The following is a 127,836-nucleotide window of genomic DNA, read 5'->3' as shown; positions in this document are numbered from 1 at the left end:
AATACTGTAAAAAATAAACAATTGTAGATATTATAATCATACAAGGGGTTAAAATTTAATCAGTTTGTTTGATCACTATTAATTTGAAATATATATAAAAAAAACACTTTTACAATTAAATAACCTCGGAATCTCTCGTCGTTCCCTGAATTACTATTAATATAAATTATTTCGGAGAACTTACATTAAATCGCACACTATTCCAAAATTATTCAATAATCTAAGGAATGTAAAAACGAAAAACATAAAGTTCTATAAACGACCCTAATAAGAATTGTTTGGTTTTTCGTATACGTAAAGTAATCATTTTGACATTTAGTATAAAAATTTCATAAAACTTTTACCTTCAAGATTTTTTAGGTAAAGAATAAACGTATTAACATCTTCAAAATGGTTACGGGTTGACTTTTATTTTTCATAAGTAACGGGTATTCATTTTAGCGTAGTCCTTGACATTTCAAAACGACCAACTTCCCGATATTTCTATTTTATCTTGAATATTTACTTCTGTGATATATCCTGATAAAACATTTTGTTTAGTCGAATTTGGAAAATAATAATTTGCCTCTAAAATCTAACTTAGGAAAAGTATTATGTAATTCTTTTATCATTAACACTTTTTCTTATAACGCATCATTAATAATTTTAAATAATTAATTATTTTTTCGAATCAAAAATAAAACTTAAACGTAAGTGATGTTGAAACTGTACAAGTACACATTTATATAAAAACTCCTCCTCTACTTCAACTTCTTATCCTCAACCTCGGCACAGAACTTACATTATTTATTTTTTACTTATCTTGGATCGCCTGTTTTTCTCCTTTAACTAAGTAACATGTTTTACTTTTGGATGCATTTATACTTATAAAAAACCGTAACTAGAAATTTCAATTTTATATTTTACATTCTGATTTGAAGTTTGGGAGGGAACGTAATACGAAACTTTCAAAATAATGCATTGAAATTTTACCTGTAAAATTGGGTAATTGAAATAATGTTCCTTGGATGATATATTACAATTAGCAATTTCATCACTAAATTTTATAAAGTGTGAATAAAATTTATATTCGTTTCTCAAAGTTTATCCCCAGAAAGTTATAGCACATCTAATAATTTATTCTAAAACAGATTATTATTACTGGCAAGCAACAGTCGGCTTTCGCTGACTGTTACGTGCTAAGATATTTGGTCTTTCAGTGCTCGCTTTGTCGGCCTTGCGGGCCTAAACTGATCGGCCCTTTGGGCTTTAGTTATTAATTAATAATTAGTATCTCGGACACTGAAATTTCACCAATTGGGGAAATTAAATTAGCAGACGAACAAAAAGGTTATGCTGCATCTGATGGTTTGTATCTCCACCGGATAAAGGAAAAGCAAGACTTAACGCTCTATCACAACTTTGTTCCCATTTTCTAATAGTGAGTTATTTATGGCCCCCAAAATTGAAATATTTACGTAAATTATAAGAACACAAAATTTTCTTTTTAAAAAAAATATCAAAAAGAATAACCAGTCACTCAGAATAATGTTAACAAAACCACATAAAATTTACAGATATAATATATTCAATATCTCGGCGGCCTCTGTGGTGTAGTGGTTAAGACGCATGACTCTCGCACGGTAGGTTCCGAGTTCAATTACCGGTGAGAACACAAAAATTAAATTTAATTTTTCTCAAACTAAAACAAAAAAGTAAATCGAAGTGCAAAAAAAATGTATCGATCTATTGAATTTCATCAAAGTTCATTAAACATTCCATTTTTCTAATATATATTTTTTTTACTATTCATTCGTCCCCAAAATAGACAATCCACTTATAAATAAATAAACCAAATACTCACTTTTTTTGTTTGCTTAGAAAGCTATTTTTTCTGCCATCTGCTTATTTTTAATATTATAATTTATTTATTTTTTAAAATTTTACACCACAACAGGTCAGGAGGCCGAATTGCAATGGTAAATTACAGCACAAAATACCCAGGCTTGAGAAAAATCACATTTTTAATTTTTGTGTTCTATTATATTTTAATCATACCCGGAACCTTCCGTGCGTGCGTTAAGCGTCTTAACCACTACACTATGGAGACCCCCGTTTATATTATTTTTATTATGCGAAAAAGAGAGATAGCGCTATGCAAAACAATTAAGGACGCATTTGTATTATATTTCCAAACGACGTACCAGGACATTAGTGACTCATTTCACATGAAAATAAGTACATATAGAACGGCTCTTGCTCTTCTTCTTTATTTCATTAGTAATAGTTCTAGGTATCTATTTGTTACTATTGTTAAAAAAATGTTTTGAACTTCTTTATTAGTGTTTTTTTTCTTTTTTGTTTCTTTTCTTGAATTAATTTATAAGTAAAAAATATTTCTCTTTATCATTTTTTTACATCATTATATATTTTTATACATAAACATATACTATTTACCTAAATATTAGTTTTCAATAATCATACATATATTTTTTTTTTTTAATGTTAATTAAAATTGTTTTCTTAGTTTTTTTTTAACTGGTTCAAAATATTTCTAATACCAAATTATCTTTTTTTATCGATAATTCTATAACTGGTAATATTTTATTCTTTTATATAGTTTATATTTCTTAGACTTTCTTAATTAATAATATTGTTTTAGATGCTGTGTATTACTTATGCTTACATGAATGTATATTTAGTTGTATTTGTAACTAATATGTAAAAGACAATAAGTACCGTTTATTTCAATAAAATAAAAAAGTCTGGAAGACACTGAACAAATATTGCTTAGCTATAACTATATACAAAATATTCAAATTTATCAAATAATAGATACGAGTATCTTAATATTCCGGGAATCCTAATAATTTTTCCACGTTCTTAACATAAAACGAATCGTACATCTTTCGTAAATAAATGTTTTGATAATATGATCAAATTTCGTGGAAAAAAGAAGGCTTATACGAAAATGTCAAGAAGAAATGAATGTATTTATATTAATAATGTGATATTTATCAGTGTTGGACACTTTTCAAGGAAAATCTACGCAGTTTCTGGCTTTCTCCTAATAATTCTTAGTACCGAAATATATTTCCTATTTATATGGGAAAATAATATCGTAGGCTTTTAATTACTGTTCCATAATTTCACCAAATATTACAAAACAAAGCTGTGTACAGTAACTTAATCTTCTTAGAAGATTATCCAATGAAATTACGTATTGTTTTTCGTTCACGTAAAGTTTTTCGGGAACGCTGTAACAAAATTAGATCTTGAATCGCAATTTTAATTTATACAAATTAAAATATTTTTAATTATCACAGTATAATATTTCACTTTCGCCAAAAATACTTACGTTCATATTTGTTAAAAATTTCAGGAAACATTTGCGTTCTAATGATCAACGTTTTAAGAGTTAATTATTACTTGTTCCGTATCCACACGGTAGAATGACAGTTCTGTGCTTGAAATAGAGCAGGGACCCTGGACGATTGTTTTCGGCTCCCAAAAAAGGAAATTAAGTGGTGATCCGCCTCGTAGTTTAGCGGTTGGTGCATTCGCTTTTCATCCTTAAGGTCCTGGGTTAGATTTTCTAGCAGTGTAGATGTAAAATATTGGTATTAAAAGTGATTCTACACAGCAAATTTGAAATGTTCCTAAAGCGTTATCGCGTTAAGCGGCATCTGAAGCGGTATTAAAATCGCAGTTTATAAAATTAAAATCAAAATTTCCGAAAGATACTTGTTAACTGACAAAAATATACAAAAGTATATCTAAGTATATTACTTGTTAATATATCAATAGATGTATAAAAAGAATTATAATTTGAACGAGATTGAAAGAGGAAAGAGTGTTGTGCATAGTTAGTGGTACAGACTGGCCACCACTATTCCCTTCCACACCTAATGGTGCATAGGGCGCTGTATTGGTTCACCAATCGCAACGTATCTTGATCATTTTTGTTACATGAAGGTAAAATGAGCAGTCTTACGCTTCAGGTGCCAGTCCAGGGAATTTTTAAGTATATTAGTATAAAAACACTTTTTTTCAAATAAATATTTCACGTCAACCATGTCGGGAATTGAACCCTTTTGCGTGGTAGGCAAACGTGCTGACTACTACACCACGAGACCGGCAGACTGGCAGATGGAATAAATATTTATTTCGTGTCACGCGAAAGGGGACATTAAAATTTATTCTGGAGAGTAGGTTAAAAGTGTAAACTTTATTATTTGATCGTCATTCAGATATAAGGCATGGCGTCTATTTTCAAGGGTAAAAAATCCATTTTGTTTAGTAGATTAGCTGTCGGCGCCTTTAAACTTTTTATTGTTTTTATAATCTAGGTATTAAAAAAAAATCTGTTCATCATTTTCGATTCTTTCTATGTATGTTATGTATTGTGGGGTCCACACAACTGATGCGAATAATAATACTCGTTGAATTTCACATATGTTTAATGGATCTTTTTACAAAAGAGTTTTCACAACGCTATTTTTGTGATTTAAAAAAAATATTTATAAATTTCATAAAAAGTACATGTTTTTGTAAAATTCTAAACATATCTACTTTAACATATCTAGTAAATGTTATCACTGTAACTAAAAAAAAAAGAGACTAACTCTTGTGCTTGGAGAGTGACTTACACTGTTTTAGTTGTTTATTTATAAGAGTTCATATAATTTTAAATACGAGTACATAAAAAGAAAAATAAAAACATAGGATTTATAAAGAAAAGACAAAGAACAATAATTCATTCATATTAATAAAAATTTCATGTTTTCAGAAAATTTTTTTTAGATCAACTTAAAATTTATTTATTTATGTATCATTTTTAATATTTTTTAGTTCATTAGGAAGATTATTATAATTTTTCACACCTTTGAAGACAAAGCTATTTTGACCATGACTTGTATGGAATTTAGGAATTTTAATATTATGTTGGTATCTGAGTGACTTCAAGTTCTTTCATTTTTTCTTTTTTATATATTTGTATAATATAATTTATTTTATAAAGATTGTCTACTGTATAAACCTTAAATATTTTATATGGACTTTCCGTATTGAATGTTGAGGGTTTTTTTTTAAATAAATTTAAATACATCATATAAGTTTAGTATTGTTGTGGGCTCTTCTTTTATCAAGTTGTCAGTTAAGGTAAGATTACACTGTTTTCGAGTGTTGTGTTGAGGTCTGGTCTGTCATGATGGCGAGTCAAGGTAAGGTTACAATGTTTTCGTGTGTTGCGTTGAGATCTGGTCTGTCGTGGTAGCGAGTTAAGGTAGGATTACATTCATGTGTCGTGTTGCGAAGTGGTAAGTTTTGTTGAGGGCCCTTCTGCCGTTTTATTGATCATTTACCCTGGTTGCTAGCTTGCTCAACGTGCTTGCGTAGCTGTGAACAGCGAACAATGCGTTAAGGAGACGTTCCTTGAAACACATTGTTGTGGTGGGTTGTGACGCTTCATAATCATCCTCCATTACTCTGGCACATACTAAAATCATTAAATCGGAACTTAATACACCAACAAGCTACAAAATGTGGCTTGGTGGGATTTTAGTTTTAGTAAAAATATAACAAGTGAATTTTTTTTTTAAATTGTAAAAATGTATAATTATGCTATTAAATAAAAAATAAAAAAATAAAATCATAATATAATTAATGTAAATAAATAAATAAATACATATTTTTTAATATTTTTATCTACAAAAAATTCACGTATCTATTTTAATTTTTTTAATTTATTTTTACTGCTTTCAATGCCTTTATTGCCGCCAGAGCAACCTAAGTATACACAGTCATTTTTTCTGTCACCTTCAATCAAATTTTCCTGATTCTGACGGCGATAGGGTATTTTAGTTCAATAGTTTGTTAGTAAACCGAAAAAGCAAATCTGATCAGGAAAACCAGAACCGTTATCACCCCTCCACCGGCCAAATAATTCAAACCTACTAAGCCAAAAAAAAGACAATCATTATAAATAAATTCGCTCTATTTCTAGCACCCTATTCAAGACGAAAACCTAGCATGATTGTCAGTTAGGTTATCTTTTTTTACGAATTTTGATTTACGCAAATATTTAATTTTGAGGGACATTTTCAACGAGTTGTAAATAACTCACTATTAGAAAATGGGAATCAAGTTGTGGTAGAGTGAGATTTGAACAATGGACCTTTGAGCCGTGAGTTCAAGGCACTAGCCATGGAACCACAGCCCGATTCCGAATCTGAAAGAAACTTTCATTTTGGTAGTAGATATTTTTTCATCTGAAATGTCATAAATTGTCAAAATGTAACAACGAAAATATCGTAATTTATTATTTCAATAATCATGTATTATAATTTTATTTATTTATTTATTTGACACTTTATATACATATACAATATATATACATATAAGGGCGGGCATATTGCCTTAAGGCAATTTCTTCCTACCTACCCAAACCGTTCAGTTTGAGAAAATTATAAATACATGGTCATATTGAATCTTACAATTTTATACAAAAATTAAAAGCAAAGATTAACAAAAATAAATATATCTAAAAAAAAAATTGACGATGATAATTAAAATGATGTTGCGGGGTTGAATTTTGATAATATATTCGACGTCATAGTACAATAACCTGTCGTACATAGTTTTTTTTCCCTCTTTGCTGTCACTTTATTATGATCTGGGCATATTTTATGAACTTATATCTAGTCATATTAAATAAAGGTCGTCTTCTTAAAGCCTCTGTCCTTGAACTGATACAAAAGGGAAATTCTTTCAATACTCTCGGGATTTTAAATTAAATTTCCCGAACCAACGTAAGCGCTTTTAATACATATTTGGCCTTTAGAAAATATCCATCTTACAAGGCTATTTCCAGGGACAGCGGATACGTCAGAATAATTAGAGGGTTGAAATGATTTATGGAAATTTCCCGAAATAATTTTATTTAATTAGTATATATTTCCAAAGGTTGGTCACCTTTATACATTTTTTTACTACACAAAACATCAGTTTCGTTCACCGCCAGGATATCTCTGGAAAAATAATTAGGAAAAATAGCCACTTAATTAGAATTAACTGTAAGTTACTGTGGGTAATTTACGGATCAAGGATGGAGAGTACTGATGATAATTTACAAGGTAATTCTTGCATTTTTTTTGCTTCCATTACTTTGTTCATAATTTATATCATAATAATTATAATATCGGCCATTGAACTTAACTGGTAATCTTACTAAGTTTATTGAGTATGTATGACGTCTTCGCTGAGAATTTCTGTTATTAGTGTGTTATTAGTTTAGTTAGCTAAACAACAAGGTTGATCAATTATCAAATGTTTGATTTCTAAATACGTCATGAGACTATTCCTATTTCGGGCCTTGCTTATTGAAAACAACTCTTAAATATAAATATCTTCCAAGAATGCTTAAATAAAAAAATAATTAAACCAATTTGCGAGTCATTACTGCTAACATATAATATTATTGTTTGTAGGTTTTTTATAAAAAACTCGCTTTAAAAAAATAGCTTCGACGTTATTTATTCTATTATACTATTTTATTATAATTAATAAGGAGTAATATGAAAAACGGGCTCATAAAAAGGAAAAATAGAGCAGTTAAGTTAGAAGTTTCATGGAAAATAATTCACATTATTAATTTTATTGGCAATTAATATTGTGGAATATCGTGATATAATTTGCTTAGTAAAATACTACGTTGAGACCACACACGTTTATTTAGGACCGCAACTTTGTATATTGTACATGATGCACCGACCTTTATTTCTTCAGTTAATTCCATCACTACCCTCAAAGTGCTATTTACTGCCTTGGTTAGAAGTAATTTAGAATTCAATTCAACAATTTGGTCACCTTATTACAATGTTCATATTTAAAAGTTAGAAAGAGTACAACGTAAATTCCTTAGATTCATCAATTACAAACTTAATATATCCACTGAAAATATTGATTACGATAATTTATTATGTACATTAAATATGTCAAATCTTTGTAAAAGAAGAATTATAAATGATTTATTAAATTTATATAAAATAGCAAATGGCGTATTGGACGTCCCGGAATTAACTAGTGTTATCAGCTTAAAAGTACCAGTTCGAAATACTCGGCAGCTAACTTTATTTTTATAATCTCCTGGCAGTCACAATTATTATTACAATTCACCAATACATAGGACTACACCGGCTAGGTAACGAGTATGGTGAAGTTGATATATTTCGTCTGTCTTTATATAAATAAAGGTTAAGTATTCAAAAAGTTATAAATTAATTTGTATTAAATTTCTTAATATTGTTCTTTATTTAATATTTGTTTTTCTCATGTATCTCTATAATAATGTATAAACTTATATGTATGTGTGTATGTTTTCATATATAAATGTATTAAATATTTTTCTATGTACCCTATACCTATGTTGGTACATTTCCTGATTTTTACTTATTATTGTATCTTTTAGCTTTTCTTATGTTATCTTTAATTTTAACTAAATTTACATACTTATGTTTCACTGCTGCACTTTAATGTAATTTCTAATAGATGTAATAGCCCGTAGGGCGTGTAAATTAATAAATAAATACACCTTTGTTATGAACTGTATTAAGTATAAATTGTGCGTTTAGCTTAAAATTCAGAAAATAATAACTAATTGTGGTTTTGGGAGCAGAAGATATTGAAACTGAAAATCCTGATATTAGTTTGGGGAGGAAACAGGGCCAGAGAAAATAAAGTTACCATCATTATTTTTTAAATATATATTTTTTAAATATATCAAAACAAATATCATAAAGTATATACGTATAAATTTGATTTACTAAAAGGAGGATAAGGATCCTAACTTAATTAATTTGTTCACGTCATTTCATCAATGTAATCTCATTTTTCAGAAATAAATAGCTGTCCATGATGAGACATCGTAAGATGTCCCTGAATTGTTGATACATTATTCCTTTTGTAACTAAAAGTGAACGCAACTAGAGGCACGATGTAGAAGTCCGGATAAGAACGTAGAAAATATTTTAACATTAATAATTTATAAGTACCTATCGCGTGAGGTAATTTCATACATGGTAAAAATAGTAAAGGTGATTGTTGAAATTAATAAAAATAGAACACAAAATACCAAACACTGTCAAAGTGTAACGGAAAGTCTGTTGATGTTTGCCAATAGTCCAGTTTTCTTTAATGAGTTTTTAAAGCAAGTGCGAAGCAGTTCCTTGACACGGCCATAGCCGATTATCCCACCAGATCCTCCTGAGAATAATTAGAAAGAACATTCGTTTTGCATTAAATTTAAGTCTTTTAGATAATAAGTTAAGCAAAAAACAAATAATTCTTATTTAAAAACAAATAAAAAAACTTTTAATATTATTGTGAAAAGTACTCTCCACGTACCCGAAAATCGTTTTAAAGACCATGGGTCTTCCGATCGATTTCTCTTCAAAAAGTTACTCTTTAAATAGTTCAATTGAATTGAATTTTAAATTATGACTTGTTACTGTTTATTTTGAAATTATTAAGACTAAGTGACAGGAGAGTTATAACTGATTTATTAAATTTATATAAAATAATCCATTCCATGTTTGACACCCCTGCACTTTTATCACTAATTAGTTTTAATGTACCGAAAAGAACAACTCGGCAAACCTACCAATACTGTGGCAACAATACTTCGAAATTTATTTCATTCTATGTACCACCTAGATTAAGCAGAACATCTACAATATTTTATTGTCAAAATTCTCGAACGGTAGCTCAATATAACTCACCTATTGTTAGATTACAGAATACCGGGAATGAATATACATTACATTTTGATATATTTAATTTATCTCTGCCTAACTTAAAAAATAAAGTGACCCACATATTTTTATCAAAAAGAGCAAATCATCTTCAGAAGATTGGGTTGGAATAGTTATAATTTGATTAATTAATGTATTTTGTTATTTAATAATTTCTTTAAAATATGCATGTATTTCAAGTAATTAATAATGTGTACAGTACGAGTATATTAATATTTCACACTCGATTTATTTTTTTATTTTTTTTTCTAAACACTCTTTATACCACATATATGTAAATGGCAGAAATGCCGTATATAAATAAATAAATCATATGGTACAAATGCAGTCATCCATAGACTTCACTCTCTAGGCAATAAGTACCAGGACATTAGTGACTCATTTCACATGAAATTTATTACATATAGAACGGCTCTTTTTCTTTATTTTATTGGTAATAGTTCTAGGTAACTATTTGTTACTTTTGTTAAAAAATTGTTTTAAACTTCTTTATTAGTGTTTTTTTTCTTCTTTTTTCGTTTCTTTTCTTGAATTAATTTATAAGTAAAAAATATTTCTCTTTATCATTTTTTTTACATCATTATATATTTTTATACATAAACATATACTATTTACCTAAATATTAGTTTTCAATAATAATAATTTTATTTTATTTTTTTAATGTTATTCAAAATTGTGTTCTTAGTTTTTTTTTTAACTGGTTCAAAGTATTTCTAATACCAAATTATCTTTTTTTATCGATAATTCCATAACTGGTAATTTTTTATTATTTTATATAGTTTATATTTCTTAGACTTTCTAAATTAATAATATTGTTTTTAATGCTCTGTATTACTTATAATTATGCTTACATGTATGTATATTTAATTGTATTTGTAACTAATATGTAAAAGGCACTAAGTGCCGTTTATTTTAATAAAATAAAATAAAATTTCATAAAACACGATTTTAATTTAAGATAACAATACTGTTTTCAATTGCCGCTTTTACCGTGAATTTGGAAAATTACGTAGAAAGGTTATGTTGAATATTTCCATTCTTTTTTATGACCATATTACAATTTTTTACATTTACATTTTTTTTTTTTTTTACATTTTTTTTTTGCACCACAACAGGCCAGGAGGCCTAATTACAGTTGTGAATTACATCACAGAGCACCCAGGCTTGAGAAAAATCACATTTTAATTTTTGTGTTCTCACCGGGAATCGAACCCGGAACCTTCCGTGCGTGAGTCAAGCGCCTAGACCACTACACCACGGAGGCCGCCAAATTGCACGAATGGTAGCGAAAACTATATTTGTTTGTAGTAAATTCAGTTACAAAAATCTATTTTCGCATTTTGATACATTAAATAACATAAATTTAAATAAATTTTATAATAATTTTGATAAATTACTTAACTCCGATGCCATTCACAAGATGAACTTTCCATGCAATTAACATCGCTTATTGTAACAACTTCAATTTTACCTCATACTATTTGTACATATAAATTTGAATGAATTTTCAAAACTCTCAAGGAAAAACACTACGAGTATTCGAACAAATATATTTCGGTGGATTTTACTCAACTTTCAAGGAAAAAAGTACTACGTTGAAGAAATTTAAAGAATTACTCGCTTACGTCGGGCAGGAATTTTCTAATTGAAATTCCTTTATATATTATTAGTAGATAAATTGAACCCTGAAAATGAACTCGAGTTAGAATCGCTAAACTTTTGAAGTATCAAGGAAAAACCCCGGCTACGGTTATGGGGTCAAGGCTAGATGTAATAAAGAAAAGTTATCATAGTCGCAAGAACTTTCAGTTTCTCATTTTTTTACCCTTCACCCCTAATTTAAATATAGCCCAAAAGCTTTTAAATACAAAACTCAATTATGTATCCACTAATAGATACTTATAGATAAATTGATTTTCATTTACAAAATAAAAACAAATCGATTTTAATCAAAATTAATCAATTTGCAAAAATTGTGCCATTATATTTTGATCAAAAGACTTTTTGTTTCAATTAAAAATAAAAGACAACTTTTTTGTCTTTTTTTAGTAACTGTGGAATTTCTGTAAAATATATACATAATTTTTTCAATCTATCGGAGTCATTTTTTCATCAAAATTTTGTACCTGATTTTTTAAGGCTAATATTTTTCATAAATTCCAAGATTAAAAACTCAATTGCTTATATAAACATAAAATTTATTATTTTTACATGAAAATATTTTAACAATTAAGATAATAATTAATAATACTATGTACAAATTCATCTAATTTGTTCGTTTACTTAATGAGAAGGGGGGCAGTTGGAGCAGCGAGGGGAGCAGCAATCGGTGCGCCAAGAGGTGCAGCAAGAGGGGCGCCAAGGGGAACAGCAAGAGAAGTGCCAAGGGGAGCGGCAAAAGGAGAAGCAAGTGGGGCGCCCAGGGGAGCAGCAAGAGGAGCAGAAAGAGGAGAAGCAAATGGAGCAGCAAACCTGGCGGCAAAAGGAGCTGGGAGAGCAGCGTACGGAGAGGCAAATGGAGCGGCAAGAGGAGCAGCAAGAGGAGCAGCAAGAGGAGCAGTGGAATAGGCTAACGGGGATCCTAGGTAAGGAGAAGCCACATAGGGAGCAACAAACGGAGAAGCTAATCCAGCTAAAGCTCTGTTAACAATGTTGATCTGGCTAGCGTAAGGAAGGACGTTCTGGGGTACAGCGCTAGCATAAGACACAGCAGCAAGCGGAGCGGCGAACGGGGCAGCTAGTGGAGCGGCGAGTGGAGCAGCTAGTGGGGCGGCAAACGGAGCGGCTAGTGGGGCGGCAAATGGAGCAGCCACAACTGGGGCTTCAGCCACTGCGTGAATAGAACGCGCTGGTGCTGATGCCAGGATTGGAGCAGCTGAGAAAACTCCAGCATTTGCTACAGCAATAGAGACTGCGAAGAAAGCAAGGATCTGAAAAAATAATAAAAGAAAATACGTTATTTTACAAAATTTTGGAAAATATGTAAAAATTTGATTCATTTATAACAGTCTCAAAACGTTATCAATTGGCTTATACTTCGAACAATACTATTCATTATATAAGACTGTTTTGGCAAAGATTGCCTTTTTATTTAATTTAGTCAATTAGGTACCTAACGTAAAGCACCGCATATCACATCAATTTTATAGTATACGGCAATACTATTATTATAATATTACTAGATTTGAGTACATACGTATACTTTATTATTTTTGTGTTTCGGCTTTCATAATTTATGAAGACAGAGAATTTTGATAAATAGGTATTTGAACATTGTTTTCTTGTCACTATCTTGCATATGCCTCCCCGATAATGTGCTTAAAAGACAACTCTATGTCAGACCTTTTGTTAGAACAGAAATCATCGACGTATCGTTTTCCTGTTTTCATAATAAATGTGCAAAAATTATAAGGAATTTATGGAAACAATCTGATTGGGATCCATTAGAAACTAAGGTAGTTTGTAAAAATTCAAAAACGTATTTTTTTATGCACAAAAAATAACATCTTTCTAATTTTTTTGTATTAACGTTCTCGGGGAATGCAGCCCTGGTACGATGAAAAAAACATTTACGCTTCTAACGTTTTTCTACTTTATACAAAGATTTTAAGACCTATAAATATGCTCATGGCAAATATCTACATTTTGCAAAAAACAACACGGAAATCAGCCCAGTTGTCTATCGAGGACACACATACAAACATTGCCTTTTATGTGTATAGATAGATTGATCGCAAGTTACACGAAAGAACGATGATCACTTTAAGCTTTTTGTACGTATCAAAAAACCACAATATATCTTGGTGAAAAATGGCATTTTCAATCATTTTTTTACGTCGACAATGTTTGAAAATTGACAGATGTGGAAAATTCTCGTAGGTATTATTCATTAATAATGTTTACGTTCGTAATTTTAATATTTGTTTAGAAAATTACCATCTGGGTGGCTGCCATTTTTGCTGGTTTGATGTTTGATGCTTGTTCGATTGACGAATTGAAAATATAATTCTCCATTTGAACGACCTTCCGTTTTTATACTATCCAGCTATTGTAATGGTTGTTAACCAACTTCATTTACAAAACTCACCAGAATATACGGGCGGGGTAGTGTTGAAACACTGTTAATGCGTCAGGAATCGATTGCAGTAGCAATTCAAGAAGTGGCAATAATGAACATCTTTGCATACAAATAAAAGCGAGTGATTGACGCAAGGAGTTACTAGGTGATTGCTTTATTATGCAATAATGCATAAAAAATACGACAGAAATCGTATCCATAAATACTTCTAGTAATTATTTTTTGAAAATAACAAATAACATCAATAATTCAACCAACAATATTTCTTCGGCATTTAGGTAATGTCACTAAAATTAAGAAAATGAGAATTAAGTATGCAGTTCCACTCAAAAAGTCTACGGAAGGTTGGATGAGGAGATAATAATTAGGAAAAAAAATATTCATTTCAATATTTTAATAATATCGTGTAATTTGAAGAAACTCTTACGTAAATAAATACATTTTACCTGCATTATATATGGTTTTAACATTATATAAAAACCAAATTTGAGAAGAAACACGATATGATTTATACCGATTCTTTTATTTCATCCTTAAATTTACGCATTTGATAATGTTTATTTTGAGGTAGCACCAAAAATTGTATGTTAAATAAATAAACCAGAAATAATAAATTTTAAATAGTTCCTCAGAACAATTAGTGACATTTACCTACCTAAATAACACAGAATTTTAGATTAGGCATCTAAATTTGTTGCATCAAAGAGGGAAAACATTTTAAATAAGAAAATGTGGAAGTTTATGCATTTTCAATTATTCAAAAAAAATATATAAAATGTCGTTTTTGCAAAAATTCCCTCAAGGGCGCGGTACAATAAATCGTCGAGTTTGTCGAGTTTACACAAGTCGGTAACTTCCTTTTACTAGTTGTGAGATATTGCACTTTGAGAGTTAAATGCTTATCCTTCAATACCGCTGTAAATGTATTTTTTTTGCATTTGTAAAATACGGAATATTTTTTTTCAGTTTTTAAATAAAGACTATTTAATCCCATTTATAAAGATATCCCATTTTTCGAAAATTTGTAGTTGCCAACTTGTGTCAGAAACCTGACGAAATATTCCAACATGTATTGTGGCTACAGAGCACATGTCCGCTTACAATTTTAGTTCCTTGTTTCCTTATATGATAAGTTTTTTCAATAAGAGATAGAATCTAGATTACAACACATCTTATAGTTAAATAGCACATGGACGTGGACGGTCAGAAATCATCTAGCCCCCATTAACTATTTTTCAAATTAACTAGCAAGTGCTTTTTTAATACAAAATAACATTTGTATATAATGTGAATGTTCCATATTTCATTATCCTTTCCCAGCTTTTGCGAATAATATTTAGGAATAAATTTTAATAAATAATATATTTTAAGTACAAGTGTACAACTTATTTTCCTCCCAGGAATCAGAATAAGACCCTCTCGGGAGTTGAACCCGGGACCTCAAGCACGATAGGTATACGCGCCAACCACTGCACTACGAGACAGACTTTTCTTCACTAGGTAACCTGTTTTAGAATTGTAACCTGAGGCTAGCCAGCTAGTCAAAAATACCCGTCTAGGATTCCCCTTCTACTTCAGACAGATTAATCGCAGAATATCGAAAAAATACGTCTATAACGCAATTAATATAAATTCTTAGACACATTTTTTTTTAAATCTGTGATTTTTTAAATGAGAATAGTTTTTTTAGCTAAATTACTTTTATATAAATAAATCAAATAAAAAATTGGTTTAAAAAACGTATATTTCCATACTTAAAAATAATACGTCAAAATATTTTTATAATTGTTCAAGATCATGCAACTTTAATTAAATCCTACATAAAGTACTCATATTTACTTGTGATCGCACATCCAATAAAATAGAGCCTTAACTAAAAAAATCAGAATTCTCAGAGGAGCCTTAAAATTTAAATAACATGTTTTCATAAAACCATGTCTTTTTCATTCTTCTTCTTCTTGTAGATCTGACAATCTGTTCTACTTAGACTACTCAGTCTCCCGTGGTGCCTAACCATCCTTCCATCGTTTAGGGGGTATTCCAGGTGGGCGCCGTCTGGAAGGCAATACTTTGGCTGCTATGGATACCATTCTATCGCTGCTCATTCTATTCATGTGGTCTCTCCAGAATCTTCTACAGGATCTGCTCTACACAATACAGTTGTATCAATACAGTTGCTCTACACAAGACAAGATGTTTTCATTGCGTTTTTTATTTTTTATTTCACCCCTTTGATCAAACGACGCTTTTACCTTTTTTTTTAAAAATAGATTTATGGACAGAATCTGTTTTTAACATGTGTTTTAAATGAAAAAATATAAGGAAAAAAATACAAATTAATTTTTATGGACAAACATTATGGTATCTAGGGTGATAATAGGTATAAGGATTTTGTTGAATATTAAATATAACTTTTTAAATTTATGTTTTAATTATTGAATTTACAACCAAAATAAAATTCAGATATCGATTTTTGTTAGCATGTCTGATAATCCAGGGTGGAACTGCCTAAAAACCATTATGAAGAATATGGTTCTACGGGAAATTGGATACAATAAAAATTTTAGAATTAAATTTTAAAATTAAAGCAAAGTTTCCTGAAAATGTACGAAAAATATAATAAAAAACATTTTGATAAAAACGAACTACTTTAAACGATGTCACTGGTTCATATGAATCAACCGATAATGAGAGAGTCATGGAAAATTTCCGGTTTGATTGCCATGAATGGACCAATAGGCAGAACTGATCGAGAATAAGCGGAAGAAAACCTCTGACGTCACACGCGGAGTTATTTTAGAAATACAAAACTTTAAAAAATCGTAGCGCTGATAAAACGACATATAAAAATAGAAAAAAAATGTTTGTCCTATTTTAACATTAAATTGAACTTTTATTATAAACTAGTTCATTAGTTTTATGACGATCGAGGAACAGAAATTTTTATTATTGCTACGTTTTCGTGTAGGACTTTAAAAGCGTTTGTTGGAGAATAGTCGGGACATCAAATAAACAATTAAGTAGTTTAATAAACAGATAAAATCGAAACAAAATGGCTTAGTATCGATGAAATCTCAATTGCCAGGAGGCATTTGACACTATTTTAGAAGGGCCGCATTCAAATAAGTGAAAGTGTGTTAATAAATAAATACATTTTCAAAGTACTTAACGCTATTAGTGATGTTCCATCTCTGTTCCGAACCATGTCACCAGAAGTCAAAAGCTGCTATTTATTGAATCTTCCTTTTATTTTATTTTATTTATTTTTTAGCATATGAGATATTTATTATAATGGATTTTACAAACAATATTTTTTTGGGTAATGACTTCATTTTAATGACGTTATTTGAATACGAAAATATTGAAAATTTTACGCTGTAAATCTACTTAGCATAAATATCTCGTCAATATGTTTATTAAGTTTTCTTACTTACAGTGCTCAAAAAGAAAAATAAAAAGTATATCAAAACTAAGTGTTCTGTTTAAACTCGTACTGGGTATTTTTGATTCGGGACATTTCGTTATACAAAAGGACTTAGGAAAATCCCTTTATGATAGGAGTGATTTTCCTTGGGAAAACCGATATTCTTTTGTTAAACGTTATGTTGCGTCTCTTAAATAGATTAGCCGTAGTATGACGCACTTTTTTTGAAAATACACTTCGTCGCACAGTATTTCATCGAAAATTTTTATGATACATTTTAAAATAAATCTTTTTGAAACGTAAAAAAAAACAGTATTTTATAATACATGCTGTAAGCATAAAATAAAGCTAAGTGCAGGCAACTACCCCAAAAGAATACGAATTCGTTTTAGTACGATTCCAAAAAATCAGCAAATTACCACCATTTTTTATATTTAACTTGGATGAAATGGCACTATTATAGTGTTTTTTTATACAATTACACGTTTTGTAAAATTAATTATGTAATAAATTAACCTTATTTTTATGGAAACGTAAAGTGCGTTTTAATTCTAAATTTGTTTGTCTAAACAGAGTGGGCAAAATTTTTTGAGAAGGGAATATGGAAGTATAAGCATTAACAAGACTATATACCTGTTATTGGCTGGTTTCAGTGGCCATTTTACACAATGTGTAACATTCACCATTCTGTCTATGTCTTAACATCCACATTTCCTCAACTCTTTCATCTGTTAACTTTTGTGAAGTTAAAAAGCAGAAACCTTTATAGTGTGCGTGAGATTTATTTGGCTGAACCAATTCACCTACCTGGCGACACATGAAAACAGTTTTCTATTTTTTTTATACTTCTTCTCGTACCAGTTAGTTTAATCAACAATGTTTTGGGTATGTCTAAATGTTTGTTGACATGCTGGGTTTCCTCCTTAGGGAGTTATTTATATCTAAATTTGCTGCAACTCCCTAGGAATGAAATCAGTCTGTTTTAAAGCATTTGGGCGTAATCAAAACATGGTTTTGTTTTATTTTTCAAAATGTTTTTCGTTCGCACATGGATGACCCCCCTTGAGTTCGAAATTCGTTGAGTACGATTTAGCTAGAAACGTATCCCTCGTACTAAATGGGAAGTAACCTTTATTTTTGATCAACTTCGCATACGTTTTTCTCACGTAGCTGACATTTATTTATTTATTTTATGGGATGCATACATTGAACAATAACTAATTACACATATTATGGCAGTAACGCACGGATTTAAGGCTACTTCAACTCGATTTCCATTTTTTACAAATTTAAAAAAATAGTTCATAGGCATTCGCAAATTGTTTTTATGACCAGATTATGAATGTTTCACAGTGTGTAAAGCAATAACTTAAACCAGCCAATGATAGTTCATAAACACTTTAAATGCCGTGACTTCTATATTCCTTCTCAAAAATGTTATTCATATTTTTTGCGATATCTCTCATTCCAAACATCGCCATTGGGGTAATTATATTTTTATTTCTTTATTTTTTATGTAAATATTTTTTAACGAGTGAGCGTTTTGCTTCATTCCTATCGGCTGCGAATCAAATTGGCGAATAAAGTATTCTCTGAATGTTTTATATAGAAATGTTACAACTTGCTTAACATTTGCACGTGATTGAATTTTATTACGTGGAGTTTAACTTGGGACTAAATGTTACCATCCCACCACTCGAAATGTTCAACTTCATTCGAGGACCATATAAAATCAATCACTTCGATTGGAGAGCTACCAATCTTCCTAGGCTTCTTTACTCACCAAGTAAAAACAACCAAATATTCAAAATGATGACCAAGTGTGTGGTAAGCCAATAATTAATTTATTTTTCTCCGTCTTGCTCAATGATGTGGTTTGCAGGGATATCAGGCATTAAATGCGTATCTATTTCTCCTTGTCCTAGGCCAAGTTGAGGACACCGTTTAATAAGGACCCTGTTACTTTTTTTAAATACATATAAAGCAGCCAGTTCACAATTTTTAATAAAAGAAATATTGATATTATCGGGTGCAGTAAGGTCAATTCTATGTTTTGTTTAAAACAGCCAGGCCGCTTTCATACAAAATAATCTAATAATCACCTTCTGATGTTGTTCACAAAAACGGCATTTCTCAATTTCCATAAAACACCCACAGCACTAAAAAAAATCTAACGGTACTTTAAAAATCATTCAAAAATCATTAAACCATTCAAATGCATAATTAGATTCTTGTTTTTGATATTTAAAAAAAAGTATGCATTCATTGTTTATCATTTCATGTCAAAAATATTTCAACTGTTGTGTAGATTAATTTATTCACTCTATTCACATAGGTGATATTATCTCATTTTCACTTTTTTACGGATGGATGTTTTTTGCATAACTGCGTTCAATTGAAGATCAAAGATGAGGTTTTGTGATATCACAGCATGTTAGCAAAATAATAATTTTGGAACATTTACGCAATTCAAACGTATAAAAAAATTACCTATAAATAAGTTATAATTATACAGCGAATACCGTCATCAGTCTTAATTAGTTCGCCAATCATAAATGCCCGTTAGAAATATATCCACAGATTTCGTAGAAATACTATATTGTGAGGGTGACGCACGGTGATCGATGATTACATGAAAGTTGATTTAAAAAAAATATTAAAAAAACATGAAAAGTCAGAGCGGCTTTAAAACAAAGCGAAAATAAAAATAAAATGTCAAATCGTAAAGTCAAAGATTTTCGGCTTCGTGTATCGGTCAGCGCGTTTGCTCTCCATGTGAGAGGTATGATTGATTTTCGAGGTGGTTGAAATTATTTTTTTTTAATTTAAAAAAAGTTACTAGAATGCTTCGTAGTCCCTGAATTGGCATGAAGCGTTAGACTGATAATCTTATCTTCATATTAAATAAAAAAAGACGATCAAGATACGTTGTGATTTACATACTAATGAAGTGTCCTAAGCAAGGAATGGGAAAGATGATTGCTAGTTTTGACGACGCACGGATCAGAAGTCCGAGTTTCGAACCCTTTTGAACTCCAACTTGATTCCCATTTTCTAATACTGAGTTTTCTACAAGTCTTCGAAAATGGCACGCAAAAAAAAATATTTTGGTAAATCACTAGAGCGGAAATATTACTTTTTACTTACGTATTAAAAATATTAAGTATGTTTAAATTCGATATAATATTATCCATGGTATCTATTGTAAATAATTCCATTAATCTATAATTTTATTGAGAACGCTGCGTTTAAAAGATCAATGATCCCCGTATTAAATATCGTGGTACGGTAGATACATAAAAAATAAAATATTTAATTTAGCAGTAGCACACCTTTTATACGCCACGAATTAAAAAAAAAACAATTAAACGATTATGTATTTAAAAAAAGGTTTTGTTTTTACCCGTTCGTTATATCGACTTTTCGCAAAAATTATCAGTATTAAGTGATCAATTACGTTGATACCGTTCAAATTGCAGTATCACAAACAATATTTTGAAAGAGAAATCAAAATCTGGCCGAAGAAAATTACGATAGAAGAAATAAAAAAAATATTTGAATGACATGTAAAATATATTTAAAAAATAATTGAACGCTACACTTGCAGTCCTCTCCAGTACAGGTTTTTCTGGTGAGAAGGACTCTTATATTACTTTTGGATATAAAATATTATATATGGTAATTAAAAAAATGAAAAAAATAATAATTAAAAAACAGTGTTTTATACAAGCAAATTGTTTTATTACAGTTCATGATCGTCGCCGCCTTCCTGGTATCTTCAGCGTCAGCCGGGGTTCTTCCATTGGCCGCTTCCATCGCTGTCGCTCCCGTCGCATCTTCCTACTCCGCACACACGGTGAACCATGCGGTGGCCACTCCGTTCGTCGCCCCCGCTCCCCTAGTGGCCGCCCCCGCCCCTCTAGTGGCGGCCCCTGCTCCACTAGCCTACTCAGCCTATCCGTACTCAGCCTATCCGTACTCTGCCTACCCGTACTCCGCCCTTCCCTACTCGGCCGCTTACCTCGGTTAATTATAAAATTATAAAACGAAAACTGAACAATATACGGGTGATTTCGTCATAATGATCTTTCTTTACATTGAATCATATTTTTAATGTATTATAAGCAAACCATTTTATCGTTTTTATTTTTTCAAACAAATATAAAAAATACTTAAACAAATCTTCAAAATATTATTATTTATTATAATTACAATACGCATTAAAGAAAAATATTTTTGGATTCTTCACTACAATTAGCTGAAAAGGTCTCTTTTGCATTCCTTTATTTTTAATTTTATTATTTATATTTTTTAATATTTGCTATCTCCACTCTTCACAATACTGTTATTTATAATAATCATGCTTTTGTTTTTTAATTATAATTGTGTTTTGTTTTATCTTAATAAAAATGAATGTTTAATGAATGCTTCATTGTTTGATTACTCAATCTAATAAATTTGTAGTTTAACGAATAACAAAGTGAATTTTAGATGTGGTCAATGATAAAAATGCTTTCTTTCTTTTGCAAAGCAGTTAAGGGTACACAAATTTAACAATTGTTTTGAATTAACAAAAAATATTAACTGAATAGAATAAGTAGAATAGAAATAGAGTAGAATAAATCCCATAAATTGAAGAACTCAATTTTTGACATTTAGAAGAAAAAAAAACTTTAAAGAAGAACTCAATACCAGCCAGAATAAATTCTATAAATAGAAAAATTATATTATTGATATTCAAAGGATAAACAAAAAACAACTAAATAACGACCAGAATACTTCCTATATAGAAAATTCAGCGATTTTTAATGGCTTTGTTGTTTCACGGAGAGTTTTTGGGGGTAAACTTCCAATTTTCAGCTAATTTTAGTTTTATTTTTGCCAAACTAATAAATTCCATCGTAGAAAGTCGTCAAAGACGATCTTTTGGCGAATTCAAGGACTTAGGATTGACTCGGGTGGAAGCAAGAGCGTTATTAACTAACGATAAATTCCTCTGGATGCGTCATTTTGAGTGACAATTAGTAGTAGTTCTTAGTAGGTACTACAAAAAATATATTTTTAGGCCCCTTTGAACACCTATAATTTACTCTCAAAGGAGAGTTTACTTGTAAACCTAACCAACTAAACCCGAAGGGCCGATCAACTGAAACAAGACCCGGAGGGCGATTTTATAAGGGCCGAAGCATCGGCGACCGCCAATTGTTTTCTGCTAGTACGTATATAAAACGCTTTTTTAAAATATAAATACGTACACGCTTGATCAAATAGTCTCTCTTTAATATTGTATTTGCCTCTCTTAGTAATGCTATTCTAAGACAGATTGGCAACAAATCGAACATAATTTAATGAAACCACATATTTTAATGTTCTTTCCATATTTGTTTCTTTTTGTGTGAATCGCGTTTAAATTCATTGTTTTCTCATTGTCTTAAAGTGACAACTGTACTTTGTTGAACCACGCAACAATTGAAAGAGTTGATTTTATTAGGGATCTTGGCGTAATTTTTGATGATAAACTTACATTTATCAAACATATTGACAAGATTTTAAATGAGGCGCTAAGTATGTTGGGATTTATTTGTAGGGTTACTAATAAATTTGAAAGTATCGCACCAATCAAGTCACTTTATTGCTCCCTGGTAAGAAGTCGTTTAGAATATATTTCTCCAGTTTGGTCGCTCCATTATCGTGTACATTCTGATTCACTCGAGCGCGTCAAGAAGAAATTTCTAAAATATATTAATTTTAAACTTCATATTCCAGCTGCTTTATTTAATTATAATCAATTGTTGTCTTCAGCAAATCTTTTAAGACTTTCTGATATTACTTTTTAAGGTGATCAATTCATTAATTGACTGTCCAGATTTGCTGGAGTTGGTGTGTTTCCGTGTACCTGGTCGACATACCCGCCACAGATGTCCTTTTTGTTCTGCAAGTTCTAGAACCAACTATCACATGCACTCGCCTATCCCTAGGCTCCATAGATATAGCAATCAGTATGAGGACGAGGCTGATATATTTGGTTCTGGACTTGATAGTTATAAAACGAGTCTGATTTCTTTTTTTCTCCCGCAATATTATTCTTAAACTTTTCTTTATATTTAAAAATGTTTTTCCCTTTTTTGTTTTTTCATATTTATGTATTTATTTCGTTAATATTTTTGGTTGCTTATATGTATTTACCTGCTTGTTTCTATTTTTATAGTTATGCAATTTTATAATTTTTTGTTATGTTTTTATGTGTATTTTTAATTTTTTTTTCATATTTATGTTCAATATATGTTAAAGGCAATTTATGCCGTTTATGTAAAATAAATAAAAAAATAAAAATTCAAAATGAAGTACTGTCAATAAATAAAATACAGACCGACAGAATTCTTTAATTCAACATAAAGTTTTTATTGTATTCAAAACGTATTTAAATTATGTTCATAATAAATAAATGACGTTAGTCATTTTAAACGAAGGCAAGTAGTATATATATTATCTAGTTAACTTGGAATGACCTTTTATTTGCATTATAAAAAGTTGAAAAGTGTAAACTTATGCAATGCATAATGATGTTAGCGTTGCTTTTTTTTCATTATATTTGCGGCCACCGCGAGATAGAACAACGCCTACTTCACCACAATTTAAAATAAACAACAATACTTTAAGTTCAATAATATCACTACGTATTTTTTAAATAAATATTTGCGTCATATGTTATCCAGATACTTACTTTAATATTTATAACCAGCACCAAGCACTAAAGTTTTATTATTTTTTTATGTGGTATTTGTTTCGTTTTTATTCATATACAATATAAACTTTCGCTTTATCGTATATATTTTTTGGAAAATGTTGTTACTTATAATTGGAAAAACGTTTTTTTAAAGTTGTAGATAAAAAAGCAAAAAATAAGAATTGTACTGTGGTAGATCTGGGTTTGAATATTTGTGCTTTGGTATCAACCCAATTCACTGTTTGACTTTTTAAAATTAATAATTCATATTTTAACCGAAACATGAATCTTTTTTGCGAAGGAATATGGATGTCAAAGCTTTTACAAGGCTTACGACTTATCATTAGCAAATTTGATTGTCATACTTTATTTTATTTTATTGTTAGAATTATTTTCTATGATGGAATTATTTTGAACTACCTACGAGTCGGAGAAATAGTTTACATAATTGAAATATTTGTGAAAATTATATGAACGCTAATATTTTTATTATTTAAATGATTTTACTATGTTTTTGTAAAAGTCTTGTGTTTCTGAACAACATAAAACATACCCAGGAGCTCAATCACAATGGCCGCATTTGTCGGCAATTACCAACGCGATAAAAAATTCTTATGGATAAGTGTTGGTTAGGATTTTAAATCGGCGTGATAAATATCCAGTTATGTGTTTAGAATATTTCTTATTTTTGTACCACTACATTTGTACATTTTCACAAAAATTGCACATCGTTTACTATCAATAGAAAATTTACTAAATAAAAAACAGTTTTATATATTTTAATCTTTATTATTTACAAAAGTGCAGTCATAGGTACATATTTAACAAAAAAACATAACAAGTTTGTATAAAAGTAAAACTTAACATTTACATAATTAAGTACATAACATGAAATACAAATTTCCTGTAATAAAGATTTGATTATCTTAAGAAGGGGTAGGAATAAGGAGAAGGGGCAAGAAGTGGTGCAGGTCCACTAACCAGGGGAGAGTTTCCTATAAATGGAGTAGGCGCCCCAATTAAAGGAGCTGGGCCACCAATGTAAGGGGCTGGTCCAGCAATGTATGGAGATGGGCCGGCAACGTACGGAGCTGGGCCGCCAAAGTAAGGAACAGGGCCGGCTACGTAAGGAGCAGGGCCGGCAACGTAAGGAGCAGGACCGGCAATGTAAGGAGCCGGGCCGGCCAAAACAGGAGATCTTGCCAACAATGGGGCAGGCGCTGGCAGGAATGGGGCAGGCGCAACGATTGGAGCCCTAGCAAGCAGAGGGGCAGGAGCCGCTAGCAAAGGGGCTCTAGCCAAAAGGGGGGCGGGAGCGAGGAGAGGCGCCCTGGCGATCACTGGAGCAGGAGCGATGAAAGGAGTGGCCAAAGCGTGATGTACAGTGTGCGCATTGAAGGAGCTTGCTACTGGAGCAATTGCGTAAGGTGCGGCAAATGGAAGAACACCCGATGCTGATGCTAAAGACGCCACTGACGCCACAAGGCAGAATACCTAAAAAAAATTTTTTAAAAAATAATTTAAAAAGATTTATAGTAAAATGATAAAAACAATTTTTTTTAAACAATTTTATGTCAATATCGTAAACAATATTGGTTAGGGAGGGACAATTACTGTGGATGATTGAAATATATGGGGACAGTGACCTCCGTAACAATCCATGAATATGAACTTGCTGCGATTCCCTAGATAATTTGCGTTGAAATTATCTATGTATGTGCACAAGTTATAACTTTAAACCACGAGAATTTTTTTACAGATTAATTTTGACAAATTGAAAAAAACGAACAACGTTAAACCGAGGAAAAAAAAATATGACGTAGACAAGATTATTCCGAATTATTTGGCAAACTAGGAAATGCTTTGAGAGTGAAGTCACGAGCTCATTGATAGATTTGAAATTATTTAAAATACTGTTGATTAAAAAAGAAATATCTAAAAAAAGTATAACAATTAACATCATAGTGTATTTATATCCTAATCATTATTTTAACTCGTAGATATTTTTGATTTTTATTAATTATTGTATTAATGATACCGACCACAATTGACATCATTGTTGATATTTGTTTTTGAACTGTTGCTATTCTGAAGGATGGATTGAAGCTGATGATACCGACTTGCAGTTCTAACTTTTTATACCAAGTATTTAGTAACACCGTACACCAAAGAAAGTGAGGCATGTCGTCATTGAATTTAGTGAATCGATGATATTTTGGTGACGGCAGAACTACATTACAAACACATGAACAGAATTTTAATCAATCTAACCATGAAATTAAGTACTGTTATTTGTGAAAAAATGTTTATTTAAACGATGAAAATTATTCAATCGTTGCATTGTTCCTGGAAAAATCAGATATACGAGTATAATTACAATTTGTTTTTTTAAAACTTGTGTTTCATAAGTATGTACATTTGGAGGGTTCGTAGAGTTCTTTTTTTCGTTTTTTTTTTTTAAATATATTTTTTTTGTTTTTCTTAAAAAAATATATTTGCGTTCTTATGATTTACCCAAATATTTAATTTTTAGGGCCATTTTCAACGAGTTGTAAATAACTTACTATTAGAAAATAGAAATAAAGTTGGAGTAGAGTGGGATTCGAACCACGGACCATTGGTCCGTGAGTCCGAGACACTAGCCACAGGACCACAACCCGATTTTCAATTATTAAGACATTTTCGGACCTTGTCGAAAAAATTTTAGCACACTTCTTGATAAGATACTCAAATAAAAAAAAACTGGTTATTCGGTTTTTTTATTATTCACATGAATTTATGATATATTATTAGATCATTTTATTCATTTCTCTTTCCGCATCTAATGTGCATAGGGCACTGCATTGGGACACCAATCTCAGTGTATCTTGATCATTTTTGTTACATGAAGGTAAGATGCTCAGTCCAGGGACTATGATTTATTTTTGTGGCTATTTAAAATCAATATTTTATGTCAACCATATCGAGAATCGAACCGACAACCTCTTGTATGGTAGGCAAACGCTTATTTATTCATATACATTTATAGAATAGGCTTTTTTGTTTAAAAAGGTTTTCCAAAATTTATTTATTTATTTACTCATATAATTGCTTTTTACAATTACTTACAAATTAATACAAATGACAATATCATAAAAACAAACTAAAAACTCAGGAAGGCATGACCTGTGAGTGAGTATATGTACATAAGAAAAATAAGTAAAGGCTACTGGAAGATTACAATATATTTCAACAATTTTAAATAGTGCTATACATAAATATTAGGATAATAAAATAAAAATAAAAATATATGAATATACGAGGTGCTACCCAAATTGTAATTAAAATAAAAATAAGGCGATTTTGTTTTAAACCATTTAATTTTTCAATATATTTTTAAAAAAAGACACAGGATTAAAAGTTCTACGAATTGAAATTAAAATATTAGTAGACAATTTAAATATCTTAGAAACAATAATACGGGCCCGATTACAATCAAAAGATACGGAAGCCATACATTCTCTTAAACGGTAATGCTGAAAATAAATTCTCTCGAGCGATTACGAAGATACACCATCGACCCTGTATCTTCGAGTTTCGAAATAAGTATCGGATAGGTATCAAGGGCTCCTGTACCCTAAGGTACACATATATATGCACTGGAAGTCATGAAAATCAGCGATAAATGATAAAATAATAAAAACAAAAAAGTGAAAATTTATTTTCACTCATGTCTAATTTAAGTAATAAAGATCGTACCCCTCTCATTCTACACCTCTTATCTTTACAACAACGACATGACAAAAATACTTGACTTATTGGCTTACTGTGTTACTGTATGCAAAATAAAATAGGATAAGATTCAAAGAAGCTTATGTAGCTTCAAAACCGGTCGGTAAATTTAAAAAAAATACTAAGTGGTTAAAAACAAAGTTGTTTTATTAAAATTTTTAACATGTACTTTTTTTTAATGTATAAAAATGCACATACACGTATAATAATATTTCCAATGAGTTTTTATAAAAAAACTCATTTTGGGATATCATAATTTCAGAACTATGTAAACATAAAACAATGAAAAATGCAAAATTTAAATACTGCTCGCAGTAAAAATTTATACATTGAATAGCTGAAAGAGAAAACATACATACTACGCCCTCATATACACATAGGGCACTGTATTAGTAAACAAAATGCGGTTTAGTTCAAACAACTTTTGCATGAAGGTAAGGTGATCAGTCTTACGCTTTAGGTGCCAGTTCAGAAGCAGTAAAATATTGCAGTTGAAAAAACTTATAAAATTAATATTTCACGTACATCCTCCAGGAATTCAACCCTGGACCTTAATAAAAGGTGAGTTACATAAGCTACCCCATCGCTTCTTCTCGTAGTGACTCCTGAACACCTAAACCTTTTATTCTGAATCCAAGTAGTCTTACATGCACACAAATACGCATAAGCTTAACCCCTAATAGTATATAATGTTTATTACAACATATATGAAGAACATTATACATTTAATATATATAAAACTCCAAAAGTGGTTTAGAATCCAGTTGAAATCTTAAAAAATTTGGACAAACTCAAAATATTGCAGAAAATGCAATATGTCCATAACGACACACACGCATAACACATGTATCCACATAATCATACCTTTATTGAATTAATTAAGTGAAATGATTACTTATTTTAAATAAAAATAAATATAAGCGTTCTTATAATTTATTTTTGTTTTATTGATATTGATATAATTACGTAAAAGAAAACCTGTTTTTCGTGTATTTTTAAACAATCTTCTTTTATATATTTAGCTAATGGTATGGCTGTAACTTTTCAGAAAAGAGACTAGGTCTTGTGCTTGGAGAGTTATATTTCAATTTTGGTGACCATTTTCAACAAATTATTAGAAAATGCAAATCAGATTAGGGCAGAGTGAGGTTCGGAACCTCGGACCTCTGATCCATGAATTCGCAACACTAACCACGGGATCACAACTCGTTTACCCATTATATACCCTTACTAGCGGACCCCACAGACGTTGTCCTGCCCAAATGTTGGCTTGCCTGCTATTAGCTTGGAAAAAGACTCTTCATTGATAAGTAGGTACCTAGGTACTTGTTTATGATTGAATTCCAAAACCAAAAATCAAATATAGATTTTTTTGCAAATGTCAAACTCGGCTCTTCACACCAACAAGGTGCACTTTTTTTATGAATGCGATTTTCGAAAATGTATTGAATGTTAGTTAATATTATTTAAGTATTACCAAATATCCAGTAAAAATAAATAAATTGAAATAAATTAAAAGGAATAAATCTGATTGGGATCCATCTAAAAAGCGAATATTGTTTGTTAACATTCAAAACATTTTTTTTTAAATACAAAAAAACAACATCCTTCCATTTTTTTTGTAGACGCATTCTCGTCAAATGCAATTCTAGTAGGTCGATGAAAAAAAAAATACGCTTCTAACTTTTTTTTTACAAATTCGATTGAAAATTTTAATATCTACAAACACGCGCAGTGCAAATATCTACATTTCGCAGAAAACTGCAAGTAAATCGGTTAAGCCGTTTACAAGGAGTTTAGTGACATCACACGTACAGAAGAATTATACCTATAAAGATAGGTAGAATATGATTTACACCTATTTACATCGTAAAATAGTTCTTAAATAATTATCTTAAAATTCACTTACGATGTTTTATTTCAAAAATAATTGATGACGAGAATACATTATCGATTTGACTTTTTATTATTATTATGCAATCAAAATAAGCTTCGTATGCTAACAAGTCAACCTAATGATTGTCTGAGTTATAGATTACTGGTTAATTTAAGCTTGGGCTTCATCCGGAAATCTGTATGTTATGAGAAAATAATGAGCTTCAATCAATTACAGAATAATGTTATCTGAGTAATTCCTAATATATTTTCATGTAATATCTGTGTATTATTACAATACTCAATATATTATTATGTACTTAAGGTATTCGTAACCCGGTGATTGTACTAATATACAGTGTGCGGTGTGGGAAGTGGTCAAGTGGGTTTTGGAAAATAAAAAGTATTAACATATTACAACAGAGATGAAGAACATTTCAGAAAAGGTAATATAGAAGTCTAGGCATCTACAGGGCTTATGACCTGTCATTGGCTGGTTTAAGTGGCCACTTTACACACTGTGTAACATTGACCATTCTGCACATATTTGAACATCAAACGCTGCGATTGTTTTTTTTTAATTTTTATTTTCTTTTATTTAGGAAACATATTGTACAATTACATAGTTTTATATTTTACACAGTAAGACTAAACTCTAATGGACCAGTAAAGTTTCCATTTTATAAAGTAATTATATGTAAGGTAATTAATTAAAGTACAAAAAAGAGAAGGGAAAAAAACATAAATAGAAGTTGTTTAAAAATAAAAATTAAAGTTTGAAAAAGTAATTAAAAGTCAAGAATTAAAATCAAGAATAAAAAACATGCTCAGATGTAAAAATAAAATAAAATTATACTAACATTTTTTTTAAAAGAAAAAACTCATACTTATTTTAAGGGATTCAAAGAAACGAGGAGACGAATTTTTAAAGAATCTTTAAATAAGAAAATAAATTTAAGTCAATTTAAAAACATCTTCAAAATTAATGACACATAGTTTTTGCAGAACTATATTGATTTAATATACATATACAGTATAAGTACTTGAAAGTAGTTCAAAGGTATAAAAACATGTCAATGCAGCAGAGAAAAAAGAAAGAATAACAGGTAGAGCAAGTAATATTTAAAATTTGAAAAAGCAATTTGGTGTACCAATGCAGTGCCCTATGCACCATTTGGTGCGGAAACGGAATGATGATGTTCTAATTTGATTTACTTTTCTATGTTTACCGATTTCGAGACGTACCCGCTACTTCGTCAGAAAAATAATTCCAATAACACGCAAATCCCACCATACTCTACTATGGTGATGGTGTAAAAAGAAATTGACATATTAGTGTCCTGACGAAGAGACCGGTACGTGTTGAAACCGGAAGACACAGAAAAGTCGGTAAGTGATTACAAACAAATATTTGTTGAATATCACTCACTCACATCATTTGTTAAGTGCATCTCTTTGTAATCGCAGTGTCACGTATAAATAATTATGTGATTCATTTTTGGGTCAAAGTGATGATAGGAATATTAATGAATGTTAATAATCGGTGTGTAAGAGTGATCTACATACAGAAATTCAGTGCAAGGATATTGTCAACGGATTGGATAACATAACTTTTGCCAGGTGGCAAGTAACGATATGTGGCACATACATATATGGCAATGCGTAGTAATCGTCATGTAATTGATTTACTTTTTTTTTGTTTATTATTTATTTATTTATTTATATACGGCATTTCTGCCATTTACATATATGTGGTATAAAGAGTGCTTAAAAATAAAAAAATAAAAAAATCGTGTATGATATATTTATATACTCGTACTGTACCTACACATTAGAAATTACTTGAAATACATATATATTTTAAAGAAATTATACAATAACAAAATACATAAATCAATCAAATTATAACTATTACAACCCAATCTCCTGAAGATGATTTGCTCTTTTTGATAAAAATATGTTGGTCACTTTATTTTTTAGGTTAGGCAGAGATAAACTAAAGATATCAAAATATGATGCATATTCATTCCCGGTATTCTGTAATCTAACAATAGGTGAGTTATATTGAGCTACCGTTCAAGAATTTTGACAATAAAATATTGTAGATGTTCTGCTTAACCTAGGTGGTACATAGAATGAAATCAATTTCAGTAGATCAGGGGTATCAAACATTGGTTTTATTATTTTATATAAAGTCGTAAGATCGGTCGATGTTCTTCGTTCTTGCAATTCAGTTAATTTAAGAGAGTCTAAAATTTCGTTATAATTTAATTAATTAGAAGGAAAACCCATCTTAAAATTAATACATCTAAGAAACTTATTCTGAATTAGTGATCAATAGAATCTGAGAAAGTGATTTTATAAGGTGACCATATTTATTTATTTATTTATTTGATACTTTATATACATATACAATAAATATACATATAGGGGCGGGCATATTGCCTTAAGGCAATTTCTTCCTACCTACCCAAACCGTTCAGTTTGAGAAAATTATAAATACATGGACATATTGAATCTTACAATTTTATACAAAAATTCAAAGTAAAGATTAACAAAAATAAATATATAAATATATATAAAAAAATAACACTATACTATGAAGAGAGGAGAGGGGATGGAAAGGAAAGAAGAAGGATAAAGGAACAATTTAAATATTTAGATAGTGACATTTCAATCTTGACTTAAATGTAAATAATAAAGGGGCATTAGTGGGTAGATTATTCCACAATCGAGCGGCTACTACTGTGAAAGAGGAGGCAAAAAAATTAGAGCGATGACAGGGTATTAAAAGGGTTCTCTCGTTACTAGAACGAAGAGATAGTCCGTGTTGTGAAAGAGGTTGGATGATCTCTCTCAGATAAACAGGCGAAGTGGGATTATTTAAAATATTGTGAAGAAGTGATAGAATGTGAATGTTTCTTCTATGCCTGATACTGAGCCAGTGTAGTTGCGTGCGATACTCGGTTATGTGGTCACATTTGCGAAGATTAAAGATATAACGAATACAAATATTACATATTGGATCTGTCTAATTTTTCGAAGACAAAATACTTAATTTAACTCTGTAGGGAGTTATTGGGTATTATTTATTTTTAGTCGGCCTCGTGGTGTGATGGTCAGCGCGTTTGCTTACCATGCAAGAAGTCTCGGGTTCGATTCCCGACAAGGTTGATATAGAATGATGAGAGTAGTTTTGAGAAAGAATAGATACACTAGGTCATCCTAGTGTATCTATTCTTTCTCAAAACTTCATAGTTGATGCTGAACCAAACAAAAATTATGACAACACGTCAACTGATATATTTTAATGTTTGTTTTTCGTTCACAAAATGATTAATGGTTATTCCTCAAAAGAGTTGCCTAAAAAGGTTTTTTCTAATCAATGTGAACACGAATATGAAACTAGAAATAAAAATGAAGTAAGACTGATCATCTAACCTTCATGTAACAATTTGTTTTATCAAGAAACGCTGCAATCGGTGTACCAAAGCAGTTCCCTATGCACCATTAGGGGTAGAAAGGGAAAGATGAGACGATGATTAATTTTTTCGCTTCTTTCCTATAAATGTTCCAAATATACTATTACAACATAAAAACAAAAAAAAATTACCTGAGTATGGGTTTTTAAAAAAAAAATATTGGAAGAACACTTAAGATATAATTTTGAAAAATAAAATTAAACAGTGGTTATTTTAAAGTATTTTTTTATTATATTTATAATTCGAATTAATTATTCTAATTTTAATTTTTTTTCACTCGGGATAAAAATAAAGAGAAGCAACCGTACCTATTGTTTTTAATTAAAATCAAAAACAAAAATAATCGCATCTACATATTATGTTAAAATATAATAAAAATAAACAGAAAAATAGATCGCACGACTAAAGTAAAATGTTTATGGCGATTTTTCTGATATTAATATTATATTAATTTTATTATAATCGCAAATATTTTGTATTATGGACATTATTACTTGGATAAATCAAGAAAAAGACGTAAATTAACAGTATATATAATGTGCATATGTTATATAATGTTTTTATAAAACCTTTATTTAACAACAAAACATACTTAAAGGAAAGAATAAAAACAACTTAGGTTGAGCTTGCCAAAAAAGAGTCAATTGTTTGGCAAGTGTACAAAATGGAATAAAATGATTTCACCCTTTTTTTCCCTTTTTGTTTCTTTTGAGAGTAAATCAATTAAAATATAAAATTTAAAAAAATTAAAAACGTTTTCTCAAAAAAAAATAAACCAAATTAATTGACATACACAGGCATTCATATACCTACTTATACAATACATACATTACATATATTCATAAATTTCATAATATAATTTATTTTTATAAATAAAATCATTCACTTTCTCATTATATCTACAACGTGTACACTTATAAGTATTTATCAAGACTTTATGTTAAATTCAGCAATAAAACAATAAGCAGAGGTGCGAGGCTGTGAAAGTGAAGTGATGTTTCGGAAAAAAACTTAAAACCCACTTGTTCTCTAAATCATTTGAATAAATCCGTAGCATATGACAACAAAATAAATTATTTTAATTAAATTACAAATTTAAAAGAATCACTATGTAAAGCGCCCTTGAGGTATTTTGTTACGAAAATGGTGCTATATAAGTTATCTATAATAATAATAATACTGGGCTTATAATAACTAAAACACTATGTAAATAGTTTTTATTGAAATCTCTCTAAATATGAAAAAAATATGTTTAAATCATTGTAGTTTCAAATTTCGATTATTCGAAAGATTTAAGTGGCTTGGTGGAATTTTTATATTTACTTGTTTTTATTTATCACTATCTTTTATCATTTGTACTCGTATACGAGGCATATCCAGAAAGTAAGTGTACTAAATTTTTGTGTTTAAAAAAATATGTTTTTAAAAAGATTACAGTACATTGTTTGTATATATATTACTTATTTTTTCACGTAGTCGCCTTCTCGATCTATGCAAGTTCTCGCTCTTCAAAACTTGTATTTAAATGTTTTTAATTTTCAAATATCAAAATTGAAAGTGTCCTTACTTTATAGTTATAAACATTAGTACTAAATCTCTCTTTAATAATAATTTTAGTATTCAATTAGTAAGTTACAGAACTAAGATAGGTTACGGCTAACTTTTACCGAGAAACAAAGTTGAAAAAAAATTTTAATGTATCTGTGGTTTGAATTTATAAGGGCCAATGTTGCAAATCGCAATGTTACAGTAGTCATTATTTAGCCATTTTGTAATGTTATTATGAATAAGTTTTTTAGGTCTTTTATTACAAATATTTTTAAAATGTACAAGTTTTTTAATTGACACTGACCCAAACAAAATGGCGGCTAAAAAAAAATTTAATCTGACATTTGCCCTTCTTGATCCAAGCCACTGGAACAGACATAACATACCAACCATAACAACAGGAACAAAAAACGAGAATATTATAAAGGTAATATGTAGAGAATTTACAGGACTTAATATTATGCTCCTTTGTTGTAAAACATACGTAAATCTTAACAACTCCCAAGGGGGAAAAATCCACACCTTGTTCGCAAACATTTGGATAAACTTTAAATATTGTTTGAAAAATATACACAAATTTTATAACTTTTTATGCTGATGACAAATACTTAATAATTACTCTTTATTTTATATTCAAAATTATCCCTCTTTCAGCCACCAGGTAACGCCACGCGAGTATAAAATTAAAGGGTAACCGTGGTACATTCCGAGCGTTGGCTGCGGACGGCACAGAGCTCTCACGATAAGAATGAATCGGGTTGTGGTTCCGTGGCTAGTGTCTTGGACTCACGGCTCAAAGGTCCGTGGGTCAAATCCCACTCTACCTCAACTTGATTCACATTTTCTAATAATTAGTTATTTACAACTCGTTGGAAATGGCCCTCAAAATGTAATATTTAGGTCAATCATTAGAACGCAAATACTTCTTTTGAAAAAAACGAAAAAAAGTGTTATAAGCAGTGAACTATGAACTACCTCAAAGCATTTACTATCATAGTAAAAGCGTGTACGCTCTTAACATTTTTTTTTACGCTTTCTTCGGCTGTTTATGTTCGGCTTCTCCTAGTTAAGCCCAATACGCTCATTTATTGATAAGCGATAATTTTTTTACTTTTAATAATATATGTAAGCGGTAAGAGTTTATTCCTTTTCCGCATCTTATGGTGCATAGGGCACTGCATTGGTTCACCAATCACAGCGTATCTTGATCATTTTGTGTTTCATGAAGGTAAGATGATCAGTCTTACGCTTTAGGTACCAATCCAGGGACCATGTTGTATTCTAGTGTGAAAACACCTTTCAAAGAAATATTTCATATCAACAATGTTGGGAATCGAACCTAAAACCTCTCGCGTGGTAGGTAAACGCGCCGACCATTACATTATGAGGACGACAAGCGGTATGAGTTACCATTTCAAAATAAAGGGTGCCTGAAATGCTCGATTTTTCATAAAAATGCCTGTCTTAGGTAAAAAAAAACGGTAGATTCATTATCTTCCACATAAATACTGTCAACGGGAGGGAGGAGGTAGCTGCTATAGTGTCAAAAAATTTACCGATAAGCTTGGATGACCGTAACGCGCAGGGCGCAAATATTCATACGCTAACGAAATTTTAAAATGCGAGTCTCGGAGCAATGCCGGCCGCACGCCTGTCTAGACATTTAAATGCCTGTTAAATGCGGCAAACGCCTTTAATACGGTAACCCTATACGCAATGCGGCTAAAAAAAAATGACTTCAAAATTACGGCGCCACGGAATCTTCCATCGCATCCATTTAAACTATCTGTCTCAACGTCGCGTCTGCGGCAGCGTCCACGTCGCACGATGGCGTCGTGACAAGTTTCCTAAGATCTTTTTAACTTGTTAATCTTCATATAAATATAATTTAGCCTATTTTCTTGCCAGTTTTTCTTGCAAAAATCTAATACGCTTTATGTTCGATCTGTAACGTAAAAGTTCTGTAGTTATCCGGCCTTGAATCACCTTGGCTACAATATCTTATTAAGATTTATGAACTGCATCGTATCTAGGGCTTTATATATAAAAAGCGCCTTGTGTCTGACAGTCATGGGAAACTGCCTTTCCATTTGCTATAAAAAATACAACATGCCATAAATTGCATTGACAATGAATTGGGTTCGTCTTAATCTGTGCAGACGAGTACTGGATTTAAATCCCTAGGGACTTTATCAAGATTGACAGATATATCAACAAGACTATTATTATACTACAACAAAGCATTTTTCCCGCATCCGAGTGTATGGAAAATGCAGTTCTGTGTATAAGATAAAAGCATAACGTTAGAGGAGTGTTACTTTTAGTGGATGACCTATCAAAAAATATCCTGAAAAAACTTGCCTAGTAGAGTACACGTCGACAAGAAATATTGGTTAAAAAGTAGGTTTTACCGTGCAAAATATTTCACTGGCAGACCATCTGCAGCGTAAGACTGATCATCGTACCTTTTTGTAACAAGATTGAAATACGCTGCATTTGCTCTCACATTGAAGTGCCCTATGCACCATCATGGCAGTATCATCATTTAAAAGTAGATTAAATAAAAACCAACAAACGTAATTCCATCTATTTCAAATAATTTGATAGTTCAACAATGTTTGAGTATGTCCAAATGCTTGCAGACTGGCTGAATTTCCTCCCTAGGGAGTTATTCATATTTAAAAAGTCAACAGATGGAAGAGTTAAGGAAATGTGGATGTTCAAACATGAGCAGAATGGTGAATGTTACACAGTGTGTAAAGTGGCCACTTAAACCAGCCAATAAGTCATCAGTCCTGTAAATGCTTAGACTTCCATATTCCCATCTTAAAAATGTTTTCCCTCTTTGTTGAAATCAATTTTAATTTTAATTTGATAGTTATTATATGCATATGAAATTGTATCCACTAATATCTACATTTTTTTTTTATTATCTAGTATGAGTATGTATCTTTATTGAATTACCTTACAAAACAAGATTTAAATTTTATTTTAAAAAATACATTTATTGTAATGTTAAAAAGACTTTTTAATTTTTTGTTTCAGGACTTCCCAGTGAGAAAAACCTTATAAAGAAATTATGTGCATTTATGTATCTACGATATAATTCATAAATAAAATAATAAAAATGTATAATTGTGACTAACGACAAGTTGGCTAACCAATTTAACTTTACTTAACTTTTAACCTTACCTTTTTGTATGCATCTGGCCCGCTTTTTGAGTAGCGACTATCATCTTGTTAACCTTAATTATAAGTTAAGGAATGCTATCTTTGTTTAATTTTTTATCGTTTACTTTTTGTGCTGTTACATATACACTCAATTGCCATACTTACTAGTTCTTTGCTCGATGTATTATTGTTGTGTTTTTTTTAAATATCTTTATTGTTAACATTTTTTTAAATCATTCTTATGATGTTAAAATTTCACTTGTCAATGCGTTTTGAAGCTACAAGATTTTTTGTGATCTTAGCTATCATATTGTATTTATCATATTTTGTAAATGTTATTAACTATCAAATATCTAAATTTAGTAAATGGGGTCTAGAATTTCAACCGCGCTCAGTAGCTGCAAGATTTGTTGTTATCTTACTTCTATTATTATAAATTTGCTTTTTATTTCGTTTTTAAAATATCACTTAAACTTTAAACTTAACTGTTAAATAAAAAAAATAATTTAAAAATGTAAATAGGGGCTAGATTTCTTACTGTCCATGCGGTCTGTAGCTGCAAGACGTGCTTTTATCTAGCTCTAATATATCATAATTGTTATATATCATAATTGCAGACGAGGAACTAGAATCCCAACCGTCCATGCGCTATGTAGCTGCAAGACGTGCTGGGATATTTATTTATTGTACATCAACCTTGAGGTGACTTTCACAAAAATGGCGCTATATAGATTATCCAAACATATACATATTTAGTTCAACCTTTACACAATTAAAACATGCTTCTAACTTAACTACTAGGACTTAGTAAACTAATCTGAATTTTGAAGAAAATAAATATAAAAGAAGAAGCAAAAATAAAAATCGCATTCAAAGAATATCTCCATAAAATTTCATCAATAATAATCAACGGATGTCGCCTATAAGGGGGGTTTACACCTGGACAATACAATATATATGTGAGGGAATAAGAAGCAAACTTATACCCGTATGCAGAGACGAAACTTAAGGTGAGGAAAGTACATTCTAATTTCAAATGCAGAGAATAACCCGAAGGTGAAGACAATAAAATGTACTTTCCTCACCTTAAGGTTTGTCTCTGCATACGGGTATAAGAAATCCCTATTGAAGGAGTTAATAAAATATTTTCAAAAACCTTAATGAAAAAATAATCATGAGATTTCTAATTATGGTTCACTCACTCAATAGGGAATGCTTAGATTGCGGTGGTAAGTTGTATAATTAAAATCTGATTTTACAAGATTTCGATACTGTTTTGAATTACGCTATTATTTAGGTTGGTAGGTTTTTATGTATGGTTTATTTTGGCATCTATAACTAATTTTGCATTTTTGCTTGAGATTACTAAGTTTGCTTCTAAGACCCGCATTGTCTTGTCCCAGCTCCGTGAACAGCCTCGACAGCGCGGGACAGAACGCTGGGACAATACGAAAATCGGCCGCAGTGCACACGTGAGCGCTGCGAAAATGAATGCGCGACGGCGTTTATTACGAAGGAGTTGACGAAAAATATTATTTATTTTATACGGAGATGTATTGGAATTTTCAACAATTCTTTAAAAAACCAACTAAATAATAAAAATGATTTTTTTCTGACAGCATTGCCAACTCTACCGATTTTGGGAGCAATCTACGGAATCCGATGGTAATTCTACCGATTTTTAAACATTTTGCGGTAAAACCGTGGCTACCCCCCTACTCTCATACAAATACACACAAACTATCCCTTTTACACATATATATTTTTATATTTATACGGCCTCGTGGTGTAATAGTCAGCGCTTTTGCCTACCATGCGGGAGGTCCCGGGTCCCGGGTCCCGATTCCCGAGATGGTTGATTTGAAATATTCATTTAAAAGGGTTTTCACACCAGAATATTTAATAGTTCCTTGGCTGGTACCTGAGGCGTAAGACTGATCATCTGATCTTCATGTTACAAAAAAAAAATCTAAATACGCTGCGATTTGTGTACCAATGTATTGCCCTATGCACCATTAGGTGCGGAAAGGGAATGATTATGATGATAAATATATTCGTACGCACACATTAAAAAAAGTACCATAATTTGATATGTATGATTTTTATTTAGAGACTTCGCTGGTCTGTCTTAAAACCTTATCTATATTATATAATTTCATAATTGTTTGCTGTATGTTTCTGTAAAATAAATAAATACCTAATATGTTTATAGCAAATACTGTGACTTCTTTGTTTTTAAGAACGTATAATTTCAAAGAATGAAAAGTTATATCATTATATCATCATATCTTTATTTTGTTCCTTTATTTTATTTCTTTTTATTGTGTTTTTTTTTTAAATCTATGTTGTTTATATACTCATCTTCTTTTTTTATACCAACTTTACTTCTTAACACTGTTCTATCTTTTGTTGCTTTATATTGTATTTTTTAAATTTAATGTTGTTTATATACTTATATTTTGTAAAACTTTCATGTATGTAAAAGCCTTATGGGTGTGAAAAAATAATAAAAATAATAAAAATAAAATAAAAATAAATTACTTCCAAACGAGAAATCTCCAATATCCAAATATCGCATAAATTTAATTAAAAGTCGAATATAATATGCCCACTTGATTTCAATTAGGTACTAAAGACCAAAGATATTAAACTGAGAAAACAATATACAGCGTGCCCACAACATACCGCGAACCAGCTGAGCGCTTAAACCTCCTTGGCGGTACCCACACACAATGAAATTGCTCGTCGCCTAACCAGTAAAGCTGCCCGAAGAAGCTTTCTTTAATCTAGTAGTCTTGGCATTTTTGCGCCGAAAGTTGGTAATCCAAATGTAGCGAGAAAAATAAGAAGAACCCTTGACGGGTGTTTATGACTTGGCTGTTCTAGAGTAAAAGTCCTCAATAAAGAAAATCGATCGGAGATATCCACCGTGTTAGGTAAAGGTTGGCCCATTCGACTACCATTCTAGAGGTCCAGGATTTGATTCTTTTAATTTGGCAAGGTGAAGATGAAATATTGATTTAAAAGTATGTTTTAAGTGTAATATTTCATTTTTCTGAGACTAGCAGCTGAAGCGTAGGACTAATTACCTTACCTTTATGTAACAGATAATCAAAATACGCTGAATTTGTGCCCCATGCACTACTGGGTGCTGAAAAGGGAATAATAATTATGAATATTTCAAATTATTAATATTCAAAGCGTTAACTTTGCTGTCAAATATTTGACTAAATGTTATTAAATGTTTGCATATAACCACTTACCGACTTTTATAAGTCTACCGGTTTCGAGACGTACCTGTCTCTTTGTCAGGGCATCAATTTAACCAACAAACAACAACAAACATTTCATGGTCATTACATGACCATTGTCACCCTAAACCTATTTGACTCCAGCTCCTCCTTCCATCCCATCTCTTTTTTTTAAAATTATTTCTCAAACAACATAAAATATTTTCAGAATCAACATGTTTGTCCTTATCAGTGCATATGCTTATTAAAATGCATGTCGTGTTGGTTTATTATTTTTGTTCAACAAATATGGTGAAGGTGTGTAGTGGGATTTGCATGTTGGTTTAATCGGTGTCCTGACGAATAGACGGATACGTCTCGAAACCGATAGACATAGAAAAATCGGTAAGTGGTTAGATACAAAAATGTAATAAATATTCCGGTTTCAGTGCTGCAGAATAGCGTTAAATCGGTATAATTGGTAACAATAACAATTAATTACCGACTAATACTCGTATTCAGAGACAATACTTAAGGTGAGTAAAGTAAATTCTTTTGTCTCTACCTTTGAGTTATTCTCTGCATGTGAGATTAGAATGTACATTCCTCACCTTAAGTATTGTCTCTGAATACGGGTATAAGTGTAGAAGCTTTTCGGTGTGACACATTTGTTAAGATAGGTTTAGTTTGCAAACATGCACATATCCATGCACATATAATAAGCATTTTTAATGACCTTTTAACAGTTACTATAAAGCGTGAAGGAAGTATTTTTTCATTCAAAGATCTTCCATATAATCAATAGTTTTCTGGAGATTAATAAATAAACTTGGAATAATGCCATTTAATGTTCGTTCTCCGAGGTAATTTTTAATTTGGGGAACGATACATAACATTTATGTATACCTAGTTTGATTTTTTTGTCGATACTTAGTGCTTTATTAACATGTCTCCGTTGGCAGTCCTGGCTTCACCTACATACAGTTCACCTACGATAAATGCAAATAATTTTCCTTGTTACTAAGCGCAAAATGCGTTCAAACTTTATTGTTTCTGGTTGAGCACGACCGAGGGTGATACCTACATAGTACATACATAATGTATGCCGTTCAGTATTTTTATACCCACTTCCATATTTTACTGGGTGAACGCACCGTGGAAAGTAGACCAACAATCTGCTCAAAGAAGAATTATATAATAAATACAAGAAACCCAGCAGAATGATTTATTCATTTTATTCAGTTTTATACGAGTGGAAGCAATACACTTATTCATTTTGTCTACTTTACGTCAATACGTACTGTTAACAGTTTAAAAAATCATTTATTTATGCAATATATTTTTTCAAATATGCTTCTCGTAAGGACATGGATTTTTTAATTGTCTTTTTGTATGATCTAAACGGACTTTTATTAAATAAATAGACATACTATCATCTCACTAGTTGCATTTTATATTTAGCGAATATAATGTTGTGAGAATAAATTAGTTCAATCCGTTTTTTGTCCTAAAAAATGCATTTATTTCAAAACAAAATTGATGAAAAGTTTAATCAAAGTATTGACCATCACCGGATTTTTTTTTCTTGCAAGCAGTTTTCAAATTCAATAACGAAAAAACGTCTCGTCTTTTGAGGCGATCCAAGTTAGAAGCTAATTTTCGATTTCTGCGAAATCATAATCAGAAGGAGCAATGTCCGGCAAATATGGCGGGTGCGGTAAAGTATCTCACTTGAGCATTTCCGAATATTTTTTTGATGTCGAGCGTCATCATCCAAAAAAATTACTTTGTCATGTCTTCGCTCGTTTTCCGCTCGTTTTTCTGTTAATGCACAGCTCAAAAGAATCAATTGTAGCCTATGCCCGTAATGGAATCGCCAGGTGGTAGCTGCTCATAGTATACAACACTCTTTTGGTTCTACCAGATACACAGCATGACCTTTGAATCATAAATATTCGGCTTTGGTGTTGACGTTGAAATCGATAGCAACGATTGACCGAGCTAGCGTATTATTTTTTCTTCTAGGGGTTGTCGTACAATATCAACTTCTTATCTACAGTCACAATCCGATGCAAAAAACCCATCCTTTGTTGCCTTTGAATCAGCTGCTCGCAAGTGAAACGTGCCTTTTAACGTCTCTCGGTCTCAGTTCATACGACAACCAATTGCCTTAATTGTGAATCACTCCCATGGATATCAATCGTACGGGAACCGCTTGTTGCGTAACTCCCAATGATTTTGCTGGCTCCTATTGCGTTTGACTTGGATCTTCATCGACTAATACCTCCAATTCTTGTCTTGTCATAATGTGTGTTTTCTAAGTTCATATTTTTGCGTAACTCTGCTATCACTGGCATCACTGTCATTGAGGAGGACAGTATTTAAATTAGGTACCTACCATGCGCGATATATCCATAGATTGGATGGAACCAATGATTCCCTAATAATTTGACTTCTAAACCATCAGTGCCTTCGTTTTTTTTATGTAATAAAATCCGTTATGAGTTAAATAATCGTTTTAGTAACTACATCATGTATTTTTTGATTGGTTAGTTGTTAATTGTATCGATCCTAGCTGGGTTCAATGTTCTTTCATTAATAACTTCTAAAAAATTGCGACAAACCCATACACACTCATTCGTCTCCATTACGCTCCATCTAATTATGGAATAAGGAACTTAGTAAGTTTGATCGTTCAGTACTGAATTTACAAGTCCGCGCATACGCAAATTGAGATCTTATAAGCTCTGTGGAAGCGATTCTAACGAACCTATTCTTGGTTATTTATTTGTTTTTTTTATGTTTTTCATATATTGTGACTGTTCAATAACAAATTCAACACTTAAATCAGTTGACACGATGGTATTTTAATATTAAATAATGAAATATAACTCTTTTATGCTGAAATTAAAGCATAAAATTGCTTTTAAGATAATTTTAAAGCAATTAATTTGAATTACTGTGTTGATAGTAAATACATATTTTTATATGTACCTTACTAGGTACTTGGTACTACCAAGGGACTACTTTCCTAATCGAAAAATTCACCGCACGCCCACGCCTGGCACCTACCTAAAAATAACTACCTACTTATTTACCAAAGTGGATTTAGTATTTAAGAATGAAACGATATACTGGTATTATTATTATTTATTTGCACGACGCGCGACGATAGGCCAAGAGGCCCAATATCAGTGGCGAATTACAGGACACAGCCTTTCGAAAACCATATTTCATTTTTGTGTTCTCACTGGAAATCAAACCCGGACATGAAATGTTAGCTTGTAAGCATGCACGTTGGAATAATTTTAATCGACGCTGGAAGAGAAAAAGTTTCCAAGTGACATGTAGCAACTTTACAGGAGAGGAAAAAAGTTCAACAAATTAAAGTTTTTTTTTCATTAGTAAAAAAATTACATTCAAACTTATTATTTTGGCCTGATTCCTACATAATTTAAACATAAATTGAAAATACGGGATTCTTCATTTATTAAAAAAAACTTGAATTTACTGGTCAGTCTTAAAGTCTTCAGTTCAGTCTTAAAGTCTTCAGTTCAGTCTTAAAGTCTTCAGTCTTCAGGCTCAAAGCGTCTTAAAGATTTGAATGAACTTAAAATATAGATTATGATTTACTTGTGCCCTGATTAACAAAATAACCAGTTTTTGAAACCCGGAAGTATAATATTTTAGTACGAGTATTGTAATGATTTTATCTACACGCCTACATTAAACTGGTGCCTTAATATATTTAGTCGAATTATATTGTAAACGAATCGGTATTATGAAATAATTTTAAGATGGATGTACCAAAATTTAAAAATAAATTTGGACAACGCACGTTGGATTATATTGTTCCAAAAATATTTAATATGTTGCCACTTGACATGAAAACATGTCATAGTAAAAATAAAATTATTTTTACTATTGGTTTAATTGGTGTCCTGGCGAAAAAACGGGTGCATTTCAAAACCGGTAGAAAAAGAAAAGTCGGTAAGTGGTCATAAACAAATATTTAATAACATTTAGTTATAATTATTTATTCATAACCATAATGTTAATTTTTGTATCGATTAATCAATTAATTAATATATCGATAGTTAATTCATTATGGCAAAACAATGTTTGTAGGTACTAATAAAAATAGTTAAAAAGACATTTAAAATACAAAGAATGATCTAGATACGTTAGAATTGGAAAACTAATGCAGTTTCCTATGCACCACTGGGTGCAAATAGGGAAGTTAGGGAAATAATGGTATTAAAGAAAAACTGTAAATATTTTAAAGGTCTAATAAAAATTTATAACCGAACATTATGTATTATGAGCTTGCAACAAAGTATTTGTTATAAGTAAAAGGAATTAAATAAACAAAAATGCACTAAGGATTTCAAAGCATTTTAACGTAAAGTAAAAAATATGCGGCCAATTTTTTAATGTTTATTTTTTATGATTTTTAGTACATTTAATACTTTATAATTTTTGCTCGGTAGCTCCTTTCTAGTTGTGTATAGTTGAAGAAATCGGAGATATGCTTTGATGCGTGTTAATTACTTGTCGTATAAACAGAGTAACGGAAAGAGTCTCTACGTAAACGTTTTACTTTAGTTAGTAACTGTGTATCTATGTAAGTATTGAACTATCTGACTACATGATGAAACTAACCACTTGAATTGACTTGACTAAAGATGCTACCACTTATATAAAGTTATTGTCTAGTTTTTATTTGACTTCCTAGTGGGGTCTTGAGGTAGTGTACTAATTCCGTGTTTTTCAGTGATTTTATGTCCGTTCGTGTTTTTTACCAGTTCGTTATTAGTTATTTAAATGTTTTGACGGGCTTTTGTTCGCATACTGGAAATGCATGATTTATCTTGAAGTTACACACATTATATGAAATAAAAGATTGAAATGTTTATTGTTTTAAATACTACGAAGATTGTTTGGCGGAAAGCTGGCCTAAGCAAGAAAACGCACGAGTTTGGTAGTTATTAATTATTTGTTTTTCAACATGGGCGTCTTTTAGGGCAATACGCTTTTCAAAACGACTTTCCAACTTTTTCATCCTTGAGCCCTTCAAAATAGTCGTCAATTCATCATTTGTTGCCCTGGGTGGTCATCATCAAAAACACTCGTACCACCACGAATAAATTCAACTTTCCAAAATTCTACTGTTGGCGACGGGACGGTGCAAACTCGCCATAAACAGCATGAAGTTTGACTTTAATTTGTGCATTGTTTTTTTTCTTGTAAAAAAATATAATCACTGAATGATATTTGACTTTTTTATTTTTCACCAAACATTCAAGTTCTTCGCTTGCGATGCCGTTGGCCGTAAAAATAAAACGTCATGTGCCTGATGGCAGATGTCAAAACCAATACATTGTTCGTTGTCGCGTTACGCCATCTATCGGAGGCTAGCTTTCCGTCAAACGACCCTCGTGTGAATAATAGAATACTTATTTTCAATTTTATTTTATTGTATAGATAGAAGGGAAATTTTATTTATTAATGCAAACACTGATTTGAAAAACTGTTTTTTTGTATATCGGACAATCGTTTGACATTATCAAACGAATAAAAAAAATGTAGACTCAAATCAGTGTTTGGTTTAAATATTATGATTATATTTGAATTCCTGGACTGACACCTGAAGCGTTAAGCTGATCACCTTATCTTTATGTAAAAGAAGATTACTGTATGCTAAAATAAGTGAGCCAATAAAAACAATTAATTTTCAGATATAATTAACAGCCGGAAAGATCCGTTACATAGATACAAATGAACTATTTTTTTTCATATATACAAGAAAGAAAATATATTTTTTTAAAAACTAAAAATATTTACACATAAGCTAGTTTTATGAGTATTTGTGTATAAACTTTTGATCAAATAGCCACTCTCTTATTTTGATGTTGTTACATTGTGTGTTAAATTTAAGTTTTTTTGGCAATAAATTAAAAATTCTAGGTAGTGAATAATTAAGAGTTTACATACTTATTACATATTTTTGGTACTACTAAACCACCATTGTACGTGAAACGTGTATTATGGTTATGTTTGAGAGGAATTTTGTAATTATTATTAATGAATTGTTCTAAAATGATGCTAAGCCACCGTAATCCTCGAACTGGCAGAGTTTTAAGTGTTTGGTACAGAAGAGCATTGTCATCTCTTTGTCTGTAAATCTCCGCTGGTACAATTCTCTTAACTATAGAGTACTTTAGACCCTGGTTTATTTTAGAATTTGTTTTGGTCTAATGTCCTCACGACAAGTAAATCATTTTTACGGTACTTTTAGACAAAATAAAAAAAATAACTTATAGAAAATACTCACAAGAGTCCGCAATTGATCGGTTTAAATATTTGACAATCCCATTTAAAATTATGATCAAAAATACGCAAATACTGTTCTACAAAGGCTACAAGTTCGCAATTACACGGGTTAGTGGTGACGCGAGAGAGAGGCGCAAAAGTTATTCCTCGACAGCTAAAGAACGCACGAACTAATTCAAGAAGGTCCAAAAAGGTCAGCTAACACACACGTTACTAAGAACGTTTACTGCCACTTAATATACAATGGAAGTTGACTCACCTGTTTGAAGTGTTCCCCCTCGCTCCACCAGATATTATATGCGGGAATGATGAGGATGTTTAGTTCTTTCTCAATTCGGTTTTGTGTATCAGGACTGTCGGATATTGGATGCGGTTAAGATAATATTTCTTTTGACACTAGAGCAATAACTACATATTTATAGATAGCGGTAGAAATATTATTTTGCTTTTAGTTCATCATGCGAATCACAGAAGAGAATCCGTTGGTTTTTTCAGTAAAAATACAGCTGTCAATTTAATTTTTGAATGTGGAATTTTTTAAATTGTTGAAATGCGGTAGGTACTACCAAGTTGCTCAGGTTCCTACTTCGCAAAGTAAGCCGACAACCAAAATATATAAATGGCAGTAAACATTTACGCGTAACCAGGTAAGAGATACCGCCATGTAAGCAATTCGTGCAACGAGTAATAATGTAAGGCAAAACTTATTTTTTTGGATGTGGAGATTTAAAGTACAAGCATTTAGTTGGAGTATTGATTGGAGCATCTGCCGACCATGCTCGAGGTACCGGATTCGGTTCCTTTGGAAGGTCGATATTGAATATTTGTTTGTAAAATTGTTTTACTCCGCAATATTTCTCTACCCTTGGATCGGAATCTGAGGCGTAAGACTAATCACCTTTCCTCCTGTAACAAATGACCGAGATAAACCACATACACATTTATAATTCAGTGCCCTGTACACCATCAGGCGCGGATTAGGATTTCATATATTGCACTTCCCACATTACCAAGCTGGAATTAAAAAAGTGTAGTTTATTCTACAAACTTCGAATTAATATTAATTTAATTATGATGTTAAACGTGATTTGAAAATTTCATAACATAATATTCTGTAGCAAAACGTTTTACTTAAATAAGTCGATACTAGACGAGTTAAATTACTTTCTTAGACACGTTTAAATAAAACGTGTTTGATAATAAATTGAAACTTCCCCTACAACAACACCGTATATCAGCTTTTTCAGATCTTAGTTATTTGTTTATATAAATGATTCTTTATTTATTTTCCTTTTTTATATGATATAAACAATATCAACATACAATGGTATTCAACAATGTTTGAGTATGTCCAAATGCTTGCAGACTGGCTGGATTTCCTCCCTAGGGAATTATTCATTTTCAAATTTATTGCAACAGAGAGGGAAAATATTACTGTCACAAAAGTCAACAGATGGAAGAGTTGAGGAAATATGGAAGTTTAAACATAGGCAGAATAGTGAATGTTACATAGTGTGTAAAGTGGCCACTTAAACCAGCCAATGATAGGTCATGCGCCCTGTAAATGCCTAGCCTTCCATATTCCCGTCTCATTAATGTTTTCCCTCTCTGTTGCAATAAATTTAAATACAATGGTATGTTTATATACATCCAATAATATGTTTAAATACATTTAAAAGCAAATTTAGTTGCTTAAGGTTATTTCTTACTAAATATCTACCAAAAGGCTTATCTCACACCACGATAAAAATTCACACGGCACGATAAAAAAACATTGGGTGGATTGATAAAAATTATATTATTTATTTAATGGCAGGTAAGCGCACTTACACCACGTGGCCGACTAATTTTTACTCGATTTCTTTTTGCTTATTTTTTCTTGCCAGCAGAAACATAATAAATAAAATGTTTTTTTTTCTATTGATCAGTATATTTTTCATAAACGGTACACGTTTTTTTATTTTAATATAAATCTACTTTTATACATCTAGTAAATGTTATAACTGTAACTCTCAAAAAAAAGACTAGCTCTTGTGCTTGGAGAGTAACTTACGCTCTAAAAGTTATTTATTTATTAGAATTGATATAATTTTGAATATAAGAGTACAAGAAAAAAAAAACTCGTAGGATGTAAAAAACAAAACAGAAAACAATAGTACAATAATACTAACTAAAAAAATACAGTTTTTACACGGGTTCAAAAAAATTCTTTAAATTTACTTTGAATTTATTTATTGATTTATTAGTTTTAATAGTTTTTAGTTCATTGGGAAGATTATTGTAGAAGGTAAACATGAAGAGAAAATATAAAAGGAAAAATAATGAAACCCACTAAACCGTGAAACCGAAATTCGTGTTACCTTTGAAAACAAAGCTTTGAAATTTTGACCATGACTTGTGTGGATTTTAGGAACTTTAATATTATTTTGGTATCTGAGTGACTTATTTATTTTATTTTTTCTACAATATAAATTTGCATAATGCAATTGATTTTATTAACAGTGTCTACTGTATAAATACATGTATATATTTTTTAAGGAATAACCCGCTAAGCCTCTATTTTGAGGCTTGTCACTAGGAGGGATAGAGGGGATATGGAAGGAGGTAACGAAAAATTCACTACAAAACCCAGACCAATTGAGAAAAAAATCTTTCTTGGATTTTTTTCTTGCAACTGGCGGGAATCGAACCCGCGACGCCGTATTGAATGTTAAGGGGAAATAATTATGATAAATTAACAAAAACCAAAGATACAATTATATTCAACTTTCTTCTATTTTACACAGTTTGTACCTTGTCTTTCATAGCATTTCAAATTTTCGGTGACGCGACGCAATTTTATATTATATTGAAAATATTTTTCTTTAAATCAAATTCGTTAGATCATTTTTTTAAAACTATCTAAAGTTATTTATTTTTTAGCAAACAGTAGAACGAATTCCTTTTTATATTTTTCCAACATTTGTACAATGTACATAGAATGTGGTTGCAGAGAAGGTATTTACTTACAAACGCAATATAGATATTATAAATAGCGTTTATTTTGCAGAACTTCATGTAAGAACCTTTTAGTTTAATCAAGCACTGATTTAAGTGTAGTATTTTTTTTTAATCGATCATTTGTCTTAATACATAAGGTAATTTTTAAACGAATATGATGAATAAGAACACTGCAGGTCCTTATAAACAGTTATACAAGTCTGAGAAAATAATTTAACGCATCATGCTTGGCGTGTACATATATTATTATTACTATGGGAAAAACCAATAGTTAAATGTTAAAGCATTGTGGCTACTTAATGTTAGAAAATTTTATTTACATTCGTGTTTTGAAATTATACAATTTGTTAAGGGTTTAAGGCACAAATTGCGGAAATATTATTAGTGAATTAACTAAAACGTGCATGTAGATAATAATTAATATAGTAATTCTATCAGTGCTTTGATAATGTATATTTTTTTTAAAATTGTTATATGTTTTCCGTACCATATCAACAAAATATAAAGAACTTGTACAAACATAAATACATTATTTTGAAATGACTTCGTAAAAAAATATATATTACTATCAATGCACATTGGTGTAAGCTTCTCATAGCATGTGTCGTATCACCACGTAGGTTATATGTGCTTGTGTAACTACTATTTTAGGATATAATTGGTAGTGTAATAAGTATCCTGACGAAGTGACGGGAATGTCCTGAAACCGAGAGACATTTAAAAGTTGGTAAATGGTTATATTTAAATATTTATGAATACTTATTAAAATGTTTAACATCAACAATAATGCTTTCAATATTTATTTTCTTTGTTTGTTCCTTAAAATCCTTTGACTTTCACACAAAAAATAATATAATTGACACCTCAAAACCAATTTTTTTTTTTAAAGTGTCAGTTTTGCTGAGGCGTTGTTGTCTATAATATGATTTTCATCTGAATTACGCCATCAGTTTTCTTTTGCATATATGTATGTACAAGTATGTTTAATATTTTATTTACGCAGTTTACAATAACCCGTGAGTTTTATGTTTTACTATTAGATTACGTGGGCGTGAAATCAATACGACCTTATACCATAAATATTAACTCTAGGTTATGGATAAAGCTTAATATTACAAACTCAATGCAAAGATCATTCCAATGATTCTCAATACAAAAACTTTAGCCTAACTTATATAAACTCGATGTTAATATTTAAAATCAGGCAGATATTACATACGTTTAATAAAACAATAAATAAGTATATCAAATGAAGATCTATCATAGTACAAACAAAAAGAAACTGACTATTATCTTTTTCATGAAAAAAACTACATCAATCTACACACATAATACAGTTTATTTAAAATACTTATCGAAGAAATATTTTCTTATTTCATTGACCCTTTTTTGGACTCTTATTTTCTTTCTTTATATTTGGCAGCTGATTAATTTGCGTAAATGCAATGCGTTGCAGGTATTTAGTAATAAGCATCGTTGACTTCACAGATTCTAGGATATATCCAGATTACAGAGAGTTTCTTCGGGCTTTTCTCGTTTGAGAAGGAGTAATTGAAGGACTTTTTAATAGAATTCCATTTGTCAAATTTAGTGATTTTTTAGGAGAGACATAAAAAACTTTCAGAAAGTTTTTTATGTCTCCTGAAAAATTCTATCAAAAAGCCCTTAATTTTTTCCTGTATATGGGCATCGCTCAAATACAGTGAGTGGTGAGTAAGCTGTTTGTCTTTGGTAAACTATATGAGTATAATTATATGAATCTAGTTAGCTAATTGGATTTGTACTGATGAATGTCTATGGAAGACTCGTTATTGGATTATAAAAACATGTTTTTGGTTTTTTGCTACGTTCTAAAAGAGCAAGATTCTTGTATTTAGTGGGTGAGTTTGCTTTCAAATTTTTACTACAGTACTTTTAAAAGAAAATTGAATACAAAAATTACTAAACGCAGTAAATAAGTAAAAATGTTAATTTATTTATTATTGTTTAAACACCCTCATAGGGCTTTTACATGCCTAATTATTATTACAAAAAAAAAAAAAAACATGCCTTTATAGACAGTATAAATACTTTTCAATATTAATGTCTTATAGACGAGTTGATGTAATAAACAAAGAATTTAGTATGTACTTATGCTTGTACTCTGTGGATTTTCATCATCATCCTTCCCTTTCGGCACCTAATGGTGCATAGGGCACTGCACTGGTGCATCAATCGCAGCTCGTTTTTGTTACATGAAAGTAAGATGATAATTATTACGCTTCAGATGCCAGTCCAGGGACTATGAAATACTCTAATGTAAAAACACTTAAATTAAAAAATATTTCGTGTCAACCGTGTTGGGAATCGAACCCGAGACCTCATGCATGGTAGACAAACGCGCTGACCACTACACGACGAGGCCGATAGTGAATTTTACCCGTTTTTATATTTATATATATAAATAAAGACAGTGAAAAGGCTAAATGACTGATACGCCCATCTTTAATAAGTTAATTTTGCAAGAGCGTCAATAAAAGCTTTTTTTATTGATAAATGAGCACAACGTTTTTCGTTATTTATCAATTTCTAAACAATGTAGTTAAGATGGATATAAAGGCAGGATCATATTGTTCTCGCGTGTTGTGTATTGATGTTATTCTACCTTTATGTAGAACGGTTAGGGCTTTGTAAAAAACAATATATAAATGTAAATCGAAACGATCCGACAGTTCGTTGCGTCAATTTTTTTGTAAAATAAATAGGTTGATTTTGTGAACTTTGTACAACAGGGCTTATTATGTAAATGATAACATTTACGTCAGTAATTACCCACGGGTGTAATTTTTTTAAGAACGTGATACATATGTTCATACGTATAACTTAATTTTGGCGCATCAGTCACTAAGCTTTTAAGCTTTTTTACCGTCAATATTATCTAAATATAATATATACAGTTGATAATATCAATAATAATACTATAGATATTATCGATTGTGGAAAGGCAAAAGTTCCCCAGCAACATGTAGCAGCTTAACAGAAAAACTCATTAAAGTTTTTTTTAATAAAAAAATAAAGTATTATTTCGGCGTGATTTTACAACATTTAAATAAACATTTAGTACAAGATTAACAAATTACAACAGGGATGGGGAGTACCTTAAATAAGGAAATATGGAAGTCAAGGCATTTACACGGCTTATGACCTGTCTTTGGCTGGTTTAAGTGGCTACTTTATACACTGTGTAACATTCACCATTTTGCCTATGTTTGAACATCCATATTTCTTCAATTCTTCCATTTGTTGATTTTAGTTAAGTTGAAGAGCTGAAACCCTTATTGTTGTGAAGAGATTCATCTGACTGAATTATTTTTAGAACATTTCGACAAACTCGAATATTGTAACGAAACCAACTGGTCCAAGAAGAAGTTTAAAAATTGAAAATTTGTTTTCAGGAGTTGCCTGGTATGTGAAATAATTCAGTCAAATAAATTTCTCCACTAAAATAAAGGTTTCAGTTCTTTAACTTCACTAGAATCAACAAATGGAAGAATTAAAGAAATATGGATGTTCAAACATAGGCAAAATGGTGAATGTTACACAGTGTGTAAAGTGGCCACTTAAACCAGCCAGAGACAGGTCATAAGCCCTGTAAATGCCTTGACTTCCATATTCTCTTATTCAAGGTATTCTCCATCCCTGTTGTAATTTGTTAATCTTACTTTATTACTTTCTTACTTTCATATTTTATTTACATTTTTTAGATCTTAATTTTAATATGTACTTTTAATTTTCTTACTAATTTTTTTTTTCTGTAGATATGAATTGAAATTCTCGATTTACTTTACTTTGTTTAATTTATTTTTTTATCTTGTTTTGATTACATTTATGAGCACACACTATTTATATATGTGTCTATTTTTTTTTTCTTATATTTAAAATATATTTAAGTAAATTACTATTCTTTAATTTTAATTGTATTATTTTACTCTATTTTTTTACTTTAAAAAAAATAAAAAAAAATCTTTAAACTATTTTTATGTTTATTATTTTATACGTATACAGTATTATGTCTGTACTCTTCTTATTTGATTATTAATTAAAACTAATGTCTGAGCACCCGATGACAAACTATTATTGAATAGTTTATCGGGACAAAATATATCTTAATACTTTGTTTTCTTTATATTTTCTGTATATTTTATTGAATAAAGACTCTATAAAAAATAAATATAAAAAAAATGAAACCCGAGGGGGTGAAATCCAGTCTTTTGTCTACGAACATTTGAACGAACTCAAATATTGTAATTTAAATAAACATTTAGTACAAGGCATATTGTTTTCTTATTTACAAAAAAAATAAAATAATTCACTCTTCTGTTCAGTTGGCTACATGTCGATTAGGAACTTTTGCCTTTCCACCGTCAATATACATATTTTATATTCTAATACTTCCTACGTATGGTTTGGTTTTGCACGTGTTCAGACTCAAGTTTGCCTACGATGCGAAATGTCATAATAATTTATTGTTACGTCACCAGAATTTTCTGTCAATACTCGGAAATTTTTCAATGATTCAGGGCACATTTAAGGGTTAAAACATTATGTAATTTACTAACATAACTAACATAACATATTACAACAGAGAAGAAGAACATTTTAAAGAAGGTAATATTAAAGTCAAGGCATCTACAGGGCTTATGACCTGTCAATGACTGGTTTAAGTGGCCACTTTATACACTGTGTAACATTCACCATTCTGCCCATATTTACGCAAATATTTAATTTTGAGGGCCATTTTCAACGAGTTGTAAATAACTCACTATTAGAAAATGGAAATCAAGTTGGGGTAGAGTGGGATTCGAACCACGGACCTTTGATCCGTGAGTCCGAGACACTAGCCACGGGACCACAACCCGATTCAACATCTATATTCCTTCAATTCTTTCATCTGTTGATGTTTGTGAAGTTAAAGAGCTGAGACCTTTATTTACACGGGTGAGATTCATCTAATTGAATTATTTCACTGACATACTAGGCAAAGCCTGAAAATGTTATTTTTTTAAATTTCTATACTTCCTCATGGACCAGGTGGATTTATCAACAATCTTTTGAGTTTTTACAAATTTTTATAGACAAGGACTGGATTCAACTTCCTGGGGAGCTGTTTATACTAACATATTACAACAGAGATGAAGACCATTTTAAAGAAGGCAATATAGATGTCTAGGCATCTACATCTACATCTACATCTGCCTAGTATGTAGGTGAAATAATTCAATTAGATAAATCTCACCCGTGTAAATAAAGGTTTCAGCTCTTTAACTTCACAAACATCAACAGATGAAAGAATCGAAGGAATATAGATGATTGAATATGGGCAGAATGGTGAATGTTACACAGTGTGTAAAGTGGCCACTTAAACCAGCCATTGACTGGTCATAAGCCCTGTAGATGCCTCGACTTCTATATTACCTTCTCTTAAATGTTCTTCATCTCTGTTGTAATATGTGAATATAAACAGCTCCTTGGGGAGTTGAATCCAGTCCTTGTCTCTAAAAAGTTGGACAAAACTCAAAATATTGTTGATAAATCCACCTGGTTCATGAAGAAGTATAGAAATTGAACAAATAACATTTTCAGGCGTTGTCTAGTATGTAGGTGAAATAATTCAATAAGATGAATCTCACCCGCGTAAATAAAGGTTTCAGCTCTTTAACTTCACAAACATCAACAGATGAAAGAATTGAAGGAATATAGATGTTCAAATATGGTCAGAATGGTGAATGTTACACAGTTTAGTGAAAACTCACTTTCTTATGAGTTTTAAAAAATATTTTCTACACCACCGTTTAGATTGGACTTTTAATTAATAAAATTATAATTACATGTCTACTTTGTTTCTATCAAGAACGCCTTAAAGACAGACAGGTTAATAACATTAAACTGGCTTTCAATATTATGTACTTGCGTACATAGTATGTGGTCAAATGAATTAATATTTTTGATTAGTAATCTTGTTTGATATAGGGAATTCAATCTTAATATTGACATATTTAGTTTATTAAACACCCGTTTTGCAGTATTATGAAATACACTTATTATTGAGATGCACTTATTATAGCGGACTCCATTTTAGAAGGTTTGAGGTTCAAACCCCGCTATACTACAAATTACTTCCATTTTCTAAAGTAATTATTTACAACTACAAGAAAATTGTTCACGGATTGATTTTTTTGGTTGTATTTAGTCTTAACTTCATTCTATTGTACGTTTAAATATAATATGAGATTAAAGATTTATTTACTCACTTACCTGCCAAAATTAAAAAGTGACCAGTTTGTTATTTAATTACAGGTATACCTAGGTACGTCTCAATTTTTATTTGCTTATATTATATAGGGTGTGGACAGAGAATGACGATAATGATCGGAGTAATTTAATTAATTATTTTTTGCTAATTTATTTGATTTTTTTAAAAATGTTTATTTTAAAGAGAAAAATAAAAATATATATAACAAATTAAGGAAATGAGAAAATATTTTAATTGGATGGAAATAAAAAAAAAAGTTTTATATTGTGTTTATATTTTTATTTATATTTTATTTTTATTTTTATTTTGCACCACAACAGGCCAGGAGGCCCAATTGTAGTGGTGAATTACATCACAGATGTATATGTCTATATATATGTATATATCATGTGAAGGGTTCAATAATGCAATGCCGAAATAATTACGAAGCAATTGTATTAAATATAAATGCACATAACTTTTGAACTAAGGAAGAAATAGGATAAGGCTACCATTTTAGAAAAAAACAAAATCACAAAATGGCTTAATGTATGATATAAAGGGTAGAAATTGTATGATGATATGCCTGAAAGTATGAGAAATGATAGAAAACTTGTTGAGTTCATTATAAATAATGTAGACCATAAATTATTTTTGAATAGATATATAAATATATTTATATGTATATAAATATAAAGCACTTTAAAAAATCGGAAATGTTAGTTCATATAAAAAAGTTCTATCAACCAACCAAATAAAGTTAATTATAAGAAAAATATTAAGTTTATGATTCATAGTCAGGTTCTAGGATTACAAGAGTTTTACTTTAATCCTTTAGGATTTAATAAGTTCCTATTTCGGATATATTCAAAACGTGTATAAAACGTGTCTTGTTACGATTTTGTCAAATGTGACGCACGTCTACTTGTATCAAAATAATTTTCAGTGCATAATATTGACATAATATTGACATTACACAATTCACCGTCATAAATTTAAACTAGTGAAATTATTCGCACAAGACGTCTTAAAGAATTGACTTTTATAACTATTTTCATACAAGTAATCAATTAAAGCACTTTTCTTACTAGGTACACTGATAAAAAAAACTACAGAAAAGAAGATCTACCTTATTTATTATAGTTTTTCAATAAATAACATTATTTTTTAACACTCTTATTTTCTTCGTTTTGTTAAACCTACTTTAAAGCGTATGTCGATGCAAAAATTTATTTATGTATCTTTTTTTAAACCAGTATCTGGGCGCCATTTTTTATCAATGGGAAATAAGCAGAGTAATCTTTAATTGCAAATAAAGTAAAAAATAATTGTATTTATTAAAAGTTTAAGACTGGAATTTTTTTTTTTCAAAAATCAAATTACGATTAAGTTACATAAAATTTTATACAATTGCAGAAAATTTTAGTTTATTCTAATGACAAACATAACTTTTTTTGTAATTGCGGCCCAGTCTGTATCCGGAAGGATAATGAACCGTGTTGTAGTCCCGTGGCAGAATTGTAGACTGACGGGCCAAAGGTCCGAGTTTAGAATCCCACTCTACCACATTGAATTTCAATTTTCTTGCACAAGTTATTTACGACTTTTAGAAAGTGGTTTGAAAATTGAAATATTTGAGTAAATAATAAGAACGTTTTTTTAAAATTAATACAGTTTTGTATGTGAAACGGAACCAGAATTAATGGAATCTGTCGTGATCATTCGAGACACTTCGCACAAAAATGCCATCATGTGTGATAAAATAATGCAAATAATTACCTGCACCTGTGATAAACAAAATAAATCGACGTTTAGAATTATCATTCGCAAATGCAATCCAATTTATTAAGCTTTTTCACAATTTAAAAACAAGTAAATCCAAAAACGTTGAATCAAAAAATGTTGATCCGAAATGAGGAATTTCAGCAAAATGGAGTATTGGATTTAAAAATATTTTCTTACACGCGGTAAAAATTAGAGCATTTAATTGTACGCGAAGTATCTCGAAAATGTATAAAAAAATTATAAAAATGAACTACTTCGAATTGCGTCTGAAGTTCTTACGAATCACCAATGATAGTGTTTTGATAGATTTCCGATTTCCGGGAAGCCAGTTTACCAATCAGCTGAACTCAAAGACTAGACTTGTGACGTCACTGGCGAAGAATTTACAAAACATTTAAATGTTAGCGCTGATAATACGATACTTAAAAACATTTTTTTAATGTTTGGCTTAGTTTGATAGACTAATAAGAAATTAAAAAAAAATAAAAACACTGAGCTTCCTTTCTACGCAAGGTCCTTGTCCAGGCCTATATAGGAGTAGCGTAGAGCTGCAAAAGAGACAAGAGGCTTTATTTTTTCGGGAATTTCGGGAATTTTACGGATAGACCACATCCGTAGTGACGAGGTCTTTAGTAGAATCGAAAAAAGAAGGCACATGGTTAAGACCATCCCCGAAAGACGTGCTAGATGAATTAGACACAATGCGTCACGAGGGTCTCCTATTTACTAGAGATATCTGACGGAACAAACTTCAGAGAGTGCCCTCGCTAAGAATACCTCAAGATTTCATACAAATATCTGAGCCGCGGCTCATATGAAGGTCTAAAGAGGGCCGCACTAAATAAATGGTGTGCACAGAGATGTAGAGCTTTGCTGCAAGCTGCTATCTCATCAAACTTTGAGAAAGGCTTTGAATCCATAATTATACATTAGATGATTTAAAATACGTGTTTCACCTTTATATACTGTTGATTTATTTCATGCAAATATTTTTGTTAATATATTTTATTTTATAGAACATTTGTATAAATTATATTATTTCGGTGTTTTCATAAATTATTATTACATAATTCGATTTTGTTTAAATAACTGTTCACATTAAATAACGTTATTATTTTTATTAATTATTACTTTATAACGCAATATTTTGTTGCGAATTTTTATTATTTTAATAAATGATACATGTTTTATTTTTTAAAAATGTTCTTTATATATTTATTTAATTTGATTTCTTTTCAGTATTATACGATTTTATTTCATTTTAAATTACGGAGGGTATTTTAAAAGTTTTTTTTAAGTATTATAAAATTATAAGTTTGGTTTAAAATTATTAATGGAATTATTTTTTTTTATATTTATAGTTTAATTCTGAGTTTTTAGTTCAATTATCATTGTTATTTATAGATGCTTTTAATTAACATAAAATTTTGTTTATATTTTTCTTGTATTATTTGTATATTACATAAAGCAACAAATCATTAAAATGTCATTTTTATATTTTAATCGATTTATTTTTTTAAATTTTAGTTATGCGTACATTTCTAAAATTATGATTTGTCATACGCATTTAGAATATCTAATTAAAAAAATGTAGTATCATATCTAATTTAATTTATTTATAATACATTTCTGTTCCACACAGGTTTTACCTAAAGAGCTCAAATATGTTCAACCCTATAAAACTAAATTTTTATATTTGAATAAATAAATCTCATACGATTGAAACCAGAGAGAGAGAGAGAGATAAATAGTAACACTGACCACCAGTGTAGTAGCTATGGTAAAGAGTTTCACAGGAATATGAACTAAGGAAATGTGTAAAGTAAATCTCTTCCTACACGAATATTTGCATGTGAAATTGTTGAGGACAATGCAATAATTTATAAATCTGACGTTCGAGTTATAAAGAAATAATTTGTATTTTAATTTATTTTACTTCAGCGTTTGTTTCTACATAGTCATCCTGGAGTGAGTTTCAGAATTTCTCTGTGCCATTAGTTAATTTTGTGAAGTAACAGATGCTTTAGCAAATGGTGCAATTACTTTTATGTTAGTTTCTCTCTTTAAAAATCGTTACTCGGTTTACCTGAAAAATGATTCAAATGATGCAAAAGCAGCCATTGGCATACTATGCATCGATACAATTTTATACCCGAGAGCGATTTGGTACACCTCAGCTGCACATTTCTCCCAGCGGTGTTCGAAGGCTGCATTGAGACCTGACGGAACGCTAGGAGTGGGTTTGTTCGGTAGAGGGGTGACTAAGGGCGAATGGGTTAACATATAGGTATATAAAGTCGGAGTTCAGTTCTAGCTGGACATTCGCATTTCTTACAAGAAACAGCAAATAACTACGCATTTCAAAATGTTCAAACTGGTAAGTTAAAAAAAATTATTACCATTTATTCAATATAAAAACATATAAATATTAACAGCATAATGTTAGTACTCTTTTATGTCTTCCGGTTTTGAGATGTACGCATTTGTTTATCAGGAATATCATTACATTAAAATATATAGATATAGATATAGATATAGATATAGATATAGATATAGATATAGATATAGATATAGATATAGATATAGATATAGATATAGATATAGATATAGATATAGATATAGATATAGATATAGATATAGATATAGATATAGATATAGATATAGATATAGATATAGATATAGATATAGATATAGATATAGATATAGATATAGATAGATATAGATATGGATATGTAAAGAAACAATGTTTTTTTAAAAAAGGCTTTGTGCCTATTAATTGTGTACACGCTTCTGTTTTGAATTTTGGTATTCCGGTTTTGTATTTATTTTTTATCTTATAATTGCGATATTATGAAATTATTTTTTGCTTTTTTTTTGCATTTTTCTAAACATTATTTGAAAACATAAATTAAACGTATTTTTTTTATCGCTCCTTATATTTAAGTTAGTAAAAATTATTATTATACAACTATGTAGTGTTATCATATGTTTTCATGTAAAGGATCTTTACCGACAAGACAAATAAATTGGCTTGTTGAGTCCTGTAAAAAAATAATTTTAAAATGTTTTACAAAAATAATAATAAAACATTCTATGTAAATAATAAATAAATAAAAAAATAAAAAATGCAATCACCACAGAGTAAATAGTTTTTATTAAAAAAATATATAACACGTAAAAAATAACATTAAATCATCGGCAATTTATTGTATTTAACGTATTTAAACATTAAAATCTTATTTTTATTACGCATTAACTATTTGGAGCATAAATATGTTGATGTTATGTTATAAAAAAAATGTAAACAGCCAAAGTTTATTTGACCGTCCACTGTAAAATAAATCCAATTTAACTATGGCATTACTCAAGTATTTAAAAAAAATATATACATTCACATTGCAACAGAACATTTAGATTATCACATAATGACAGGTCATAATACCTGTAAATGTCTAGGCTACCATTTTTCCCTCTATTAAATGTTCTGCTCTTTTCTTTTCTTTGTGGTGTAATGACTAGGACGCTTGACTTACGCACGGAGGCTCAGGATTCGATTCCCGATGAGAACACAAGAAAATAAATGTTTCTTAAACCTGGGTTTTCTGTGTTGTTGTTCTTGTGATTTTTTTTACTTGCTATATTTAAATATTCATTTTGCTTTTAATGTTAAAACGCTTTGTCGTTAGTAGTCAACGTGTTTGCCTACCAAACTTGGATTAGTTTATGACACATTAGTTACTAAATAATTATTTGAAAATGTGTTTCTTCACTGCTAAAATCACTAGAGTGGCACTTGAAAGTTAAAATGCAGTGCCCTATGTACAAGTAGCGAACGGTGATTTTATTTACAGATAAGCTATAAAAAAAAACATTTATTTGTACCTACATAGTAGGTTCATAATATAATGTAAGTTATACATACTATAAATTGCTATTTTTTCTGTGGTTCTGTGTGATGCAACAACTTTCATCTATGAAATTAACTCAAACTAATTAGCTTTGTGATATTTTATATTGTGTAGCTATATTATCCAATAATTTAACACATAACTTTATAAAAATTTATAATTCAGTCTGTATTGGGTATTCTCTTAACGATTGAAATGTCAACTGGCCTATTCGTTCTAGAAATGAATAATGCCAAAAACGGCCGCGTCGAGCGCCACATGTGTTGCGAATCAAGTATAATCTCAAAGAAAAATAGTCCTTAAGAAATAGTGTTTGAAATTCTGTTTTCCAACTGTTTTCCAAATCGAGAATCTTCAATGAATTTGTGTAATCTGCAAGTTTGCTTTAGGAGAAAAATCCCGCTACTGGATTTAGTGTGTTCAAAATATAGCACACTTATTTGTATAAAGATATCGGCTGAAGTAATCGGCTAGTTCCTTGGCTCATTGCTGGCGCTGGGCGTGCTTTATCAATATTTTTATTTATATTTGAAGAAACACACGAATGGTGACAATGATTTTATAAGAAATAGTAAATATTTGTTTGTTTTTCGGTAAATAAAGTCACCCTCAAACATTATTACGGATAGTCAAATATAATGGTAAGCTGCGCATAATTGCTTCTATACATGATTCGCCCTTGCTTTGTACTATTGATACAGATAAGGGAATTATAATGATGTTAACATACCGTTGCTGTTAAAATTTTATTTTCCTATACACGAACTTAATTGAAGCGCTTCCCTTTCACAACCACCGACAATAAATTCTCAACTCTCATGACACTATTCTGAACACGAGCCAAACGTGGAGCAATATTATCCTCTTCAGGCTGAAGTATGTAACTGCATACTGTTCACTTTAAAAAATGAAAATAAATATTTGCATTCTTATTATTCACCCAAATAATTTACGCCCATTTTCAACGAGTTGTAAATGTCTAACTATTAAAAAATGAGAAACAAGTTGTGGTAGAGTGGGATTCGAACCTCGAAACACCTTAATTGTAATAAAAAACTTTTTTTTTTCAATTGACGGCCTAACACATTTGACACTATCATAAATCAAATACGAAATCTCAAACAAACATTTTTTACATGCTGGAATAAAAAAAAAACTTTCAAAAAGAATAATATTAAAGTAAGGTCGTGTTTGCATTTTTGTGTTACTTTTTTTCGCAGAGAATATGGAAGTCTAGGCATTTACAGGGCTTACAACCTGTTGTTGTTTGGTTTAAGTGGCTAATTTACACACTGTGTATGTTATACATGTATGTTACACAGTGTATGTTACACAGTATATAAAGTGGCCACTTAAACTAGCCAATGATAGGGTCATAAGCCTTATCAATGCCTAGACTTCCATATTCCATTCTTAAACATGTTTTTCCTCTCTGTTGCAACAAATTAAAACATTTTTTACTCACATTTCATTGTAAGAATCAAGATAAAGTCTGAATACATATAATTTAGATATATTTTTTTAAACACACCACCCGCCCACATCTCTCACGTTACCAATAGATAAACGTGAAGTTTATGATTAATGACGCAATTTTCATACTTACTTGATAAAACAGTGTTTTTTTTGCTAATGAAAATATTATTACAAATTTATTTATTATTCATTCACCATATTTAACGTACTATATTTTTTTTATGTAAATACCTCACTGGGCACAACCCGTGTCAGGACATTCAAAACTATTATTTAAATACTGGTTACGGTGTCTAAAAATATATATAAAATTATACATAAGCATGCATACTTAAATCGACAAAACATCAATAATAGTCTAAAAAAAAATATAATTATATCAGAAGTGCAGCACATACATTAGTACTGTGCAGGTAATGAGCCGAGAAACAAACCACTGTCGTGAGCTATTTGGTACCTCTACATCGGCAAGTTCCTGGTAGCCCAACATTTGCACAAATACGAAATATGTACTCGTATGACAATATTGCAGAAAATGTATTCAACAAAACACTGTTTGGGTATGTTAAAAAGAAAAAAGTTGAAAAACTCATAGACTCCTGTATACAGGCGAATAAAGAATACAGTCATCTGTGTGAAATATAAATAGAACCCGGGACAAGTATTTTTGACTGGATGACTTATCTCAGGTTCAAATCTTAAAAAAGAAATCTGGTCATATATCAGAAAGTTGGTCATATAGTGTAGTGGATGGCACGTTCGTCTACCATGCTTGAGGTCCCAGGTTAAATTCAAGGTGAAATATTTTTTCAATTTTGTTTTTACACCGCAATATTTCACTATTCCCGGACTGGCACCGGAAGCGTAAGATTGATCACGATTTTCAACAGGTACTAAATTAAACAGTTTTGGTACTGCACTCCCCATTGTTCTATCTCCATATTAGTTCTTCTACTATAAGTGTCCTTTGTATTCTGTTATTATCATCGTAAGTCTTTTATTGATTCTTATTTTCTACGTTCATAAGACCCTTTGAGACCGTACGTATGTTGAATGAACACTTACTTTGCGATTTTACTTTTCCCATAGTATATTTAATAATAATGTTGGGTTTTTGTTTTATAATTGCTAACAATCGTTTCTATGGCATATATTTCAGTCCGCTCGGTTGCAATCCGTAATCCTGCCAAAAATAGCATTCACATTTCAACAGTTCGATTCGTTAGAGTACATTACATGTTACATCATCTATTACATGAAGGTAAGGTCCTTTATGTAATAGATGATCAAGATAAGCTGCATATTTTTTCGAATGCAGTGCCCTATGCACCAACGGGTGCGGATAAAAATGATAAATTTAATTTTTTTTTAAATAAATCATAGTTGTGATAATTAATACCTTGAGTTCTCGGTTTGAAGTCAGGGCTCAAAGAGGTTGTTTAATGCGTTAGAATATGTATGTCGATCTACAATACAGAATACATTTCAATAATATCCTTGTACTTTGCAATTGTATAATGATTATTATTTGCTCTATTATATAATGCACCTTTGGTTAAAACTACTGATCGCAGCATTTTAAATCCTAACCTTTACCATCAGAGTAAAATAAACGTATTATTTCATATACATATAGACTTTAATTGACCGATGTACAAATACTCTATTTGTTTAAATTGAAATATTTATTTATTATTATATATTTTTTTTTATTTATTTTATTTTATTTTTTGTACATAATGTTATTTGTACATTGGCGGGCTTATTGCCAAATGGCAATTTCTTCCAACCAACCAATAAAATAAAAGTTTTATTTTTATAATTCAAGTTACAGAGACAATAACTATGACAAATCGCTAAAATGTTATTTTAATTTCAATACATTTTTGAAATTAAAATAACATTTTCTTAAGAATCGAAATCGAAATTAAAATAAAAGACATTCAATACATTTTTGAAAATCGTATTCCTACATAAGTGCACCCCTATGTAGGCGAGAAGAACGGAGTTTGACATTTGCAAAAAGAATGCCATATTTGAAAAATTTTAATCTTATGTTTTGGAATTAAACCATAAACATGTATCTACTTAAATTCAATATTTAAATATAAAGAATTTTTAGTTTTGGAATTCAATCGCAAACAAGTACCTAGGTACCAATTTATCAATGAAAAGTATTTTTCCAAGGCAATGGCAAGCAAGCCAACGTTCGGGCAGGACAACGTCTGTCGAGTCAGCTAGTTTATAATAAATTCATAAAATATATTGATTATGATAAAATTATAAATTAACTTATCAATGAAACTTCTTTTTTTTTTTTTTATACGCCTCCACTCGTTTGCGAGTGATTTTGGCTCTTAGAAACAAGAATAAGAAATTTAAAGAATATACGCTTCAGTGAACGACAAAAAAAAAATTAAAACCCATACCCACGAAAAAATATAATATAATGTGAGGTAGTTAAAATCAGTATGAAATAGTTATGTGACAATAAAATATTATTACCGTCTAAATTAAACGTAAATATAACATGAAATTTTGGGCCAAAAGTAAAGAGGGACATTCAATTAGACTTATTATTATGAAACTTCTTGGTTTAGTTTTACTTTTTATTATTTTGACCAACGAGCGCTTTCGCCTAAGTAGGCATCTTCAAGACTGGACTTCAGGCGAAAGCGCTCGTTGGTCAAAATAATTATTAAGTGTATTTATAATTTAAGTTTATTTATAATTATAATCATTAACTATGGAGTTTTATCAAGAAACATCGACAAAAAACATCAATATTATAAAATATATTGACCAATTATTATTTAATAACTCTTAAGTTACGATACCGTTTTGAAAAAAACTTATGTACATATATACTTTATTTAGGTCTTATAAAAGCCTAAACTTTGATTTTTCCCATGTTAAAAATGTTCTAATGTCAATAGTAAATTGTGTATATATCCAGATCGTTCTGTCCGCTGTGCTGGCCGTCGTTGCCGCCAAGCCCGGGTACATCGGAGCCCCCCTAGTAGGGCCCGCTTTCGCCCCGGCTGCCTATGCCCCGGCTGCCTACGCCCCGGCTGCTTACGCTCCCGCTGCCTACGCCCATGCCCCCTTAGCATATGCTCCCGCCCCGGTTGCCTACAGTGCCCCCATCGTTAAGGCTGCCGTTCCCGTAGCCACCTCTTACGCCAACACTTATAAGGTAAACTGGTCAACACATATATTTAAAAATACTGTATATATAATTAAGAATTACAACTACTTCTACTACCATCACGTCATCTCCGTATTCAATATACTCAAGAAACATGTATCTATAAAAATGAGCTGAAAATAAAACTGGTAAAGTGAAAAAACCCAAAAAAAAAAATACATGACTTGTGTTCAATTAAACTGCATTTATTTGTTAAAACTTATTTATTCTATTTTCAGCGATTTAAAAAAAAAGTTATCTTAGTCAGTAATATCAAATGATAATAATTAGGTATTTAATTTTTGTATTTTTTGAATTTTTATTTTATTTATTTCAACACCTCATTAACAAATTAAAATAAAGTATTGAATACAATGCCAATAATCTGAATAGAGTTGTACCTAAGTACTATAAGGGCGCGTGTTTTCACATAGTAAACCATAGCGAAGGAATTTACAAATTGTTCGAAAAGACAAAGTTCCTCAATCAAAACGTTTTTCAGTTTTAATATGAAAATAGACCAAATTTAATTTAGGTTTATTAAAAATGTCGATGATTATAGAACGTTTAATATCTATGATACTTAAAGTCAATGTTTATAAAATACATTTGAATAGACTTTAATACTGGGTTTTCCCAAGTTTTTTAGCAACGGAACACTTCTCTGATCCAACAACTTATTTTAAGGTTGGGTAATTCATAATAGTAAATATAAAAAATATAATTTATTATTTATTTAGTAACTATAACAATTCACATAAAAATATATCTGAATAAAGCTATCATGAACTCAGATGATTTTGAGTTCATTAATCCCAAATCTTTTTGGCATCGGGCACTTGGTGAGTTGAATTTTTAGTTGTGGGGTCGAGCCTGTTTCTGCATTTTGACATTGTTTCAGCATCGTTGTAAAATTCTACTTCTAAATAAGTTGTATAAAACGGAAGTAAAACAATGAAAGGTTGTTTTGGCTTATTCGTGTACTATTTTAACAATCTCATCCTGATGTTATAATAATAAAAATGTGTTCATAGTTTTATTCCACTTTTATTTATAAATTTTTACCAGTCACCGGGTTTCGTCATGAGCAACATCGTCAGACTGGTGGGAGACTAAACAAATTTCTATGATATTTAAAAATGCAAGCAGGGGTTGTCAATCGTGATTTTATATAATTATGGAAATAAAAGAGTTTAAATTAAAATAATTAAAGAAAAAAGTAAAATCAATTGTATGAATTTAAGTTTTGTTTGAATGTATATACTAAAAACTGGTGAAAATTGTTTAATTTTATGAAGTTTTATAATGAAAATGCATTTGAATTACGTGTATTTAAATTTATCACATCATGCTTATGTGATTCAATCTTTGTATTTTTGTTTAAAATCAGAGTCAGTGATCAAATCAATTAGATATTCCAAATCACTTGCGCATACATTATTGGTCACGAAACAAGATTTGGAACCCAGGAATCGTCCTTACTAGTTAGAAAATGTTGCGAAAGAGTTGTTTTCGTATAAAAGTACTCCATTTTTTGCGGAACACCTTTTCAGCACCAATGTTACACGGAACATAGTTTAAGAAACCCTGTTTACACATTAAATAAAATAGCAGGAAGTAACAGTAAATAGTTTCTCGTCTAACTAGAGTTAATTTCCCATCCTAAAGACACACAAATATATTTTTTACACTTTTTCTGTTTGAACAAAAGCCATGCCAAGGCGATTTGTGAGACGATAATTTATACGAAATTAGAAAGTAAATAAAAACATTATTATTAAAGTCTAATCTATGTTTTTACATACCATTTTCTTTCTAGGTTGCCCACTCTCCATTGGCCTATGCTGCCCCCGCCTATCACTCACCCCTGGCCTACACTGCGCCCTTGGCCCCTGCCTATCTTCACTAAAAACAAAATATAAACAACTCTAAACCAACACCAAAATACAGCAAAATCGATAAAACCCAACTATAAACATTCGTTTTACAGACGCTAATTTATTATTTTAAAATATAAATAGATGATGATTGGCACTTAATTCCACAAAATCTATCGTCTTTTATTTCTATAATAAATTACAACGAACTTCCAACAAGAATTTTCACTAACTGACTTTAGCGTATTTATTTAATTATTACATCAAAATTTTAAAGGTATTTTGTATTCACAACGTATATATCTCAAAAACTTTTACATAACATACAAATGTAATATTGTGTCATGATCAAAATTATTTCATATATTTAACAATTTAAAAGTTACTTAAGTACAAATATTAAAAATAAATTATTTATATGAAGAGTGAAAAGCTTGTCGTAATTAAGTAATAAATTTATCAGCAAAAAGGCCAATTTTTATTTCTGATAACACCCTTTTTTATTTTAATATTGTATTTTAAACATCCCCAGTAAAATGTATGAATATGTTTTACGAACTATACATAAATTAGAATATTACAACTAAAATGGAGAACTTTTTAGAGACGGAAATGTAGAACTCTAGGCATTTACAGGCCTTATGACCTGTCATTGTTTGGTTTATGTGACAAAATTACATAGTATGCAACATTTTGCTATGTTTGAACATCCACATTTCATCAATTCTTGCATAATATACTGATTTTTGTTGAGTTTAAGAGTTGCAACCTCAATAGATGCGGTTGAGTATTCAACTGACTAAATTATTTCACATACTAAGAAACGCCTGATATATTTTTTTTAAATTATGGTTCTTAAGCCTGTTCAATTTATCAGCAACATTTTGAGCTCGTACAAATATTTGTAGAAAATAACTGGATTTCACTCCCTAGAGAGTTATTTAAATTAAAAATGATTACAACAGAAATGAAGCATATTTTTACCTGCTTTCGAAAAAACTTATTTTTTTTGTTCTTCCATCTGTTGAATTTGTGAAATTAAAGAACTGAAACCTTTATTGAGCCCTGTAAATGCCTAGACTTCCATATTTTCTTTTGGTATTCATCTCTTTTGTAGTATGTTAATCGTAATTTATTTATTATTCTAGGGGGTGAAATCCAGCCCTTGTCTAACAAACATTTGGACAATCTCAAAATATTGTTGGTACACAAAAATATCTGATATTAATTGGTCTTGTTTAGTATAATGAAGGTAAACATATGATTAGAAGACTTAACTTAAGTTATTTGCCACTTCTAAATAAATCGTCAGAACAAATATTAGCACAGTGGCAGACGTCATAAAACAACAGACATAGTGATAAAAATACAAATAAAAAGCTAATTAATTATTATTATTATTTTATGCACAATACTGAGGTGGTCCGCGTCAATTATTGACTTGTATGTAAATGTAAAACACTTAGCTAGACTACGCAAACAGTGCAGGAAAAACAGTATCTTTTTGTTCTGAGTGAACATTTACACATCTTTTATGTAGTAACATCTAGATTTTTGTTAATAGTATAACCCTTTTAGACCTGATGGATATGACAAATATGATCAAAATAATTACAGCTAAGACGCTTGACTTGACTCACTCTTAGCTCCGGGTTCGATTCCCGGTGAGAACGCAAAAAATACTGGTCGATTTTTCTCAAGCTTGGATGATCTGTGCTAAATTCGCTACTGTAACTGGGAATTCTCGAGTGTTATGGTATAAAAAAAATGCATGTATTTTATTTTCTGTATGCTTTAAGATATTATTTTTAACATTTTAGAGAATTATTTAAACTTTCATACTTAAGAAAATATTTAACATGAATTTTTAATATCTAAACATAAATCAGTTTAATTTTAACAAAATAAATATGAAACAACTTTAATTTAAACTATTTATTTTTTAGTTTTTCTACCGATCAATCGATTTGAAACCTCAAAGCTACGCAAGCTTTAAAGCGAGGCTAAAAACAAAATCGTTTTATATTTATTTCATTATAATGTATAACCACGAGTTAGTTCTTCAAATATAAATGTTAAGGTTAAATTTTATTTAAATATATTAAAAACCTGCAGCAAATAACATTAAGAAGGATGACATGAATTTTCTTTGAAACAAACGCACCAGCCAAAAGCTATCTGTTAAACTAAAATACAAACAATTTTATTTTATATGCAGAAAAAAATTGAAATGAACTTTGTGACGTATTACTTAGTTACTCTTAAGTGATTAAAAAATAAACCTGCCGCTTTTTAATGTGGTTTTCTTCTTTAGTTTCAATCTTGAGGATTTGTTGCCAGCAAAGCCCTGCAACTCTTTCTCCACTCCGCTCTGTCTTCAGAGGTCCTTTGGCTCTATATGGGAAGCACAGTCTATATTGTGGCATATTTCTTCCGGATGCTTTCGGCAAGGACGCCCTATGCCAATCGATCCCTTAATCATTAATTTCAGTATATTGTGCTGGAGTTTTTCATGTCGCAGCATATGACCTATCCAGTATCCATTCTGCGAGCCTTTCCAATATCGTGTTTGACACGTGCCTGGTTTCTTTGAGCCTGCTGAGAACCTCGTCATTTATTATGCGAGTATATAAATATTAATTTTCGTAAATATCTGAATAACGCTTCACTCATTCATGAAACACCCGGACTAAAAGGGTTGATCGGTATCATTTTGTCCACGGTACCTGCGTCTGGTTTAACACAAGCGAAACAGTTGTGCAATTAAGAAAATTAAGACGCTGAATAAACACTTCACCTGTTAAAAACATCAATAATAATGTGCAGATGTTCAATTTATCAAATTTGGCAGGTTTTGAATCGAATCCGAAATTATTAATGCATAAGTCGTCAGTGTTTATTCGCAGACGAATCGTTTAAGTCAGGTCCCTTACAAATCTCTGCATCAGTGAAATACCCTTAGGATGGCGAGAAATTACACTTCTTCGATTTTATTATTTTTGTGTTGTGCAAACGTAAGTCAATATACTTTTCCTTCATCTTCAGCCTTTATCTCTCCACTGCTGGATACAGGCCTGATCCCTTACCCTTTTACCCTTTCCTGTTATTTTTTTTTGTAGCCATTTCTTTTCCTCTTCAACGAATTGGCATATCGCTTTTGAGGTCTTTCGACGCCTCTCTTATTCTCTCAAGGTCTCCACTTCAAAATTTTAAGAGCTCATCCTGCCTTGCAACATGCTCTGCCCATTGCCATTTTAATCCATGCTGTCCTTTACTCTGGTTCTACGTCTAATTTCATAATTTGTTTTCAAGTAAATATAACATTTATAAAATAACAAATTTAAAAAAAAAATACTCTTAATATTATTTTTTTATGTTTACCTAAGTAATAATATGTCACATGTGTCTGGGCGGATAAGGAATACTATTCTGTTTGTGAAATAGAACCAGTACCCGGATTTTAGACTCGATGGCTGCTCTTAAGTAAAAATCCTGAATAGGGACATCGAGTGGAGATAAACCCACCTCGTTGTCTAGTGGTTGGTCCTTTCGCCTACCATTATTGAGTTCTTGGGTTGGATTCCTGGCTGGGTGAATGAGAAATATTGTTTTTTTAAAGGTTGTTTAAACTCCAATATTTCATTGTTCTTGATCTGGCACCTGATGTGTACGACTGATCACCTTATTTTCATGTAACAGATGATCGAAATAAGCTGATAGGGGAATGATGATGATGATGACCCATGTTAAAAATGGCAATTATTTTTTTTTCCGTCCATTCTAGCTTCTCGTATCATTGATTTATATAATTTAATAGAAATATTTATCATTTTGCAAACTTTTATTCAATGTGAAGGGCGCGGGCGTTTGGATAAAAAGCATGGAAAATGAATTTCAATCTTATTGAAATAATGTAGTAACTAATGATTCAAGTTCACCGTCTTGACCATGGAAAAGCAATTATAAAACATGAAAGTTTCGCAAAGTAAACAACTCACTTAACAAATGTAAACAAATGTTTACCATGAACAAGTTAGGGCTTCACTATTGAATATTGCCCGTCTAAACGCGTTAAAACTTGTACAACCGAACTTATTGATAAATATGGTTTTCCGATCGACAAATGTTTTGACAGGGAAACCTCTTTGAGAAGAGAAAATGGAAGTCAAAAAATTAACAGAACCTCTGACCTGTTATTGGCAAGTTAATGTGAACACTACAAATAGTGTAATATTGTATAATATTGTATAATAATATTGTATAATAACTTGATGATGCTCCCCAAAGGGAGCATCATCAGGTTATTATTCACAACTAATGGTGCATATCATCCGTAGTAAATGTCCTTCGCTCCACTGGGTGCAGATAATGAAATTTCGGTGCGTAGGGCATAGTATTAGTACACCAAAATTAGACAAAAACATGGAAACGTTCATTCATTCATTCATTCGTCATTCCCTTTCCACACCTAATGGTACTTAGGGCACTGTCATTGATACACCAATTGCAGTCACTTGATTTTTTTTCATTAAATAAAAGTGAGATAATCAGTCTTACGATTCAGGTGCCAGTCGAGGGACTATGAAATCGCACCTTTAGGACGAAAACGGCTCAACTAAAAAAATCAACTTTTTGGGATATTGCAAAAGGAGAATGTAAATTGTGACACTTTCGTATTCTTTCGTCGATTGTTTCTTATTTTTCGAAGTAAGCACCAAATTTTGAGATAAAAATTATACCAAAGGCTTTCAGCCATGAAAAAAATTAAAATAAATTATTATAAGTTTTAACAAGACATTTATTTCATGAGTCATTATTAGATTGAAAAAAAACAAACAAAAGCACGTCGATAAATTAAGCACGTCGATAAATATTAGGTCAGATCAGGTCACCAAACGCATTTTTTAAATTTATTCATGAAATGATATTAACGTAAATAAGTCACTAATATTATCAATAATTCAAATAATAAAAGGACGTTAACTAAAATAAGGCCCTAAAATTTTCGGGAAGTCGAAACAAAAATATTAGAAACTAAAGTGGTCATTTTAATATATTTTTTTAATAAAGTAATCATGCCATTTGTACCCGAATAAAATTTACTCAACCGGCTTTCGGTCACTATATGTTTGTCTGCGTTGCGTCCTTTACACAGCAGTTTAAACACAACACTAATTGCGTCGCTTCCGTACTGACCAAGAATCTAAATTCTCCGAGTAATAAAGTAACCGATGTAACGGTTTTGTCCTATTGCCACCCTAATGTTGCGTTTTTTTTAAATGTAGATAGATGGATAATGCTCATTGAAGTCATTTTATGATCTAAACTCATTTTAATCTTTTTTTCAGTTAAGTCGTTTTCATCCTAAAGGTGCGAGATATTCTAGTGTAAAAACACCTTTGTATTTTTAAAATGTAAATATTTCAATTCAACCATGTCGGGAATCGAACCCGAGACCTCTTGCATGCTAGATAAACGTACTGACCACTACACCACGAGACCGACAAACATGGAAACATTACACACCTTTTTAAAAAAATATAACTGATCACCTTATCTTCATGTAATAAAAATGATCAAGATACTCTGTGATAAGTGTACCAATGCAGTGCCCTATGCACCATTAGGTGCGGAAATGTAATAATGATGATGATATATATATATATATATATATATATCATCATCATTATTACATATATAAACATATATATTAATATTTAATTTAAACATCATGTAGTCTCGGTTTTCGATTGCATAACTGATGATATAAATGACCTTTCTTCCCATTCATCTGATGAATATAAGATCCACTATTTTTTGATTATTTTTCTGTGGTCTATAAAAAGCAAGTATATTGGTAACTTTTTCGTTTCTTTGGTTTAATTTTACTTGCATTATTCCTATTATGAATTATAGAGCTTGCAATTATTTGACAGGTATTTATTTGTGTTCCACACATATCAAATTTGTATGACTTATATACCTATATCAAAGAGGATATGTACAAATTGTTGTATAATATATTTTTATCTAGAAGGTTCATTTAAATTAATCCAATCAGTCATTGAAACGTTTTCGAACCAATAAAGTCGGTGGGACATTTTTAATAGTGTTCATTACACAAATTCTAGTTGCCCGCGGGTGTAATTGTGTTGCCGGATATTAGTTTAAGTTTTGCAATGGCTTGTCTTGTGACCCACGAAGGTATGACCAGATAATATTACGTACTTCTGAATAATAGCTGCTCTAAATCGCCTCCAAGAAATCAGAGATACTAAAGTACAATACCAGGTACTAGGACTTATTGCAAAACGACCAATAAAATGTGTAGTTCAGCGCTTGTATTAAACACAATAAAGGATAAATAAACACTTTATTATCTAATGAATAATAAAAACATAAAAAAATAAATATACGGGGTCCTAAACCTGGCGTTTTCTTACTTCTTATTGCCAAATGACATTTTTTTAACTAACCAATTAAATAAGAGGTGTTATTTATACCATTTCAGAACGTACGCCAAAAATAATACAACAATAAAATAAAATAAATGCAAAAATAGAACTAGCAATACGTGTAGACTAATTTACTTATATTGGTACTAGTATTTAATGAGAAAAGGGGACAGGAGAGAGGAATATTGAGAAATTAAGGAAAAGAAAGATAGCAAAAAAGGCGTGATTTAAACAGAGGTACTGTAGAAATAACTTTGATAGTGGATGAGCGATGATTCCACAGATGAGCCACATGAAAACTATATGAGTTAGAGAAGTTGTGGGTGGTAACGAAGACAGTGGTACGTTGCGAATAAATAAATAATTACTGTTTTTTTATGAATAAAATAACAAAAAAATGTTTCTGCTATATTCATTAACCCATATGAGCACAAGTAGGGAACTATTCGATTGGGATTAAATTAATTTAACATCTTTAACTCTTGTGTGGCTGTGATGTCACACTAGTCGACATAGGACACAAGACTTGATATATCACTCTTATTTTTTTTTTAAATGAATGTGTATTTTTTGTAACCTTCAAATGGACATTTTCAAACCCGATTTGGAAAGTAAAATTTGTAGAACTATGCTAAATGTTAGTACAAAAAATATTCATCCTTGCTACGCGAAGAATGAATGTCCGCTAATTCAGCAACACATCTATACAGATACCTTATACAAGAGAGAGCACGAAGATAGAAGTAGAGGAAGATAGAGACGCTGCTCTGCGGCGGGTGTTGTCTAAAACAGATTTAGTCTTCAGTCGGTTGATGACAGTGATAAGGGATGCGCACGCGTAACATGAGCGGCGTATTTGTAATTTTTATTTTATTTTGCTGTAAGAGCGCTAAATTATATGCTTTTCGCATAAATTATGAAAAAGGAATTATTAAACAGAATGTTTCCATGTTATTTTTTTTTCAAATGTCTGAACTTTAGAATATTCCGTCTTTTACTAGTGGTAACACGATGTTACATCACCGCGCGCAAAGTGATTATTTACCATAGTCTTTTAAGAGTTAAAAAGAGAATTATAACTAATTTAATTTTGTCATAGAGCACCGCACTGTTAAATAAAATGTAATGTATATCGATCATTTGTTGTAGAATGGAAGGTGATAAATCTTCCACTTTAGCTGCCAGTCCAAGGACAATGAAATATTTAAGTGAAAACCAACTTATAAACCTTGGAGTGATAACTTAACAAAGTCGCTTAAACTGAGAAAAACTTTTCTATGATTGTTGACCGCGAAGTTAGCTACATATCACAGCAATACAAAGGATCATAGGTACTTAGGTTGAGAATTGCAAGCGCCAACCGAAACCGTCCGTTACACGTTTGTTGTTAAACTAAAAACCAAACTAAAACCAAACTAAAATTTGAAACGCTTTTGTTCTATGCAATAAAGCTCAAGGGCTTCTTTGGAGAATTATTACTCTGAGTTATAAACAAATATTTCATGTCGACTCTAATCGAATCCAAGACTTCAAGTATGGTAGACTAACGCGCTAACCATTACACTACGAGGCGGATTTTTCTACACTTGATTTCCCTTTTCAGCTTTTTTTCCTGATAGCAGCCAATTGAGTCGAAAATACTCATCCTAAATTCTGCTTCTATTTCACAAGCATATGTATTCTTCATCCGCCCGAAAACAGGCTGAAGTTTTGTGGAAATAATATTGTTTCCAAAAATTATGAAACCGGAAGAGATTTAAATGATATATTAGAGATTAATAAATCGGTTAACTTCAAACATTTGGGATAACCAATGCATTATTTGGATTGAACGATTGTTGTTTTTATTTAGATAAAGATGTAAGTAGTATAAATGTTTCTAAAAATACCAATAAAAACTCGTGTTTTGTTGGTCGGCATTCGGTTCAATCAAGCGATCTATCAAATCACGAAGTTCGAGACAACGCCAACGGATCTCGGGTAACGAACCATTTGTCAACAGAGGCTCGTATGAATAAAAGCAAATAGTTTTGATTGATCTCTCATCACAATTAAAGCTTATATGAAAATGCGTTTTCTGTTTTCCGAAGCGACATTTGGGATCTCTGTACCAGATGCTGTCGACAAACGATCTAAAGTATCTTATACATATAAACCCTCGTGAGTTTGTATGTATCAATATTAATAATGTATTGTCTTAAATATAAGTATGACTTTTGTTAATTTACGATACTTAATGAAAAAATAAATCTTCTACTAACTGGTGATGAATATATGAAAGCAGTCACATTAGAAATTAATTTGTTATTTCATTTTAAATATTGGTTATCATTCAATAGTTTTCTACACCTGTAACTGTAGATATACAAATAAATGGATCTCGACATTGTAATTATTATAAAATCGAGTAAGGGCAACCGCTGAAAGTATGTAAATGCGACGGTATACACGCTTGTATCCGCCATGGACCTTTGATATGCCTACCTTTGCATTCCGAGATATTAACTATAAATAGGCCGAACAAGAACAATCGTGTATCAGTTAGTTCTGTGAATTAAGTCGTGAAGTAGCTAAATCAACACAGACCACGATGTTCAAGTTGGTGGTGTTGTCTGTTCTGCTGGCTGTTGTTGCTGCCAAACCTTCCTTGACGTATTCTGCTCTCCTGGCCCCCGCAGTGTATGCCGCCCCTTCTGCAATATCCCACCAGTCGCGTGTAGATGTGCACTCTGCTCCGATTTTGAGATATGCTGCCCCGGCATGGGCTTATTCCAGTCCAGCTCTCGCGTACTCAGCGCCAGCTCTCGCCTACTCTGCACCTCTTCACTCCAGTCTAGCGCTCGCTCCACACACTCCTGCTAGGATTCTGACACCTCATGGAGTACCATTGGAAACTGCTGACGTCGTAGCTGCTAAGGCTGTTCACTTCCAAGCTCACGCATTAGCTCATCACCATCACTACCTCCACAAAAGATCTGCTTTGTATCCTCTGGCTTATTCTACGCTTTTGGCTCCATCCGCAGTATCTCACCAGTCCCGTGTTGATATTCACCACTCGACACCTTTGCTGTCTTACCACTACCCTCTTCACTACAGCCACGCTCCTCTATACAGTCACGCCCCTCTTCATTACAAGTCACCCTTGGCTTTGTTGGCTCCTCATGGCCCTGCTCTCCACCATTGGTAGTAAAACCTAGATGAGAACGACGTGAAGAGATTCATTCCGATGATCTTCAATTTTGGACTTCAAACGACAATTTTTTTTAGCATTAAGTTCATGTCAAAATGTATTTAAACGAAATTTTCTTTTGTAAATATACGAGTATGAATATACATTAAATAAAATTAAATACACAGTAAACGTCAACATTTTTCATTTACTAACCCAAAATGTGCAATTAGGTAATTACTTTCTCCATAAGATTCGCATTACGAATTGCAATTTATATTATCCTTTAATCTCTAAAAATACAGAAGGTAAAATTATTTTTCAAGTAGCGTTAAATAGATAGCATTTTGAACTTGTTAACTGACTTAATTAAACTAAGTAACCACCTTAGTAAGAATTAATGTAATTACCAAAGAAGCTGTACAGCATCAAATTGCAGAGGCGTATGTGATTATAATAATTTTAATGTGTAGATGCAATAAACTCATTAGAATTAGATTCGTTTCATGAATCTGTTTTATTGTTCAGTTTTTGTTTTTCAATCTATAATTTAATATTTTTATATACCTAACTGCTAAATAAAAAAATGCCAATAGAAATAAAGGCCAATAGAAATTAATAAAACGCTCTTTGATTTCTGAAGATAGTTTAGGCATTTACCGGACTAATGACTTAATATCCCTACATTAATGTACTAATTACATGAATGAAAGATATATATTTTTTTAAATTTAAAATATCTTTTAAAATAAAAACAAAGCAGCAATATTTATTTTACATCTTAAGCGTCGTTTTTCTTCGGGATTTCATTGATAAGTATGAATGACTGTTCTGTGGACGGTATTTAATCATTGCGATTGGGTCACTATTTTAGAAATATGTATAAGAATAATAATACTTGAATCCGCAAATTTAAGGTATCAAGTAGTAAGTGGGTTTTTAAACTCGTCTATTGTTATTTTTTATTCATTTATTTATTTACGGTCCTATACACCTTTAACACAATAACAATAAACACAACGGTGAAAAAAAAACAACAAAAAATAGCGCAATATTAAAAAATAACAAAAACATCGAAAAAAAGTTAACAGTATTTTTCAAAAAAATAAATATTTCATCTGTAACAAATATAAAAATTTACCTAAATAAAAGAAAGATAAATTAAAGAAAATGGCTTTTTTTTAAGGAGGAAGAGAAGAATGATTTTTTTTTAAATTCCTCTGTGATTTTGTTCAACCCATTGGGTGCCACAAGCGAAATATGAGTATCATTAACATTATTTGTAAGTAAACATCTAGAATATTACGCTATTTGCAATTTAACACTCTGCCCATAATGAATGGAGAAATTATTTGACAAAACAAAAATGTTAGTTAGCAAAAGCATTCCGAAATCTGTAGAATTTGTCTGACATTTAAAAAAATAAATAGCTACGGTGGTCTTATTATTTACACAAATTTTTCGAAAATGGAAATCTAGTTGTGGTAGAGTGGGTCTTGACCCCCTGAATTCCTGACCTCTAATCCGTGAATCCGCGGCACAAGCCACGGGTCCAAAATCCGGTTATTTTTTATTTTTTTTATTTATCAAACTTACTTACTTACTTATCGGGTCCGGAGTTTAGACCTTGCCACTCCAGGGTGCAGCGACAGATATCGCCTTGTCGGTGGCCATCCTGAAATCATTATCATCACAATTTAACTGCATTTGTGGGTACCGCAGCAGATGGGGATTATCCTGCATCTCTCCACAATCACAGTTCATGTCATCTCCCTCCAGAAAACCCCACCTCCGTTTGTTGTATTTGCACCTAGACACCCCTACCCTTAGTCTATTGAGAACTTTCCACGTAGGAAAGTCCAAATTGTGGGCGGTCTTTGTGCTTTCAGATGGCATTATCCAGAGCCTATCGCCGAGTTTCTCTCTCTACAGATCCTCTCTGCGTTTTTCTGCAGAGGTCTCCGAGTCAGTTGTGACTTTAAAGAAACTTCTTCTCGATCCCAGTCTCAAAAGAGCCATTCAATGGTCGTAAAGGGGGTATCAAGGGTCATGGGTCTGTTTGTGTCTCTCTGCGTCCGCTGCTACATTTCTCCTGATGTCGGGTGGAGCGATACCTGTAAAAGGATAAAGTTTGTGCACCGGTGTGGGCTTAAGGCAGCCGGACACCAATCGCGCCATGTCATTTACAGCAATATCCACTTGTTTGGCGTGTGCTGACTTCTGCCAAACGGGACAAGCGTACTCTGCTGCAGAGACACACAAACCCAAGGCAGAAGTGCGGAGTACATTTGGAGATGCTCCCCAGGATGAACCGGTGAGCTTCCGTAATATGTTATTCCTGGCGGAGACTTTCTGTTTAGTATTGGTGTAATGCTGCTTATAAGAAAGCGTCCTATCCAGAGTTACACCAAGATATTTAGGTGTTTGGCAGTGCTCGATTCTCTCCCCCTTCTATGTGACTTCCAGTTCTCTTACCGCCTGCTTATTTTTGAGGTGAAAGGCACAGAGTTGAGTTTTCTCATCAAACTCAATCGTCTCTTAAATATTCGCATAAATTTCATGTTACTTTTTGAAGGTAATGATACTTTTTAAAGTTTTCAATTTATATCATGCAAAATAATTAGTAAAAAATTAAATGAACTTCTAATAAGAACTTTTAGAAACAAGTGTAGGGTAAAGCAAAAAAGAACGTACTCAAAAAACTTTTTATTTAAATACATTTTGAATTAAAAACCTACCTACTATTATAATCGTATGAAAATATAACATTTTCGGAAACAAAATAGTATGCGGTTAATAATAAATTGAATAATACCAAAAGTATAAAAAACAGCATTTTTCGCGTACTGTTTCCTACTTCACTAGGTAAGAGTACGCATAACCATTTCATAGTACAAGGTCATTTATTTATTTATTTACGGTTCAATAAACCTTTTACATTATTACAATGAAACTAGTAAAAAAAATACAACATAAAATAGCATATTAGTCCTCCTGCTTGACAGTAATGGTAAATTTAAATCCGTCATCAAGAATTTATAATTTATTTCTGACACAGGTAGACCTAATTTAAATTAAATATATCTTAAAAACTTTCTTTGTACTCGTTCAATATCATATGAGTCACAGTAATAAGCGGAACTCCAAACTGCAGATGCATACTCTAGCTGTGCTTTTACAAAAGAACAAAATAAAATTACGATTTTTTCAATATTTTGAAAATGCTTAGTGTTACGAATAACAAAACCTAACATTTGCATATCCTCATTAGAGATAATTTCATAGTGACGTGAGAAATTTAACTTAGTATTAAAACTAACACGTAGGCAATAATCTAATGTAATTTTTTTCGTACACAAATTACTATGAAATGCTCCAAAACCAAAATGTAGTAAGAGCACTCATTGTGCCTCCATGTTTCACATCTTAAATTAAATCCAATCCGTTTTTTTACATAAATATTTTTGTTTTTAAATACTGTGTTTTATCGTTTGTGTAAACTAAATTAAAAAATAAATGTTTTTGAATTGATTAAAAAAATTCAACTAAATTCAAGTTAAGACCGATATTTATTTCAATTAAGAAAACTCTACAGGAAAAATGTTGAAGCTCTTATGTTTACTGCCATCTGTGGTCGATTAATAAAAGCTTTTCGATATCCTTATTGGTGAAATGTAGTGAAGTAGGTAGGATGTAGTTTATTATCAAATAGAATATTCCTAGCTAATGTAATATTACGTTTCATTACGTGCAAACTAAATAAAATAAAAACAAAAATACTTTCATTTCGCTGAATGACGCAGGCTAATTTTATTGTATTTAATTTATGTGCAATAAATTAAAAATAATGTTCAATTAGATTAAGAGACATATCGCAAACACGCTATTTTATTGATTTTTGTTTTTATTTCATTCGGGGTATATAATATTTTTTAGATTTTTAAAAATACCCTGAAATGAAATACAACCAGGGCCATTTAATGAATGACAATGTAAAGTTGACATAGTTATCTTCCAATATCATATTAAACTCTTATTCCAATATATAATTAAAACTAAATTTTCCATTTATTTGCGGATGACCTTAAAATATTTAAAATTATAAAATCAATTGATGACTGTCATAAACTACAAAATGATCTTAATTCTTTATCATCTTGGTATCATGAAAACGACTTATTTTTTTATTTAAATAAATGCATGTCTATTAAATTCACAAGAAAAATAAATAAAATAGTTTTCAATTATTCAATCAACAACGCAATTGCAAAAAAAAAAAATTAACGTCGAGACGATTCGAGATCTTGGGATACTTTTTGATAACCAACTTAAATTCAACCATCACGTTGATCACATTTCCAAGAAAGCGTCCAAAATCTGTGGATTTATTTTGCGAACACCTAAGCCATTCAAAAGCTCGAAAATTGCAATGACATTGTACAAATCATTTGTTCGTAGCCTGCTTGAATTTAATTCTATAATATGGTCTCCTAATTATAATATATTTATCTAACGCGGATTGAATCAGTGCAACGTAAATTTCAAAAACGTTAATATTTAGAATTGGATCAAATACTTTCATTATTAACTATTATGATCGTCTAGAGTACTTTCATATCTTCAGTTTGGAATTCAGAAGGATTTTGGCTGGTTTGATATTATTGCACAAATTAATATCTAACTGTATAGATGCCCATGATATTCTTGCTCAGGTTAACCTTAATGTACCTCACCATAACTTGCGTACCAATGCTGTCTTTGCTGTGGGAAATTATTATTAATCAACATCGGATTCTTTTCCCCTCTGCCAAGGATCCTCAGAACAATGAACAAAATCTCATTAAACGGTACTGTCGATATGTTCCAACAGCAAAGGCAAGCATTCGAGAAGCAAGTTGTCACTCCTGACTCGCACGCATACACTTGCGATGTCCGCCTAGATTATGCCATGATTATACGTTTGTAAATTTAAATAAACTTTAATATTATTTATATTGAGTGTTATTATATAATATATAGTCAATAATGCCAATCTGTTAGAGCTTTCATAAGCCTGTTGATTGGCTTAAAAAAAAAAGGTGAAATAAAGTTTTCTTTGAGAAAATGAGTATCTTAGTCGGTAAACTGTATTAGAAATAATAGAAAAATCAACCCATTTTAGATACAGAAAATTCTATTGCACTTTAAAGACAATTGAAGATAACTTTCAATTAGCATTCGGACCTAGAGCTCCAATTACAATTGAAAGTTAACAGGGTTATCTTCAATTGTCTTTGAAGTAAAATAGAACATTCAGTGCAATATTATTTTCAATAGAATTTAAATATTTTCGTTACTTACCTGTAATAAAACACGTTTATTATTTTTTTCTAATTAATATTCTATATTTCATACAGAAAATTGTATTTTACCTTATTGTTACTTGAAGATAATTTTGTGAACTTTCCATTGTAATCGAGGCCCAGGTAAGAAAGATTACTTTTACGTTGACCTAGTTAAAAATCACAAGTACAGTGATATTTATGAATATAAAACATCAATAAAATAAGAAGTTTCTAAAATACACAGTTTTCTGAAATAACGTCTAGTTGAGAAAAAAAATCTACATTGAAAACGTTTCGAATTGGTCTGCTTATAAAAATAAAACAAAAGTTTATTTGCTTGTCGTTTCTGTCTTTTATTGTTCATTTTTTTTTAGTTTTCTTTTTCGTTCTTTAAATATTAAAAAATATTATATAAAAGGGGGTGTTTATTGCTTTAATTACCAGACATTGGCAACAGGGGCTGCAACCAGACCGGCGTGGTTAAACACTCCGTGGGTGGAGTAGCCAGAGAGGCCTAATGGGGCGGCAGCGTAGGGAGCAGCCACATAAGGGGCGGCAGCATAGGGGGCAGCTACGTATGGGGAGGCAACGTAGGGGGCGGCAGCGTACGTAGCGGTGATAGGAGCGGCAACGGGGGCGGCGTACTGGATGACGGGGGCGGATACAGCGGGAGCCACGTATTGCACGGGGGCAGCGGCAACCACTGGCCTCGCGTCATGGACAACAGTGCTGGATTGGCTGGAGATGGTCTTAGGAACAGAAACGACGCTGGCTACTGGAGCAGCCCTGACTTCCACAGCTGGGGCGGTTTCGATAATCTCCAAAGTTTCAGCAGCGGGGGCGGCGAAGACGGCTTTAGCGTCGTGCACAATAGCGTTAGAGTAGCTAGAAACAGAGGTAGGCACGGAGGCTACAACAGCGGGAGCAGATTTCACTTCAAAAACGGGTGCCTGGACGTAAGCAGGAACCACGGCACGGGCATCATGCACCACACTGCTGGAGTGGCTGGAGATGGAAGTAGGAACAGATCCAACCACAGCGGAGTAAGCCAGGGGAGCCACCAGGCCACTGGGAGCAGCCAACGAGACAGCCACCAAGGCAGACAATACCACCTAAAAAAAAAAAAAACAAATTAGTAACATTCAATGTATTTGCACGCTCGTTTGCGTACAAGTGATTTGCCATGACCACGCTTATGAATATAGATGATGTATGTACTAACCAGACGGAACATTTTGGTCTGTATTGTTATTGTCTGACTGAGTAAGTCACTACAATGTGTCTCTAAGAATACTGATGGATGTTCCCGCACCCGGGCGCCTTAAATACTCCGCACGACTAAAGGAACCAGAGAAGCAGGTTCTGCCCACTGGTGCTGGCGCTGGTCAAACTTATACAAACAATAATACATACATGACGCCGTGCCATTATTGAATTACATACACTGAATCCGCTACTAACGGGCTTCGTACGTTTTGCGGAAGCGATATGTATGATTAATGAAATCGGTTGCAAAAAAATCATTCACATTTTGTCAAAGTAGTACGTATTTATGAATTTAGATATCTTTTTAACTAGAGTAATATGCATAATTGTGTTCGGGCTCCTAAACCGTATTTTGTCCTTGGAGAAATGACGTCTTTGCAATACTAAAAGTATTAAAATTTACCAGGGTAAATTAATTTTGTTTACACGCGTAATTACCACACGTTATCATCACTTTCAAATAACAATTTTTGTTCATAAATATTAAACTGTGTAATTGTTTTAACTAAAGCTTATTTATTTTAAGTTGATATTTTTATATGGGAGTTGCTTTATTATTTACCTTGCTTATAATGAACTAGGTTTATATTTCAAAAAGTGGATTTTTCTGCAATTAAATATCTTAAAATTTATCTAAACTATTGGGATCAGGAGGGATATATTAATGTGGGCTAATCAGGAACTTTTTAGCATTTGCTCACGTGTATTACATGGAGGTTATTGGCAGTGTGAAAATTGTGTCCTTACAATACATTGTCTTGTAAATTTTTGAATTATGAGAAATATATTCAAATACGATCTTAAAACAAAAGTGTTTTTTGTATGTGAATAAAGGAAATAACATGAAAAGAAAACACTGTTGATGTAATATGTATACAGGGTGTTCTTTAAACCCTGTCACATCCGAAACCACGATGATCAGTATGGACAAGAAGACATATTGGCATACTTAAAAAAATATATAAAACGTAGAATTTTTTTTTAAATAAAATATTTAAGAAAACAAATGGTTGCTTACTTCTGCAAGGGAGAAGTGGGGGAGCTCGGTTGTCAGTGTATCAGAATCCCTCTCCCCCCTCGTTTCTTCCCTGCAGAAGTAAGCAACAATTTGCTTTTTGATATTTTTTTTATTTTTTATTTTTTCGTTCCAAAAAAAATATTTTTATGTGCCAAGATGTATTCTTGCTCATACTGATCATCGTGGTTTCGGATGTGACAGGGTTTAATGAACACCCTGTATAGTTTGCTGAATTTTTTATTTCAATTCGTCGACAAAAAAAAAACACTAGTGCCATAATCCAGAGAGAAAATACGAGAATACATTTGTGTGAAGAAGAGTCGGACCGCGTTTCCTCTTAAGATTAAACAATATTAAGTATACTTACAAAACTTTACTAAACAATATTTTGTAAAAACCGTTCGAATAAAAGTAAAAAAGATGTTGTAAATTTTCGTAGGTACTTGTGGATGATCGAATTACAGAACATAAAAAAAATTATTTTCAAATATTTAATTCTTTTTGCAAAAGTCAAACTGCTCTTTTGACAAACAAGGGTGTACTTTATTTAGGAATGCGATTTTCAAAAATGTATTGAAAGTCAGTTAATATTATTTTAGTGTTACCAAAAATCCAGGAAACATAAATAAATGGGTAGAAATGATTAGGAATTTATGGAAATAATCTGATTGGGATCCATAAAAAAACTTATGTTACTTGTAAACATTCAAAAACATTTATTTTTTATACACAAAACAAAAATTGTCTCCAATTTTTTTGTAAATGCAATCTTTGTAAAGGCAAACGTAGCCCTGGTGAACGATGAAAAAAATATGACCACTCCTTACTTTTTTCCTACTCAATAAATTGAAGATTTTCATCATCATTCCCTTTCCGCACCTAATGATGCATAGGGCACTGCATTGGTACACCAATCGCATCGTATCTTGATCATATTTGTTACATGAAGGTAAGATGATCAGTCTTACGCTTCAGGTACTAGTTCAGGTACCAGTCACTATAAAATATTTTAGTGTAAAAACACCCATTTAAATAAATATTTCATATCAACCATGTCGGGAATCGAACCCGAGACCTCTTGCATGGCAGGTTTACGCGCTGACCATTACACCACGAGGCCGAAGATTTTAAAAGCCGTAAATATGCCCGTAGCAAAGATCTACATTTCGTTCAGTAGTTATTCAGTCTATCGAGGACACATATACAAACATTGCCTTTATCGATATAGATTAAGTTAATCTCAGGTAAAAATCCCGCAAAAGAAAACCGAGTGGACGTAATACTAATACTAATACGAATAAGCCTACCCTATGTTGTACTGGGTACTGGTTAGTACGTTTGCCTGCCATTAAATATATAATAATATATTTAATGGCAGGCGGCCTCCGTGGTGTAGTGGTCAAGACGCTTGACTCGCGCACGGAAGGTTCCGGGTTCGATTCCCGGTGAGAACACAAAAATTAAAAATGTGATTTTTCTCAAGCCTGGGTGCTCTGTGATGTAATTCACCACTGTAATTAGGCCTCCTGGCCTGTTGTGGAGCAAAAAAAATAAAAAAATGTTAAAATAAAAAATATATTTTAATGCAATCGAAATCCATTAAATTTATGTTATTTTAATGATCTGAAATGGGCTAATAAATCATTTAATGAAAAAACATTAAAAAATAACGAGAATAAGATGGTTGTCAAATAAGTTAAACGGATTGTCATCATTATTTCATTTGCTTGTGTTTAAAATTAACTGTAATAAAACAGGCGTGAAAATTTTATTTAGTATTTAAGTTCTTGGAAAGACGTAGAAAAAACAGTTTGTCGTACGGCGCGGCGTTGGTGAAAATTTCAGCGTTGTTCTATAAAAACTGTAATGCATACTGTGCAGGCGTTTGTGTTTATACTGGTTAGATATGCGCTTTTTTTATATCAATTATACATATTTAAGAAGTCAATGAAGATTTTATTTATTTTACATATAAAAAAATCAGTTGATTATTAAAATAAATAGTTAAACTGATTCAATGGCTACACAGGTAAACGTTCTGAAGAAGGAAATTAGCGTATTCGACCACCATGCTTGAGGTCCCGGGTTTGATTCCTGGCAGACGTGAAACATTAATATTTAAGGTGGTTCTACACTGAAATGTTTCATTATACTAGACTGGCACCTGAAGCGTAAGATAAATTACCTTACCTTCATGTAACAGGTGATCAGGATACGCTACATTTATAGAACAAATGCAGTGCCCTATGTACCATTAGGGGTGGGTAGGAAAATGACAATGACAGGTTTACCTACTGTATGTAGGTGTGAATTAACAAACAATCTGGTTTTTACCAGGTTTCACAAGTTTTTGAGATTAAAATAAATTCGAGACTAGTTAATTTAAATACCGTTATTTTTTATTTTATTTACAGTACCTGGTGTCAACAAGAGCTACAATGACAATATCCGTAGCGAGCATTCTAGAATCTCCTCCGTTCTACAGCTCCATAATCGAAGACTTCGATTCATCTTTGGCTATTGATGATCCGACTGCTTTCGAAGTTTCATACTTTGGAGGAGCACCCGATCCGCCTTCAGAAGTCGTAGAGCCAATATTTTCCCATGACTCTAATGAGGATTCTTCTGAAATGGCCAAGATAATACCATTGATGAGACACCATGTTCCCGTTATGCCGATTCCTCACGCTGCCAATGTTGATAGAGCGGATCTCTTGCAATACTCCGCCCCGGTTCTGTCCAATGTAGTTGCATCCTTGGGACCACCCGTGATCTTCACGGACAAGTCCGAAGATGCCATCGTGGAGTACGATGATGTCATTGCAGCTCCCATCGACATTACAATGTCCGAATGGTAACCAGTATTAATAAATATGTGTCGTAATGATCAAAATTTACAATCCAACTTTGAGTTCCTCACTAACCCAAAAAATATACAATTTGAGTATGTCTCAAAAACTTTTCTCATCAAACTTAATTATATTTTATTAACATTATTTTAATTTAACTAACAACTAATTTATTTTTATGTATTTATTTACTTTAGTGTAAATTATTGTTTTTGCAGGTTTTATGACTATTGATTTCCATTTTTGAGGATAATAACTATCTGCAGGCCCTAACAAAAATCTAATCCATATTACTATTTTATTATATATTTTTTGTAACGAAAATGGAAGTCTAATAAATTTGAATAGCAAAATTACAATAAAACAATTTCACAACTTTCTTCTTTTCATTAAATACGCAGAATTCATATGTGTCACCAAACAAATATATGTTTTTGTCTAAACTAAAGACAAGAAAACTATGCCAAGTATGTTTGCTCTCGTAATTTGATCTTATAACCAGTATGAGGCCCAGCAAATAACTAATGCCTCCTTTTTTTTACTTAAATAAAGTTAGCCTAAAAGAAAAAAATGAACTAGGCGTTAGTCCTCAAACCTTCTTCTACAATATACTGCAATAGAAACTTTCTGCGTATACAGGTGGCAGTACTGCAATAACTTTTAAAATGGAAAACATCGATGTTTGTATTAAACAAGGTTCTGTGATTGAATTTTTGAATGCAGAAATATAAACGACCATTTTTATTCATGCAATGCTTAAAAATGTGAACGGTGATACAACAGTGGATATCAGCACTGTTAGACAATGAGTTTGTTGCTGTAAAGAAGCTGAAGGACAAACACCGTTTGCTAATGAAAAACGGAGCGGCAGGCCGTTGACTGCAGTGATTTATGGTTGATTTTTTGGAGCAAATATGCACAATACATTCTGTCTTATAAGAAAAGCTTCATGAACGATTTAAGCAAGTTCACCTAACAAAAGCCATGGCGGATGTATTATTTTGTGTGAAAATGCAAGACCACACACCAGTCGTCACATCACTGAAGAAATTGTGTAAATTGGACGGTTAACTTCCCTCATTCTCCATATAGGCCCGATCTGGTGCCATCAGATTTTCATCTGTTTGGGTTGCTAAAAGAAGCTCATCGTAGGGTTCACTTTGAAGAAGAGGAGGCCGTAAAAAAGTTCATGCGTCAATGGTTTAGAAAGCAAGACCATGCTTTTTACCACAATGACATACATGCCCTGGTTAAAAGATGGACCATAACTGTGAAAATGGACGGAGATAAAATTTATATATTTTTAAAGTATATCAATATGGACTTTCCTTGTTTGCATTATTTTTTTCTTAGTCAGGGCAAAAAAAATCCAAATATTTTCGCAGGGTTTTCAACTCAATTCTCAGATAAAAATCCGAAAAAGTGAAATCAAGTAGTGGTTGACGATAGCCTTCTTGTACCATTTTCAAGGTTCTGGATTCAATTTGTGGTGGTAGGATTTTATGGGCGGCTCAACACTGCAATATTTCATTGTTCCTGGACTGGCAGCTGAAGCATAGGACTGATCACCTTAGCTTCCATGTGACAAAATGATCAAGATTCGATGCAATCAAAGTGTTAATGTAACGTCTTACTCATTATTTGGTGCGGATCGGGAAATAATGATAAAGGTATTTCATAAAAAAACTTTTATTTCATAAAAAATTTAAAGTAGGATTGGCAGTAGATACTGCTCCACTCTGAAAAGACGGTTCTGAAACAACCATCTAAAGACGGAGTTGTAACGTCGTGTTACATTAATTCTTTGTTCCCCCCTGTTCCCCCTGCTGTTCGACTGTACAAATTTGTTCTGGTGTAAAATAACTCCTAAATCTCGTATATCATGAGAATGCATTTTGATCGATCCATATTTGAGTAATTCTAGCCATTTTAAAGTAATTAGTTTTAAAAATGACTCCTGGGAATCTTTAGTTTTGTATAGAGCTGTCACCCGTTGGGTTATGTAAAATAACTACTTATTTTCAAACCAAAATATTAAAAATATTATTTTTATATTTAATAATTAATATATAATTAAATAAATATAAAAGTTCAAAAACTCTAGTAAGTAAATCTATGTTCAGGGATTAAAGGGTAAAGCAAAAGATCACATGTTTTTAAAAACAGAAATTGAAAACATGTGTAATATACCGATTAATAATGTTTAGTATTTTCCAAAAAAATAGTAAAAATAATCATTTAATTTAGGCCTGTTATTGCAAAATACAGCTTCATAATAAAAAATAAAAAAGTTACATGCATCAAGTATATTCTCATATAGACTTATGAGACAACCATACAAGGGTTAATGTTACGAATTAAATTCTCACTCTCGGCGCATTTTTTGAACAGTCTGCCTGAGCGTGTTATTTTTCTTTGGGTGTTTGGGGCTCATGGCGGTTACCACGCGCGAAATGCGTACGGGGCCAAGACTACCCCCGGGTGTGCCAAGGCGATCGGAGCGTCATGAGCGGACTTGGCGTGGATGATCGCCGTGTAGTGGCTGGCGTAGGCGGAAGGCACGTGCGCTACGAACGGCGCGTGCACGAGGGCGGGGGCGGCGTGCACGACCGCCACGGAGGGGCTGGCGTAGGCCAGAGGGGCCACTATGCCGCTGGGGGCGGGGGCGGGGGCTGACGTCACCAGGCAAAGCAGAGTTGACAACACCACCTGGAAAACATTCACATAACCCTTTACAACAATGCATTTGTATATTTATTCGGTTACAGAATGTTAAACAGCTTTTTTGTATGTTTATGTTGGAACAAGAATAAAAGTAGGCTAAATGTTGTCGGAATACGATCTGTCAAGCAAATGCGCGGTAAAACTGTGTACAATAGGTGCTCAAATGTCGTGGCACGTATATTATGTATAGGTGAGAGATAAGCATTATTGCCAAATCGATAAAGTAGTTCTGCGTTTGTTTTGACATGTCCACATGTAGAGCGAATGGACGGAGAAAAAACGGCTAAAAATATTTTTGATGCGAATGTTGATGGTTGCAGAAATCAAAAATCTAATAAATGAAGTAAAGTCGGAATAATCGGCGCACGTGCATGAGAAGATGTATAAACGTAGAGAAAGTGAGGTATGTACGCAAGTACAGAGTGATATAGCGTTCTATTCTCTCTACCTTTCCCTACGGGGAAAGAGCGTGATGGTTCATTTGTTTTATTTAATGTTCTTTTTGTTTATGGAAGAACAATAACAGAGTACCAGTAGTACTTACAAAGATACAAGTGAGACAAAACATTCCCTATCCGCATCCAGTGGTGAATAGGGAACTACATTGGCACTCCAGTTGCAGAGTATTTGAGTCAGAGTAAGCTGATCAGTCTCACGCTTCAGGCACAAGTACAGGAACAATGAATTATTGCCTTTAAAACCAGTATTTCACATTTACCCTACCAGATTCCTAGATTGGCACCTGAAGCCTAAGACTGATCACTGAAACTCCATGTAACAGATAATCATGATACGCGACAGTTGGTAGATATATGAATACAGTGCTCAATGCACCACTGGATGGGAATAGAAGAATGATGATGATGGTGGTATAATAATTCAGAATTAGCATTTGAGCATTATTGTTTATTTAGAGCACACTATACAGAGAACCTTACTTATAAACCTGTTATAAAGTTACATTCAGACAAAGTGGCATGGTACTCCAATTTTTATTCTACCACTGTGCTTAGGCGTAACTTTATACCAGATTTATAAATGAAGCCCAGAAGATAGTCAAAGACGAAGATCATATTTCTTTTATTATATAAATAATACAGATATTTATGTATAAATACATTATGATAAGCCCTTACGCATATTTATGAAACATGGACAAAATCCATATTACGAAATCTTTAATTGAGTCGCCCATTTCCAATATTTATCTCGTCCAGTTTTTACCAAAAATGAATTGAATACGTTATATAATGCCGTTTATTAAAGAGAGCATATAATTCTTCAATAAAAATTTCCAAAACCAGTTTTTAAATTCGTCCAATTTATTCTTAAACTTATCTTGTCCGTCTGTTCCCCATTTCCAAATAATATCATCTTGTTCATTTTGAAGTTACATATTTTGTTTGTTGTGATGTTTTCTTTGGGTTACAGCGTCCATCATCTACGCCGATGTACGCGGTAACGCTGTTCGAAACGTCGGCAAGGAGTATTAATACACAGCACAATAACCCAAAAAGAACATCATAAGAATCACCATGTTTATGACATACGAGTATTTATTAAAGACATTTTTAAATGACCTCAATAATTTATAAATATTGTGTTTTTCGTAAACGCAATATTGAAATCAATTTTATTGAAAATTAAAATGAATTTAATTATACATTATTACTTTCATCTCAGACGTTCTAAGCAGTTATGTAGTTTTTCTTTTTTTTTGTTCTTACTGTGTCTGTCCTCGTCTTTATCGTGTACACCATGATTGGTCTTACACACGTTTTGTATATCCGAATTTTGCTTCCAATCCGCATGTGTGTATCATTTCTTAGGCATCCAGATGCTGCCAAGGCTTTACTCGTTTGTTTCCTCACTTTGAAGTTTAGGAGACTGTGGCTCGAGATTTTAAAACCTAAATATTTGGTAGCATTTCAACTTTTCGTTTTACTAACTGAGATTGATTTGTTTAATCATCGGGAATTTCCACTGCCACTATGGCTGCATCGTCTGCGTAGCATGTGATGTTAATGACCTTATCTTCCTTAGTTCTAGATTAACCAATTAGTGTTTTCAAATGTTTTGTTTGTGTAAGAAAAGATTTTTGGCTTATATATTGCTGTGTTATATTCAGTTATAAAGATGCCAAATGGCTTTGTTTCTTTGTTGTTCTTAAAATGCCTTTTTTGTGTAAATATTATTTAAGTCTCTAAGTGAGTTGTAGTAACTTCTGCATTATACATTGTAAAAAATAATATATTGTTTAGTGATTTATAAATAAAAAATTAAAATAAAAAATTGATACAGAGGTTGATACACATTTTTTGTGAATATCTCAAAACAACCAAGATGGAAATGGGCGACTCAAGTATAATATATATAAAAAACTATCTGACACGTTTCTAGTCAATTTATTGTTCAATAAAATTTAAAACAAGAGACAAATTACAAAGGATCAAACGCTAAAGCAATAAATATTATGAAAATTTATTTAAATGATCACGATTAAAAATATAAACACCCTGAAAATATTTTTATGGTAGAGTGTAATGTTTATGAGAAGATTAATATAATATAGTAGTTCAAAAACTGATCTATGTATCTTGTTTTGAAAAAAGACACCTACTGGTTTTTGATTGGATGGAATTGAATTATAAATATCAAATTGACAGCGTGATAAAATTATTCAAAAGGCTTCGAATTCCAACGGGGACATTTGCCTGTTTTAAAACTAATAACATATCAAAAATCTAAAGTTGAACTATAAAATGCATCACCAAAAGTTTACTGCCGAACGAAGTCATCTAAATTGTGCCGAATTAATAATATACGTATATGCCGTTCAAAGTATTTTTATATTAAGCATTCTTTTTTTCAAGCAAAAATTATGTTTTTGTTACAACTTTTTAATTAAATCCTCTAAATAAAATTTTTAATTCAACTTCACTATTTAGGGCTTCTATTAGCAAACTTGTGTTTATTTTCAAACATTATTTTTATCGTTTTTTTATTTTGAAACTAACACAGTCATATTAATAAACAGTACATACAGAATAACAACAAATAATTAAACCAATTACGGGTTTCACAAAGAAACAAAAATATTTTTAAAAAATAAAAAAAACGTACAGTTCGTTAGGAGTGAAAGGAAGAAGGATGGGAAAATAGGAAAGGAGGGGGTAAAGGGAGAAGAAAGAGTAAGTAAATATAAAACAATGCAAAAAAAAATGAAAATAAATATACACATACATGCACACATCCATCTATATATATATATATATGTATGTATCCATAAATACATATGCATACAAAAATACACATACATTCGCGTACATAAACATGATTAATAATTAAAGAAAGCATACTCTATGAATGTTTTTTTTTCCCAGATTCGATTCGATGCGATTCGGTGAAAAAGATGGCTTAATCTACGATTACATCTGGGTATTTTAAATCTTATAAGTTTTAATAGTTCAGCCGAATCAATTTCGTAATTTAAGATTTTATATAAATAAACCTGCTTTTAAACTATGTTTTCGATCTTTAAGAGAACTGATCCCATAGTGTTTTGCTGCATCTATATTATCGAGACTTTTTTTTCCAATTTAAATGTTTTATAAATTTGTTTTGTATATTTTCAATTCTTGTGTATTTCGAGCATTCTATGTTAACTAGGAAAACGACGTTAATTTTGAATTTCAATTTATCCTCTTTAATTTAATAAATTTAATAACAACAGAGCGAAACGTATTTTTTTAATAAATCTATTTTTAAAAGAATTTCTAAATAAAAACTTTTGTCTATGGAAACTATTATTTGTCATATGTTTACTTCAAATTTTACTAGACTTTTACTTTATAAAAACATAAGTGTTCAATATCACATGCCTTACAACACAAAAGTCATTTATATTGAGAAGTTTAGCATAAATTCGTATTTAAATGTACAAAAAAAAGTGAGATTTTTCAGTGCCCAAACACTTACATTTATTCAAATAGTAATAACACAGAACATATTGGCTGTTTGGCTTATTTTTGAATGCAGTATAATTAAATAGTTCATTGACTTGTTTCAAATAATATTTCACTATTGGATGAATTCCAATGACATAGTTACAGATCAAAATTAGTCAAATTCTGGAATCAAATGTTCTACCAGTCGCAATGGAATGATCCATCCCTGTTTTTAAAATGTACTCTTTGATTTCACGAAGTTCAAAAGATGGAAGAATTGAAGGAATATGGAAGTTCAGGCAGAATGGTGTTTACACAGTGTGTAAACTGGATACATAAACCAGTCAACGACAGGTCATAACCTCCTGTAAATGCCTATTCCCTTTTTGAAAATGATCTGTATCTCTGTTGTAATATATTAATAAAAATATGATTTTTTAGATTCGAAGTAATCAAGTACACAGTTCCTTTAATACTCACAAATTTCATCATTTTCGTCTTGGTTGCGTTCGATATACTTGGAATCTAAGTCACTACAATGTTTCCCTTGCAACTATTGCGGTTGGGGTTCAAATCCCCGCTTTTATAGTGCAACCTTCTGGGCGGCGATGATAATCCGGTCTAACTGCATCGAAGGTCTAGGGAAGAGAGCGATGCACTTGCGGGATGCATTATTCTGTCGTCCATAGAAATACGTCGAGTCGATCGGTCTATATCACATCCCATACAAGGAGTATTCTTGTGGACGGTATTCTTATATAACTTAGTTACAGTACCTATTTTACTGTGTATGGTTCTTTTTTTACTGGACCTCGACTCCCATGTTTTACACGTGTATGATTCATATAATTCAACGATTTAAACGAGCACTAAATAAATAGTCCAGATCTTGTCTCGATGTCTCTTATGTTTGTCAATGCTTCTTTCTTTTTTCTTTAAATGTTTTAAACTATTCTTTTATTGTAATATTTAAACCTTATAAAATGTATACATGGACAATGTCCGTTAATAAATAAATAAATAATTAATTGTAGTGCTTTTTTTTTTTTTTTTTAATAAAAAGAAATATTTGCGTTCTTATGATTTACCCAAATATTTAATTTTGAGGGCCATTTTCAACGAGTTGTAAATAACTCACTATTAGAAAATGGGAATCAAGTTGGGGTAAAGTGGGATTCGAACCACAGACCTTTGGTCCGTGAGTCCGAGACACTAGCCACAGGACCACAACCCGATTCACACTTAAATTACGCAGACAGGGTATAGTCTAAGCTTATGACCGAGTTACACAGTTTAAACCCGCGCTATGCCAGCGAATACCCTGCAAGCATCGGACCCTTCCATGTATGGATGAATGAAGGGTGCATTCATGTGTGTGACAGATTACCAGAACCCTGGACGAATCTTTTTGATTCGATGGGTACTCTAAGGTAAAAATGATGAAAATGGAAATCGAACGGAGATATTATGTCCGTCTCGTAGCAGAGGCGTAGCCAGGAATGCGCCAGGGTTATTATTTAAACCTTTTTTTTGTTCTAATTTCAGATGAAAATAATCGAACGATTAGTAACTCGTTTATGAGTGTAGTTAAATTATTTGTATAAAGTAAAATAAAAATGTCTTCGATGACCACAGTTATCTGTGGTCATCGAAGACATTTTCAAACATGGCCGACCAAGTAACCGCGGTAGTAGATGGATAAAAAAGCGGGGGACAGAAAGGAGTTGAAACGTTTGGATGAGGACGACATCCAACAGTGGTAAGAACATGGATGCAGGAGAAAAAGAATTAGTAATACTTAAAACTTGTTGAAATAAGGAATCCGCTGGAAGAAGTACCAGGTAAGGAGTCGATGAGGAGACACGGAGAAAAAGAAAGACGAAAAAAATCGAATAATAAAAAAGATAACTAGGGCTTTAGAAACATTTTTTGATGTTTAAAGACAGAGGAAAATTTTTTTTTTTTTCTGATTTCCATATTTTATATATTTTTTAATTTAAAGTTATTTGTCTAAAAAACTCATAAAATGTAAAACTCGACACTGGATTTCAGTCAAGAATACATTTTAACCAAATCATGTATGTATATTTTTTATCAATTAAATACTTAAGAGATAAATAAAATTAATTGTATTATTGAATGTTTCGGGCGTTTCTCAGCTGCGATTATAAAAAAGATTTATATAAATATCCCAACAGAAAGAGAATAACTTATAAATTATTTTACTAATTCTCAATTTTATCGTGTATATTTTTTGTGTTAAAAGTTCCTGTTTAACCCCGGTTGATAAAAATATCTTAATTAATTGGCACTTAAAAAAGGTACCTACCTAATATCTATGTAATGGTGACCGAATATTTTTTTCGTTATATCCGTTACTGTTTTAAACCAGTAGCTCCCAAATTTAAATAGTAAGCGATTTTTTTTTGTTCAGCCGAAAAATCGACATCGACGGTCTTCCAGGACGCGGACGGCAGGAGCCCGCAAAGTAAATAATAGGCATATTGGGTTTTGAGGCATACGCATCAAGTGTCCAAGCCAGGTCTACCACCACATCCTCAAAACGCTCGTTATTGGAGGCTGCTGGGTCAGTTCTCACACTTTAATATTACTTATCGAATCAAACCACCTTATGCCTAATATCCTCCTCAATCACATACTCGCTAAACTCAGAAGCTCGGTGTTATGAATTTTCAAAAAATCACACGCCAAATATGTGGCAAGACAACACCGTCTCTGGGTCCTGCTCGCAGTCCCGGTGCAGTGGGGCGGTTGAGTCTGATATGGAGCGAGGGTGTGACATCTGGAAGATACATTTGTGTGGCGTCCTAGGCTAGAGGCGGTAACTGAGAATTTAGATAAATAGGTATATTAAGATTGTTTTTCTGTCACTCTCTCGCAAATGCCTCCCCGATTCTGAGCGAAAAATACAGCTGCATGTCGGACTAACTATGCCAAACTAAAATCAACTAAATCGGCGTTTCGCTGTCCCGTTTTCCACACCCCAAAACTAAATAATTATTTTTGGAAAAAGTATCAAAATATTTTTTTTTGCCTCGGTACGTTTCAAAATACTTATCATATAAGTTAAAAATAATCATCATATTTGTATACCGTGCGTCTGAAGAGGAAAAATAAAACTGGACGCTATTAAGGGTTTTTGTGTGGTCCTAGTTCCCACAGTTAACTAATTATCAAAAAAACAAAACGACAGGAACACGCCAATAGTAAATATCTATAGTGTGTAAAAAAATAATTAATTATATTCAATTAATGTTTTTTTTATTATTATTTTATTTTAAACCAATCGACAGATTATTAGAAAAACCCTTATGGATTGGTATATAAAGAAGTATTTAAGAAGTTGATAAAATTAATATTTACTGCGCATACATTACAAACTAAAATTAATAATAATAATCAAAGTTTATTAACAAAAATAACAATAACTTTATCTACTACATAAACACAAAGGTAATATATTTCTCTGGATCATGTCTAGTCTGCCTAACTAGGTACAACCTGTTTTAAGGCAGACGTTTATATGCAAAAATAAACAATAGCATTACTACCTACTTGTTAATATATTATACAGTTATACAATATTAACTTATTAGGAATTTGTTTTTAGTAAATTTTCCGATTTTTCTCGACCTAAATCCAGGACCGTTTTTTTACAAATTTGTTAAATTGAATCCGGGTCATGGTTTTGCAATATATTTTGGGGCCCAGAAACCTGAAATTTCGTTCCCCGAATTCAGAGTTTGTAATAGACCCCATGGCCCATCCTCTAGTTTGACTTCTGGTAGTGTGGGAGTGTTCCTTTTGGGATTTGATAATTTACTTGCACAAACATTATTATTCTAAAAATATACAATTGTCTTATATCTAAGATCTCGAATTCCTCAAATAACTTAACGCTGGGGTACCTGAAGGGCTTTTTAAAAATTATTTTAATGATTGATTTTTGAGCAGATTCGAGAGGTTTTAATATCGATTTATTAGTGCTTCCCTATTATGCCATAAGTTATAATTGAGTTACATAAAATAAGATATAGTTGCTTGAGTTTAATTAGGGATAAGATGTTACGTATTGACTTAAAGATATGGGAAAGTTTTCTAATTTTTTGTGTTATATATTCGATGTGTTCTGTCCATTTAAAATATTTATCAATAAAATATTTTACATGGTGTGCTGATTCAAGTATTTCAGAGCATATTTTTAATTGAAGGTTTTGTTTAGGCTGTCCCACTGTAGTTTTACTAAATGTTATATATTTTGTTTTGTCAATATTTAAAGTTAAGAGATTGTTATCTAGCCACATTTTTATTATATTGACACCATTTTGAGCCGAAGAATAAGTTTCATCCCATTTTTTACAAGTAAAAATTAGAGCAGTGTCATCTGCAAATGCAATTATGTCACATTTTTTTATGGGTGTCAGACATAAATCATTAATATACAAAATAAACAAAATCGGTCCCAAAATACTACCCTGTGGTACACCAAAATCAATGTTGTTTTCTTCACCAGTAATATTATCTATTTTTACTTGTTGTGTTCTACCACATAAATAGCTTTTAAACCAATTTAGTAAATTACCTTGCAAACCTTTATTTGACAGACGTTTCAACATGATTTTATGTGATATCGTGTCAAAAGCTTTTGCTAAATCTAAAACAATTGAACGACATTTCTTGCCGGAGTCTACATATTAAGAAATAAGATCCGTTATACCAGAGATTGCCGTATCTGTACCTATTCTTTTTTGAAGTCCGTACTGATTTGCCGATATAATGTTATGAATGTCTATGTATTCTGAAATTATTTTTTTTTACTAATTCATGGCGGATATATTATAAAAAGACAAAAAAGAGGCTCTTGTCAAAATAGTAGGAGAATCCTGCTCCGGAAACCCCTTCAGATACATGGAACAGATAAACATCCAGAGCGATGCTGCTCATCATAGCGGTAGCCCTTCAACAGGCATAACCATCGGCAGGTTGGTCCTGTAAATCGGAATAGAAAACAATCTTTGCTGACGCTGCCTTAGGTAATTATCAGGAACATATAAACCAATGCTCATCATAATCTCAGAATTATTGATCATTCCGCTCAACAATCGAAATAAATATGTGGTTAAATACACAGTTCTCCTACTCTCTAAACTATTGTAGCCAAACATACCCTGGAGAAACTCGGTCGGGTAGAAGCGAGGATAACACCCACACTCTCTTATGTAGAGATATCACAGAAATTTCTTTTGGATTATTTCAATCATAAGAGAGTACTTTATTTCATGTGGCCCCCAAATCATCGAGCTACTCTCGAGTCTACTTCGCACCGATGAGTTGTAAAGAGTTCTCAGTACGCGGGTATTTTCGCAAACCACGGCAGTACGGAGAACGAATCCCAACATCTTCAATTCTTTACCACTGATTGTCTATATGTGATCATGAAATGTCAGGGTGCTCACAAATCTAACGTCCAGATCCTTAACATTCGATGTTTCTAGCAGATTCTGGTCATTCATTTTGTAGCGAGTTTTTGGGCCCTAGTGAAGGACGTGACCAAACACTCGGAAACATTAAACCTATGTTTGTTTCTCCTTCTCCCTCAAATATATTAAATATATAGGCATGGAGAAGACGAAAATAATCAGAAGCTGACACTTTTTAGATATGTTTAAAGTCATCCGCAAATAACAGAAAACGCGAGTCATATTCTAGTGCTATGGCGAGAGTGCCATATTTTTCGAGGGAGGTTGACGATTAAGAAAAGGGAAACGGGGTCTGACTTTTATGCATACAAACGCAGTCCCGTGGCACTCTTGTCATAGCACTAAAATTGAGATCATGATCCAGAGATAAAATACGGGACTGCGTTTGTATGCATAAAAGTCAGACCGCGTTTCCCTTTTCTTAATCGTCAACCTCCCTCGGAACTTTTAGGTATTCGGGCAGAAGTCGCTTAAATAAGCATCCCTAGAGCACTCAATATCCTCGACCGTTCTCCGATCATACAAATATTTACTATTATAAAAATGTGGTATGTCTCTAAAACATGTTGAGAGCCTGTTTTTCAATGTTTGAACCAATTTTTTACACTCCGCCTTAACGACATATTTATTTATTAAAATTCAATAAGAGAGTGCATAAGAATACTTGTTTCTATATTCTTATTTTGAACCAGTTCACCAGCATTGGCATTGATCTGACTCATAGTATCATGCATACTTATGTAGTCTGTGCGATATATTTTACTCAACTTGTGACATTTTGCTTTTTATCGAAACAAAAAATCGAATAATCGAGGCTGACTAATTTGTTGAGCGTTGTAGCACTTTTTTTTCTCTTTTATCTTCTGAACACAACTATTGTAAAACATTGGCAACTATTTATTGATAATTCAACAGATACGGAAAACGTTATTTAGAAGGGAATACGCATTTAGAGGGCTAATAACCGATTGGTTGAGTTAAGTGATCAAAATGTGATAATATGTCCAACGATTCATTAAACTGGATGTGTATCTTAAAGAAATATGGAAATCTTAAATTTGAATATATTTAGTGATAGTATTTATAGACGTAGAAGCTGTTTATAAGCTCATAATTTCACATAGATAATAATTTTATTGTTTTCGTTATTTTGTATTTAAACAACCTTTAAAATAAATATTTCACATCTGCTTTGCCAGGAATCGTACCCAGGACCTTAAAACTAATTGAAACACGTAGGCAAACGCGCTAGCTACTACACACTGAGGCGGACTTATCTCCACTTGATTTCCTTATTTGAGATTTTTACCCGAAAGCAGCCATCGAGTCTAAAACACTTGTCCAGAACACAGGTTTTAATTCACATATCAAACTGTATTTTTCATCCCCCTGGGAACAGAAATTATCTTAATTTCTTAAGTACTAAAAAAAATGTTTTTGAAATATTAAATAAAAAATAATTTATGTTAATGTTTTTTTTAAAGAAATACTAGAGTTCTATTTTGGTGGCTATTTTCAACGAGTTGTAAATAACTCACTGTAAGAAAATAGAAATATACTCGGGGTAGAGTGGGGTTCGAACCTCAAACCTCTGATCCGTGAGTCCGCAACACTAGCCACGAGATCACAATCTGATTTAATTTCCAAAACAAACAATGAAATAATATCATTCGTAACTATTCAAAAAGAGGATCTTACATTACGCGTATAGACAGGAAATGAAATTTTAAGCAATGTTCCAAAGTACAGGGGAGTAAAGCTGCTTACAAAAAAATAAGTAATGTGTAAATATAAATAATTTAATGTAAAGAGTACACATTATGTTAAAAATTAAATATAAAATGAGAAGTGAATAAAAGTAAGTAAATTATATAAGTAAGCATATAAAAGAACAGTACATAAATATAAAAGACAGACGCAGCGCCGCGGCGTAGTTGGTTAGATGGTTAACTGTGAAATTAGAGTTGCGGGTTCGATTTCCACCAGTTACAAGAGAAAAATAATAAGAATATTTTTCTCAATAGATCTGGGTGTTGTGGTGTATTTTTCATAACTTTTTTTACCATATCCTTTCTTTCCCACCTGCTGAAAGGCTTTAAAAAAGAAGCTTAGCGGGTTATATTGCTTGGGAAAAAGACTTTTTATTGATAAGTATGTAACTAGGAACTTGTTTGTGGTTGAATTCCAAAACTAAAAATTGTTAATATTCAAATATTAAGTTGAATTCCAAAACGTAAAATAAATTTTAAAAAATCAAATATGGCATTCTTTTTGCAAACGTCAAGCTCCGGTCTTCTCACCAACAGAGGGGTGTACTTATGAAGGAATACGATTTTTAAAAATTTATTGAATTTAATACTATTTTGGTGATCCCGAAAATCCGGTAAAAAGAAATAAGTGGGTAGAAATTATAAGAATTTAAGGAAAAAATCTGATTGAGATCCACAAAAAACAAATGCTGTTTGTAAACATTCAAAAACAAAGTTTTTTTATTCTTAAAAAAACATCCTTCTATTTTTTTGCAAATGCATTTTCCTCGGATGCAACCCTGGTAGATCGACGAATAAAACATTTATGCCCTTCACTTTTTTTTTACCCATTATATTGAAGATTTTAATATCTGCGAACACGCACAGCGCAAAGATCTATATTGCTCTGAAAACCACACGTAAATCGGTTGATTCATTTAGAAAGAGTTTAGTGACATCACACGTACAGAGGAATTATATATATATATATATATATATATATATAAGAAGAATAAACAGGCAGGGTGTCAGACTTTTGGACACAGTGCAATGTAAGCAAACTTGGTTCTACGCGCCTTCAGGTATATTATAATTCTATGTTCATCATGTTAATATAAAATAAAAAATCACATGACACGTCGAGTAATATTTACTATGCTTTCTCATTCAGTGTTAATATGAACATACTTATAATTTCCACTAAAGATCTCCATCACAGAACGCGTTGAGCTCTATCAGCAGTAGACTAACCTAACCAAAGGACACCCCATAAAAATGATAAAATGCTCTAGTGGTATCCCAGAAAATAAACATGTTTTTTTCATTTGCAATAAAATTATAAATAAAATAAATTAATTAGAAATGGGCGCTGGATAGTAATTGTTAGTTGTAAGGGTATTATTATAAATTATTTACATCCGGTTAAATTATTGAAAAATTTTATGGTAATGAATGACTAATGAGTAATATGAATTGAGAAAAAAACCAGTTTGAGCATGAAGCGAAATAATTGGTTTAATAATATTTGTATTGGAATCTTGTTAATGAATATGTTTTTCTCATATTCATAATCTAAAATATGATAGGAATTTACCATTCAAGCGGAGAAAACGATTAATGACGTTTTATTATAACATGCGTTTGCTAAGAGTTCCTAGTATTGAGTTTTAAATAATGAAAACAGGATCCTGAATTTATGAATATAATCCATTTAAATTTACAACGTAAAAAATAAAATAAAAATTAACAAAGAGGAAGTTCTGTGTTTTTTTTTTAATTATTACTATTTGTCAATAGACTAGTAAACTAAGCCAAAAAAATATTTTTTTAAATATCGATATATCGTATTATGAGCGCCATGAGTTTTGTATTTCTGAAATATGTAACTCCGCGTGTGACGTCTCTAATTCTCATTCGCTTCTTCTCGGCTAGTTTTGCCGATTGTCCATTGACGGTTAGTCAACCGGAAATCTTTCACAGCTCTCTTATCATTAGTTAATTCATATGAACTAGTGATGTCGTTCAAACAAGTTCGTTTTTATTAAAATATTTTTGATTATTTTTTTCGTACATTTTTAAGAAACTCTGCCGTACAATTAAATACTCTAAATTTTACCGCGCATAATAAAACATTGCTTGTATCCAATTTCCCGTAGGGCTGAAATTCCTAATTGAAAATGAAATACAGACGTTTAGGGATTCATGAGATCTGTCCCTAACTAGTTAAAAAATTACGATATATTATAAACGTAGGTAATGATAATAAATCATGTTTTCGTAATATCAGCTTGTGTTAATTTTCTTTTTCTTTTCTTGTTCATTTCTTTTCTTTTCATGGTCATGTCATACCATATTAATTTGCTATAAACTTATTAATAATTAAAAAAGGAATGGCCCACGCTCAGAAGCTGAAGTTTTTGTTGGCATTTTTCCAATTTATGTTATAGCTTAATTTTAATATGTATTTTTCTAAAGTGTATTTTTGTAATTATATTTAAATGTTTGGAAAAATAAACAAATAAAAAAAACAATAATAAAAAATAAAAAATAGATTTTCTTGTTTTTAACATTCCCCTTCCGCACCTAACGGTGCCTATGCAAAATAATCATTTTTGTTACATTGACCCTTGAGGTGATTTTCACAAAAATGGCGCTATATAAATTATCCAACTATATATATGGGTTATAATAATCACTCTAACGCTTCGGGTCCTACTCCAGGGATTATGAAATAGTAAAAATTTATATGTGACATAGACATATTGTTTAGATCGTGATTCAATTTGTCAATTATTGTTTTAAAATTATTTTATATTCATGTTTATATTATTACTATAATAATAGCTGATTCACCAACATAATTTATCAATTATAAAATCCAGTAAGAAACGTTTTATTGGTAGTTAATGAATTTCTTTATTTGTTATGTTAATCGTTGTAATTAAAGTAAAATAGTAAAGAGATTTATACCAAAGCTTCGATATTTTTGTCGATGGCCATTCATGATCACATGCCAGAAATGTTCCGTTGTACCGAGTTGAATTGTCAAACAAGACCAATGCATTTCAAAGATCACTTGCTATGGAGAGAGTAAAAATAGAAAATGATAATATAGTTAGCGATAAATGTTTTGCAGGATTATCATGCATTAAAACGTGGTAGAACATGGAAACCGGTATTTCTATACGAACTGTATTAAGAAATACCCCTTTTTACTCGTACGAGAATAAGAATGTCTTTAAGCGGTAGTTATTTATTTATTTATTTATACTTTTACATTGTTTGCATTCTTTTTTTTATACAGAATAATGTTCCTCACTGGGGTGTCCCGTGCCGAGAGAAACATTTTACAAAATGTGAAACATGCCTAAGATTAGCTATTTAACAAAGTTAACATAATAATAACAATAAAAAAACATAATTGATCCAATTAACCTAATTATTATTAACATAATAAACAATAAAAAAACTGGACTAATAGAACAAATTTTATAAACCGTACAGACATTTTACCGATTTGGCTTGATCAACTCATCGATCCGTGCGTAGCCCACCTCCACTATCCATTTTTTAATAGCAATTTCATATTGTGAGAACAAACTAACTGTCCTTATGGATAATGGAAGTAGATTGTACACTTTAATCGAGTAGTAGGCCAATCCTCTTTGACCGAAGGTTGTATTTATTTTATTGCTGCATCAGAGTGGAGTATCTAGTAACTCTTGTATTTGTAACGAAAGGTAGAGAATAATGTTTCCGTACGTATAGTAACAAAGCTTTTACATAAAGTTGTTTTATAGATTTTACATTAAGATTTTCAAATATACCGAGAGAGCTAGTTCTGATTGGGACTCTTAAGATAATTTTTATTTAAGCTTTTTGTACAATTATTATTTGCTTGATCAGTGTGTCATTTGCACATCCCCATCCAATTATCCCATATTCCAAAACTGATTGAGTTATTACGTGATATATTTTAACAAGTGCTTTTAGGCTTATTATATTTCTTATAGTTTTAACAAAGTAAATTTGCCTTTTCAATTTATTTTTAATATGATCAATTTGATTAGTCCATTTTAAATTCTCATCTTTATAAATTCCCAAATATTTAATTGAATCTACTCTGTCCAATGATTTACAAATACATTCAAAATATATTTACAGTAATTCTGAGACAAAGCATATTAAAGACCAATAAAAACTAAGTAAATACATATATGCGTACTTTCATGTCAGTTCAAGAAAGAAAATTAACATTCTAAACAGATGAAAGAAATAGGCGATATCTATTATTTTCCTATTTTTTTATATTTTTGTATTCTTTTTTGTTTCTTTTTTTTCTTGCCCACTTAATACAGTTCAGCTTGTAGTATTTTTACTTTATTGTACTGAGAGTTACGAAGAATTGCAGATTGAATAAACGCCTCGCTTGAATGAACCTTTTCAAAACTTCTAGGGTAAGGGAGGTAAATATGGACCACTAATCCTATTTTCGTCAGATAAACTCAAATCAATTGTAAATCATACGGATTTTGTATTTTCATACGAAAATACATTCATATGTTTTAAGAATAAACAAAAAAAAAACAGGGTCAAAATGCTTTTGAAAAATAATAAAAACCAATAAACAATAATGCCAAATTTAACTGTTTAAAATAGTGGAGGGTGATGTGGATCAAAAACACTATATGTATAACCTGATATTGATCCACATTTAATCTAGTTGATAAAAATGAAATATATTTATTTCATTGCCGATATCTATCAGAATAAACAACTTCCTCGTGGTTCCAATTTTGGCAAAGAACAATACACTGAACCCATGCCTCTCCACCTCAATATAAGTAATACAACACATACTTTTGGCATTGTTTTTTTATATTAATTCAGTCAAAGGCAAATTATCGTCAGAGTCTTCATGGCTTTTGCAAGTCCCGCCTTCATCTGAATTCAGAGTTGCCACTTTCTGTCTATATGGATTAGTGATCCATATTGGCCGACCCCTATGTTGTCTACTTTGATCGCAACACGCATTTGGATCGTGCTTCAGTCTAAAATAATAACAGTCATTCAAAACCACGCACTATTTAACTTTACATATATTTTTTTAATATCCTTTATAGGGTTGACTGAATATCAGTTCGAAAACAATAAAAATTGATTAACAAAATATTCAAAAAAAACTTGCCAAGAATAATAAAGACTAATAATTATTTTTTTTAATTACTCACAACACGGACGTACGTCCTTCCAGGTTGCTCTCGCGAACAAAGGTCAAGTTTGAGCTTGACAAAAAAAAATGATGGACGATAGGTTGACACTTTCAAGTCAACTAAGTAAAATAATACATTACTTTTAACTCACGATTAAACGCGATTTGTAATGCTTAAAATAAATAAATAATTATTACTATCGTAACTTTGCACGTTCGTGTGCTTTTTCTGAAACAGGTTGACATTTTCCTTGCGAGCCTTCAGAATTCCTGCGTCTAAATGCCAACAGGATACAGTGTTTAAACTGGGCTTACATATCAGGACTATAATGGCAAGAAATAATACAAAACTATACCTCTACTAACAATACCAGTTTTAAAATATGTGGGAGTACGAGTACATTTCAAACTTCGCTTAAAAACTCAAAGAATCCAGTTCTTTTGTTAAGAATATAAATTTATTTACGAGATCGCGATCGGTAATTTGTGTTTTTCAAATTTATGGGACGTGTGGTATTTTATGTAAAACTTTCAATGCAGTCTCAGCTTTGCAAAAATAGGAGAAGAAGTCATTTAAATAATAAACAATGGCAAAACAACTGTCAGAATGTCACAGTCGTAACGTAAAATTAACCATTTATGTTCCTCGTGTACTAGTAATACAGAAGAATATTATTATATTCGGTGGTTTTATTCATATTTAGTTCTATAATTGAACGTAGTTATGCAGAAAGCAGCCAGTCCACAATTTCGGACAAATGGGATATTGATGTTATTGGGTGCAGTAGGGTCAATTCTATGTCCTGCTAAAAACAGCCAGACCGCTTTTATACAAAAAAAATATTAATCAACTATATAATCACTTCAATTTGCAGAAAAACTCACAGTACTAGAAAAATCTTATTGCAGGTACTTAAAAAATCGTTAAAACGGGTCAAATACATAATAAGATTCTTGTTTGTACTATATAAATAAAAAAAACTTATGTATTCATTTCTTATCGTTTGTTAAAGTCAAAAACATTTTTAATGTCGTGTAGATATCATAATTCACTCTTTTCACAAAATGGCTATTATCTCAGTTTCACTATTCTATGGCTGGCTGCTTTCTGTATAACTACGTTCAAATGTGATGTAGAATTAAATTTATAGTGGCTGACTTATGTTCAGGTTTCGGCCAGTTTCGGCAAGTAAACTTAGTTTCGGCCGCGGTTTCAGTTTTGGCCGAAAATTGGCCGCTGAAACCTGCGGTCGGGATCTGTTGGATTACATTTGGATGTATAAGTCACATGTATACCATAACAACGACCCAAAAAACTAAAAAAATAACCTAATATGTAGATTTTTTTTTTCATTGCGTATTTTATTTCACACTTATTCTAATGAACTGAGGTTGAGCAAAAAAAACCCCTTATTTTGGACGTTTTGAGGTAACTTTAAACTAATTTAAATACGTTTCGGTTTTGGCCGAAACGAAAACAGAAGCTTAAATACGGTTCTGGTCTCGGCTGAAAATTTTGTACCGGTTGTTAACTAGAAATTAACACCGTAAAATTTATAATTATTAAAATAATATATTCTAAAAGGATATTCGGTGTCAGACAATTTCGATGAATTTGAACATTGTTTTTCTGTCACTCTCTCTCAAATGCCTCTCCGATACTGTTTAAAAAAGACAACTGCACGTTAAACTATTTTGCCTGGAAAAAATCGGCAAAATCAACGTTTGGCGGCCCCGTTTCCCGCACCCCAAAACTGAGCCGATTTTTTTTAGAAAGTATTTTAAAACAAAACTTTCTTATCCAATACTTTTTCCGTTATTCTTATTAAAATTATGTATCATATTTGTATACCGTGTATCTGAAGAAGGCATATAAAACCGGACGCTTTCTTGGGTTTTCGGACGGTCCTAGCTCCCATATGAAACCATTTATCAAAAAAATAAAATGATAAAGACACGCCAATGATAAACATCAACAGTGTGTTAAAAATCATTGTTTCAGTACCACAATCCAGAGATAAAATAATATAATACGATGACAGGTCATAAGCCCTGTAAATGGACTACCATATTTCCTTCTAATTTTAAAAACTTTCTAGGGATGAAATTCAGTTTAGTCCGCCTCGCCTGGCAGGGAGGGTGAAAAATATTGTTTTTAATGTAAGCGACATTTAGTACCAATGTAGTGCCCTATACACTGGATTCTAATAGGGAAATGATGAGGATAAAACTGTTACGGCTTTCTGTATGGTGGTACTGATTAAGTTGCATATTTTTTGTTGAAATTTATTTCAATATGTATATTTTAAAATAATAAAAAGATTATCCCATTATAAGGAAGTACAGTTGGTTTAATTGATGTCCTGACGAACAGTCGGGTACGTCTCAAAACCGGTAGACGTAGTAAAGTCGGTAAGTGGTTATAATATGGTATATATAAACATATTTAATAACATTTATTCAAATTTTTGACCACAAAGTTAATGCTTTTAATATTAATAAGGAAGTAGAGTATTTTTTTATTTGTTAATAGATTATGGAACTAAGCCAAATTTTTATTTTTCTTGTTTTTATGTATTGTATGATTTTTTAACTTTCATTGATTGATTGATCATTGATATGATTTTTTTAATTTTGTAATTTTGATACTCCCCCCGTGACGTCACTAGTTGTCGTCGATAAGTTGTCCTGACATTTGAAAAGTGAACCCCGTACGTATGAAAACACGCTTAACACGGAAACTGGAAACATATAAAAACACACAATTGTTTGGTCATTCTAAACAGCTGTTCACCACAACTTATTACGTTTTAGAGTGGTTAATTTTTATTAATACTATTTTTTTATACATTTTTTCGTACAATTTCGAGAAACTTCGCCGTACAATAAATGCTTTTATTTTTACTGCCTGTAAGAAAACATTATTTATACAAAATCTGAAATTTCCCGTAGCACCAAACTTCCTTATTGTACGCATTACAACGTAATTTTTAAAAAAAACACACAGAGAATCTTAGAATAGAGAATTATCCACAAAAAGTTTATAGCTATATTTTCATATTGCATTTGAAAAAACAAACCAGTCGAATTGTAGGAATCTGGATATTCAAACATATTAATCCTTTAAAATGTTTTTTTATTTCATTTGATTTTAAAGTTTATTTCTTAACGTATTACAACAGAGATGAAAAACATTTAAGAGAAGGTAATATAGAAGTCTAGGCATCTACAGGGCTTATGACCTGTCAAAGGCTGGTTTAAGTGGCCACTTTACACACTGTGTAACATTCACCATTCTGCCCATATTTAAACATCCATATTCCTTCAATTCTTTCATATGTTCATGTTTGTGAAGTTAAAGAGCTAAAACCTTTATTTATGCGGGTGAGATTCATCTAATTGAATTATTTCACCTGAATACTAGGCAACGCCTGAAAATGTTTTTTATTCAACTTCTATACTTTTTCATGGACCAGGTTGTTTATGGTTGTTTATTTTTTAATTGTTTTAAACTTCTTTTGAATGAGTTATACAATTTCTAGATTTATTTTTTGTATCTCAATCTTTGCGTTAATTAAACCAAATGTGTTAATATTATAATTTTTGTAAAAGGCATTTTTGCCGTATATGTTAGCAAAATTAAATAAAGTAAAATTAATACAATAAACAGATCGCGCAAATCGGCCAAAGACAACTCATAAATTTCAAAACTTAGAATACCTATTCCAAATGTGTCCCTTTTAAAACGTTAATTTCTTGTCTTCAAAAAAACGTATTCAAATACATTATTTCAAACCAACTTCCTTGAAGTAACCGACCATGCAAATTTTAATTTATTGCGTAAATGAGTAGGTACTTTAACATATTATTTCAATACCAGATCAATTATATAAGGTATCGCGGCCTTGTCGGGTATACTAGCTTCGTGCTGGAGGTAATTACAAAACCACAATATCGATATTTTCACGAAACCACCAGAGTAACACCTGGTGTAATTGTAGGCTGTTCGAAAGGCGAATGGTTTTTTAATAGAGTTGCATTAAATACGTGCTCGACAAAGGCAGGTCTTGGCGTGGTCGGTGATTCAACTTGGTCTGTGCAAGATCTTGAACTTTGAAAACGGAATTCTCCTGGAAGAAATTAATTGTATCAGATTCCATCGGCTTCTAGAAAACTACGAATGAAAATTCGTTAAGGTCTTATGTGAGAAATTGTCTGAAATAACTCATAACGCATTTTAATACCCCGTTCTTTCAAAATTCTTTAGTATAAAGTTGTAAAGCTGATTTATTAACATATTTGGTATATTTTGTGTTAGTCGAAGAAATCCGGATGTGAATATTTCGTAATTTTAATACAAAAAGAAAAAAAAATCTAGCTAAAAGAATGTATTACAATAGTTATTCATTTATTTATTTAACACTTTACATACATATACATATAAGGGCGGACATATTGCCTTACGGCGATTTCTTCCTACCTACCCAAACCGTTCAGTTTGAAAAAATTACAAATACATGGACATATTGAATCTTACAATTTTATACAAAAATTAAAAACAAAGATGAACAAAATAAAAATATTCAAAAAATAACACTAAACTATGAAGAGAGGAGAGGGAATGAGAAGGAAAGAAGAAGCATAAAGGAACAATTTAAATATTAATATTTATCATTAACAAATAAATTATTTGAATGTGTTAGATATTTTATTGGTCTTATACCCTTACAGATATATAATAATCCAAATTAAGCTTTTCTGTATAAATTATAACAAGAACGTATTTCTACCCAAGAGACTTTTATGTTTAAATTGAAATAAAAATATTTTCCAAAATGGTGTGAATCTTTTCTTCATCTTTTTCTCTTCCTTACCTGTTTTCTTATCCCACTTCCTTTCACTCCTGTCGAACTGTACTTTTTTAAAAATATTTTTGTTCCAGTATGAAACCCCGAATTGGTCTTGTTATTTCTTATTTTTTATGTAGGCATTGTTTATAACTATAATTGTGTTGATTTCACGAAATTAATAAAATAAATAGAAAATAAATAATATCGTCCCGACAAAATGTTTTACAATTATAATGAGTGATCAACACTCATTATAATTGTCAAAAATATTTTAATGGAGATGGAAAACTTCATTGAGAAAGGATTAATCATCATCTCGTTTATTCGTAAGTAAATACCTAGCATGTAGCATATTTAAATTATTTGATACAAAAGGGCAAGATAATTAGCCTTACGCTTTAAAAGAAAAAATTACGGAGGGCCTAATATACAGGCCTTATTATCTGTTTTTAGTTGGTTTAAGCCATCAATTTATGTACTTATTTAAAACTTCAAGTACAAAGAATAAGTAGAATAAGGCCAGCCAAAAAATAGACTGGTCAAAAGAAGAATTGGTCGAAAGTTTGTACTAAAAAAACATAAATATATATCAAAAGATACAAACATAAATAAAAAAACCTAATTAGTTAAAACTAACTACATCATTCGCCATTTTACATACGGTTGCATAATTCATATTTCTTAGATTCTTAAGAAACTAAATATTCTAAGTATTTTAGGTGCTAGATCAATGAGAGTCTCAGGTACAGGTAATACGGTGGTGATGAAGCCCTGTAAATGCGAAGACTTTCGTATTCTCTTCTCAAAAAGGTTTTTTGTTTCTGTTGAAATATAAATAATGTAGCTTTGGATGTAATGATTATTTTTAAGTCGGCATAGAAAATAATTTGTCCCCAAAAACAATAAAAACACATTTAAAAAACTAAAAGCATTTCCCGAATTCAAAAAATATTTGTCACATAATAATAACAAAAGCATTTTCTAAATAGAAAATAACTTGACACCGAATATAATAAATGGGCTAAAGTAAAAACTTGTGGATTTCCTTGAAATATTTCGATAATCAGTTTTACTCAGAATCAATATCACGGTCGTTCACCCATTTATTTTATCAGTAGATCATCGAACGTTTTTTTATTGATCGTTAACATTTTATATTCAAATTAAAAAGGCATTTATAAAAGGATCATTAGTGGAACCGAATTAATAAAAACTCAATTAAAGGATTGAAATTTAGTAAAAGTAAGACTTTATTTTTAAGATCGCTGCCGACAAGCCTTATGAATTGATTTGGTTAGTCTTAAAACCTTTTTATTTATTTGCAAATTATTTATTTATTTACATTTACTGGGACACAAGTTCCAACACCACCGGAACAAAGTCCTTTTTTAATTTATTAGTCAATCGACAGGTTTACGAAAGCCCTAATGGATTGGCATTAAAAATATATATTACATTGTGACTAAACATAACCTACACAATATCAGAAACTATTTAAAATTACAGCAAGCATATTTCATTTATTTAACACTTGATATACATATACAATATATATACATAAAAGACCGGCAAATTGCCTTAAGGTAATATCTTCCAACTTACCCAAACCGTTCAGTTTTAGAAAATTACAAATACATAGACATATTGAATCTTACAATTTTACACAAAAATTAGAAACAAAGATAAATAAAATAAAAATATATAAAAAAATAACACTATACTATGAAGAGAGGACAGGGGATGGGAAGGAAAGAAGAACAATTATAAGGATAAAGGAACAATTTAAATATTAAGATAGTGACATTTCAGTTTTGACTGAAATGTAAATAAAGATGGGGGCGTCTCTAACATTAGTGGGTAGATTATTCCACAATCGAGCGGCTACTACTGTGAAAGAGGAGGCAAACAAAATTGAGCGGTGACAGGGTATTAAAAGGGTTCTCTCGTTACTAGCAAACGAAGATATAGTCCGTGTTGTGAAAGAGGTTGGATGAGCTCTCTCAGATAAACAGGCAAAGTGGGATTAATTAAAATATTGTGAAGAAGTGATAGAATGTGAATGTTTTTTCTATGCCTGATACTGAGCCAGTGTAGTTGCGTGCGATACTCAGTTATGTGATCAAATATGCGAAGATCAAAGATATAACATTTACAAATATTCTGCAATCGTTCTAACTTATCAAGTAATTCAGGTTTAGCATCTGGATAACATACATCCGCATAGTCAAGGAGTGGAAGAAGTAAGCTCTGGACTAATGTTTGTTTAACATTAATTGGCAAGTAATTCTGAAATCTTTTAAGTGAGTGCAAACTGCTATAAAGTTCACGACTAACTTCGTTAACCTGATCGTGCCACCCTATTAAATGCTTATGAATGATAATACCTAAGTTTTTGACTGAAGTCATGAATGAAATTTCTGTACCATCTATTTTGAAAAGAGGAAGTGTGTATACATTTGTTTACTACCAACAAGTACAATTTGGGTTTTTGTTGAATTTATGAGAAGTCCATATTTTTTTGTCCATGAAGAGTATGTCATATGCACGAGTGCAAGTGACATTACTTTATGTGTTTCAACAATGTCAACGGGTTCGAAATGAATATACAATTGCAAATCGTCGGCATAAAAATGGTATGAACAGGGGAATTACAGTAGTGGTATGGTATTGGCAAACATGGCAGACATGGCAGAAATGTTCTGTGTCCAGTTAGAGCCAATTATGTACTATAATATTACAGTTCCTCTATTTTTTTTCCAATGAAGAATACAGTTCTGTCTGTGAAATAAAATCAGAACTCTAGTCGAGTGTTTTAGACTCAATGGCTACCTTCAGGTAAAAATCTTCAAAAAGGAAATTGAGTGGTGATAAGTCGGCCTCGCAGTGTAGTTGTTAGCGAGTTGGCCCACCATACATAAGGTCACATGTTCAATTCCTGATATAAAATATTAGAAATATTTGTTTTAAGGTGGTTTAACACTGCAATATTTCACTGTTTCTGGACTGGTACCTGAAGCATAGGACTGATCACCATACCTTCCATGTAACAAAAACTATCTAGATTCACTGCAATTGGAGTGCCGTATGCCTTATGCACCACTGTGTGTGGATGGGAAAATAATAAATGATGACGATATAATTTATTCATATTTAAACAAATAAAACGAATAATGCTCTTGTTACAAAGGAATGATTACCTAAAGTTAAAAATGTTTCAGGAGTTTTAAAATCAACTAAAAGTTGTTGTTCGGAAATACATCATCCAGCTCTTTAAAATGTTGGTGACATAAAACATATTTTTGTGCAACTTCACTGTGCTGATTAGTATTCTGACAAAAAGGCGGATGCGTCTTGAAACCGGAGGACATAGAAAAGTCGTTAAGGTATATCTATATACTAATAATATTTACTAACATTGTTATTGTTTGACCAGAAAGTTGTATATGGTTACATGGTTATTCGAAATGCAGCTATTGCAGAAAATAGAGAATAGTTTGGTATTAGGATAGTTTAGGATGCTGAAACGGTGCATTGAACTTCACAATTCAGAATCCATAACGGAAATTAAGTTCCAATACTAGATAAGAAATAACGAAGCGGGGTAAACCAGTCGGACAACAAGTTTGTGTTTATATTACTGATGGCATGGAATTGCGAACTCGTAATAAATTTACAAAAGCAATATTTAATACTAGAAATATTCTGAATCTGAATTATTTAAATGCCTTTTAGAATTTTACATGTTTTCCATGTATTTTGCACAAATGTAGCAAAAAACAAAAACGAAAAAATAAAATTAAAGACCGTCTCACATATTAGTAAAAAATATATGGTTAAACATGTAGTATATACATATATATAAATATATATATATTGTAGCGGAGAGAACCGAAGTGTATTTTTTCCCATCAGTTATATTAAAATAATCTTAAAATTAGAAGAAGTAAGAAAAAAAAAGAATAATATAGATATAAGTTAATTAAACGTATACAATTTAAGTCAATATAATATTATTTAGGGATTAAAATTTTAACATTATAAATTGATACACTGCCTTCTAATAAATATATCTATATCATTTGCGTATTCATTTGCAAACGCATGAATTCTCCTTATTGGCGAGTGTGCACTAAAGTTTTTTGTAGATGCATTTAAATTGAAGAGTTTTTAAATGTTTAACACCTATGATTTATAATATCAAACTCTCTTTGTTCGAAGATCATTCTTGATAATCCCACGAGGACAATGGTCGAGTCCGGGACTAACCAATATTGTATTAAACAAAAATAATCCAGATACGCTGCGGTTGGTGTACCAAAGCAGTGTCCTATGCACTATATATAATGATGATTATTCCATTACCACTCGAAATAAAATATTTGTAAAAATATTCAGAAATCTCCATTTTGATGACCTTCATTTAGTTTTCGCTCAAACGACATGTTAAATTGCCACTGAAATACTTGATCTTGTTTCCTCGCTATAATATACATCTTTATTCAATTCCATTGTAGTAGAGGCGTGGTCCCAAGGTCGTCCATAATCAGGTATTCGAGGATGCAGGATACCGACACGTAGTGGTGGACAATTATGGACACAGCGTGCTTACCAGGTATTATTATGTACCTACATACTTTGTACGGAAAAACTTATTTGTAAATAGCTACATTCATTTATTCATCATCGGCATATTCGTTTTGTTCAGCCAGATATTACTCGACGTGTATTACCTACTAAAACGTTTTTAATTTCAGGTGTGACGTCACATAAACATAAACAGTCAATTATTTACTTTCGTGGGATATTCGATGATAGTAAATTAATTAAATTTAAATATAATTAATTTATTCCCAAACAACGCTCGCTCACAACTTTTTAAGAATTTGAGAAGCTTTAATAGAAAAAAACGAGTAACACATTTTAGCGTAGGAAATATAGAAGTCTAGATTTGAAATGTCTTATGATTTGTAATGGCTGGTTAAAATGGCCACCGTACACACTGTATAGGATTGACTCTTGTGCTTATATTTGAACATCCGTATTTCTTTAACTCTTCCATCTGTTGATTTTTGTGAAGTTAAAGAATTCAGATCTTTATTGTTGTGGGCGAGATTGATCTGACTGAATTATTTAACCGACTAGGCAACGCCTGAAACCATTTTTCAATGTTCCTACTTCTTTTTGCACCAGTTGGTTTGAATAAACCAAATTTGGAGTTTGTCTACATAGTCGTATATTCGGAAAAACTCAACATTTTATAAAAACACGAGTAAAACCACTTTATTTGGGAAGGGAGTTTTCTCATGTTGGGTTGAGTTTGGAAAAGAAAAAGCATTTTATGAGGTTGGTCAAACATCGATGATGAATAAAAGAGTTAAGTATGTTCATAAATAATTTTTATTTATTTATTAATTTTGCGGAGCCTATGCGTACCTACATTTTAAGAATGTGGGTACGTAAAAACTCGAATCCAAATATTTTCAGTCGTTCAAAACTTGAAATCGTGTCAGTCGTTCTATCCTGGTTCCTGGATTCAATCCTGCCTTTCGTTTTTTGAATTTTCCTATTACTTAAAACATGATAAGTTATCAGTAAAAATAAATATCGTTTTTATTTTCGGCGTCTAGGAACGATCTTTCTCGAATTACCAAGGGTGAACGCTGTAAGCGGGGCCAGCATGTCCGGACACAACGGAGGTTGAGTAGGCGGACACCACATTGGACTTCAGGAGGGGAGCGGAGTAGGCAGATACTACTGGGGTGGAGTAGGCAGATACCAGGGGAGCGGAGTGAGCGGACACCAGGGGGGCAGAGTAGGCAGACACCAGGGGAGCGGAGTGAGCGGACACCAAGGGGGCGGAGTAGGCAGACACCAGAGGGCTGGAGTAAGCGGATACAATAGGGGAAGAGTAAGCCTTCAGCAGGGGGGTAGAGTAGGCAGACACCACTGGGGCAGAGTAGGCGGCAACAACGGGGGATGAGTGCACATCAACGCGGGACTGGTGAGACACGGCGGTGGGGGCAAGCAGAGCAGAGTAAGCGGCGATGGACCTCTTGTGGATTCCGTGGGCGTTCAGGGCCTTGGCGGTGTAGTGAGCGTTGCGGGCGTTGACAACGTCGACGGTTTCCAGGGGAACTCCAGTAGCCTTGATGACGTTAGCGGGGTGACCGCGAGCGAGAGCCAACTCGGCGGTGTGGTATTCGGATACGAGGGGAGCAGAGTAGGCGGACAGCACTGGGGCGGAGTGGACAGACACGGCGGGAGCGGCATAAGCGGACACCACCGGGGCTGACAGGACGGGGGCGGAGTAGGCGATAGCGGGAGACGAGTGCACATCGACGCGGGACTGGTGAGATACAGCCGTGGGGGCAGCGTATACGGCGGGAGCGGCGTGCACGGCGGGGGCGGCGTACACGGCAGGGGCGGCGTACACGGCGGGGGCGGCGTGCACGGCGGGGGCGGCGTATACGGCGGGGGCAGCCACCTCAACCGGGGCGGCGTACACGGCGGGGGCAGCGAGCTCGACGGTCTTCACAAACGGAGCGGAGTAAGCCACTACGGGAGATGAGTGCACATCCACACGGGACTGGTGGGACACGGCGGAGGGGGCGGCGTACACGGCAGGAGCCACCAGGGTGGAGTAGGAGAGGGAAGGCTTGGCAGCAGCCAGGGCCAGGAGAGCGGACAACACCACCAGCTTGAACATTGTGGTCTGTGTTGATTTATCGACTTCGACACGAGTTCACTAGATAACCGAATTCGGTTGACTGATACTGGAAACAGGCATCGCCCGGTATTTATACGGTTCGCTCGGTACAAGTGGACAAACCGAGTCGGTAAATCATACGTCATTGATCTTTACGATAATCGGGTGTAGCTCTAGTTTAGGTGGATATTTTTTATCACAATTAAAAGTCGCCGGCCTCGTTGTGGGTTTGTCGATCCGGTGAGATGGAAAGGGACGGAAACACATGTCACGGCCCCCTTTTACGCCGGGCGCCCTTGACAGCCGCTGACCGAAGTCTGCCAAAATAATTATTTACAGAAATTGAAACAATTTACGGAGCGGACATAGTATTGTACAATGTACAGTAAACCGCCCGAAGTGGATCGATCACGAAAGGACAAAAGTCGTCTCAGTTAAGGAAATCTCAAGTTCAATTTTTATAAGGTTCCGTGCGGATAACTGACAGGTGATACTCGTGTATTTAAAATTCGAGTGATTATGATCTGGTAACATGATAAAATCGAGGCTGGCATCACGGAAGTTTGATAATACAGTCACTTAATAATAATTACACACATTTAATTGCAAAAAAACAGTACCTTTTAAGGGGTTATATACAGTCACGAGGCCCAAAAATATCGATTTTTCAAGATTTTTTCCTGGGAATAATTTTAAATTTATTAATGTAAAAGTTTGTTTACATTATTTTTTTTTTAAATATTTGAACATTTTTCATTTGTAAAAATAATAGTTTTAAAAGCTGCTCTAGCTGATCTCCAGGAGCTCCTCTAAAAATAGGCGTCTTGCAGTGACCATGATATCCTTGAACTGAATTTTTTAATTTTTTAAAAAAACCAAACGGATTTCGTTAAAATAATGGACAGTTTTGTAATAAATCAAAGAAATAAGCAAAATAGTTTTTTTTAACAAAAATAAAACGAATTTTCACCAAAATTTTGGCCTTAAAGCGTTAATAAAAAAAAATTCATCGGTGAGAAAAAAACGTTAAATTAATTACCAAAAAGTATAATTAAAAACTTTGTGTTAAAATTTGAGACTGATTGGTTCAGCCGTTTTCGAGAAATCTTGGTCGCCGACTTTAAAAACTCAGTTTTGAGAAAAACGCGTTTAAAGTTTCAAAAGCAGTTTACGGAGAGTAAAACTATTTTTTTTTCAAATTATTCTTCCCTTTCGTACGCTCTAAATAGGCAGGTAAATAAAACGGACAGCGTTCTAGGTAAGCGCTGCCGCTCCAGTCTCCTACCTTCGTACGCTGACACGTATTTACCAATATGCGTGCAAATTCAAAAATAATCGCCGTATTGGCTAAAAATTTTCTGTGTGTGTATTTAAATATACGTACATTACAAACATGACATTAATTGTATATAACCCCTTAAACAATACCTTCTAGCTTATACGAAACTTTTATTCAATGAGTTGCAAGAACCTACGCTACAAAAATATAATTTACCGGACCGCGGCTAGAACCACCATTGATGATTACCATTAAAACTTGTAACGAAGACACCTTTGATGTACGAGTTCATAAGTTATTCACGGAATATGTACACGCACGTACTCAGTTATCAGCTAAACCTTATATTTATATGGTTTTTGATTATTTATTTATTATTATTCATTTATATTGAGGGTCGAGAGTTTCAAATACCTGGGAGTATATGTTACGGAAAATGGCAGCTTTCAAAAAGAACTGGGAGTGCGATTAGGAATAGCAGGCGCCACATTCAACAGTAAGGCTGTCTGGAGATCGGATATTTACTCAGTGAAAACCAAATGCCGCCTCTATAACGCCTGCATAGCACCTATTCTCCTCTGCGGATGCTAGTCGTGACACCTTACTAGGGCCCAAAACAGCAAAATTCTGAGTTTTGAGAATAGGTGTCTCAGATTTTTTTTCGGTGGTTTGACTTTGTGAGGAATGAAGTAATAAAAGAAAAAATTGTTCGTCGGCAGTTCGTGTCAGACCTCCGGGACGCGAACCTGACTTGAGAGGATACACAGAAGCTGGCAGCTGACGGAGATACTTGGAAAATCTTTGTGGACACCATTTGCTCCAACTAGGGAGCGGACATGGAATAATTATATGTAATAATTTATTTTTTTTACTAAATATATTTTCAATCAATTATTTAAATTGATTTTACCAAAAATTAATTGAATTTTGTCAATTGTTTCATTTATCAATAACTTCACCTATTGGTCTATTGCAATTAGGTATTATTAATTAATAATTTTGTTTTATTTAATTATTTTATTTTATAAATTTATTGCAAAAAATAGTATACATACATAGTAGGGAATCTATATATAAAACTGATTAATGTAAAATGAAAACGGAGTATTCTCTGTTTATGATAGTCTCCATCTAACATGGCTCAGCCTGTTCTAAGATGGAGATTTTTTATCTTTAGAGCATAAGTAGATTTATAACAATATTGTTATTATTATTATTAAAACAGAGATGGACAACATTTCAAAGGAGGGAACATGGAAGTCAAGATATTTACAGGACTTATAACCTGTCATTAGCTGGTTCACGTGGCAACTTTGCACAATGTGTAGCATTCGCCGTTCTGCCCATGTTTGAATATCCAAATTCCTTCAATGCTTCCTTCTTTTGATTTTTTTGACGTTAAGAAGCTTCAAGAAATAAATGTATACAGCGTGATCAAATTCAACAAAAACTTAAAGATGGACGTGTCAAAATTCAGAATAATCGGCGTGCGTGCTTGTGAAAATGTATGAATGTAGAGGAAGAGAGTTCTGTGTGCAAAGACAGCCCTGTGAAGTTCTATCCTGTCTGCCTGCCCGGACATGGAAAAAGCGTGTTTGTTGTTTTTATAAATAGTTAATGCTATTATTGATATGGGTTAGATTCATTCAACTAAATTATTTTTTAATTTGTTAATCATTTTTCACCTGATATTTTTTTTCAATATTCTACCATTTATCTATATCGTTAAACATGTCTTTTGACTTTGACACAAAAAATGTTACTTTTATTTTGAACTTGTCTTAATTTAACGTATCGCTATAAATGACAAATGGAATTAATAATTGTTAATTTTTTTTTTATTATAAAAATACTACGAAAATAAAAAGAAAGAGGGGAGACCAAAGAAGAAATGAAGTGATGACATCGTGGAACATGGGTGAAAACAAAGTGCTCACGATAAGAAAAATTGGAACAGGCCTTTATCCAGCAGTGGAGAAAAACGTACTGATAAGAAGAAGAAGATAAAAAAATGCTTCTTCCAGCCAGCAAAAAAAGATGACCGGTCAAACATATTTGTCAAAATTACTAAAAAAAAAACCACATAATTATACGTAATTCATGTTGATTTAATTTGATTTTACCCTTTGTGGATTGTCAGCTCTTGTTTTCTTGAATAAAATAAAAAACAATCATTTTTTTTTTAAATATACATGTATAGGTACATTTATTGAGTTTGTCTGCTGAATAAGTTCCAAACTTAACAAAAATTGTATTTAAAAAAAAGATATTTAGTTTTAACGATAAATGTCAAAGGATACGTACACTATTTTATCTAATGGAATAATTCTTGGAAGAATAGAGGTTCAAGAACTGGAAGAACTCTGGCCTTGAAAGTAAAAGAGCTCCATGAATCACTCAACGACATGAAAAAGACTCCACGACATTTTTTATCGATACTATGGTATTCACACGGCAAATTAGAAGATAAATTATTTTTTGAAACAAACTTGTTTTGTATAAAACCATCGCACCATCTAAAAAAATGCTAATTATTTTTAGAATAAGCCAAATTAATTTGTGTTGCTTTATTTATTGTTCACTAAGACAAAATTGATGTTTTGTACATTTCGTGATATTACAATTATTTAACAACATCTGTTTTGCACCTGAGCGACAACAATGACATATGTCTAAAATGGTCATTTTTTAATTAAGTATACAGAAATAATCCTAAATATATATATAATGAGCTTACAACGAAAACTGGCCAAGTCAAAATTCTTGTTTGATGGCAAATCAATTTTATAGTTTTTGCATAGACTCTAGTTTTGCTATTTAGTACACTATTTATTTTTTATTTATTTTGCTTTACATAATACACAGCATTAGCAATGTTTTGTGTTAGTATAAAAGTTTTTTGAAATTGTCAATATTTCCTTCAACAGATGTTCATAGACTGACTTGATCTATAAACTATTATTGATTTTGTAAAAAACTTTGAGATAAACGCGAACTTGGTTTTTTTTAGTAAAATATACTGTCCAGCACTTAAACTTGGTAAAAAAATAGAAAAATTGTAAAAAAAATAATTTACCACTTTTCGCTGTATGCTCACAACATTTCCTATCCGCACAAATAACGGCATGATTCTGAAGAAAATAATAATAATAGCACAACGGTTATTATATCTACGATTGTTATTTATGTAATCATTGAGAACCATATGGCACTAATAAATTAACTTTAAATAGTTGTGCCTTTGTTTTGCGAATGATTGTTACTTTACTGATACCTTGGGTGTGTCCATAACTGCTCTCCTGTAAATGTTTTTTTAGATGTGCCAATATTGTTAAAATATTGTAAAAATAAAGTATTATCGGTTAAATGGTACTATTTTTAAAAAGTACTTTTATTATTGGATCAAGTATGTACGGGATCAGCGTGATTATTAAAATAAATTTCATTATAAAAAATCAGTTTCATTTTTTAAAAATTTGTTTGTGTAATTGTCGGGATTGAAAATTTACCAAACTATATTTCTAAAACGCAAATGACTCGTCTTGTTTAAAATATTTTTAATATCTTTTTTGCGGCCTTCGTGGTGTAGTGGTTAAAAATGATTGGCTCACGCACAGAAGGTTTTGGGTTCAATTCCGATTCGTGAGAACACAAAATTCAATGCGATTTTACTAGAGCCCGGGTGTTCTGCGCTGTAATTTGCTACTGTAATTGTGCCTCTTGGCCCGCTGTGGTACAAAAAAGAACATCTATTATTATTTGTTTCCGAAATAATAGCATTATAGAAACGCATTTAAAAAAAAAAAAAAACTGAATAGGCTTTTTCAGAAAGAAAAGTCACAAGATCCTTTTTTGAGTAAGTAAAATATTCTAGATTTATCCTGTTGAACAAATTTGAAAGTAAAAAATAAAATATAATTGGTTATCAGCTATTACTAAAACAAGTTTGACAGTCGGTACGCGACAGACTCTGGGTTTCTTGTCATAATATTTATATAAATTCTGTACCTTAAAGCTGAAAGGCTGGAAGTCACATTTTTCGCAAAATTAAATTATGAATGTCATTTTGTTCATATATTCAGATTCTATTAATGCTTAAAACATTGGAGTCTTCCGATATACCACTGCTGAAATAGCTTGTTCTAAAACACCAATAGTACAGTAATAATACTCATGCTTTCAACAAAATTCAACGGTTTGCTGGTATTAAAGCCATACCTAATAAATTCCACAATTTTAATAACAAACTACCTCTGAAGCAGCGAGGGATTTTGCACAAGATTGATTATTATTGCCATAATCAACCCTAATTTTCTTTTGCACTACAAGAGGCCAGAAAGCCCAATTACAGTGATAAATTACATCACAGAACATCCGGGTTGAGAAAACCCACATGTTTTATTTTTGTGTTCTCACCGGGAATCAAACCCGGAACCTTTCTTGTGTGAGTCAAGCGTCTTGACCACTACAGCGCGGAGACACAATACGCATTTATGTAATTTCTTTGGCCGTTAGTTTCATTATTTTACTTTGCCTTTTTTCACATACTGTTTACTTTTAATGAAGTTTTATTGCTATTAATATCAGGTCATTTAATTTGTCTTTACCTGTTTTTTTATAAATAATTAATGACACGTAACTTAATGTTATTAATACATTGTTTTTTTATTCAATATACTACGTTACTTTTTACATTAAAGTTCGAGAAGGAATTAGGGCGCGGGTCGGGCGATTAGAACCAAAAATATCGATGTCATATTTTAAATGTTTTTTTTAAAAACATTTTTATTGAAAACCTGCAAATCCAAAAAACCGCAATAAATTGTGTTTTTACTTCGAGAGATACATTTGAGACAGTTTTACAACTTCAAACCGCTCTCCTTAACAATTTACCAAATGAAACTTTCAACATTTCAGCTTTAAGGTACAGATGTGTACGAGTATATCTAGTTGTGCATATAATTGGGTTGAAATTGAAGTATTGGTTGCAAAAGGGGATGACGCAATTTTTAAAAATTTATTAAATTAGATTACCTATTGAGATATATTTTATTTGTAGTGTAAATGTATTTTATTACATTTAAACACTTAATAGTTTCGCAAAAGCTCATTCTATTATATGGTGTTGTTTGTTAGAGCTGCCTTTTAAATAATGAAACCAAAGTTGGTTGAACTGACAATAAAGTTTTTTCAAAATAACATATTTTTAACTGTTACAAAATGAACACCATTTCTTCTAATAAAAACTGAGACTAGGATCTAAAAAAGCTAATGTCACATAATCAAATGTTTGATATGTTTGAAATAAATCTTTATAAAAAATATTTTAAAATCCTCAAATATGTGCGTATTTGCATTTGCAATATATGGTAAAAGTTAAATATATTTTTTTAAATTGATATCAATACTCTAAAAAATTTGGCAAAAAAAAACTAAATCTAACGTTGACACTTTTAGATCTAAGCCACATAAATCATGGTTGAATTATCTTCATATTTTAGTTGAAAAGATTTTTTTTTATTTTACTCATCTAATTCCTTCATCATATCGCCAAAATATTAATATGAAATAAATATGTTTTCTCGATGAGTTATTTAAAATTTTAATTGAATTATTTTATTTAAGAAATATTTAATAATATCAAAAATTAAATAACTTAATTTATCGAACTGCTTTTTAATAAGTAAGTTAAATAATGGAAACCTTGGTTTGTGCTGAATTATATAAAGGAGATTTATTTTCATAAAAACATTAATTTTACTAAAATTATTTTCCACGGTAATTCAAATTACTCTTCTGCTTAGGCACATAATATTGAATTTTAATGAAATTAAAATAAAACCATTTTTAGATTCTCGATGAAAAGTGTTGTCGAGTAGAACTAGCTGATCCTTTTTAATTTAAATATCGATTGTTTTGTCGTTCACGTAAAGCCTAAAAATCCATGTATTTAAAAAATAAAATTTTAAATACATTTAAATATATTTGCATGTTTTTAAAATAATTTTTGATTGGTTGAGAATACTCATTGAATACAATACATTTGAGGTAGCTAATAAACTGATCTTTTTTTTTAATCGCTTAACATAACAGATTAAACGAGTAACTATAATATGTTTTTTTTTACAAAAAATATTTTATAGTCTCCTGGACTTTCACCTGAAGAGTAAGACTGAACATCTTACCTTCATGTAACAAAAATGACCAAGATACGTTGTGATTGGTGTAAAAATTGCAGTGCCCTTTACGGTATTAGTTGCGGAAAGAGAATGATGATGATAATGATGTTTCATAGAATATTAATAATCTTTACTCCATTGGTTTAAACTGGTGGCCTTTTGATTAATTTTTAAATTTCTACTAAAAAGCTTAATGAAAATTTTTGAAATTTTGAAATTTTTGGAAATTAAAAAAAATGTTATACCTTATAGGAGTTCCATTAATGATTTAAAAATGGATGTGTTTTTAATTTATAGTAAAAACACACAAAATTGTAATTTAAATACATAGTTTGAATGAACATTGATTTTCCAAATTAATATCTTAATAAAATTGTGTTTTAATTTTCAACACATGGTTGCATACTTTTTTTTGTTACTACAAACTACTGTTAGCACCTTTGTGCTATAATCGTTTTAATCACGTACAAACTTGTTTCAGGGGTAACGAACAGTAAAACCTTTTTACAAGACCCACTGATTTGAAATTATTGTCTGGCAAAAACCTTTATTTAATAATTCGTTACGCACTATGCATTTTACAGATTTTGAGATTTAGGTTTGTTATCATTACATATTACAGTTTCGCATTTCACTAAATAAAGGTTGTATTATATAGTTTATTCGAGTCTAGTATTC

General features: G+C 31.5%; 7 protein-coding genes and 1 long non-coding RNA gene across 9 annotated transcripts; 4 read left to right on the top strand and 4 right to left on the bottom strand.

The window, feature by feature from the left end:
• Nucleotides 1–12,063: 12,063 nt before the first annotated feature.
• LOC148285334 (uncharacterized) lies at nucleotides 12,064–13,789 on the bottom strand. Its single transcript, XM_088226314.1, has 2 exons — nucleotides 13,725–13,789; nucleotides 12,064–12,718 (listed from the first exon to the last, which is right to left on the bottom strand). The coding sequence occupies exons 1-2, from the start codon at nucleotides 13,740–13,742 to the stop codon at nucleotides 12,068–12,070; spliced, it is 669 nt and encodes a 222-aa protein (XP_088082440.1). The 5' UTR covers nucleotides 13,743–13,789; the 3' UTR covers nucleotides 12,064–12,067.
• A 5,273-nt stretch (nucleotides 13,790–19,062) lies between these two features.
• On the top strand, nucleotides 19,063–21,617 carry LOC148285333 (uncharacterized). Its single transcript, XR_015822303.1, has 2 exons — nucleotides 19,063–19,117; nucleotides 21,039–21,617. It is a non-coding gene; the product is annotated as an uncharacterized LOC148285333 (long non-coding RNA).
• A 38,996-nt stretch (nucleotides 21,618–60,613) lies between these two features.
• LOC148285332 (uncharacterized) lies at nucleotides 60,614–69,400 on the top strand. The gene is made up of 4 exons (XM_088227040.1): nucleotides 60,614–60,649; nucleotides 60,798–60,860; nucleotides 66,824–67,063; nucleotides 68,874–69,400. Exons 1-4 carry the CDS (start codon nucleotides 60,614–60,616, stop codon nucleotides 68,961–68,963), a joined length of 429 nt encoding a protein of 142 aa, XP_088083166.1. The 3' UTR covers nucleotides 68,964–69,400.
• A 2,422-nt stretch (nucleotides 69,401–71,822) lies between these two features.
• LOC148285329 (uncharacterized) lies at nucleotides 71,823–89,388 on the top strand. 2 transcript variants are annotated; one of them, XM_088226542.1, is made up of 3 exons: nucleotides 71,823–71,945; nucleotides 88,578–89,017; nucleotides 89,231–89,388. In XM_088226542.1, the coding sequence occupies exons 1-3, from the start codon at nucleotides 71,895–71,897 to the stop codon at nucleotides 89,244–89,246; spliced, it is 507 nt and encodes a 168-aa protein (XP_088082668.1). In that variant the 5' UTR covers nucleotides 71,823–71,894; the 3' UTR covers nucleotides 89,247–89,388. The 2 variants fall into 2 exon arrangements, with proteins under 2 accessions (XP_088082668.1, XP_088082676.1); XM_088226550.1 differs by lacking the exon at nucleotides 71,823–71,945 and adding an exon at nucleotides 85,775–88,062.
• Nucleotides 77,815–78,753, top strand: LOC148285331 (uncharacterized). The gene has a single exon (XM_088226519.1). It carries the CDS (start codon nucleotides 77,977–77,979, stop codon nucleotides 78,571–78,573), a length of 597 nt encoding a protein of 198 aa, XP_088082645.1. The 5' UTR covers nucleotides 77,815–77,976; the 3' UTR covers nucleotides 78,574–78,753.
• LOC148285330 (uncharacterized) lies at nucleotides 84,208–85,285 on the bottom strand. The gene is made up of 2 exons (XM_088226507.1): nucleotides 85,102–85,285; nucleotides 84,208–84,991 (listed from the first exon to the last, which is right to left on the bottom strand). The coding sequence occupies exons 1-2, from the start codon at nucleotides 85,111–85,113 to the stop codon at nucleotides 84,317–84,319; spliced, it is 687 nt and encodes a 228-aa protein (XP_088082633.1). The 5' UTR covers nucleotides 85,114–85,285; the 3' UTR covers nucleotides 84,208–84,316.
• A 1,297-nt stretch (nucleotides 89,389–90,685) lies between the features above and the next one.
• On the bottom strand, nucleotides 90,686–96,407 carry LOC148285328 (uncharacterized). The gene is made up of 2 exons (XM_088226564.1): nucleotides 96,164–96,407; nucleotides 90,686–91,721 (listed from the first exon to the last, which is right to left on the bottom strand). Exons 1-2 carry the CDS (start codon nucleotides 96,173–96,175, stop codon nucleotides 91,452–91,454), a joined length of 282 nt encoding a protein of 93 aa, XP_088082690.1. The 5' UTR covers nucleotides 96,176–96,407; the 3' UTR covers nucleotides 90,686–91,451.
• Nucleotides 96,408–118,373: 21,966 nt separating this feature from the next.
• On the bottom strand, nucleotides 118,374–119,781 carry LOC148285327 (uncharacterized). Its single transcript, XM_088226495.1, has one exon. The coding sequence runs from the start codon at nucleotides 119,698–119,700 to the stop codon at nucleotides 118,639–118,641; it is 1,062 nt and encodes a 353-aa protein (XP_088082621.1). The 5' UTR covers nucleotides 119,701–119,781; the 3' UTR covers nucleotides 118,374–118,638.
• Nucleotides 119,782–127,836: the final 8,055 nt, after the last annotated feature.

Source organism: Micrasema longulum, unplaced genomic scaffold (assembly GCF_059751315.1).
Source record: "Micrasema longulum isolate JH-2025_06_02 unplaced genomic scaffold, ASM5975131v1 h1tg000040l, whole genome shotgun sequence".
NCBI classification, from domain to species: domain Eukaryota; kingdom Metazoa; phylum Arthropoda; class Insecta; order Trichoptera; family Brachycentridae; genus Micrasema; species Micrasema longulum.
Note: the sequence above shows the minus strand (reverse complement) of the source record. Positions and strands in the feature narration are given on the sequence as shown.

Bases quoted from the DNA above. Each gene is read 5' to 3' on its own strand.
- LOC148285332 (XM_088227040.1), top strand. From the start codon at position 60,614: ATGCATCGATACAATTTTATACCCGAGAGCGATTTG. The intron at 60,650-60,797 runs GTACACCTCAGC...GTTCAGTTCTAG, and splicing joins TTATACCCGAGAGCGATTTG to CTGGACATTCGCATTTCTTA. The intron at 60,861-66,823 runs GTAAGTTAAAAA...GTATATATCCAG, and splicing joins ATTTCAAAATGTTCAAACTG to ATCGTTCTGTCCGCTGTGCT.
- LOC148285329 (XM_088226542.1), top strand. From the start codon at position 71,895: ATGGCGAGAAATTACACTTCTTCGATTTTATTATTTTTGTGTTGTGCA. The intron at 71,946-88,577 runs GTAAGTCAATAT...TTTTATTTACAG, and splicing joins TATTTTTGTGTTGTGCAAAC to TACCTGGTGTCAACAAGAGC.
- LOC148285327 (XM_088226495.1), bottom strand. From the start codon at position 119,700: ATGTTCAAGCTGGTGGTGTTGTCCGCTCTCCTGGCCCTGGCTGCTGCC.
- LOC148285331 (XM_088226519.1), top strand. From the start codon at position 77,977: ATGTTCAAGTTGGTGGTGTTGTCTGTTCTGCTGGCTGTTGTTGCTGCC.